This window comes from Rhinolophus sinicus, linkage group LG01, assembly GCF_036562045.2.
Source record: "Rhinolophus sinicus isolate RSC01 linkage group LG01, ASM3656204v1, whole genome shotgun sequence".
In the NCBI taxonomy this organism is placed as follows: domain Eukaryota; kingdom Metazoa; phylum Chordata; class Mammalia; order Chiroptera; family Rhinolophidae; genus Rhinolophus; species Rhinolophus sinicus.
Genome location: NC_133751.1, coordinates 159622340 through 159766518, shown reverse-complemented (window position 1 = coordinate 159766518; position 144179 = coordinate 159622340). Strand labels below are relative to the sequence as shown.

The 144179-nt window shown below is 35.6% G+C and overlaps 2 protein-coding genes and 1 non-coding gene across 8 annotated transcripts; 2 read left to right on the top strand and 1 right to left on the bottom strand.

Annotated features, from left to right (window-relative positions):
- Positions 1-47136: 47136 nt before the first annotated feature.
- On the bottom strand, positions 47137-47242 carry LOC141568027 (U6 spliceosomal RNA). The gene has a single exon (XR_012491040.1). It is a non-coding gene; the product is annotated as a U6 spliceosomal RNA (small nuclear RNA).
- Positions 47243-51286: 4044 nt separating this feature from the next.
- Positions 51287-54668, top strand: ATP5MC3 (ATP synthase membrane subunit c locus 3). Its single transcript, XM_019727479.2, has 5 exons — positions 51287-51420; positions 51619-51727; positions 52930-53007; positions 53535-53728; positions 54411-54668. Exons 2-5 carry the CDS (start codon positions 51692-51694, stop codon positions 54523-54525), a joined length of 423 nt encoding a protein of 140 aa, XP_019583038.2. The 5' UTR covers positions 51287-51420; positions 51619-51691; the 3' UTR covers positions 54526-54668.
- An 11361-nt stretch (positions 54669-66029) lies between these two features.
- On the top strand, positions 66030-139724 carry ATF2 (activating transcription factor 2). Of its 6 annotated transcripts, none has more exons than XM_074338262.1 (15): positions 66030-66183; positions 75927-76028; positions 85658-85732; positions 87184-87253; positions 98021-98117; positions 101157-101275; positions 101422-101550; positions 103583-103761; positions 104410-104524; positions 106299-106385; positions 119081-119230; positions 122579-122785; positions 132182-132287; positions 134832-134867; positions 137135-139724. In XM_074338262.1, the coding sequence occupies exons 3-15, from the start codon at positions 85701-85703 to the stop codon at positions 137359-137361; spliced, it is 1554 nt and encodes a 517-aa protein (XP_074194363.1). In that variant the 5' UTR covers positions 66030-66183; positions 75927-76028; positions 85658-85700; the 3' UTR covers positions 137362-139724. The 6 variants fall into 6 exon arrangements, with proteins under 6 accessions (XP_074194363.1, XP_019583036.2, XP_074194387.1 ...); XM_074338270.1 differs by lacking the exon at positions 66030-66183 and adding an exon at positions 66292-66410; XM_019727477.2 differs by lacking the exon at positions 134832-134867.
- The last annotated feature ends 4455 nt before the right edge of the window (positions 139725-144179 follow it).

The following is a 144179-nucleotide window of genomic DNA, read 5'->3' as shown; positions in this document are numbered from 1 at the left end:
GTTCATAAAGAAATTTTAAAAGCTTAAATATATCTTATGCATGAAAAGCAATTTATTTATAATATTCTTGGAGGAAGTAGACATCTCTTTGAAGAAAGTACTTGCACTACTAATTCAAATTACCTCTAAGCAACTCAAAGAGACAATATACGAGGTCTGACAATTAAATTCGAGAACTTGTTGCAACGATGTTGCTAACTTGTTTTGATATCAGATGGATTGTTTATTATGAATTTGTACCAACTGGACAAACAGTTAACCAAGTTTACTATTTGGAAGTGCTAAAAAGGCTGTGTGAAAAAGTTAGATGACCTGAACTTTTCTCCAACGATTCATGGCTCTTATATCACCACAATGCACCAGCTCACACGGCACTGTCTGTGAGGGAGTTTTTAGCCAGTAAACAAATAACTGTATTGGAACACCCTCCCTACTCACCTGATCTTCCCCCAATGACTTCTCTCTTTACCCAAAGATGAAGGAAATATTGAAAAAGACATTTCGATGACATTCAGGACATCAAGGGTACTATGACGACAGCTCTGATGGCCATTCCAGAAAAAGAGTTCCAAAATTGCTTTGAAGGGTGGGCTAGGCACTGGCGTCCGTGCATACCTTCCCAAGGGGAGTACTTCGAAGGTGACAGTATTTAGCAATGAGGTATGTAGCCCTTTTTCTAGTGCAGTCATTCAGAACGGGAAGTCTGATGTAGAGTCCTGGATTCAAATATGACCTCCACCTTTTATCAGTCTTGTGACTTGAAGCAAGTTATTTTTCTGTGCATAAAACCCCTCTCCTGAAAATAATGAGATCTATTTTAAGGATCAACTGAGATAATGCATATATGGTAACAGGTGAATGCCCATCACTGCTGTCTTTGTTGTGGTTTTGTTTTGGGCTCTGATTTTGGTTATTATTACTACATCCATCTCATGTATTCCAAGCTATTACAGCATAAAGAATAGCAAATAATCAAATATCCATTACCATGTGACGGAGCTGCTATGTTGTATAAAATGGAAGCATGGCTATTCCATAAGTTGTAAGAACTAGGCAAGAGAGGACTGGAGTGATGGGAAGAGGAAGGAGTAGGAAACATTCAAGTAACGTATTTACTAAGAAGATGCTTTACTAGTAATACATTCCACCTACTGTTAATTAATTGATTCATTATGTGCTTATTGAGCACTAACTATACGCCAAACACTGTGCTTGGTATTGGGGTTACAAAGATTAGATATGTTACTTGCCTCCAATAATTGTAAAGCCCAGCAGAGTGTTGCCTTTATTTCCGTATATACACCTTGCCTTGGAGTCCTTGGCTTGTATGTCAGCCGTGGCCTCTTGATTATGAGCAGGAATGCTGTCTTATCCACATCTGTACCTCTGCACTGAGCACAGTGCCAGCTCGTGATAGATACGCAGTAAATGTTTGCTGATGTGAATTCCTTAACATAAAGAAGGGACTCAATCACCATTGGCTTTCCAACTGTAACAGATAAGCTCCTTGAAGGCAGAAACCCATGCTTGTCAGTTTCTTGATGCCAAAAAAGGGTGAATTTTTTTTATATTAGGTTAGCAGTTATGCCTATATTAAAATTCCATTATTAAAATGAGAGTTGTGTTATAATATCAAGCGGCATTTACTGCAGTCTCAATTTTCAGTAGATTCCTTTAATCACAGGTACATAACATACATAATTGTATTGCACTGTTATATCTAATTAAGGGAAATAAAGCAATGACAGTGCTCTCTGGTAAATATGTTATTTTTCTTGAAGTTTGGAAAACCTTTTTTTTTCAATGAGATACTATAAATGAACTTTTCATTGAATCATAAATGTTGGGGCTTCATCGTTTATTTGCCATTCAGATTACTTTAGTCTATTCTCCTAAAAAGAAATGATAAAATTTAGAAGTGAAACATGTTTAAATGAGGAAAAACTGATTACATGATGTGTGTGTTTTCCAGTTCTCATGTGGAGATTTAGTCATTGAAAGTAATTCATAATACTGTTGCAGTGTTTTTGATAAAATTATGTTTTGAGGAGTGCATCCTTTCTGATGTCCTGTGCAGTACATTGTGCATTGTGATATTATTACTGAACTTTATTAGATTGTAGAAGCTATCAGCTAATTCTTTGATAGAGTGAGTAGAGACAGGCTGTACATATTCCTAGTCTGTTGCAGCTCATAATTAGTAGTCTGGAATCAAATGCTCATCTACAGCCTAATCCAAGTATCATAACTTTCCATTAATCTGTGATTTTTTTTCTTTTTTCTTTATTATGAGCTAAATGTGTAAATACAAAAGAATTAGTCATCTTGGCACGATGCAATTCTCAGGGCTCCCTCTGCTGGTAGTGAAAAACGACAAATTTACAGAGTTTAAGAATGAGGTTAATATTATTACCACACTTGTGCCATTTATATTAAAGCCAAATTTATTGTTGGACACTTATGCAATAAAACCAAGGGTTTTGGTTTACAACTAGCCAGCTTTTCCACTAAAGATTAAGTGATATTTTTGTGGTTGAATTAATTAGTCTTTTCATCACAGAAAATTGAACTATTTTGTATTTAAAATAAATATTTGCCAGAGTTATACAGAGTAATTTATAACATCACTTATACAGATGATTACAAACAGCTTACATAAATGGAAACAGAACACTTAATAGAGACATAGTGAAGATTTAGTAGCTACCCAAACTACTTCATCCTTCCCTATATAATTCCTTTGCAACATAAATACACACCCCACATACATCCAATAAAACAATTACTTTCTGGGCCATAATATCTCAACATAAAACATAAAAATACATTTAAAAATTGGAAAAAAATATGTTCAGCTTGCAGTCCTTTGAGACTGAGTACTAGTGTATATAGTGCTCTTTTAACTTTGAAAAGTCCTTTCACATTTATCACCACATTTTATCATAACAACCCTTGAGATAGAGCAGATACTATAATCCCCATTTAACAAGCACAGTAACTGAGGTCAGAGAGGAGCCTTGGGCTCTTCCAATAAGGCCTGAAGGTCTCTCTCGCTCTCGAGAACTATTTAATAAAAAGGCATCAAGAAAATTATTTAAATTATCCAGTTTTATATTAAGCAAGTTATCCTGAATACCCTGTCCATCTTTATGCTTCACAATACCCTATTCAGAACACCTCTTAATGAACCCAAATTCTCTTGAGAGCTGTAGTCAATTTCCAAATAAAGGTTTGGGCAATGAATTAGAAGAACAAAAAGAACAAAACTGGTGAGGTGGAGATCATTTTAGCATTATCCACTATGTTGATACATAAAGAGTTGGCTGTGTTCTCATAACTCTAGAGTTCCAAGATCATTTGGGAAGTGTTAAGAGTCATGACATGGTATGGAACCATGGGCTGTAATTGGGCCAACCTCAACAAATGATTACTCCAGTTCCCAGGAGTCACCCAGGCCTACAAATATAAGCAGAGAGCCTTTTGAAACCAAATCACGAACTTAGCTTTTTTCCCATGCATAAGTGAACAACCTTTTAGCAAAATTTAATGACAGAGTTGAGACCAAAGATTCTGGTCTAACTAACAATCCTCAGTGAAATAGGTTTGATGGTTTCGGTTCAGTACATATCATGAAAGCACTCTGGCACATTTGATAGGATGTTCATGAGGAGGTAATATACAGATCCACGGATTAAATTACTTTTCACCCCAAGAGATACTGATAGGGGCCATCTATCAAGGTTACAGGGACGAGCAGTGCCATGACAGTAAGAATGCTCATTTTATCCTTGTTACCATAAAGACACCTGCCATTTTATCCTTGTTAACTATTACAATTGACAACTTTTCATTAAAAAATGTTTTGGTACAGAAATCGTTCTAAAGATTTATGCTTGTTTTTCAAGTTGAATAAAAATGCAAAAATATATCAATCTATTTTATCGTAGAAGAGATACTACCTATATCTTAAATGCAGGTATATGAAATGACTTTCCATAGCAAAAAAAAAAAAGGTTTATTTTATTATGGAACAGATGCTACTTATATCTTACAATAAGAAATAAAGATCAGAAATATGAAATTATTGTTTTCATAGCCATAAAATCCATTCAGTTATAAAAATACATGATTTTTCTGAACAGAAATTTTAGCAAACATTTTGCCTCTGAAAAGCCTACAATGAGATCAAATTTCAACTATATTTCAATGTTAGATAATGCAGATAGATGAAATTGTCATCGTCTACCCCACAAATTCTACTCCAATAACTCTTAATTGGAATGAAATCTGGTCCACCTGACCTTTAGACTTCACACAGACACACAAAAATATTGTATTCTTTCCCTGATCTTGTCAACAATTGAAAAAAATAGACCTAAGTAGTCTTTCAAAAGTATAGTAACATTTTAACTATATCTTACCTGGGTACTTCACTTCATTCTTCAGAAAGCACCAACCAAGGAACAAGGGAAAAAAAGCCATCTAAGAAATAAAAATAAATCAGGCTGAAGTTCATCTATTTTATTTGTGAGAAAGTTCCTTGGCCCCTCTTCTGTAGTCTATGTACTCTTATTTTTATATATGTTCCAACAAGCTTGGTTACCCGGGAAGCAAAGTATTGCTAGAGGTGGGCATACTGGCATTAGGAGCAACAGTTTGTGTATAAATCAGATGCAAATTAGATACAAATCTAATTACCACTCAGGTCCACAGAAAAGACAAAATATAAAAAACTCACACACAAAAATCCATCTCCAGTCTAGTCATACTATCAGAGAGCAAGACTGAAATGTACATTTTATAATCTCTAATGCATAGTAAGCTGAAGAGCCTATATTGCCTGCTAACTAGATAAGGATTATTTACTCCACCACTTGGCTTAGACTGGGCTGTTACAAACCCAGAGAGAGACCCCTGAGAAAATTTACACTAGAGAAGAATGCATGTCTCTTCCTCCATGCCTGAGTGCAAACCTCTATCTTTGGAGGCTGTGATGAGGGCCCAGTGGGGGAGGGGAGCAGCCAGAGTTGGCAGCCCATGTAATAGGTATTCACTTATCCATGTAGGGCCACCTTTACCGAGTCTCCACAGCGGGTTCTTCCTCTGTACTTGTACTTCAGCTCAGAAAGCTATGTCCCCTACCCTTCCTGGGCAGCAGCCTCCAGGAGTGGGAGTAAAGGAAGATTTTTCTCCTTTTGATGTTGAGATAGTCTGACAAGGGCAAGAAATGGAGATTCAGGGTTACATACTTGGTGACCAGTTGTCCTCCCAAAGCGATAAATCATGGTTAAAACAGAAAGCCATATCAAATACATTCTGCCAGTCCAACTTTCAACGCTGAATTGAAGTCCTATTTTTCTCTCCATAAATATAACTTTGATTTGATGAAGTCATAGTTCCTGTGTTTCTTTGGTTGCCTCCTGAAATGTTGAGACCAATAAAAATGGGAATACAAGGTCTGACAATTAAATTTGAGAACTTGTTGCAACAATATTGCTAAACTTTTTTGATATCAGAGAGATAACTCATTATCAATTTGTACCAACTGGACAAACAGTTAACCAACTTGACTATTTCAAAGTGCTGAAAAGGCTGCATGAAAAAGTTAGACGAAAACTACCAACAATTCATGGCTCTTGCATCATGTCAATGCACCAGCTCACATGACACTATCTGTGAGGGAGTCTTTTTAGCCAGAAAACAAATAACTGTATTGGAACACCTGATCTGGCCCCCAATGACTTCTTCTTTCTTTACCCTAAGATAAAGGAAATATTGTAAAGGAAGACATTTTGATGACATTTAGGACATCAAAGGTAATAGGACGACAGCTCTGATGGCCATTCCAGAAAAAGAGTCCCAAAATTGCCTTGTAGGGTGGACTAGGCACTGGCTTAATGCATAGCTTCCCAAGGGGAGTACTTCGAAGGTGACCATAGTGATATTCAACAAAGAGGTATGTAGCACTTTTTCTAGGATGAGTTCACAAACTTAACTGTCAGACCTCATACATAGAGAAAGGACAAACTACAGACAGACTGAAAGCTAAACCTCCAAAATGTAAACAGAGTGCAGGGAGGTAGATATCCTCAATCTCCTTAAGTCAACCCCAAGGGATGAGAGAAGGAGAAATAATTTTTATCACTGTTTATTTTGTGCTTGGTCTCTGCTGAGGCCACAAATACTAAATGCTCTCTATACTCTTCGTATTGTGGATACCACTTACAGAAAAACTAAACCATTTTCTTGCTTAAAAAAAAAAAAGCCTGTAGACCTACAAGCATGAATTTTGACAGAGACATAGCTTTCGGACCATCTTATCGTTCGAAGTTTATAGGCTTCATTTGTGAAGGTATGCCAGGTTTCCATGTTTAAATAGGCATTATGTATCCATCCCACTGCTAGGTTTAAAGATAGCTTATTGTCAAATGGTGTCTTAGATGGGCACATATGCTGACTCTGCACCTTTCCTTTAATGGAACGTTGATTCCTTCCACCACCCATCCAAGAGAACAGTTAAAAAATATGCAAATCACAGATATGTTTTGGCTTTATGTTGAAAACCCCTATTTTCAGTTCTCATTCTTGTATAACTCTGAATGTCATGCATTTCTTTTACCTTGACAATAAATAAGTATAAAGATCTATTTCTTCTCATTTGGCAGGGTGGGTGCCGTAGGAAAACTCTCAAGTTAGAATTTCCTTCTTTCTTGAAACATATTAAAATACTTAGGAGCCAAACATTTAACTTCACTTGAAATAAAGGTTATAACACTAAGAAAGTGTCTTTGGCCCGTCAGGGGTTTTCTTGAAGTCTGCAGAAAATTATCCTGATAGCACCTGAAGGATGAGGAGGGGATAGTTCAATTACAGTCAGAAGTGCTGCAAAGAAGATCTGCACATAATTCTCACAGTGCTCATTACCTCTGGCTTTCTGCCTTAGCAACTGCCATGTACTACATCAAGCGTGTAAATGTTCTATGCAGAATGCTTTTTTGTCACAGCCTTTGGGCCCCTGGGGTCCAGCCAAGTCTAAGAGAAAGTTAGCGTAAGAAATTCAGGACCCTAGTTCCCTAACTTCTCAAAATATCAAGGTGTTAATTGTGAAATGTATGACAAGTAAAAATCTCTAAATGTACTGCATAATAATTAGTTGGTTAAATCATCCAACAATTCTGTGAAGGATGTAAATGCTGTTACCATCTTCATCTGGGTTTGTTTGGTGGGTTGTTTTCCAGAATAAGGTTTAAGAATTCAGTGTCTCCCATCAAGATAGGTCCACATGTCCCAATCCTTCTAATCGCTTGTGCTTTTCTGAAGTCATATAAGGTCTGGGCTTTGTTCTATCAAATTCTGTTTCCTGTTCAGTCCTAGCATTCATACACCCATTCATTCATTCCACAAGTATTTATTGAGCTCTTACTGTATGCTACACACTAAGTATGCATAGGTATGCACTCCCTGCCCTTTTGTAGGTTGCAGTCTGTGGAAGAGAGCAATGGTAAACAAATATGCAACTACAAACTGTGATACATGCTGTAAAGAAAACTAGTAAGGAGCAGTGATAGTCAGAGAGGGCCTCTCTGGGGTGACATTTACAAGTAAGTCACAACTGCAAGGTGAGAAGTGCCCAGAGTTCCAGGAAAAAGGAATAGGAAAGTGTTCAATGATTCCTGGGCATTGCCAGGATGTCTGCACGGAAGGCCAAGTGTGGCTGAGGCAGAGCAGGTGAGGTGCAGTGTGGGGCCCGTCGCGTTGGAGAGAGGCTGGGACCAGATCGTGTAGAGCTCATGAATCTGGGCTTCCTGACGTGCAATGAGAGCCTTTGAAAGGTTTTAAGCGAGGGAGTGACATATGTTTAAATGACCACTCTAACTGCTATGTACTAAATGGACTGAAGGTTGCTAATATTGGAACCAGGAAGACAAGTAAGGGAGCGCTTGCAATCAGCCAGGCGATTGGAGCAGTTCTCTTCACTTTGACTTGAGGAGAACCTACATATGCAAATGGAAGGTAAACTCTAAGGCAGGTATACGCTGTGCTGCTAACCAAGCGTTGTGTAATATTTATAAGCTATATCCAGTTACTTAATTTCCCTGAGCATCACTTTTTCTGGAGAAGCTTGCCAACCTTGAGGAGTTTGAGGATTAAATGGCAAAATCAATGAATGAGAAGCATCTAACACCATGCCTTACACAGAGTAGGTACTCAATAAATTATATTGGTATTATCATTTTCCATAAAAGAGTACCTTCTTATGACCCATAAAAAGCTCCATTTTTAACAATCATCAATATCTCCATTTATAAACTTTTTTTTAATTTCAGGTGCTTTCAGGTGTACAAAACAATGTAATAGTTAGACATTCACCCCTTATAAAATGATATACCCCCTCCCCCAATCTATTGCCCTTCTGACATCGTATGTATCTATTATAATTCCATTGACTCTGTTCCCTATGCTGTATTCCATATCCCGTGACTATATATATATTAAATTATAATTGACATACGTACTATTCAGCTTCAGCTTCAGGTGGTCAGGTATCTACACTATCCATGAAGTGGTCTCCCTGATAAGACATGTGCCCATCTGACACCTTACAGAATCTATAAACTTGTTAGCACATAGAATTACCTCATTTAAATGGATCCCGATTTTCTTACTTGCTAAGACATAGATATTACCTCATTTAAATGAGCCGCCACTCCAAGATGTAAAAGAAAAAGCAAGGATTATATCTTGGAGTAGAGGCTGATTTTGCAAGAAAATGAATAGTCTACTAAACGTATAAAAATAAATCAATATTTGTAAGACTCACAGTATGTTCAATGCCATTCTGGTAGTTTTTGGGTTTGGTTTTGTTTAATTCCTGGTTAACATGTAGGACACATCTACATTACCATCTCTATATACACAAATGGAGAAAAAATACTTCAAACCTGAATTTGGATCCTATTTAAAATTCGGTTTCCAGTTTTAATCAATTGTTCACTAAATCTAAATTATATTTTATGAGTCAGTATTTGTCATTTACAACAGTACATGGAAATGTTATATCACGAAATCATAAATTAGATATTAGGAGCCAAATTCAGCTAATATTTTCATTCATTAAATTTGCAATTAAGATATTGGTATGTCCTTGTCAGCAAATGGTTATCCCTTACAGTAGAGAAACATAAACAGCATCCTGACTAATATTATCCATATTCTTTCTTAGTGCTTTAATTCATGTTCAGCTTTTAACTATATGAACAGAAAGGATTTTGGCCTTATTTCAGGGGTTGGGGGGGAGGTGAAATTCTGGATTTGGTAATAATGGATCAGGAATAGCTTGACGGACATCTGGAAGATGCTCCCAAAAGGACCTATGACCCAATCATAAGACAGAGAATCAAAAGAGCCTACAGCCACACGGGACCCTAACCTGACAATATCCAATCTTTAGAATTTTCTCTGCACTTTCTCTCCCTCAACTGACCCACATGCCAAGAGAAAGGCCAATTCATAGTTGGGCAGATATTTGATGGGCAGCATGAGATGTTAGATTCATACAATGTAAGTCAGACTGAGTGAAGATCCCAGAAATATAGCTATATCCAGAAAACATCTGAGTTAAAATATTGTTAGTGAACAATTAAGTAGGTTTCGTTCTATTCCCTACACTCGTATCCCCTTTTTAATGAAGAGTCATGTTGACTTGTGAATCAGTATCCCTCCGGTTGCCACAGAGTTCCCTTTAACATTGAATGCAGGTGAAATATGGAATCAACAAAGACTGTAGGAAATAACCACAGCTTGGCTCAATCATTTTTGGAAAATGAGTTCAGGAAATGGAGCAGAGATACTTGTGATGCCTTTCCTCTGGCTGCAGCCTGGAAGGGAGCAGGAACACTGTCTTTCCCTTTCTCCTTCCCTGCCAAATAGAAAGAGCTGGGGCTTCCAAGCTCTAAAAATACAAGCCATAGTCAACACCAAGGGGTGAATGGCGAGAGGTGATGGGACTCTGAACCATGAAAAGGATCTAGCGGTATAAGAAGTAGGGATGGGAGATGGAATCGGGGAGGCAAGAGAGGGGTTCTAGAAAGAGGTAATGTAGGGAGGGTCCCACAGTAACTCTGAAAAACTCTTAACCTAGCCCTGAGGGAGCTGGCGAATGACGGCAAGTGTCCCAGTTGTGCCCGAGGTTGAGAAAGAGCAGGATGAGGAGAGGAGTGGGCTTAATACCAGTCAGAGCAAGTGGAGGGAAGGGGAAGAGTAGATGCTTAAGGCCAACCACCAGTGAGGTGTGTCCCCGGGGCCCATGAGACAGTAATCAATGCAACACAAGCTGGCTTACCACATTTTTCCTGTTGGTTTTATATGAGATGTTCCCTGGCCAGTTTCTATGCTTCTCAAAAGTTAGCGGCAACATGGATTGATTCTCACTGCTCAATGTGATTTTCTAGACTAAGAACTCTCACGAAGAAAATAAGGAAAAGCTGACATTTCTACCAGATTTATACAAATTATCTTTGAGGCTTTTTACAGCCTTTTCAAAAATTTTTTAGGATGCAAACTATATCTCAGAGTTCCAATAGTGAAAGTTGGAAATTATCTGATGCTCCTTTCCTGTCTTAACCTACGCCGTATGTCTCAGCCCTTGTACAGATCTGGCAGGTGGGAAACTCTCAATAAACAGCTGCTGAGAAGATGGTGATAACTTTTGAAATTAATACCATTAGGTTTCACAAATGTAATCATCTTACTATGAGTATAATCGTCACCAACATATGCAGAGAACTAGAAACTTTGAAAGATTAGATTGGCCGTGCCTCTGACCACAGGACTACAAACCAGGATCATGGAAGGAAACAGGTCACAGAAATCTTTGTCATGATAAAGACTTTTTACAAGTTTTTAATAGACTTTCTTTTTTAGAGCTGTTTTAGGTTCACAGCAAAATTGAATGGAACTCTCTCATTCGTTGCTGGAGGGACTGCAAAATGGTACTGCCACTTTAGAAGACAGTTTGGCACATTTGTACAAAACTAAACACACTCTTACCATACAATCCAGCCATCATGCTCCTTGGTATTTACCCAGATGAACTGAAAACTTATGTCCACACAGACTCCTGTATGTGGATGTTTATAGCAGCTTTATTCATAATTGCCAAAACCTGGAAGCAACCAAGATGTCCTTCTGTAGGTGGTGGATAAATTAACTCGTATATCAAGACAATGGAATATTATTATTAGCACTAAAAAGAAATGAGCTATCAAGCCATGAAAAGACATGGAGAAAACGTAAATGTATATTGCTAGATGAAAGAAGGCAGTCTGAAAAGGCTACATACGTGCTGTGTGTGTGATTCCAACTCTATGACATTCTGGAAAAGGTAAGACTATGGAGACAGGAATAAGATCAGTGGTTGCCAGAGTTAGGATGGAGGGAGGGATGAGTAGGCAGAACACAGGCTTTTTAGCACCGTGAAACTACTCTGTGTGATATAATGATGGATATATGTCATTATGCATTTGTCCAAACACATAGAATGTACAACACTAAGAGCAAATTCGAAGATGAAACTATGGACTTGGGGTCATAGTGATGTGTCAGTGTAGGTTCAACAGTTGTAACGAAGGTACCGCCGTGGGGAGTGATGTTGAAAATTGGGGAGGCTGTGCATGTGGGGGTCGGGGGTATATGGGACATCCCTGTATCTTCTGCTCAATTTTGCTTTAAAGGCTTTCCATAAGTAGTTTGCTCAGTGTCTTACCACTTGATCATTGCTAACTTTGCTGAATTCTTATGCGTCAGGCACAGTTATATACCTGGTCACATTTAATCCTGAGCACACCTCTGAGAGTAGGTACTATTATTATCATCATCTCCACTTTACAGAGGAAGAGATGAGGGTTGGAAAGAGTGAGTAACTTGCCAAATGTCACCGTGTCACAATAGACAGTGCTTGCACTTGTCCTCATTATGCCATGCTGTCTCAGGCCACAGATGCTAACTGCAGTCAGTGCTATGTCTTGGGGACATTGTAACATGTGAGCATGACTAATAACCGATGGGATAGGAAAGACTGTGGACTAAAATTTCATATGAAGCTTTTCATAAATAAGTCGTGCAGCTCACATCGACGGCCACCAAATGAGAGATCCAGAGAAAATCTTTGCGTGATTCACTTGGGAGATCCGCTGCCTCAGCATCAGGAAAAGTTTTTTTGTGTGTTGAGGTAACGTTTGTAATGCTTTTCTGTTAAAGGAAATAAGAGCAGTTAAAAGTTCGCTGGTGGCAAAAATTTAAATAGATTCTAATGATTTATGCTCTGACTAAAAAAAAAAAAAAAACTGTTCAGCTTCTTCATTATGCCCAAAATAAAGTAAAATATGACTTTTTCACTTTTTAGTGATTTATAGGCTATACCCCACACTGTGCCCTCACAGGGCATGTACAAAGGGAAGACTGAAATCATTAATAATGTAAAGGACGCCCACATCTGGTTGATCCTCCCAGGTGAATGAAACCAAAGCCTGATTTAACAGATGGACACTGCACTGTTTCCTGATGGTAAAATCACCAGATGTTTAGAGATTCCACAAGTACAAAGGCAGAAGGAAGTGCGTTAATGATGAGGTTTCTGGCACACCTTTGAATTTTCTTACTTTTCACATTGCATTTTCTTGCACATCAGGTATACGTGCATGAGTTGTGCCATTATTTGAATTTTAATTAAAACAGAATTTTACTCTAAAAATAAGGAGCAAAGAAAATGTTCTTATATATCATCACCAGGCTTCACCAGCCATTGTTCAAAGCCTGAAAAAAATTCAGGTATTTCCCTTATTTTCTTTTGCAAAGGCCCTCGATGTGGCCTGGGCCAAATATACCGGCCCTCCTGGTGTTGACTTGCCCAGTCCTCCCTGGCTCTGCTTCCCTGACTGCACAAGGGAGCCTCTGGCCCCTGCTGGAGGTGGGTGGCAGGGGGACCATAACATGTTGGCTCCAACACTTTACTAGGCTGTATCCATTATTTTTAAGCCTCTGACCCTAAAGGGAAGTTGGGCCCACCCTTATTCATGAAAGGGAAAGTGTGGAAGCCATGACGCTGGGGAGCTGGAGTGAGGACTTTAGGTGCCAGTAGAGCTGTAGGAGAGAGATTATTCTATGGTGGGTAACAGCACGAGTGAGAGCTGTGCTAAGAGTAAGACCTGGGTTCCGGTCCTGGCACTCAGCATTTACTGACCATGTGGCCTTATCCTTGGACCAAGTTACTTAACCTCTCAACGTTTTGGTTTTCAGTTTTCCCGCCTGTGCAATGGGGACCATCATGCCCACCTCAGAGGACTGTACTGACGATGAAACGAGGTAAGGGAGGAAAATGTACTCTGCACACACCCTGCTATTGAGTTGGGTCCTTAAATAAGAAGAAATCAGAAAGTGAGAGAAAAATTGTGCATCATTCATTTCCATATATACTGCCTCAAGTAACGTATCCTTCTGCCTCAGGATGTTTCCATTTTGATGCCTGGGACAGACTGGCTTCAGCTCGTTTGTTCCAACCCTGTCTTGATCACTCCAATAATCAAAGTTCTGGACCCTAAACACAGCACAGTGAATGTGGACAGCCATATTGTATTGTATTATAACCATCAAACTTGCTAAGAGACTAGATCTTAATTATTCCCACTGCAAAAAAGAAATGATAATTATGTGACATGATAGAGGGGCTAATTATTCCTACAATAGCAATCGTAGTATTACTATATAAAAATGGCTTAAATCGATGTATTGCATATCTTAAATTTCACAATGTTATATATTAAATATAATTAATTAATTAGGGCCCTGGACTTTCCCCAGAGGGAGCTTCTTATTTTAGAACTGAGAGCAGGCTAAGGGGCCACGCAGCACAGCTACCTGTCAGAGTTCTTTCAGATGTTTAGAAGTTTGGCTTTCTGAGTCTATCTGAATGCAGAGACAAACGACAAAAAAAAAAAAAACTTTCTCCAAGAATCTCTTAGGTGTCCTTTCAACAGGGTGAAGTCGCCTTCGAGTTAAATACGATGCTATCAAATGGTGGAAGACAGAGACGCACCCTGAAAAAGTAAGGCTGAACTTCCCTTTTTTGTATTCTTTCTCAGACTACTTGCTGGGTGACTGTTTAATTAGTGGGCAAACAGTGATTCCCAGAAATTATGGAGTCTTTAATGTTCACAGGGATATAGTTCTTAATGTTTTTTTCCCAGCAGTATATACAACCATTTCCTACTATTAAATAGTAGACTAATCTGAATATTAACTATCTGCCAATTTCAACACACCTCTCCTATAAACATTTCCTTCCTGGGTAGGGAGGAAGCCCAAATGATATGGTCCTGTGTAGTTCTTTAACTTTCTTTTTTATGATTGGTGCAGAGCATCTGATTATTTCCAGGTGTTTCAGATTTTCTCATGGTCCTTATTATTTCCCCCCTCTTTGAGCTCCTTTGGCAATGAATGTGACCATGAGGTCCAAAGCTATAAAGGATGTGTTCACCACTTCCCTCTTATGTCTGTCTCTTTATTTAACCACAAGTTCACTGTCTTTAGTCATGTTAATTCCCTGAGGTATTCACACAGCATTTGTGTTGACTGCCTTAATTTTGATCTTCTCTAATCATTCCCTGCCAGATGGTAGTTAAAGTTTAATGGCCCCTGTAAAAATAGTTCCCTTTCTTCTTTCATCAGTCATGTGTGTTTACTTAGCTAACTGCTGGATGTTCAGAGTGAACACAAAGTGACCACCAACAAAATAAATTCAACAAACACGTTGGCTTAATACTTTTCATGGTAGCCAAAGACGTTGCCTGCTATTATCCACTCAGCCATTATCCTTACCTTTTATCGTCTTCCCTTTCTGTTTTGTTAGTTTTCTTTCCTTTTTATCTCCCTTCTCAGGTTGTTTGGTGGAAAGCCACAAGACCATGAGGCCTGGTAGTTATCAGTATGTAACAATTAAAGTGTGTGGACGCGTCCAGCTTCAATAACATTTAGATGCTAGATAGATGACATTTGGCGTATGTGTAAAGCTTTCCTGGCCACACCCATACGATGTGGGTAAGCGTCATTATGATTCAGATAAGCTGAGCTAACTCTCAGCAGGCCACACAAGAGGCTGGGATAGAAACTTGGCATCCTTAAAGAACAAAATAAAGAAGCAGACAGATATAACAAATTCCTCTCTAAATAAATAATATGCCCTTTGTGTCTTTAATGCGTCCTACTATCATTCCTTAGCTAGCTAGCTCAAAAATAGCAACTAAATAAGGATTGTGTTACATGTCATTTTATAGATGAGGTAACCGAGATGAGTCAGTACATGGCCCTTGCCAGGCCACACACACATCTCTAGAAGTATCCTGTCACTTAGATTTATAGTTAATTTATTAAAATATGTAGGAGCTATTTAAAAAATAAATAAAACTAACCAAACAAAAGATTAGCAGCATTTTTAGAGCAAGCATTCTGGGTGACTTTCTACATACACACACCACTTAAAACCTATAAAATGTAGGAGTCCAAGACGGGGGTCTGCAAACTATAGCCTGAAGGCCAAATTCAGCATGCTGCCTGTTTTTGTAAATAATGTTTTATTGGAACATAGTCACACTCATTCTTTTGCATATTGTTTATGGCTGTTTTAACACTACAGTGGCATTGTTTAGTGGTTTTAACAGAGACTATATGACCTGCAAAGCCTAAAACATTTACTATCTGGCCTTTTACAGAAAAAGTTTGCCAACCCTGCTCTACACCTTTTAATTATAGCATTGCATAAATAATTGATTTCTTCTACGATTCAGGAATGCTATTAGGTATTGTTACTGAACACTGCTTAAAATGATGTTGACTTTCAATGTCATTTCAAATGCAAAAGGATTCTAAAATCATCTACCAAAATGTCCATCTCAATTGTACTGACCACCTTGAAGCGTTAAAAAAAAAAAAGTATAAATGTTTGATAACTTCTTGGTAATTTGGGAAGCAGTTGATAGCCACTGTACATTCTATAGCTGGTAATAATGTAGAATGTGGGCAAAAGATATACCAACTAACTGTTAATCAAGGAAAAAAATAAGTGTTAATATTTGGCCAGTTTTGCAATTTAGAGCAAGAGCCATAACCTCTCTGGGTCGATGCTATGTATTAAATAATCTCCAGCATCCCATTTAGCACTAATGTTCTATTGTCCATATTCTTTCCATTCAAAGTGTAAGTGACCCTCTTTGCCCCTCCAACCCCTTGCCAAAAGAAAAGTTTATAGGCTCTCATGGGAATATAGTTAGACCCAGTTTGTAAACAGCCCCTGAAGGAGGATTTTCATTCTAGGCAACTTTGACCTAAATCTCAGGGCAGGTGAAAGAGAGATGATACTCTGGAATAAAGAGCATTAAGTACTCTCATGTGAAATAGCTATAAATAGCTATAAAAACGGAAGACTTATACCCTGTGGACATGAGAAAGTGTTTCCAGACACAGGACAAATAAGGCATCAACTTTCCAGAAAGATTTTGAAGGAGGAATTAAGACATTTAACTATAATAATTTAAAAGATTCTCTTTGTATGAAAACAAAGCCACGTTGTGGAGAAACATGCAAAAATCAGCATGAACTTTAAGAGTAACACACAAGCCTTCAAAGCGATTTTGTTCATGAGGAAGGAGCCGTAGATTTTACACCCAGTGCCTTTCTCTCTCCTTTTCCCCTCACACAAAGGGCTGTTCACTGTTCTTGGTCACTGAGGAAATTCAAGGGAAAAGTTAGAGAAGCATCGCCTTATGGAAAGTGAATTCTCATCTTCCAATGTGAAGGATATCATCTGTGCCTTCGAGTCAGTGCAACAGAATTTACATTCAGACTTATTACTGTGTCTCAAAACTCCTATCTAGCTCTGAGAAGTTTATTCACATACAGGCCAACAATATGCGCGTATGTGAACATTCAGAATGGCCCAGATTTATCAGTTCCTAGGAGTCTGTGTATCTTCTCCTGAGGTTGCAATAAATTGTTATGGGTAGAATTCAAGCATCATACATCAACCAAGTTCTCTCTAAGTTCCCTTCTAAGCAAGGGAGGCAGTGGGAGGAGGTGGGAGTCGGAATAACCAGGAGGTTCTGCTTCTAACTCATGGGGTGAGCTTAATTCAAGTTCAACAACTTTGGGCTGTGGTTTCTTCATCTGTGAGTGAGAGGTTGGAAACAGAGGCAGGCCAACATGTGTCAAATTTGAAATTCTTAGTAAATTACAACTGCTACAAAAATGTTATTTGTATTATCTTCTACCCACTGTCCTATGTCTAGCAGTTATAAAAACTTACCATACTTAATATTTCCTAAATAGGAGTGAAAATTACTATTATTTTACACTTACTCCTAGTCCCTTATTGTAGTAAAGAGAGCAGTAAACTCCACAAACAATGCAGATATCAGAAAAATAATTTGGAACACAGTAAGTGAGAAAAAAAAAAGGAGAAGGAGATGATTGTATATCTAAAGAAACTGCCATGAGACTCCACAATAACCAGGCTTAAGAAACAAGGAAGTTTATTTTTCTCTCAGGTGACAGTCGCAGGTAGGTGACTATCTACCTGTGACTATGGGGCAGTTCTGTTCCCCATAGTCACTCAGAGACTGAGGCTCATGACAGCTCTCCCTCTCCCACAGGTGGCTTCCAAGGCCACTGTGGTTGTTGCCATTCCAGCCACCAGGAAGGCAGAAGCCCAGAAGTTCGGGGCCAGGAATTTGTGAGAGACAAGATACTCACCTCACTTTCACCTACTGTCCATTGGCAAGAGCTCAGCCACACACCCGTACCCAGCTACAAGGGGGACTGGGAAATGGGAAATCTCATCTTAGTCTCATCTCCATGATTATGGAAGAAGAAGGCGATGGATTTGGGAGCACAGATAATCCTTACAATCATTGGAATGACAGGAGGTTGAAGAGGCAAGTTAGTCTGTTACTCAATGTATTTTTTAAAAGGTTCATGCATAAATAAAATTTTTAATATTTCATTTTTATATATAAAATATTCAGATGGTGATAAAAATTCTAATAACAATAAAACAAATTATGATACTCACCCAAGCATTAACAAATCTTAGAATGTTCATAGGTGAAGACCTCCAGTTCTCTCTCCTCTGTTATAAAAGGGAGCACACTCCTGAATTTAGTGCAAAGCCTTCTCTTCTGTGATTTTTAAAATTTCACTACATTTTTAAATCAGTAAGCAATATAAAAAATAATTCTTTGTTTTAACTTCACATGAAGTGGTACCACACTGTATCTATCAGAATACAGCTTACTTTTCCCCTCCAAATTGTGTTCTTTAGATTATCTATGTTGAAAACATAAACTCAATTTCTTGGTTCTGGCTGCTTTATGGTATTTCTGTGATTATGGCTTGTTTCTGATTTTTTATTATTGCAAATATTGCTGCATTTTTCTAGAGTGGTGTTGTTTCATAAAGTAGCCACTACCTACATGAGGCTACTTTAAATTAATTAAGCTCAATTAAATTAATCAACTAAAATTAAATTTTTAATTCCTCACTCACATTAGCCACATTTTAAGTGCTCAGTAGCCACATGTGGCTGGTGGCTAGCATACTGGAGGCACAGTCATTGCCATAGAAGCTTCTATTGCATAATACCGCTCTAAAATATATATGCAGCAGTGGAATTGTTGAGTTATATGGTATGTATAACCTCAATTTTAATAAACATTGCCAAATTGTTTTCCTCATCAGTCAAGATTCTTAGCTTTGAGCAACAGAAAACTATTATGGATCATTTAACCATGAAAAATATTTTTTAAAGGGTTTGAAATAGCTTACAGAATCTCAGGAAGTGCTTGAGAACCAACTTGAAGGTAAACTGGCTAATATCACACCATGGACTTGATCTAATGAGGACAATTCTACTCCACTTAAAGGCACAGGAACTGCCCCTTTTATTTCCAAAATGACGTATGTTCAACGCTGGTGCTATTTCTAGGACTATAGTCATTGCTGCCTCCAGAAATTGTATGTAAGTTCTGTTGCTGCTGCCACTCTCACTACAGGGGTTCCACTTGAGCACTGCTTTTTAACACCATCTTCAGATTCAAAGTTTGGAGCTGATGCATCTGTTTGGCAGACTGAGTCAAACACCTGCATCTCATCTTCACAGAAGGCTAGGAAGGCAAGAGTCTTGTAAATTTTCATTTCTGGGAGACACGCAAATTTTCAGACTTTCCCTGTTGATCTCCAAAGTGGAAATACAAATTTTAATTCCTACCATAGCAAAGGACATTTTCCTTTTCTCCACATAGTTTCTTACAAGTGGTGTCATCTAGAATTTTAATGTTTGCCAAACTATTGGTTGTGCAAAGATATTTCAATGTGGTTTTAATTTGCATTCTCCTGATTAATGGTAAAGCTGAGCATTTTTAAATATGCTTCATTATCATTAGAGTTTGACCTATAACTGTCTATTCATATCCTTTGCCCAATTTTTAAGTTGGATATTTGGCCTTTTTCTTCTTAATACTGGAAAGTTTTTTTTATATAATTGATTTTTTCAAGTTTTAGGCATTAATTATATCTCTTCCCAGGAGGTAGATTGTCTTTTCAATTTTAAAAAATGTCTTCTTATGGAAATCTTCAAGCATATACAGGACAGAAAGAATAATATCATGAGCCCCAATGTACCAATCACCCAACTCGTCGATCTTGTTTCATCTGCACCACCACCCTGCTCTCCCCACCACTAGTTTATTTAGAGATAAATTCCCAGCTATCATATCACTTCATACATAGATATTTCAGTGTGAATCTCTGAGGAAAAGAGTTCTTTGTAAATCCAGAACAATAATACCATCATCAACATAATAACATGTAAAAATGCAATACCTTCATATCTTCAAATTATCCAGTCAATGTTCACATTTCTCCAATTGCATCCTAAATGTTTTTACAGTTTATTTGTTTGAGTCAATATTCAAATAACCAATTACAATTAATATCCAATAGTCAATAACCTTTTAATTGGTTGATAGGTTTCTTAAGTACATTTTAATCTATAGGTTACCACTCCATCTCTCTTTCTTTTTTATTTTTTGGAAATGTTTTCATTATTGTTGAAGAGCCCAGGTTTTTGTCTTGTAGAGTTCCTAAGGTTGGAATTTTGATGGTCAGATCTATATAGTATAGTGTAACATGTTCCTCTGTCCCTTGTGTTTTCTATAAATTGGTAGTTAGATTGAGACACTTGAATAGACTCTACTGCAATTTTTTTTGGCAAGATTACTTCACTGATGATGTCATGTAATTCCATCAAGAGGTACATAACATCTAACTGTCTCTTTTTTTGAGGTTCTAGCAGCCATTAGTGATCTTTGCCCAGATCCATTAATTTACTAGGGGTTGCAAAATGGTGATATTCTAACGATCCAGTCCATCTTAATTTGTTAGCTGGAATACTTCTTTTAAAACACAGAAATTAGAACAAACAAAAATTTCCCTTATGAACTATTGATACCCTGAGGTACAGTTCACATAGAAAAGGCAAGATAAATGCTATTTTCCCTTTTAACAGTCTTCAGTTAGTGCCCTATCATCCTACAAAGGGGAGCAGGTTGTGGACTCCAAATACTGTTTCCCACTAAGCAAACCAAGGGTCCTTGGAGAAATGGCTGCCTTCTGATCTGGAACAGGAAATGTACAGGGTGAGTCTACACATCACAAATGAAAGTGATGAAGCTAAAAAGTCTGCTAGTGTCGCATCAGTCGTGCTCAGGAGCCAACTTGAAGAGGTTTCCACTGACCAAAGACAGGGTAATTTAAGCATTTGGAAGAATAATAATCAAAGGATTAAAATACAACTTATATGTTAAAATTCAGACATTCATAATGACTCCAAACGAAAAAACTCTTTATATTTCTAATGGTGTTCTTTTTTGTCCAGATGTTTTTTAACCTGAATGTAGTCAGATTCATTCTCATTTTCCTTTAAGTTCGTGCTTTGTTATATTTTGTTTAAGAAATCTTTCCTTACCCTTAAGTCATAAAAATAGTCTCCTAAAATTTAGAAACAATTGACTTTCACATTGAAGTCTTAATCCAAACTAGTTTTGTGTATAGTGTGAGGTATGTTTCAATGTTTAATTGTTGAAGTTCCAGCAGGAAAGATTAAAGAGAATCAGAAAAGAAATCTTTGGGAAAGTAGTGGATGGAATTTTTCTGGAATAAAAATATAAATAAAAAGAAATTAATGCTTGGACATATCATGTAAAAATGCAAACCAGCAAAGACAAAGATCTTAAAATCATTCCGAGAGTAAAGAGAAATAAGTCACAAAGGAATGACAATTAAACTGACAGTAGATTTACCAGTCTCCATAATGAAATAAAAGAACCAGTATTTCTCCCAAATACTGGGAGAGAGAAAACAAAAAATCCTATCAAGAATCATGTACCTTACAAAAACTATCTTTCAAGAATGAGACTGAAATAATGACAATTTCATTTAAGCAAAACCTGGGAGCATTTACTACCTATAGACCTGGCCTAAATGAACTTCTGAAAGAGGTACTTCAAAAACAATGAAAATGACTCTAGAATGATGATCTGAGATATGAGAAGAAATAGTAAGGAACTAAGTAGCAATGATGTGTATAGTTACTATCTATTTAAATAATATCTAAATTGTGAAATTAGAAAAAGAAAAGGACAAAAGTAAGATATTAGACAATTGCCTGTAAGTCAGAAGGGGGAAAGGGTGTGACTCAATTAAGTAGTTCTAAGGACTTGTATTCTTCTAAAGGAAATTAAGATAAGAATTGTGTAATTTTAGGCTATATTCAGTTAAATACGGTAATAAAATTTTGAGGATAACCAATAGAAATAGATGGTATGAATTGTATGTGAGCCGAGAAAGGAGAATAGTGAATTAAAAGACATACACATAAGGATAGACTTGTAAATCAAATGGAATAGAATTGAGAGTCCAGAGAGAAACTCTTATATTAAAATTGCCTGTAGTGATGGTAATACAACTCTGACTACAGTAAAAACTATCAAAGTGTATACTTTGAATGAGCAAATTGTATGGTATGTGAATTAAATCCCATTAAAGCTGTTAAGAAATAAATGAAACAAAGAAAAAAGAAATTCAAAAAACAAAGGATGGTTGGAGCCAATGCCATTAGAGCTCTTTCTCAGCCTGTTTTCTCTGTTTTTCTCACATATCTGCTGCAGATCTTTTTCAGCATTAAGAGGATTCAAAGCTATTCATGGCTTCCAGACTCGCACCTGCTTAACTCCACAGCTAGAGAGGAATGGGGCTTCTCTTTCTAGATCGAGTTTGAAATATGCCAGTAAAAGGCTCTGATTGGCCCTGCTACAGTATTGTTCCCACTCTTCAAGCCAATCACAGTGGCCAAAGAGATGAAAGATCATGATTGGTCAAGTTTTGGCAGCTGGGGTAAGGTGGGGAAGGGCTGTTACCAGAAAAGAAAGAACAAAAAAGAAGATAGAAGAGGAAGAGGACAAGGAGAAGGAGGAAGAAGAAGAGAAGAAGGAGGAAGAGGGGGGAGGAGGAGGAGGAGGTTCCTAACCAAAAACACTTGAACCTGAGTGAGGATAGGCTCCAGTTCATAAGTCAAACTGTGGATGCCCAGCTTTAAATGAGTCTGGCTAGCTACACCTTGCATGAACCTATAATAACTCTTGTTTTCAAATGAGGACTATTCCTGTTGGGTATTACAAGATACAAAAAGGTTACATGATTGCATGATTTTGTCTAACTTTATGATGACATTTATATGATTGCTTCTTGCCAATGACCAAGGCCAGAGTCCCTCTGATAAGTTAATTTCTTTTGATACCACCTTTAATCATTCATATACTTCAGAATTTACTTGTATGAATGCACCTCAGTAAAAGAATCTTTTTTCTTTAGCTTCACATTTATCATGCTTCTTGAAGTCAATTTTATCATCGGAACTTCTGAAATTGCCAAAGCACAAGGATGAATATCAGAGTGTCAAAAGTTTTTAAACGAATTCTGAGAAGACAGAAAAGGTCAAAGCAGATTTCTTCAACACTTTCAAATGTGGTCCTGATTATAAAGATTTTTACAAGGAGTATTTAGGTTCTTTCTGAAAATGACTACAGTATTCTGCTATACTTGATGGATTAAATTTTGCCTGGAACACTCTTCTCTCTGGGGTCCCCAATTTCTGCCTTGTTCACCTCCTTATCCTCTTGGTTTAAGAAGTCTTTCCAGGTTCCCCAAGATATATTCAATTGTCCCTTCCAATATCCTCTCCATACTCAGTTTACTTCCATTATTGCATTTATTACACTATGTTGTAATTACTATTAATTTGTGCATCTCTGATTCTCTTCACTAAAGGACAAGCTTCCTGTGGGCAAAGACTGAACCGAGACTAAAGTACTCCAGAGACTAGCACAGTACCTACAAAAAGTAAGTATCTGCATGCATTTGTTAGATTAAGGGACTTTCTTCAAAATAATTGCCCTGTACTCCATAAAAGTGTCAAGGTCATGAAAGACTAAGAAACTATCCCATGACTCTGATCCTGTATTGGATCCTCGACCAGAAAAAGAACATTAATGCGACAACTGGCAAAATTTGAATAAGGTTGGTAGGTTAGTTAATAGCATTGTATAAATATTAATTTCCTGATTTTGATCATTGTTACTATGGTTTTCTAAAATGTTAAGTTTTGGGAAACTGGGTGAAGGGCATATGAGAATTCTTTGAATGATTTTTGCAATTAATTTTTTGTAAGCCTGAAAGTTAAAAAAAGTTAATAGGAGAAAAACATTTATATGTTGATTCATGAATAAAAAGGAAGGGAGAGTGGGAGGACAGAAGCAAGAAAAGGAGGGAAGGAGAGAGGGAGAGTAGGAATAAAGAGGACAAAAGCTAAAAGCTAGCTGGCTTTTGGAAGTATAGCTAGGAAAATAAAAGGAAAAAAATGATAGCTTTTATAACCATAGATGCCTCAAATGCCATGTTATTACCACATTCTTAGCAGTCTAATTAGGAAATGCTATTCATGACCACACATTATGTATATAATCCTTTCTTCGCTGTTTATTCCTGAGCTTTGTCCATATGTTTTCAAATTATCCAGTTGGATTTAGCAAGCACTTACTGAGCACCTGCTCCCTACTATGTGCCAGGCACAGTGATGGGCACTGAGCATAGATGCAAATGTGGTAAGATATGTTCCTCATCCTCAGAGAGGAGCGTATTCTACAGGGGAAACTGAAGTCAAAAGGCAATTCAGTGAGAAATGTGCCACTGTTCCTACAAGTACCAAATCAAGAGGCAATACCTGAGGGTTTTATGCTGTGAAATAAGTTAGACAAATACCACATGATATCGCTTATATGAGGAGTCTGAAAAAAAAAAAAAGAAGAACAACTCATACATGCAAAGAATAGATTGGTAGTTGCCAGAGGTGGTGGTTGGAGGTGGGCAAAATGGGTGAAGGGGGTCAAAAGGTACAAACTCCCAGTTATAAAATAAATAAGTCCTGTGGAATGTAATGTATAGAAGGTGACTCTAGTTAATAATACTGTTTTGTATGTTTGAAAGTTACGAAGAAAATAGATCTCAAAAGTTCTCATCACAAGAAAAATAAATTTGTAACAGTGTGGTAATAGATGTTAACTAGACATTGCAGTGATCATTTTGAAACATATACAAATAATGAATCATTGTGTTGTTCACCTGAAGCTAATATAATGTTGTATGTCAATTACATCTCAATGATAAAAAAGAATAGGCAACACAGAAAAGTGCTTACTTTCCTGGGAGGACAGAATCTTCATGGAAGGGATGATGTATAAACTGGGTTTTGAAAACTAAATAGGGATTTACCAGTAGACAAAACTGAGAAGAACATTCTTGGCACAGAATGTATAAGATCTTAGAAATGGGAAACAGCAAGTGAGTTCAACACAGCTAAAATGAAAGGTACCCAATGGTGAATTTCTTTCTTAATAGCTTTATTGGGATATAATTCACATATCATAAAATTCACTCCTTTAAAAGGTACACTTCAATGCTTTTTAGTATAGTCACAAGGTTGTACAACCATCATCACTATCTAATTTTAGAACATTTCATCAGCTCCCAAATGAAATACCATACCCATTAGCAGTCAATTTCCCATTCCCCACACCCATCCCTAAGCAACCACTAATCAAATCTACTTTCTGCCTCCATAGATTTGCCGATTCTGGACATTTTATATTATAAGTGGCTGCACCACTTTACATTCCCACCAGCAATATATGAGGGTTCGAATTTCTCCACAACTCCACACTTGTTATTGTTTTTCTCTTACTATTGCCCTTCTAGTGGGAATGAAGTGGTGTATTAGCTTTCTAGGGCTGCCATAACAAATTACCACAAAATGGATGCCTTAAAACAACAGGAATTTATTCTTTCACATTCTGGGAACTACAAGTCTAAAATGATAGTGTCAGCAAGGTCATGATCTCTCTGAAGGTTGTAAGGGAAACACTGTTCCCTACCTTTCTCTGAGTTTCTTATGTTGCCAGTAATCTTTAGCATTCCTTGTCTTGTAGATGCATCACTTCAATCTCTGACTCTGTCATCACATGGAGTTCTCCCTTGTACCTCTGTGTCTCTTTTCTGATCATATTGGATTAGGACCCACCCATCTTGACTATGTCTGCAAAGACTCTATTTCCAAATAAGATCATACTAACAGGTACCAGAGTTAGGACATCGACGTATCTTTTGGGGGAACACAATTCAAGCCACAAGAAGTGGTATTTCATTGTGGTTTTGATTCATATTTCCCTAAAAGCTAATGGTATTTAGCATCTTTTTGTATGTTTATTGGCCATCTGTGTATCTTCTTTGGAGAAATGTCTATTCAAATCCTTTGTCCGTTTTTAATGAAGCTATATGTTATTTTATTCTTAAGTTATGTGTTCTTTATATATTCTGGACCCTTACCACATATACAATTTGCAAATATATTCTTCCATTCTGTGGGCTGTTTTTTCACTTTTTGATAGTTCTCTTTGAAACAAAAATGTTTTAATTTTGATGAAGTCCAATTTATTTATTTTTTTATTTTGTTACTTGGGTTTGAGTGTACTATCTACGAAACTGTTGACTCATTCAAGGTCATGAAGATTTATACTTATGGTTTCTTCTAAGAGTTTTATAGTTTTATCTCTTACTTTTCTGTTTTTGACCTATTTTGAGTTAAATTTTGTGTATGGGGCAAGCTGTGGATCCAAATGATTCTTTTGCATGTGAATATTAAGTTATCCCAGCACCGTTTGTTGAAAATAATATTCTTCCTTCATTGAATTGTCTGGGCACCCTTGTCAAAATATGAATTGACCATAAATATACAGATTTGTTTCTGGACTCTCAATTATATTCCATTGATCTATGTATCTATCCTTATGTTGGCACACCACTCACTGTCTTGAATACTGTAGCTTTGAAACAGAAATAGTGAAACCTCCAATTTTATTCCTATTTTTTAAAATTGTTTTGGTTGTTCTGAGGCTCTTGTATTTTCATATGAATCTTAGGATCAGACTATCAATTACTAAAAAATCCTGGCTGGAATTTTTATAGGGATTGTGTTGAATTTGGGGATCAATTAGGGAAGTATTGCCATCTTATCTATTGTAAGTCTTCCAATCTATGTGCGTGAATGTCTTTCTATTTAAATATTCTTTAATTTCTTTCAACAATGTTTTGTGGTTTCAATGTGCAAATATGACATTTCTTTTGTTAAATTTACTTTAAATATTTTATTTTTTGATGCTATTACAAATGAAATTGTTTTCTTAATTTCATTTTCAGATTGCTCATTGCTAGTATATGAAATAAAACTGATTTTGTATATTGATATTGTACCTTGTAACTTGCTGAATTCATTTATTAGCTTAATAGCTTTTCAGTGGATCCCATAGGATTTTCTTTTTACAAGCTCAGGTCACCTGCAAAATGAGATACTTTTACTTCTTTCTTTCCAATCCAGCTGCCTTTTATTTTTGTCTCGCCTAATTTCCTTAGTTAGAGCCTCTAATACAAAGTTCAATAGAAGCGGTGAGAGTAGACATCTTTGTTCTTTCTGATCTTAGGGGGAAAGCATTTATTCTTTCACCACTAAGTATGATGTAGCTGTGGGTTTTTCATAGATTTCCTTTATCAGGTTGAAGAAGTTTCCTTCTATTTCTAGCTTGTTAAGTGCTTTTGTCATGAAATGTTGTTGGATTTTGTCAAATTCTTTTTCTGTGACTATTGAGATAATCCTCTGTTTTTTGTCCTTTATTCTATTAATGTAGTGTATCATGTTTATTGACTTTTTATATGTTAAAAACCTTGCATTCCTGTGATGAATACCATTTGGTCATGGTGTACATCCAATTCCCTTTTTATGTTGTTGGATTAAATGTACTAGTTTTTTAGTTGTTGAGGAATTTTACATCTATATCCATGAGGGATATTGGGCAGCAGTTTTGTTTTCTTGTGATACCTTTGTCTGGCTCTGGTATATGGGTAATACTGGCCTCAAGGAAAAAATTGGAAAGGATTCTCTCCATTTCTCTTTTTTTTTAAAGATTTTTTAAAGGATTGGTGTTAATTCTTCTTTAAACATTTGATACAATTCATCAGTGAAACCATCTGGTCCTGGGCTTTTCTTTATAGGAAGATTTTTTGATTACTGCTTCAGTCTCTTTGCTTGTTATAGGTCTATTCAAATTTTCTATTTCTTCTTGAGTCTGTTTTAATAGCTTGTGTCTCTGTAGGAATTTGTCCATTTGATTTAGGTTATATAATTTATTGACAGATAATCATTCGAGACATTTTCCTATAATCCTTTTGATTTTTTTTTTAACCATGTTTTTCCAGGACCCATCAGCTCCAAGTCAAGTAGTTGTTTCAATCTAGTTGTGGAGGACACAGCTCACAGTGGCCCATGTGGGGATCAAAACAGCAACCTTGTTGTTAAGAATACCACATTCTAACCAATTGAGCAATCTGGCCACCCCCTTTTGATTTTTTTAAGGTCATTAGTTATGTTTCCTCTTTCATTCCTGATTTTAGTAAGCTAAGTCTTTTTCTTTCTTTCTTTCTTTCTTTCTTTCATTCATTCTTTCTTTTTTCTTGGTTAGTTTAGCTAAAGGATTGTCAATTTTGTTGATCATTTTAAATGACTTTTTCAGTATCTTCATTCTCTATTATTTTTCTATTCTCTATTTCATTTCTTTCTGCCCAATCTTTATTATTTCTTTTCTTCTCCTTGCTTTGGGTGTAGTTTCCTCTTCTTTTCCAGTGCCTTAAAGTGAACAGTTAGGTTATTTATTGAGATATTTCTTCTTTTTTAATATAGGCATTGATAGCTGTAAATTTCCTACTAAGCATCAGTTTAGCTGCATCCCATATATATTTTTTTTTTAGTATTTGCTCTTTTATTCTCATTAATCTCAACTATTTTCTATTTCCTTTTTTACTTATTTTTTGAGCCATTGCTTATTTAGGAGTATATAATTTAAATTTCCATATATTTTTAAATTTCCCAAATTTCCTTCAGTTATTGATTTTTAATTTCTCAATATAATTATGCTGAGTGAAAGAATTCAGACAAAAATGAGTACAGACTGTGTGATTCCATTTGTATAAAACTCCAGAAAACACAAACTAATCAATAGTAACAGAAAGCAGATCAGTGGTCCCTTGGGGTGGGGGATGCAGCTGTTGGGCAGGGAGGGATTACAGAGGACAACAAAGAAACTTTGGGGATGATGGATGTGTTCACTATCTTGATTGTGGTGATGGACTTAAATTATACATTTGTCAAAACCTATCAGATTATACACTTTAAATATCTGCAGTTTATTGTGTGTCAATTATACCTAAATAAAGATGTTTTTTAAAGCCACCAATTTGCCTTTAGACTTTGCAAATTTAAATAATGTCCACCTTTTGAAACTTCAAAAGTTTTACTAGAATGCTACGTAAAATGTTTTAAATTTATGTTTTAGATGTTTGATATATTTGGCTTTTTCCATTTCTTCCTTTTTCTATACAGAGGTCAATTTATTCATGTAATTACAAATTGTTCTAAGGGAATGTTTCCATAAGGTTGCAATGGAATAGTAATTTAGTCTATAAACTACATAATATCCCAACTGAAAAGTATATGAAAAGTATACTTAATATGTTGATTTTCTACTCATAAAGCTCTTGTTTGCAGATAATTCTCATTTTTTTTGATAAGTTGTCTTCCCAAGCTCTTTGTCCATTTCTATGCTGTGTGCGCTACTCTTGGATCATATTTTGTCAATGGAATGATGTTGTAAATTCTAGATGAGTCCATAGGCTCATTCCCCAAATCCTATTTTAGTATAGCCATAAATCTAACATTGAAAATAAAAAGAAATTAAAAAACTTTTCTTGAAAAATAATTGCTACTAATAAAGAAAATAGCATTTAATTATGGTTTTTCCCCCTTAATTTAACTCCAAAACTTGCCCTCGAGAGAAAAAGTAATTGTGTAGAGAAGTTGGAGAAATGGTCAATGGCGACTTCTGTAGAAATTCCAAAGGAGGCTTCTAGACACTGTCAAGGGCTTTAGAGTCTAACAAGGAAAGTTAGCTGGTTATCTATCATTTCTAAATCCACTTTTAACTATGACTTTCTTCATTCAAGCAAGTGGGGATAATTGATAAAAATTGTTTTCCATAGTCACAATTTATTCTTTAGCTTTGCTTTAGATCTTAAAGCCAGAGGTTCCTTACACCAGAATTTGGGGTACGTAATGCTTCAGACCTCTCCCTTTTAAGCCCCTTTAACCCAATATTAAATCCAACCACAGTAAAGGAAGAAGTGTGTCTCTTCTCATTTTTCCTCGCGCATCCATTCTTCCAGCCCTAGGTTCCCTTGCACAATCCCAGCATAATCAATATGCTTTCTTAAAAGAAAACAACATTATTGCAGTTCTTGTAAATGAATAGATTTTTTTTCTTATAAATAAATTGATTTCTTTTTACTGTTTAATTATTTATTTATTTTAAAGTGCTAAAAAAATGTATAAACTGCAACTTTTAATCTAAAAGTGTTCAAAGTTCTCCTTATAGCCCAGGTTTGATTATGGGACAAATAAAATAATACATATCCTTTGATTTATAATCAATGTGATTGAGTTATAAAGTAATTGGAATTCTGTAGCAAAATCTCCCCCACTCCCAGTCTAAATTTATAATAGGACTCTTCTGTATTTTAAAAATCAAATCAGAGACATCAGAAAACTGAAGATAAAATGGAGGGGGGGGGTGGGGAATCTAGCTCAGAAACAGTGAGAACCTAAATTAAAACATTTTAAATCATAAAGAGAAATAATTTTAAATAAAGAAATATAAAGAAAGAAAAAAGAAAAAAAGAATTATATCTACAAGTGAATAAGTGCAGCTGATACACATTTTGCAGTTTTAAAGCATTACATATGTAAAATCCTTAGGAATGGCTTCCAGCTCACCGAAAAGAGAGTGTTTCTCTACGTGCCAAATTACAACACGAAGGCAGATTGAGGGGGAAATATAATCAACCATTTGTTGATTATTTATTTTTTAATCATGTCCTCAAGCATCTACAGATGTAAGGAGGCATGTGGCCTCAGACTGGAGCTGTTTGCAAACAGCAGGACTGCCTGGCCCAAGAAATGGCACTTGCTGTGTGATGAAAGCTGCTCCTCTACAACCGTGTTTGGTTAGCACCTATGCCCTGCTGAAATTGGCATAGCACGTTCTCCATGGGCATGCTGCCAGCCTAACAGATGGGCACAAATATAACCCTGCCCAAGAATCTGTGTGTGCAGTGAACTCACAACTGTGGTTAGATTCCTTTCCAAAGATGTTGCATCTACTTAAGCGGCCCAGAAAAAGAATTTATGACTTACATATCTTCAAATGGCATTAATGAATATGTAAATAATTCTCCAAATCAGTTGTTCTCAAGGTGGGTGTTCCCAGGAACAGCCGCATTGGCACCACTTGGTTGATTGCTAGAAATGCATATCTTCAGGCCCCACACCAGACCTAGTGAATTAGAAAGCCTGGGGGGTGGGACCCAGAAATCTGTACTTTAACAAGCCCTCTAGGTGTTTCTAATGCAGCTCAGGTTTGACAACAGCTGCCTTAAACCACGTTCTCAAATGTTCAAATTACTTGAGAAATTTTAAAAAATATGGATGCCTAAGTCTCAGGCCCAGAGATTCTGATTTAATTGGTAGAGGGTGCAGCCAGGGCCTGGTTTTAAAATCCCCCCTGGTTTTAAATGGTTCTAACGCGCAGCAAAGTTTGAGAAGCAGCACTGTTCTAACTACTCAGATTACCTCACACCAACTTAGAGGAGAAATACTTCAGACTTTGGAAATGCAGATGTCTTTATTGGAGGACCATTTGTATGGGACTTTGCTTAAATAATTCTTTGATTGGTTGATCAGTTTTTTCAAAACCCTTAGATAAGATAAAATTTATGTCGTCTGTGGCTTTTGGCAAAATCCTGTGTGCTCGGTGAGTCACTTACATTTAAGAACACCCTCTCGCACGCAGCACCACATTTAAGTTTACTTCCGATTTCAGTGTACTTTTAATCTCCATGAACTTGACATCTTCTAATGTAATATCCCAAAACTGTATTCTACCCATATCTCACTCCTTTGTGTGTCTCAAATACTGAAACGTTGCCTTCTTCCCAGACAGAAAGAGTTCTGAAAACAGAAAATTTAAACTTCAGACAGTCTAAATTGAGCTAATAAAAACAAGAAGCAGGAAAAAAAAGCCCCTGTAAGCCTCAAACTTACCCAGCATATTTAGTATAAGTATTTGACTAAGAAGGCAAAAGCAGGGAAACTTGAAATACCCATCATTGGCTGTGCTTCCACTACCCATTTCACAGCAAGGCTCATGTAGACATGATAATATTTGCACGTCCCCTAGAGTGGATGGGAGAGGATGTGGACCATCTGGCCACTCTAAGAGCAAGACATCAGGATCTCACACACACACAACTCATTGTTGGGAAGCTCTGAATTGATGAAACTCAGGTTCATGGATGAAATATCAATATAATTCTATGGAAAATGAGACGCGTTAAACTACTATTTGGTGTCCCTTCAATTTCTCAGCAGATCTCTTTTAAGATGATGACTGGACTTCACTTCCTGCAGTGGAATGTCAGCTCTGTCACCTACCAGCTGTGTGACTCGGGCAAGTAACTTAATTGTGTTGGACCTCAATTTCCCTCCCTAGAAAATGTAAAAACAAAAGTGCCTGTTAGTACCCATAGGTACTATTATTTCTCATAGGGTTGTTAAGAAAATTAAATGAGCTAATGTGTGGAAGCACATAGTAAGCCGTGATTAAGTGGTCATTATTCTTATTAACGATTGTATTTTGTGGATCTATTACTAGCTCTCATTTCCCTTGTCTCAATCCCCTCTGGCTCTGACATATGGACCTACTGAAGTAGTGACCATTTAACCATTCTAACATATGAACAGAACAGGGCACAGCAAATTCTAGGGACATGGTGAGGCACGCTCTGCCTTCAGACAATGAGGTTCCAGGCTGGATTCAGTGCAGAGCCCCTGGGTCCTAGGCAGGCGTGCTGCCTTGGTGGTTTTCAGTCAGGGTAGGCTGACAAGCTAGGGAGTCTGTGGAAATGTTTGAAAACATTTCTGGCTGTACACGGCTAAGGAATGCTACTGGCATTTAGCCACTGTGACTGAATTTCCTCAAATGAATGGAAACCAAATGGCAATAGCATCCACGTTGAGATCAGTCAGAGCAGGACCAGGCCCCCGTGTGATGACTGGGCCATACGACAGGTCACCAGAACAGGGACTTGAGAACAGAAACTAAGAATGTGCACCAAAGTATAAACAGGCCTGTGGCAAGGATGTTTATTATAAAGAAATACCCTTAAGTTGAACAGCTGTGGAAGGAAGGGGACTACCTTAGTGTGCGCTGCTATGACAAACACCACCAACTGGGTAGCTTATAAATAAAATACATTTATTTCTCATAGTTCTGGAGGCTGGACGTCCAAGATCAAGGCGCCCGCACAGTCGCATTTGCTCGTGAGAGCCCTCTTCCTGGTTCGTAGCTGGCATCTTCTTGCCATGTGTCCTCACATGGTGGAAGGGGCAGGGAGCTCTGTGATGTCTCTTTTAAAATCACTGATCCCATTCATGAGGGTACCACCCTCATGACCTAGTCACCTCCTGAAGCCCCTACCCACTAATACCATCACCTTTGGGGATTAGGATTTCAGCATATAAATTTGGGGGAGACACAAACATTCAGACGATAGCAGGGACAGAAGCAAAATTGGTCAGAGGGGAAAATCAAGCTGCCTCAGCTGAATCGATAGGAAGTATTGAAGCTGGAATGGCCTTTCAGTGTTGTCTCAAGTTGGGCTTAGATGTCAGTGTCTTTATATTCCCCATTGGTCAATCACTGGATATGGGTTACCCTGGAAGGGGTGTGATCTTGGGCAAGGCCATTCTTCTTGGTTAGTTAATTCCTGATGTGTCTGACAATGGAAGGTTATCTGCTAACAACACTCCGAACAGCTGGGTTAATAAGACTCATTGAAGGAGGATCTGAGTGACGTATAATAAGGATGGACAAAGTGTGTAGAATAACATGGAATCCCGGTGGTCAGTGCCCCACCATCTCCCAGGTCATGAACACCCTGATGAAACACATCAGTTCCATGTCCAAAGTTTGGTCTCTGAAGTAGGAAAGTTGCATCATCTCAAGACAATGCCCACTTAGCCTTGCATGAAATGGTCTGAAAGAGGAAATTGGTCAATAAAGCCATGGAACTTCTCTAGATTCAATAGCAAGACATTGGTTGTCACACACTCTGTTCTTGCACACTCAAGCCCAGAAGTAGGCAGTTAACATGTTCAGTCTTCCAGCTCAGTCCCGCCCCATTAGTATGCTAAAGAGAACAAACATGGCTATATTTAGGTGTTGCTTCTCTCTCCTTCCATCAATCCTGCCTGAAAGAGACAAATAGCAGCCTTTTACATGAATTACATAGAAATTCAGTTGGTAGCAGTGGGCTTTTGACACCAGTTCTGTTTTATGTAATGGGCCAGCCCTGCCTTGAATGTATTTGCTTGGCTGAAAATCTATCAGTCCACCTAGTCCTGGCCAATCTATTTTCCCAGCATCTGGACCACATCCCTGATCCCCACATGCTACCTGGGATCTTGTTTTCATCCAAACCAAAATGATATCACCATTGAGTATCACCAACATAGCTACCGCTCAGACAATCTCGCTACCCGATCCCAGCTCACCTTCTCTGATACCTGAGTTTGGATTTTGTGATTTGGATTTCATCCAGCTTCCTTGGAAACTGGTCAGGTCAGTCCCCAAAACCCTTGCCTCATGGAGCTTAAGCTTACTCACATCTTCTCATAGACCCACAGTTCAGCGTCCAGGATGACCACTAGCAAAACATATATTCTGTGACACTTTGAAACCTCTTAGGAAACTGTTTCCAAAGTACAGCTCAGGAGTCATGTTGTTGTAATCATTCCATACTAGCCAAATAGAGATGGCAGACGTTAACCAACAATTTCTTTGGCTTCCTTCTTCCCAGATCTTAGTCTTTCCTCCCACAGATAGGGCCATTTTACTTCATACAACAAGGAAGTGTTCCTCTGAACATACCAAGCCCTTTGCTAGAACATGTCGAAAGACCATAGCTCAACGTTTCAGACTCCCTTGGGGCCTCCCACTCAGGTTTGGTTTCCTGTCTGGTTTGCATTCCACCTGCAGTTGATTGACTGCACGCAATAAATAGTCTACACTTTCCAGGCTATTTGGGATAACTCCAGCTCCCCCAAAACTCTGGGTAGTGCCTTTGTCACTTATAGGTTTTCTGTACAAATAGTATCTTAACCATTTAATGCCATTTGACTCGTACAAATTCATGGAGACAAAAGGTAAAATATTGGTTGCCAGGGGCTGCAGAGAACAGGCAGGGGAGTTATTGTTTCATGGTTATAGTTTGGAATGATGATAAAGTTCTGCAGACAGATAGAAGTGACAATTCCACAACAATGTGAATATACTTAATGCCCCTATTTTGTACATTTAAAGAGTTGCAGTAGTGAATTTTATGTTATGTATATTTTACCACGATTTTTTTTAAGGAAGACATTGGAGAGACTTCTAAAAAGTCTCCTATTCTAGTTAGTTTCTTTGGTTGGAGGAGGGAAAGATATTCACTCAAGTTTCCACAAGTAATGGCTATTGATTGTAAGACTCAAGATGGAGCTGGGATCACATTTCAGTTAATGAACAGGGACCAGACTGGAACAGTAACTAGAACTGTACCCAAAGGTCATCAGGAGCCAGAGTTGTGACTCTGCTCTCAAGTGCTCCATCTCAAACAGGACTCAGCCTCTCCCTGTCTCTGCTTCTCATCATGTCTTCTTGCTACTCCTCCCACTAAAGACTGGATCCCTCTACTCTATCTTTTCTCCTTCTCATGGGTTCTGTTTATTTATTGTCTCACCTTCTTCACAGATTAGCTTCCTTATAACCCAGCTGCGATCTTGGCCTCTTTTCTACATTATACCCTCTCTATACATCCTTTTATATCAGTTCCTACTGTTGCTCACCTCATATTCTGTTTCCCAAATCAAGTTCCCATGAGTGAGCATATGATTAGTCTGCTTGTCCCTCTTTGAGTAGAGTTTTTTGAGCCAGGCCACGCCATAAGCAGCTCCCCAGTCTATATTTTGGCTCCCTCTGCTGCAATCAGCCATATGAAAGGTGGATTTATAAGTTACAAAACATAGCTGCCTTTATCCACCTGTTTAGCAAAGACCGTAGGTATAAAAGACACTGTGATAGCCCTGTCTGGTACAACCTCATTTTCAATATCTTCACTCCTTATGCTCTGGAATAATAACCGTTTCTAGGAAGAGTCACAGCAACTACATCTGGGTCAATGACATCTTTGACATCAGGATATCTCAGGAGCATTTCTACTGTCTGATGCTGCTGAAGACCAAATGACTGACCTAGCGATGTCAGCAGCAGTACCTGCAGAAGGTCTCCTTGCTGTAGGGAAAATGCACGCACACACACACACACACCAATATCAGAGAGCATGCCTCTGGTATGAGCCATGTAAGATCAATTTAAAACACCTTGATTTTATGGCATATTTTTATCCCTGCTGGTTAATTATGTTCTTAATTTTGACATAGCATAAATCCAAAAACTCTTTTGGACAAATATATCATTTTTAATCACAAATTATTTTTAGTTCTTGTTCATTAAATCCTAATAATATATCTAGGATATTTGGCCCATAGAAAATGCACTAATTATTAATGTTTTAAATAGCACATAATGGTTTATTTTTGTGCAAACAACATGCTACCGTGTTTCCCCGAAAATAAGATCTAGCTCTTATATTAATTTTTGCTCCAAAAGACGCATTAGAGCTGATTGTGTGGCTAGGTCTTATTTTACGGGAAGCAGGGTAAGTAAGTTATTCCCCAAACTTAGAGATATAGGAGGCTATTCCTTGAGACATCAGATCTGGCTGTCTGAATTCTGTAGAACAGACTGAATTCATCAGCTGGCTCAACTCCAGCTCTGCAGGGCTTGAAGTTTCTGGGCAGGAGAACAGGCAGAAAAGCTGCATTGTGGGTGCCCCCAAGTGGGTACATTTTGATGTGCACACGGTGCATTTTCTGGCCAGCTCCTCTAGCATTAGGTCATGCCTGGGAAGTGTTTTTTAAAAATGAAAAAAAGCTACAAAAGTGTGTATTTTTTAACATACATCTCTTATTATATAATATCAACTGAAACAATATTTAATGTTTCAGGTTACCACAGGTCATTTATTTTCTGCAAATATCTTACAGTAAACATTTCAAGTTATGCTACCATATAAGTGGAATAGAAAAAGGATGGACTTTAGTGTCAAACAAAACTTGATTTTGAATTCTCAGTCCCTTATTACTTGTGTAACCTTAGGCAATCCACTTAACCTCCTTAATCCACAATTGTCTCATTTTAAAAATGGGATTTAGGAATATTTACCTCATAGGGTTATGTTTTGGACAAGATAATACAGGTAATAGGGACAGTGTCCAGCACATTATAAATACTCAATAAATATCATTTATTAGTTTTGCTTATAAACAATATTGTTTGATACATATGCAAAATAAATATATTTATTGAGATACATCAAAGTTCTAGGAGCTCCTTAATACCTTTTCAATAAATTCCTTTTCTATCACAGGGATGTAAAGTACAGCACAGAGAATATAGTCAATAATATTTTAATAACTATGTATAGTGGTTACTAGACTTATCTAGGTGATCACTTCATAAAGTATATAAATGTCTAATCACTATGTTGTACACCTGAAACTAATATAATATTGTATATCCACTGTAATTGAAAAAATAATAATTTAACAAAAAAATTAATTCCTTCCCTGATTAAATAAACCATAGGCAATTTCTGTTGTTTATGACTGAAAACTGAGCAATGTATATGATTATGGCAGTGGAAAAGAGTGAGGTCAACCTACCTGTATTCCTCAAAAATGTCAATGTCATGAGAGACAAAGAAGGGCCTCTGGGACAACATCAAGCATACTAACATTTACATTATAGGGGTGCCAGAAGGAGAAAAGAGAGTGCAAGGAATTGAAAACCTATTTGAAGAAATAATGATGGAAAACATCCCTAACCTCATTACGGAAATAGATATACAAGCCCAGGAAACACAGAGAGTCCTAAACAAGATGAACCCAAACAGGCCAACACCAAGACACATCATAATTAAAATGCCAAAGATTAAAGACAAGAGAGACTCTTAAAAGCAGCAAGAGAAAAGCAGTTAGTTACCTACAAGGGAGCTCCCATAAGACTGTCAGCTGATTTGTCAACAGAAACTTTGCAGGCTAGAAGGGATTGGCAGGAAATATTCAAAGTGATGAAAAGCAAGGACCTAGATTACTCTACCCAGTAAAGCTATCATTTACAATAGAAGGACAGATAAAGAACTTCCCAGATAAGAAAATCTTAAAGGGACTTCTTTAAATGGAAAAAAAAATTATATATATATATATGGTGACAATACATATCTATCAACAATTACTTTCAATGTAAATTAATTAAATGCTCTAATCAAAAGATAAGGTGGCTGAATGGATACAAAAATAAGACCCTTACATATGCTGCCTACAAGAGACTCACTTCAGATAGAAAGACACACATAGACTGAAAGTAAAGAGATGGAAAGGATATTTCTTGGAAACAGAAACAAACAAACAAAAACTGAAGTAGCAATACTTATACCAGACAAAATAGACTTTAAAACAAAGGCTATAACAAGAGACTAAGAAGGACCCAGTAATCCCACTTCTGGGTATTTATCTGAAGAAACCCAAAATTCTACTTCAACACATGTACATCCATGTGTTCATTGCAGCATTATTTACAATGGCCAAGTACGGAGGCAACCTGGGTGTCCATCGATGTATGAGTGGATTAAGAAGATGTGGTACATATATACAACGGAATATTGCTCAGCGATGAAAGGGAATGAGTTCTTGCCATCTGCTGCAGCATGGATGGACCTGGAGGGTATTTTATATACCTGAGTGGAGTATGTCAGATAGAGAAAGACAGATGAAATGTGATTTTTCTTATGTGCAGAATCTAAAGAACAAAATAGGGAAATAAATAAACCATTTTTTAAAAATCTAGATTTAAAATGTTTTATATAAAAAATTTAAAATATAGTGAAATAGTACCCCAAAAAATATTAGGTAACTGTCCGGGACTTTGAGACAAACCCACAAAATTATTGCGAATTATTTGGCTTTATGTTAAAAGAATGTCTACTCTCTAAAGAACATTGGAATATATTAACTAGTTCTTTTTGAAACTGAGGACTAAAGCATAAATGTTTTTCATGAGCAAGAAAAATTATGAGTTATAAGAGCTCAAAGGAACCTTAGAGATCACCTAGTCCAGGCTTCTTTCAAAGGCAGAAAATCATGCAAATTTCCTTAAAGATACATCACCCATGTAATCTACAGGAAAAATCACTCTGTACTCATTTCCTGATGTTTTAAAATTATATATGACTCATTGTTCTGAAAATTGGTAAATAAATAGAAAGAACCAACAATTTATCTTGCCTTTTCTGTCCTAACTGTAATACAGGGTAACAAAAGTAGTTGATATTGGGAAGTTCTCCTTTGTAGAATAATTCCAGCTAATAAATCAAGAAGAAATGATAGGAAAAGAATATCACCATATTTCAATCCTAATGAAATAATGGATCTAGGAAATAATTATCAATGACCACTAAAATCATTAAGTAAAAAGCTGATGGGGAACTTTATAATGGATAATTAAGTTGACTTCATTGATCAATTTTAATATCAGAAAAAAGACAACCAGACATTATATGCCTCCTAAATGGTGCACATGGGAAGTATAAATACCACCTTTAAAGGATATTTTAAGAAGAAAAAGAAAAAAAAAAAAACTGACCAAGCCTCTAGATCTATTTACCAATTTACAGGAAATTGTTCAGATGCACATGTTAAAAGACATCATGAAGATAAAATTAGCAAAATCCAGAATGTGGGAAACTGTACATGACAAACAACTGAGTTTCTTCAACTAATAAATTAAAATACATATAACTAATTACAGTATATAGAATTTGTGCAGATTCTTCATTTCAACAAACTTAAAATAATGTTATGAAACAATCAGGAATATCTGATCGCTGGCTACACATTTAATGATATTAAGGAACTTATTGTTAATTATTTTAAGTATGATAATGGTATGTGATTATGTTTTTCAGAAATCCTTATAGAGATTCATACTTAAACATTCATAGTTTAAATAGTATGACTTCTGGAATTTGTTTCAAAATAACATGGGGTAGAGAGGTAAAGAAGTAGATGAGAGGGAAAATAGAAGACATAAGATTGACTGTTGATATCTATTGAGGCTGGGTGGTGGGTGAGAATTTAATATATTATTCCCCTTACTTTTGAATATGTTTGAAATTTCCATTATAAAATTTTAAACATTATTTTTACGAGATTGTGGTAGTATGTGTTTACTGAAATTGAATCACTACTAATACACATTCACTGAAAAATCAAGATACAATTTTTGGGGTTTTTATTATGGCAAAATATACATAATATAAAATTTACTGTTTTAATCATTTTTAAGTGTACAGTTCGGTGGCATTAAGTACATTGACATGTTGTACAACCATCACCGCTATCTATTTCCAGAACTTTCTCAGCATTTCAAACAGAAACTCTATAGCCATTAAACAATACATCCTCATTTCCTCGCCCCTCAACCCCTGGTAGCTTCTATTTCCTGTCTTTATGAATTTGCCTATTTTAAGTAGTTCATATAAGTAGGATATTTATCCTTTTGCATCTGGCTTCTTTCACTTAGCATAATGATTTTTTTTCTGAAATTTTTTAAAATTACATTTATAGGGGTGACAATGGTTAGTAAAATTACATAGGTTTCAAGTGTACAATTCTGTAAAACATTATCTATATATCATATTGTGTGCTCACCATCAAGAGTCAGTTTTCTTTCCATCATTATATATTTGACCCCCTTTATCTTTTTCTACCATCCTCCCTCCCCACTTACCCTCTGGTCACCAGTAAAGCATAATGTATTCAAGGTTCATCCATGTTGTAGCATGTGTCATAATTTTATTCCTTTTTAACACTGAAAAATATTCCATTGTATGTATATAACACATTTTACTTATACATTCGTTGATGGGTATTTGTGTCATTTCCATATTTTGGCTATTGTGAATAATGCTGCTATGAACATCGGTGTATAAGTATCTGTTTGAGTTTCTGCTTTAATTATTTCGAGTATATACCTATAAGTGGAATTGCTGGATCACATGGTAACTCTATTTTTAACTTTTTGAGTAATAATCACACTGTTTTCAATAGCAGCTACACCATTTTACATTCCAACGCACAGTGCACAAGGATTCCAGTTTCTCTATATCTTCACCAACAGTTGTTATTTTCCTTTTTTTTTTTTTTGTGGTAATAGCCATTCTAATAAGTGTAAAGTGGGATCTCATTGTGGTTTTGATTTGCATTTCCTCACTGAGTAGTTACGTGCATCTTTTCGTGTGCTTATTGGCCATTTGTATATCTTGTTTAGAGAAAGATCTATTCAATACCTTTTCCCATTTTTAAATTGAGTTGTTTGGACTTTGTGTTGTTTAGTTGTAGGAGTTCTTTACATATTCCGGATAGTAATTCCTTAGAAAATATATAATTTGTAAGCATTTTTTCCCATTCTGTGGGTTGTCTTTTCACTTTCTTGATAGTGTCTTTTGATATACAAAATTTTTAATTTTGATAAAAGTCCAATTTATCTATTTTTTCTTTTGTTGCCTGTGCTTTTGGTGTCATAGCCAAGAAATCACCAAATCCAATATCATGAAGATTTTCCCCTGTGTTTTCTCATAAGATTTTTATAGTTTTAAATCTTACATTTAGGTCTTTGATCCATCTTGAGTTAATTTTTATATATGGTATTAGGTAAGGGTCCAACTGTTTTGCATGTTGATATCCAATTTTCCCAGCACTATATGTTAAAAAGAAGATACGAGTTTTGACTTAAGAAAATTAAAAATTGTATTTATATATTTCTATGTAAAAATATAGTGAAAGATTTGGAAAGATACACACTACACTGTAAATTGTGATTACTTCTGGGAAGAAAAACAATATTGGGGAGGAGGATATACAAGAGGTACAGTTTTTGCTCTATATATGTTGTATTTTTTACATTATTTATAAGCCCATATTCATACATTACTTATATAATTTTTAACAGATAGTTGTGGGGTATTTTTTTTCCTGTTTGTTTTTAAGATAAAGTTGGTTGGATGTTAAAGCATGGGACAAGTAGGCTAAAGGTCAATATTTTGGCAGTTTAGAGATTCAAATTCAATTAAAAACTCTGAAGCTGGAGAACTATAGCGTGGGAAGGAATTAGCAGATCTCCAGGGTAATGCTGTTTGTCCAGATAATCTGGTAACAATGATAGCAAATAGAGACAGTTAAGAAGACTTGGTCTTAATTCTTAACCTTTCACCTACCCCCTCGATTTATTTTGTTTTTAATCTTCAGATATATTTGGATAGCATATGTTTTGTTGATATAAGAGGTAACTGAAGACTCAGGGGTCCCTGTGAGCTTTGCCAGAGCAAAGCAGACAGAGTTACAAAGAGACTCTTATGCAGTGGTTGTTCGGAGGGTAGAACTCAGACTATTTTGGCCAGACCAGAGTGTTTTAATAGCTGAGTAGCACAGGGACAGGAAAAAGGAAAGGTTTTTAATTTTACATTAGTTAGAATACATTTTTTTCTAGAGTTTTCACCAAAGAAATATCTTTGGAAAGCAGTCTTACAATTGCATATGATAAATCAATAAAATACTTGCTGAATGAATAAATGAATGACATCTGACTCTGAAGAAGAGATACAGACAAGTAGACTAAGTACAAGAAGACTAATGCTAGTAAGATACTGGTCTAAACAGAGTGGTTTCAGTGGGGGAAGAACACAAAGGAATGTGTCTAGACTTACTGCCCATTCATTGCCACTTGCATAAGTCCCCTGAATAATCAAGAAGTGTGAATCCAGAAGCCTACGACTTTTAGCCTCCAGTAAGCTATGACTAAAACCAATTCATCATCAGAGGCCCTCATTCTATTCCCTTTCCAGCCAACACCCTATCATTGATGACTCTCCTCTAGCTGCCCTCTTCCTGCAGGGTTTTCTACCCTATGAGCATCTTGGAGGTGAACCTGGAAAGGTATTTCCAGCTCTTTGTCTAGAAGTCAGTGTGGTTCAGAAAGTGTTCTGTTGCTTTATGCTCCAGAGCATTTTAGCAGCATGAGTATGTATCAGCTTCCTGTATTTGCCTCCCTAGAGATATCAATCTTATCTTCTGATACCCTCTGGGCAGTTTCTTAGGTACCTGACTTTTTCCTTGTCCTCCCAAGGATGGGCATGGTCCTATGACCTCGTCAGCTGGCTAGTATACCTACTAGACTCTTGGAGTTCATGTCATCATTTGTCAGAGCACACCCCTGCTACTTATCTCCCTGGCCTTGTACTAAACTAAGATCCGTAATGTGTGATCCATCCCATACAACACTGGGCAACTGAGCTGCCTGAATTCCAAAATTAAGGCCCCCTCCCTTTCCTTGATTTGTACTTCCAAATGAATGAGCCATGCCTGGAACAAGACAAGAGTTTGACTACTGTATTGATTTCCTACTGCTGCTGTTAACAAATTACCTCAAATTGGGTGGCTTCAAACAACGTAAATTTATTATTTTACATTTTGGAGGACAGTAACCTGAAATAGGTATCACTGATCTAAAACCAAGGTACTGACAGAGCGGTAGTCCTTTTGCAGGCTCTATGAGAGAATCCATTACCTTGCCTTTCCAGATTCTGGAGGATGCCTGCATTCCTTAGCTAGTGGCCTCCTTCCATATTTTCAAATCCAGTAATAGCCAGCAGAGTCTTTCTCATGCTGCATCACTCGGATTCTGCTTACATCATTACATCTCCTTCTCTGACTCTGACCCTCTAGCCACCCTCTTTCTCATATAAGGACCCTCGTGATTAAAGTGAGCTCACCCAGATAATCCAGGATAATCTCTCATCTCAAAATCCTTAGCTTAATCACATCTGCAAAGTCCCTTTTGCTGTGTAAGGTAACATATTCACAGGTTCTTTGGATTAGGACATGGACATCTTTAGGAAATGGCATAATTCTGCCCAAAAATAAACTCTCAAACTTAGCTAAAGAAGTCACAGGCTTTCTATGGGGAAAGAATCTATCACTTCAGGCCCTGCATTTAATCTGAATTCCTCATACCTGGTCCTCCCCCTCCCAGTTCATTCCCCAGAGCTCTCAGCATGCTATGTAATCAAATGAAGTTAACTGATGCTGATCAGATATAAGGATATGGTGTAAAAAATATTAATGGGATGTTTGAGCCAAGAGATTGAAAGATAGTGAGGAAATGGAGTGGGGTGGGGTTAAGGATTTGATTCAAGTTAACTCTTGAGAAATTAAAATGATTAAGATCTTTAGAAAAGAATTTGTGTATAATTTACTGTAGTCCACTAAGTTTTCAGAAAGTTGGACTATCTACCTGCTGTCCATATTGTTATATATTAATATACCCTCTATTAGCCAGAGGCCATGGGATGAGCAGACCAGAGAAGAGAAGCTCTGACAGTAAATCCCCCCACTAAAGCTGAGGTCCTTGCATTATTGGGTTAATAGCGGGGTAAGGAGTGAGCTAAACCACAGAAAAGCATACCTAGCACCTGGTATATCTGTTTTACTGAAGAAGAATAAAGGGGAGAATTAAATAATTTAACAGGTGAGTTAAAGCATTTTAAGTTATCTCAGTCTTTACAATAGAGTATGATATAAACACTGCATGGCATTTTAGAGATAAAGTAGAACAAGGACCTTTTAAAAACTTTCACTGGTCATTTAAGGCTATACTTCTGTAGGGGATTGGTTTATGCCTCTCTGCTGGTAGGAGTTCTCTGGTAGAACAAGTTTAGAGGACTCCCTTAAATGGCCAAGAAAGGCAGATGGAATGTGGCCAAAGAACAACCTGGAACAACTGATAGAATTTGCAATTAAATAACTGTGGTACCATGAATATATGACCATTCTCTTGAAATGATTGACCTGCCCTGTAAGATTGTACAAGACTAAACAAAAATATAACGAGATAAAACAAATGCTTTACCACGTGTGGCTTTCCAAACTGGAATATTCCCATCACTCAGGAATGCAACCCTCTAAATTAAAGCCTTTATCTACTATGAACTTTTTTTTCCTTTCCTGTAGTTATTGATCTTGCGTGTTTGTCTGACCATGTTTTCTACTTCAAGTTCAAATACAAGTTTTTCATTTGAAACTTGCACATTTTGCTTATGCTTTCCTCTAGCTCAAATCAAGAAAGGCAATTTCAGCAAGCTCTCTAATTTAATCCTTGAGGCTTAAATGAACCTTGAGGCTTCCACTTACAGACCCCACTTTGTAGAATGTATCTTCTTGAAGTTTTGCCTCTGAAAATCACACTTCCCTTAAAATTATTAGATAGCCGGCCATCACTACTTTAAGTCAAGTCACGTGGCTTGGGGACATGACGTAGGAAATTAACCTTAGTATCAAAGCTCATAATTTAGAAATTCTTAGAAAGGTGAGAAGAGTAAATAAAAGTCTGGAACTATTTGAACAAAGTGTGTAATTGTATAATTGACTAAAATCAGTGATATAATAGATGGCCAAGGAGAGAGTGATTTGTGCTGTGTAACCATGTTACTCCTCCATAAAGTCATGAGAATCCAAAAGTGGAAAGAAAATAAAGCACTACTGAGCATGATGCATTTGCACCATATAGAAACCCTATAATTCCCTAAATTGATGTAAGACCCTCATATATCATGTGGCACCAGGACTAGGAATATGACCCTTAGAAACCTCACTGGGGCTAGAGTAGCAGAAAAATTTGATAAACACGAGTCCTCTCAAACAGTTTGTTAGCATTGAAAAATTTCTTAACCATAAGAAGTTGAATATCTGGGTCCACTGAATACAGATGGATTTAATTTCTTGAAGGAGAATAAGGATTTATACTTTTAACTGATTATCTTTTTTAAAAAAAATAGCTGAAATTGACATAACACCTTTCTATCACATATAAGAAACTCCAGACAATGTAGAGATAAGGAGATACACACACACACACACACACACACACACACACACACACACACAACACATACTACTTTAAAACAAGGATGGCCTTGACATAAATAGAGTTTGAATACTGGTATAATTTGAAAAGTATTGGGCCTAAAACTACGCCCAAGACCATCAACAAGAACTGAAATTCAACATTTAAGAACACTTCCCTTTGATTTAATTAATGCAAGCACCATTGTAGGGATAATGTAATAAATTTGATCAATTATTGTGAATTATTAAAACTTTCCTAACATATTGGTGTTTACATTTTTAAAGTAATTCATGCTTATGATAAACATACCAAATAATACAGAGGTATGTGAAGAAAAGTTAACAGTTACTCTCTTCTTTCTCCAACCCCCTTACTCAATAGAGTGCTTATGAATGGGTCAAGTATGTTCTAGACTGTGTGGAGACAGCAAGGAACAAAACCAAGTTCCTGCCCTCATGGACTTACAGTCTAATGTGAGAGTTAAACAAACAAACACTAAATAATGCCAGGTCGCAATAAGTGCTATGAAGAAAAATAAAGAAATGTAAGGGATTCAGGAAGGCCTTGCTTAAGAGGTCACTGGAGCAAAGAGTTGAATGAAGTGGAGGTGTAAGCCAAGTGAATATCCAGGGGGAAGGTGTTCTAAGCCAACGAAACAAAACATGCAGTTCTGTGAGGTGGAATATGGTTGGCATGTTGGAGGAATAGCAAAAGGGCTAGAGCCCCCAAAGCAGAGTGATTAAGGAGTTGTCTTTTTATTCATTTATAGAAACTCTATGTATTTACCCTGTATAGTTATGCTACCAACTAGATACTGTTAAATTCATTCATTTCATTTACTTTCAATTTTTAGGGAATTTTTTTAATTAAAAAAGTAAAAATTTTTTAAAATTTAATTTTAAAAAAGTAAAATTTAAAAGTAAATTTAAAATTTACTTTTATAAATGGTTTGCGTGGTTCCAAATTCAAGTCTACAAAACACAGCATTGTAGAAGTTTAGTTTCAAAGAAGTCTAGTTTCTATTCCTGTTTCCTCCAACCTATTCTTTCCCCCATAGGTAACCATCTATGAACCTTCTAGTTTTTACATATAGGAAATGCAATTCTCTCCACTTTTTCTATGGAGGTAAATGGTAGCATACTATAAAAACATAGGACACTTGAAGAATTTGTATGTCATCCTTGCACAGGTACCATGCAAATCTTCTCTGTATCATTATAATTTTGTGTATATGCTGCTGAAGCAAGCATGAAGAGACTAAGATTTCACATGGATAAGAGTTCAGAACGTGGAGACTGCCTGAAGAGAGATGGCTCACCACAGAGAGCCTTATATGGTCTGGAGATACCATGAAGATACCAGGTACCTGCAGAGAGAGTAAATTGCCTGGGGGTGGACCAAAGGCATTGAAAAAAGAAGTGAAAGGGTAAACGCAGACAGACATTGCCTACCTCACAGCTCAGCCTAGGGCCTAGCTCTGCTTCAGCTTATGGCCAATTCCTGCCAATATTCTGTTGCATCAAAAATGGATCAATGAAGTGCTTTAATGTTTTCGCTTTTTTAATTAAATTTTTTAGGCACATGAGATTGTAAACACAGAATCCTTCATAGGCACAAAAAAATGTTTGTTTGAACAAACTCATGCCACATACCAAAAAATGTTCCTTGGGTTCTCTAAGTTTGAATTTTGCAATATTAGAAAGGAAAAGACATTCTAGAGGTCATTATAATTTGTCCAAATTGACTAAAATCTTAGTTTAAAAGAGAAGAATAAATTTATTGCAAATTACTCTGTACATACTAAGCTTATTTATTATTGAGCAAAAATATATTGAGTGACTACTATGTCTAACACTCTGTTAGCTGCTATAGAAGAAATAGATATGAATTAGACCCAATCCCTGCCCTTGAGAATTTTACCATCTGTGCTAGTTATTAACCTATGACTTCTCGGCTACAAATCCATCCTCTGTCTTGCCTCCTTATTCTAGAGCTGGGCACTATAGGTATTTCTGCTCTGATAACTGGCAAAATGTTAGGCTTTGCCAATAGAGGGCGATGGAAAGACACTGTGAGGCTAGAGCAAGAGAAAAAGGACTTCCTTCTCTGTGCCGTTCACATGGAGCCAGTAGATTGGTTGGCCGGTGACTGGTTATGTTCACTTCAGCAGTCCTCGCGGTTCACTTGTGGCCCATACAGGTGGAAGGTACTTTCCTATGGCAGCCACACACCCTCTATATTTCTAAGTTCTTCTTCAGACAAGGGTAGTAGCTATTCCTACAGTTGCTGTTTCTGCATCCCTTAGAGTCCACTCTATCTTTCTTAGACACCTTTTACTAGTTAACAATCTGTATAGTAAGGTTTCCTTGTTCAAATTACTGATATGGTTTCTGTATCCTGGTTGGTCCTTGGCAGATATATCATGGAAAAAGGGTGGGAAAGACAAATGTAAGTTAGTAAATTCTGTGCAAGAAAGGCCATTTCTGCTATAATCACAGCCCAAAGATCAAACAGCTTCAGAGATCTATAGAATTTATATCAGTTTGGGTTGTATTGAGCTGCATATAACACAAAACTAACTTTAGTGGCTTCACCAATTTATAACACAAAACTAACTTTAGTAGCTTCACCAAATAGAGATTTATTTTCTCATGTAACATGAAGTCCATAAATAGGCATTTGAGAGCTGCCATAGCTATTCAAAAATAAAAAGTTAAGAACCCAAGTTCCTTTTAGTTTCCAGCTTCTCCATCCTTAATGTGTGGCTTCTGTACTCATGGGTACAAGATTTTGCTTCACTTCCACACACTGGGTTTGTATTCCAGGCAGGAAAAAGAAAGGGAAAAGGAAAAAAAGAAATGAGCCAGTTGAATCTAGCCCCTTTCTAAACATTCTTGGAGGCAACCTCAACTCACATATCACTGACCATTCCTAACTGTAAAGGAACCTGGGAAGCTCAGTATTTCTTAACTATGAACAGGGTTCTGTAAATAAGAAAAAAGGGGAAAATGGATATTGGATAGACAACTAGCTGTGGATATCACAAATTAATTGAAAAATGAGTAAACTTTTGAGATGAGCAAGAGTCCGCAGAGACTAAATCACATACCCATATGTACTTATTCATTTTCTTTTAATGTAAGTAGTCTTTCTATATTAATTATTGGCCATGACATAAAATAGGTTTTCTTCAATAACTAGCATATCTTACCAAAAAAAAAGTATGGAATAATATTTATTTTATTAAGTATATTGTTTTCATGTAACTCTTGAATATAAATTTTAGCCTAAACCCTCTGGCTCTCTCAGAGGACATGTGAGGTGGATATGCTTTCTCATTCTTTAAAGTCTTTTTTTCCTCCAGCAAATAATTATTGGATCTTTTCTCTTTTTCTCTTTCTGTATGTCTGTGTTTCTCTATCTCTGTTACACACACACACACACACACACACACACACACACACACACACACACTTAAAGATACAACATCTGCTCTTTGAACAGCTAAAATTCTTCATAAATATTTAAACTCTAAATAATAGAACCTGCAAAGGACCTATTCTCTCCTCTTCTAGACCAGTTCATCTGCTTATTGACATGTTGACAGTACAGGGCCTGAACTTAAGATTTCACCTCTCCCTGCCATAGGCATCTGCCCGTGTGTTCTCTGGAAGAGCTTCTGTTAGGGATCCTGGCTTCTCCCCTGCCGCCTCCTCCTCCTCTTCCTTAACAGTTACTAACCGATTTATGGTTGAAGGGACAGGAGCTTCCTGTAAACCAATTCCATACACAAATCCATTTAGAATAAATTTTCCCTTAAGAGGATCTATTATTGAAATATAAGACATATGATTGCGAATGGAAAAAGGGCCACATGTTAAACCTGATAAGCTCAGGAGACTGAAAATAACCACATAGGATGACGTGAACATAAAAACTCCTAACTCAGGTAGGTCATGGCAGGATGTCACATCCTTGGCCTGTAGGTTCCTTGACAAAGGTCAATCTTTACCTTAAGTGAGCCTGTCTGTTGTCTTTTTGCATCTAAGATAACATACTCTTTGGAATGTCAGAGTAATCCTTATATCCAGATCCCCCCAAGGGGCACATCCCATCACACCAGAGCAGGAAACTACAAAATCTCTCATTGTTAACTTGTTCCCCAAATACCATCTCTATGTGCTATAAAATGCTACTGACTATCCTGTACCCACCAATGTAAAAGAAGTGTGTGTCTCTCCATGTTGCTTTTTATCCAATCTTAGAGATTTACCTGCTTTGCTTTCTCCTACCCCCTTAATCTGCAACCAATGGATTTCATGTAACCTTCCTCCTTGGATTCTGATATATAAAATAAGTTGCAAAACGGCCATTTTCCCAATCCGTTGAGACTTTGCTTCCTGGCAATTGTCAGTTTGGCTCAAATAAACTCTTATGAGCTTTCTCTTAGGCTGGATGTCTTTTCGTTGACATGATGCTTAATTTTATATATCAACATGAATGGCCATGAGGGTGCCTAGATTAAACACGATTCCTGGGTGTGTCTGTGAAGGTGCTTCTGGATGAGATTGGCATTTGTATCTGTGAATATATTCAGTAAAAGCCATTTTTCTGAGACATTTCTGTACTCATCTGAAGAAAATGATTTGTCCACAGTTACCAAAAACCGGTGTTAAAGTTGGGTAGGCTTTGAAAATACTCAGACTTTCTCTAGTCCCAGGCCCTACATGAAGTATGTTACAATCCCTTAATTCTTCCAATCAGAGCAGGAAGAAAAATTTACCTCCCTCACTTTACAACAAGAGCCAACTTTGTGCCCAAATTGACAAAACTCTTAGATCTATTCATTTGCTAATTTCTTTGTCCCAGGACTTCTAGGTCAGGCCCTCTTTCACCCAAGGATTAGCCACACATCTGGAATCCTTTCCAGATTCCTTTAGAGAAATGTATTCACTCTGCTGGGGACCTTAATATCTTCTGTCAAGCAGTGAATGAACCCCTTCTACACACACACACTCCTATTTCAGAGAATGACCAGGAAGAGGAACCCTCTACTAAAAAGCAACTGATAAAAGGCAAATTTCACAAGGTGTCAAGTGAAAGAAAAAGTAGCAGTTTCCTCCCGCCAGCTCAGAGCAAAACCTGTTCAGTCCTCTTTGTCGGGGCTGGTTTTCAATTTCTTCTTTTTGTCTCTCCTTTACCACCCACTGTCCACCAGCCCATCATTGGATGCCTGTCCGACTCCTTCCCAACCGGTTACCAATAAAGTTGATACAAAGTGACCTTGAGCGCCTTCCCTGCTGCACCCGATTCCCCGCCTTTTCCATCCGGGTGCCGCGGCGCGCATAAGAGCCGCACCGCGCCTGCGCGCCCAGCGCCACTCCTTCGACCTCTGCCGCCGTCGCCGCCGCCGCCACCTCCCGGGACGGTAAGCCCAGGACGCGGGAGCAGGGCCTGGCCGGGGCCGAGCAGCGCCCTTGGGGACCCATTCATTCTGCTGGCGTGTCGCTGGGCGCGGGGCCCAAGCTGACGGCGTGCACAGAAGCCCGCGGGACCTGAGGGTGGGTCGGGGAGAGAGGACAGGCCCTCGGAGGGCACTTGACCTTAAGCCTCTTTGCCTCCTCAGAGAGGAAGCGGGAGAGGAGCCCACGTCGCCTGTCACCCAAGTCCTCCAGCCGCGCCGCCCCGAGGAGTGTAAGATGTTCTGCGCCAAGCTTGCCTGCACCCCCGCTCTGGTGCGTAGCCCAGGCTGGGCCGGGGACGGAGGGCCGGACCTCTTGGCCTGGAGCGTCCACGTTGTTGAATGGGACGCCTCCGGGCGGCGCACATCGCCCGCTTGCGACAGCTCTCCCCTCACCCCTTAACCTTTGTGTCCTTTTCTCCTTTTCCTCCTGGTTCTGGGGCATCTCACTCTGCTCCTTCCCCCCACCGCGGCGGTGGAGGGCAGCCGAGGCCTAGCTGTCAGGCCCCACGCGGTGTAGGTCAAGCCCTCCTTGTCCCCAGGCCTGGGGCGTCCCCCTCCCCCACCTCCTCGGTCACTCTGGGGGGTTGGTGTCTACACGAAGGTTGGGGTACTGTGAAGGATGCAGGGGGCCACCGAGGCCTACCTCAGCGCAGCAGCGCTCTCCATTGCCTACGTATCTGTAGGTCAAACTCGCTGCTGCAGAGAGAGGGACTTTGCCTCACCCTGTGTGGGTGGAGGAAGGTGGCGGAGGAGCCTAAAGCCTTTCTTCCTGCGTCTGAAATGTTATTTCCATAACCTTTTTGGAGGCTTTAGGTGAAATGAAGATCTGGGAGATTTGTCCTAGAGAATCAGATCTTGGTTCTGAAGGGATTTTCTGTGACCTTACTTTAGTGGACACTCAAGGACAGGCAGACAGCTGGACTGGAATATGGCCTTATGGTCAGAGTATCTCACCGATTATTCTTACTCTGATGTAGAATTGCTTAAACTGCTTTTTAATTTCATGATTAATGGACATACAGGAATACCTTGGAAATGGTGAGAGCCCATATTAACTGATGAGCTATTTTAAATGACGGTCTTTTATAATGACACTTGTTGGTCCTCTTAAACTTACCAAAGAATGTGGGGTGTTTATTGTCGTTTTTCTGATCTGAATTGTAGCACCACAATAATTGAAATTTTAAAAGCAATACCTATTCTTTTTAAGTAATTGTTGTGAGAAATTTTGTTTAGTGTATTACAAGTAGCTTATGAGGCAAGCTTTAAAATTTCATTGGCAACTTTAAAACTACTGAAATTGCTTCATGTATTGAAAATGACATAAGAGCCAAGATATGTGCCAATACAGAAAAGTAATGAACTTTCTGATTCATTTTTGCTGCTTGCATTTTAGAACTCGTGCTGCAAGAAGGGTCTTTGAAGTCTTATCTGTATTCTTACTTATTACATGGAATCTTTTTTCCTTAATAGATCCGAGCTGGATCCAGAGTTACATACAGACCAATTTCTGCATCAGTGTTATCCCGACCAGAGGCTAGGACTGGAGAGGTAATAGTAATAATAGAATTTAAGTGACACTCCCAGTAAGTCTTATGGTTTTGATTAAAGTGAAGACAAAAAAAACCAAAAACAACACAGACCCTCATTAATTAATGGTTTGAGTGGAATCCTTAAAAAAAATGTGCAGAAGATGAACCAGTAAAATAAATTTCTGTATCCAAAATATATCCACCCAAGTTGGCTAAGAAATATAGTCAGTATGTATATTTAAGTATTTATTCTTGGGTTGCCTATATTTAAGATTATAATAGCTACAGTCATTGAAAAGCCTACTCTGAAAAAGCATATGCACGTACACTGTTTCTTAATTTTCAACAAACTTATAGGATGTAGATACTGTTATTCCTACATTATTGGAATTATTCTAAGCCCTTGGTATTTTTCTATTGTGCCACACCACACACATTCAAACTTGGCTACAAAATAGAGAACTAGGTATCATTTTGGCAAACTGTAATTAAAATAGCTATCTGTGATGACTGATTTGACCTTTGCCTTTATTTCCTGTTCTTTAGGGCTCTACGGTATTTAATGGGGCCCCGAATGGTGTGTCTCAGCTAATCCAAAGGGAGTTTCAGACCAGTGCAATCAGCAGGGACATTGATACTGCTGCCAAATTTATTGGTGCAGGTGCTGCAACAGTAGGAGTGGCTGGTTCTGGTGCTGGTATTGGAACAGTTTTTGGTAGCCTTATCATTGGCTACGCCAGGTAATTTCCACTGTCAGATAAGCTAGTTTAAGAGCATGCTTGAAATAGTTGGAAATTTAGAAAACTAGTGAAATAATAATAGCTACTTTGTATTAAGTACCTCCTCTATGTCTTGCATTATATTTTGAGGGCTTTACATGCATTATCTCACTTAACTCCCCTTAACACGTGTTGGAGATACACTCCAGTTTACCTGTGAAGGACTAGAGACACAGGTCTCTCAAGATCATAGCTAGTAAGTCTCAGAAAATAAATTGTAACTGCATTTGGGTTTACAGTGTGCATTCTCAATTGTTAAGCTATACTAGGAATATACTAGAGCAATTCTTTAAAAGTATCAATTTCCATTTTGTTATTTAAGACCTTATTTCTAAACTGTCAGATCCTAAAAGGTATAGAGCATACTTTCACAGGGATAAGAAAATGTCAGAACCCTCCAAAATGGATGAAGACTAACCATTTATATTGACATACAAAGACAGCTTTCTCCCTTTCCCCCATGTGATTAGGATTGAGGAGAAAGGAATGTCAAAAGCCAAAGCAAAAGATACAGGCAAATGCTTTTCCAGTGCTTTGCAGTTTACAAAGATCTCCACATTAGTAATCTGATTCTTTAACATTTACCAAACAATTGAAATTCAAATAATATCTCAAAGTAACAATTGTGTTGTATCTCTTTTAGAAACCCTTCGCTGAAGCAGCAGCTGTTCTCATATGCTATCCTGGGATTTGCCTTGTCTGAAGCTATGGGTCTCTTTTGTTTGATGGTTGCTTTCTTGATTTTGTTTGCCATGTAACAGAAATTACTGCTTGAAATGTTGGCATTCATCTTAATTACGGATTAATTGTGTATCTTACTGTGACTCCGAAAACTATAGTATTGGTGTCATGGAAATATACGTTATTTCCAAAGTTATTTCATTAAAGATGAAAACTTTAATTTTTGCTGTGATTTGTACTTACCTAAATTTAGATCCTCATAAAGAAGGACTTGCATTCAGGCAGATGCTGTTCAAGTCAAAGGGAACTACAGCAGTTGCCTCACTGATGAAAAAGATCCTAATGTAATTTTTGTGGGAATTCTTTTATATAGTGTTCTGCACATTGTAAATTATAGGGCTTTTGTTCATTAAATGAGAAATATTTGAGTGCTTTGAGCTTCTATGAGATATGATTAATTAAACCAAGATAGTTAATTGCTTAAGATGATTCTGTGTTTTTAAGGGCCAACATGAATTCAATACTGGAAACAGGATCACCTTCCAAGACTAACTTGGCTGGTCTTTCACAGCGGGATCTAGAAATCACATCAGCTTTTTAGGATTTGAAACCTTGTTAAATGGGGGTGGGAGGCAATTTTTGCTTTTCAGTAAGTGTTACATTAAGCAGTTGTGTGTCTATAATGAATCTTATCTGTCTTTTAAGAAGAAACTCAGTCTAGCAGCTAGTTTCTTGCCTACACAAGGCTCATTAAAAACCAGGTACCAGTAAGTAAACTGAATTGGCTACATTTTTAAAGCCAACAGTTGCTGAAGCATTGCTTATCATTGATACAGATGTTTATAGTAGGAGTTTTGGGAATGATAGTTGGTTCAACAGTATTTTATTACTAACAGTATGTGTTGCTTCTTGGTCAAATCTTTCCTATGAAAAGAAAGTGTTGCTATAGAAAGACTGAGTTTTCCCCATAGCAAATATAATACCCCTCTTTCTCATCTCAGTTTTAGGGTTTCTGTGAAGGTTAGGATGATAATTAGGAAACCTGCATTTTACTTCCTTAATGCCTAATATGATTTAAATTGAGAAAGAGCCATCAATTACCAGGGTTTCTCAGAGTGCGGAGGAAAGACCACCTCCATCAAAATCACCTAGGATATCTGTTTAAAATACAAATCCCTGGGTTGTTGACCCACTGAATTTGAATCTTGGGCCATGACACTCAGCTGTCTGCATTTTTAAAAAGATTTCCCAGCTAATTTTTGTACATACTGTTAGAGAATCACTAACTTACATGCGTACTTTCCACTGTCTATAAAGTGAAACGAGGCCATGAAAAAGCTAATGAGCTAAAAAGTTACTATTGCTTTTTGGTTGGTTAATCATCTAGTCTATATAACAAATTCCTGGAGCCTTCAGTATTTTCTTGAACAGTACTACTCAGTATTTGAACTTGGCAATGTAAATAAAAAGTACAGTATTTCTATGTTACCCTGAATATAACACCTAGCCGGACAATCAGCTCTAACGCGTCTTTTGGAGCAAAACAATATAAGACAAATAAGTCCGGATCTTATATTAAGTTTTGCTCCAAAAGACGCGTTAGAGCTGATTGTCCAGCTAGGTCTTGTTTTCGGGGAAACACGGTATATAATCCAACAATTCCACACCTTTGTATATACCCAAAAGAATTAAAAACAAGTGTTGAAACAAAAACTTGTATTTGAATGTTGATAGCGACACTTCACTGTAGCCAAAAGGTAGAAACAACCAAATGTCCATCAATTGCTCAATGGATAAACAATATAGTATATCCATATAGTGGGATATTATTCAGCCATAAAAAGGAATAGAGTAAACCTTGAAAACCCGCTAAGTGAAAGCAAGACAAAAGGCTGCATGTTGTATAATGCCATTTATATGAATAGACAAATCAGTGATAACCCAGGGCTGAGGAGAGGGGGAAATGAGGAGTGACTACTTAACTGGGTATGGGATTCCTTTTCAGGTAATAAAAATGTTCTGGAATTAGTGGTGATGGTTGCACAACACTGAATGTACTAAAGGCCACTGAGTTTGTACACTAAAATGGTTAAAATAGCAACTATATTTCACTATTAAGTACTATACTATTAACACAAAGTACATAGTATAAATCATACCAAATTTTTAAATCCTGGGGAAATACTTAGATTAACTAGTCCTCTGTTCCAAGTTCATTTGAATAAAATCAACTTTGGTTTTGTTTTGTTTTTTAAAAAGCAAAACTCTTTTTAGTACTGGTTTGGTGGTTGGTTGAAGGGGCCTGAAACATTGATTCTGGAACAAGGTTTCTTGCAAGAGATGCTCCAGCTGAGGAAATCTGAAAATGGAAAGGAAGTATCTGGACTGTGGCTGCCTGAGCGCCATGTTACTGAGCAAAAAGAAAAAATAGTCTTTAGAAAATCAGTATAACTGAGAAGTACAACCACAGACTTACCTAGAAGGGAAAAAGATACATTGCGTCAAAAGATCAACATCCTGGAGTATATCCCTCTACTGCATTTTTATTTCCAGTAACAAGTTTCTGACATTGAAGTACATCACTGGAATACATCTGACAGCAGAAATGTTTATTGCGCACCCTTTTTACAGGAAGTACCACCTCCCTTAGTTCATTAGCCTTACAAATATTAATGGTAAATGCTTTTCACTAACAGTTTCTGAACAGGCCAATAAGATGATTTTCCATCAAATAACAAATGAATTCATTTTGATAAAAGAGTTTGGCCTGTTCATAAAATCCAATAGGCAAGAGCACTTGAGAGGCAGAGTGCCCATTCGACTATATTTGTTCAGAATATAGTTCCCCAAAGCTTCAGTTTTCCAGTATACTTTTTTTTTTGGTATTGTTAAACCTTTCCTCAATGCAGAAATGTGACAGTTCTAATGCCTTTGGGATTAACTCAAAATACAGGTTTGAGTATGAAATGTGTGTTTGAACTAAAGAGAAATTTGTCATCTAGCCACAAACACTAGGTATATGTGGAAATAACTAAAGCAAAGTAGAATGGTGAGTTCCAGAAGAACGTCAGTAAGTACTAAGATGTTCGGAGGAGGTAGAAAGAATTTCCAGCGATGGAATCACATGAAAAAGTGTTATTCATCTACAAATTAGGATAAACCTTAAGGAACTGGTAGAATGAAGACAGGCCAGAAGAAGAGGGTATCTTGGCTAGTGAATAGCATCAGGAAAGGTATGTGAGAAAAAAAGCTGCATGGGTATGGAAGGGGAATAGTGTGAGATAAGGCTGCAAAGGTAGGCTGGGGCCAGATGATGTAAACTGGCAGATGTAACAATGTAGGTTTTATTCATCTGACCACAGCCAGCCATTGAAGATTTAGAGCTGTGTTTTAGAAAGATTAATATAAGACCCGTGTGCAGGATGGACTAGAGCCAGTAGTGATCAGTGGTTTCTATAGGAGCTTTTTTTCTTTTTTTTTTGTAAGATTTTTATTGGGGAAGGGGAACAGGACTATACTGGGGAACAGTGTGTGCTTCCAGGACTTTTTTCCAAGTCAAGTTGTTGTCCTTTCAATCTTAGTTGTGGAGGGTGCAACTCAGCTCCAGGTCCAGTTGCCGTTTATAGTTGCAGGGGGCGCAGCCCACCATCCCTTGTGGGAGTCGAATTGAACTGGCAGCCTTGTGGTTGAGAGCCCACGGGCCCATGTGGGAATCGAACCGGCAGCCTTCGGAGTTAGGAGCATGGAGCTCTAACCGCCTGAGCCACCGGGCCGGCCCCTCTATAGGAGCTTTGCTGAGGTAATGAGGGCCTAGTCTAGGATGAATTTTTTAAAAGCCTAAGTTTTATCAGTAGGAATTGGTATCTAGACCTTGGGAACCAGTTAGGAGAGGAGAGGGTGTATGCATCAAATTTAGGTGCCACTCCCTGTGCTAGGGACTTCACATATGCTACGTCACTGGGATTACTTTCCAAGAGGCAGAAAAAAGAGACTCGGGTTAAACAACTCCCAAAATTACATAGCCATTAAGTGGCAAAGGATCCAGATTCAGATCTTCCTTGATTCCAAAGTCCATTGTGGGGACAGCCTAGAGTGCAGTTTCCAGGCTCTTGGCCTCACGTGGAAAGGTGCTGGCTCAGGTAGTAAATGACCATCAACTGTGATTGGATGGCCATCAGCTGTGGCTAGTTGGCCGTCAGCTGTAACCAGTGAGCCATTGGCCACTAATATAACTGCTGTGGCTACGCTAGCAGAAAATGGGGGCTAGCAAGAAGATGGTGGCTGAGCTACCAAGAGCGGATTGCAGTTAGCAAGTGAGGTTGGTTGGTTGGCAGAGAAGTGGACGGCAGGTTGCAGTTCGTGTGGCGCCTGCTTCCTGTGTCTCCAACCCACTGCCAGCAAGAATATAGTGGTATGACTCCTCTATCTATGGCTCTGTGGGTGTTCCTTTTTGGCCTCACCATATCCTTGCGTTCTTGTGTGGGAAGTGGGAGCAGAGACCCCACCTGACACCATGCATGACATCCATGCTTTGATTTTTAGAATGATTATGTTAGGGACGGCAAGGAAAAGGCTAACTTGGGAGAAGTGATCATTTTTGTTTTGTTACAGAATTTTAAAAACAAAATTGAAGTATAATCTTACAGAGAGACTCGTGGGCTTGAAAAGAGAAAAGGTATGGTGTACGGTATGAAGTAGATGTGAGTAAGTGCAGAGCAGCAGTAAGGACACAGCTCCAGGTAGATAACATGCATTTGTAGTGAACCTGCAATTTATGATCAAGTTGCTGATGGCTACAGGTGGGTAGAAATGAATGCCATTGAAGTTAAGTTTAAGGAAGGATTGTAGACAAATGGGAAGTAACATTTGAGAACCAAATAAACTATACTCATACTTCTGCTGTAAGTTTTAAATTCTACTAAGTAATTTTAGCCAACATGGTTTGATTTGGGTGTTGAGTGTTTGGGAGAGGAAGAGTTTGTATTGACTAGGTACTAGTCTCTGCAAAGCCTTTTAAAACACTGTGATTTCTACACATAAAATTATTAATTAGTTGAATTTTCTACATGCTGAGCATATAATAGTAAGATCCTGGTATAGGTCTACTGAGAATATTATGGACTTAAGTCCCAAACACCGAGTTCATCAATTAGCTGCCCAATTTTTCACATTATTAGAGGCAAAAATTATTTTTTCAGATCTAATGCCATCCTCCTGTGCCTCAACAAGCATGGCAGTTGGATTCTGTCTCTGTCAATAGCAACTGTGCCTTAGCTTGCTTTGATGTAGAGATAGTTACAAAGTAGCAGTGTAGGATTTATAATACAATCTTTTTTCTACATTTCTTGTCATAGTGTAGGATTTATAAGAAAATATCTTTTTATAGATTAAAAAAAAAGACCACGAGTTTATTTATACTCCTCTCCTCCCTCTGCCCATCCCTATCTTACCCTCCCCAGTACCCCACCACCCCCAACACTTGAGCTCACTTGCGCATGCTCTTATAGGCTTCCTGGTGATGCGTGTAACATAACCAGAGCATTGCTACTCAATGGTCAGCAACATTGGCTTCACCTGGGAGCTTGTCAGAAATACAGGCTCCAGAGCAGCGGTGTCCAAACTTTTTTCAACGTTTTTCACCAAGGGCCATATGTGGTAAAATACACAAACAGCCAGGCCACTCACTCAAGGCGAAGTACGCATTGTCTCACCTGGTTTATTTAAGTAAACTAAATATATTTTTGGAATTTGCTGTGGGCCAATTAACAATGGATTGCGGGCCGCAGTTTGGACACCCCTGTTCTAGAGCCTCACCCCAGAACTTCTGAATCAGAACCTGAATTTTAACAAGGATTCCAGGTGATTCGTATATACATTAAACTTTGAGAAGCACTGTACTAGAACACTGCCATTTCCAGCACACGGTGATCCAGACTTGGATTCAGACTACTTTTCATTCATTGGGAGACTTTCCCCCCCCTCGCATTGGAATGTACTGCTGATCAGTGATTATCAAAGTGTGGTCTGAGGACTTCTGAGGGCCCCAAGACCCTTTCAGGGCTTCATGAGGTCCTCCCTTTTCCATTTACATAGCTGTGTGGGGCTAGATTTTCATCATATACTTCAACCAAAACAACATATTGCAACAGATCAAATGCAGAAGCAGATACAATAATACAACCATAGGCATACCTCCTTTTATTGAACTTCACTTTATTGCAGTTCACAGGTGATGCATTTTTTAATAAAGTGAAGGCAAGACCCTCCACCAGCAAAAAAAGATTACGACTGACTTTATTGCAATACTCGCTTTATTATGGTGGTCTGGAATTGAGCCCACAGTATCTCTGAGGAATGCCTGTATCTTCTGTCTCCCTAGATCACATCCTTTCAGTTATCCATCTGTTTATAATCTCTAAAAATTGGCCCAGGTTCCTAGTCAGAATCTGTATTTATTTCTCTTGAATGATGCAATGATCTCCTCTTAGAAATTTAGTACCTTAGAGCTCCATTCTCAAGAGAGCTTAAATATTGAAGAGAGGAATTGACCGAAGATCAACAGGGACTCGTAAATCCAAGGGCTTCTGATTGTTTCACCTATTAGCGGGAGCTAACATACTACAATATTCTTGGCAGACTCCTAAGAGGATCCTGGTTCTTGGCAGTGGCTGCCATTAAACAACAGCTTTTAGTCAGCACTTCCCAGCCACGGAGACTCCAGAATCTGCTCCTCTTATACGCGAGTCCCAAGGTTTGCCTCCTCAAATAGCTACACAGGTTGGCTGAGTCTTTCAGTCCCTGGACAGCTCAGTATTGTTCCCTCAAGACTTGTATCTAAAGGGACAGCTCAAAGCATTTATCCATCTCTCGAGGTATCTAAAATGTCTGTAGCTCTCAAGTCCTCTAAAGTCATATAAAAGTAAGCTTATAATACTGCATGTTGTCACACCCTTGCTGTATTTTCTGAATAACACTTACCAGTTTTTAAATTATCTCATTGTCTATACATGTATTGTGTCTCCTCTCTCCCTTGAGACTCTCGTTAAGGGACTTTGTCTTGCGTATAGTTGTAGCCTCAGGGCCAGAAACAGTGCCTGACATTTTCACGCTCAATAAATCTCAGCTTTATGAGTAATGAACTATAGAGATAGAGCATTCGGTTGACAGTTAATCCAAGAAGCCTGTATCTAAGGTAAGAAGGTAACTGGAAAGAGCCAGGTATTAGTCTAAAGGCCCAGAAGGGTCCACTTGACGAGACCCTCCTTGGTTTCTGGCACTAGGAATTCATGGCTTTTGTATTATGTGGGCCTCAGGTTGACAAATAGATTAGCCATGGAGGGCAGATACTGGAATGCCAGACAAAAGGCTTTACCCTTGAGAGATTCTATCTACTTTTATTGGAAAGCAGAATATAAGGAAAAGCCTTCTTTCTAGTGAGTGGGATGAAAGATTGGTTGAAGGTATTGGTATGAAAGATGAAAATAAGGCCCTTAAATTCCATTCTCTGTCCTTGGGCTGGTCTCACTGAAGCTGGCATAAACTAATTGGTATGATTTGAAGATAAACACAGCCCTCTCATTTATTCCCCCACAATGCCACACACAATAAATAAATTATTTTGAGAAACCAAAGATTGGGGGTGGGAGGTGGACATGGTCCTCCCTGCAGTGAAATGTTCTGAATCGACATTTCCATAGTGAGGATAGGCACTGGCAGGTAACTATAACAGGTCATTTCGGCAACGTGCACCCTGGGCTGTCAGAGATGGGGAAAGAAGACCTGCCATGAGATAGAAGCTACCCTAAAAATCAACTGAAATGTCTAAGGCCATGCTGTCCTCATCTCTCTGATATCAGGTAGGTGGATAATCATGCTCTGCTTCTTCCACGCCTTTTGTCACACACACACACACACACACACACACACACACACACACACACCACACACCCTACTGAGCTCACTGGCAAAATCCCAGCTAATGCACTGTACTGGGCTACATCTTGCAGATACCTGGGAAAATGCAGAGGCTCTTTCCCTGAGTCCAAGGCAGATATAAGGGATACCCTGGAGTATGTTATGTTTTGTTTAGCTATAGACAAACAGAAGCTATGTTTTATAAATTAAATCTTCCCTCCTTATCTATCTAATTTGAGCAAGGTTTGAGTAGAATTCTTATAAGCAATAATATAAAATGGCTTAACAACCACATAATACTTTTAAACAAGGTGGAAATACACATATGTGGCACTTCGAAAGTTTTGAGAGCATTTAGAGGCCACTATTATATTTGTGTGGTATTTAGTAATGGGTACTTTTGCAATAGAAACAAGTTTTCTTCTCATAACTTGTTCTTGTAATAAAGGATGCCAGTTTTATCCTGAGTTCTTAAAGGAGGTTTACCAGATCCTTACTAATTTTCCTAGGAGTAAGTTGGGTAGACGCATGCATGGAATAATAAGGCAGGCAAAGAAGGGGTCCAGAAGAAGCTTCCTGCATTCGTAAAGAAAAGATTGGAAAGACCATTAGGGCTTTTGGGGGAATACTGAGGAAGTGGGGAAAAAAATTGAAACACAAAGAAAGCATTTTATGAGGATATGGAGAAATATGAGACTTATACATTCACAGGATCAGAACCAAAAATAATTACATGCATTTTGTCTACACCAATGTTCTCCACTTGTAGAAAAGCTATATAGTAAATGAACTGCTGTGGAGCTAGAAATATGTAAATAAAGTGAAAGCCTTTGCTAACCGCCAGGCTGTCAACATGCATATAGAACAGATTTGCATCCTTCCCACCTGTTTTCTCCCTGATCTCCTTTATCTCACTTTATACCTTCTCTTTAGAAAATTGGCTAAAAATGGCATTCTCACTGCAGATAAGAGTACTATTTGTATTACTAATGATTCTTCTCTTGTCTAAGAGGACTCCTGAAAGACTTTCTTTAAAATAACATGTTCCTCTAGAGCAGGGGTCTCCAAACTTTCTTCAACGTTTTCCACCAAGGGCCATACGCGGTAAAATGCACAAACAGCCGGGCCACTCACTCGAGGTGAAGTACGTATTGCCTCACCTGGTTTATTTAAGTAAACTAAATATATTTTTGGAATTTGCTGCGGGCCAACAAAAAATGGATCGTGGGCCGCAGTTGGCCCGCGGGCCACAGTTTGGTCACCCCTGCTCTAGTGCATTACGTAGATAATTACTTAGACTGGAGAAATAGGGACAAAGAAAAATTTAAAACCGAACCTGTCAACTGAAAACAAATCAAAATTGGAGAAAAGAATTTCAAATTTTTGATATGTGAATGAAAAATCATAGTTTAAAAAACTACTCTAATCAATGCAAACTTCTTTTAAAATGTCATAGCATTTATAGCTTTTTTCTTCTTCTCACATTAGACAATTTGGGGGATGGAGAGAAGCAGCACCATATTAGGTAATGCATTCTAGACCTAACAAGTTGTGATTTGTTAGTTGCACATTTTGTCCATTAGCATGTTCATCATCAGTAATCTCAGCTGCTGAGGTTTTGTTGATAGTATTACACTACACACTAACTCTACTACAATGTTATTAATATTATATAGGGAGGGTACTTTCATTTAATTTGAGAAGTAAACAGTGTTAATAACCTGGCTTCTTTCTGGTCTCTTGTAATGAAATTAGTTTTAAAAGTGAGTTGGCTCTCGTACATGTATACAGGCCAGAAACCTGTTAAAAGGCCCAGTGCCATTACAATTTCACTTTTATGCCAAATACCATTATGGAACTGCAGGTTCATTTACTCTCAAATACTATCCCCCACAATCTTCTAACAATTTCGGTTTCACTTTGGTTTAGAGATGTTTGTGAGTGCATTTTATGTTAGTACTTAAAATTTACTCATAATTTTTTTGAAGACTAGAAATCAGCATCTACCAGTGGAAAACAAGAAACTGAAAATAACTTGCTTTTTAAAAAAGTAGTTAATGGAAATTTTTACAGGGACCCTGGTCATATTTTTCAATTTGTGCTACTATGCATTTATTGAACAATCAATATCCCTAAAGTTAACATTTAAATATTTAAGTTGTATAGAGAATCATAGACCAACATTAAGAAATATTTTCAGCACTGTACTTCTGTGTTTTTAGGAGTTTATCTGTGACAGTGAAGGCAGAGAAGTAAATATGGTCTCTTTTGTCTCTCATGTTAAATTAATCAAGTCATCTCCCCCTCTCCTCTTCTTAAAGAACTACTTTGAAAGCTTGACAGCCATTTCTTTGGCATTGCAGCCACCTATTAAGCAGTGGGATAGTATTGTGGAAAGAGTGCCATCTCTATGCCATATTCTAATCTGGTGTCCTTTGGGTCTCTCTAAAATAGAGTTGTTGATGTTTTAAAGATTTGAAATTATCTCTACTAAATTGATAAGTTTTATCTATAACTGCTAAGTAAAGGAAAATTAATAAAATGGGATACACCATAATATGGGAGACTTTTCTTACAAACAAGTTCTTGCACTGTTTTAAATTACCGTGGTACAGTAAAAGGCATTCTATTTCCTTTTGGTACATTACTTCGAACATAATTATATGCTAACATCATACATACACTACACTATTACCATGTTTCCCCGAAAATAAGACCTAGCCGGACAATCAGCTCTAATGCGTCTTTTGGAGCAAAAATTAATATAAAACCTGGTCTTATTTTACTATGATACCCAGTCTTATCTAACATAAGATCCCATCTTATCTAACATAAGACCCCGATCTTATATTAATTTTTGCTCCAAAAGACGCATTAGAGCTGAATGTCCAGCTAGGTCTTATTTTCCGGGAAAGGCGGCAGGTGCTTAGGAGCTAAAAGAATCACTTCTAGTTATAGCTTAGTGAAATTCGAACGCCATTCAGAGTAAAGGTTTTTTCTTTCTAGAACTGACATACTTGCTTTCCCGCTTTAAGCTTGTAGCTGGTTTGCGGGTTTTTTCCCGGCAAACTCCGCCCCTTCCAAACCTCAGCGTAATCCAAACTCCCCCTCTCAGGCTTCAGGGTACCGGAAGATGGGTTTAGGCGCGCGCCTCCCTGTGCTTCACCTTCGTCCTACCCAGGGCCAGGAAGTGACAGCAACGGAAATACTGGGCTCCCGGGGCTGGGCTCGGGGAACTCAGCCCGCGCTCTCCCTGGCCACTCACAGCCTTTCCAGAGTTCACCTTGCCTCTCCGCACACCGTCAAACGCTTCCCCTGACCTCACCCTCCACCTGCCCCAACGCCCCACACCCAGCCGGCTGCCAATCACAGGCTTCCGCAGGGCCGGGCTACCGAGACACCTCCATTGGCTCTGTGGTCTCGCCCCCTCCAGAACTGCTGCCCGCCCTCCGGGCGCTTCGTCCAATCATCAGCTACTGAGTGTCTTTGGTTCCGCCTCTTCCATCCCCGCCTTCCTGAAGTTCCGCCTCCTTCCCCTCAGGCCTGACGGCATCACCTGACCCCGAGGCGCTCGGTCTGAAAGAAGGGAGGAAGGGGCGTGAGCGTGGAGGGGAGGGGCACGAGAAGAAAGGGGGGGAATGCCGGGAGTGGGGCGGGGAGAAGGCTTGTCAATCCGATCTCGCGAGAGAGGACGGAAGCCTGTGGGAGCCCGTGGCCTTTAAAGTGCCGTTCAGCCCTTTCCTCCAGGGGTAGTTTGTAAACACGGTTGAGCTCAGGCCTCGCTGGCGACCGAAAGAACCATGAATGAGTGACCTGGAAAGGTGAGTAATGATGGGGAGAGGGCCACAGGACTAGACACTGTAGGGATACGGAGAAAGAAGGCACTAACATGGCGACGTTGCTCACCATAGTCTCCACCCCCCGCTCCCCATCACCTCGGGCGCTCCTGCCTCGGTTCCTAGCCTCCCGGCGACTGTGGCTGTGCTGCCGCCTCGGCGGCCGCGCGGCGTCTGCTGCCAGAGCCCGACCGGCCGGGCCGGACCGTTAGGTAACCGGTGTTCGTTGTTCCGGCCCCTCCCCGCTCGCACGCTTTCCTAACGAAGAGGAAAAAGGAATAACGGCTCTGAGACCCCTCCCCTCGGTTTATCTTCTCTGGTCAGTTGAGAGGGCCCTGGGCCACACATCGGATGCGCCCAGGGCTCGGGGAGACCGCCTCAACCCTGGAGGAGGGTTGGCTCTGGTCTCCCCACCCAGGACTCAGTGGTTGGGGACTGTGTTTGTGATGGTGGCGGGGAGGTGGGTAGGGAGGCGCGGCTGAAAATAGGGTCAGGGTCTCTGGCTGCGGTGGAACACGATAGAACAAATGGTGTGGAGAACCTGGGACTTGGAAGTCTCGGCCTTTTCTGTCCTTGCTGCCCCCGCCACCCCCCACTTTTTCCCGCTGGGGCGGGGCTGAGGTGTGGGTGCAGATTGATTCTTGTGTTTTCCCCCATATTTTACCTCCTTGGGTGCACTGCAGAGCTTCTGGTGGGAAATAACCTGTGCTTTTTATCAATGTCCGAAGGGCCAGAGAGAGAGAGCGAGTTCTGTGTTCGCTCATTGAACCGAGGCTGCAAGGCGGGTGAGGGTGAAAGACCTGGGACTACTTTTGTGCCCTTAGGCAGTATAAAACTGTCTTTGCTTAATGGGGAGTCTTAAAACTGATGAGGCCAAGAACAAAACTACAGTGAATACGATGGTATGAAAGTGATAACTCCTGATGGACCTTAGGTCTATTGAGTAATCCCGAAATTATAATGTGAAAGCTACACTTTCTTAGGAATTTTAAATTATGGAACCGGTAACAATGCATAAATTTAATGTATGTATTTGAAAGCAGAACAAAACTGTTCTCTGAGCACACTTTTTGTCCTATTTGAAGAAATTCATAACCACTGGCATTGTCAGTAATAGCCTTTCTAGGCATAATCTTTAAATAACCATGTATTCTTAGTCCATTGTAACAAAGCTGTGAAGGTGAGTAGCTTGTTAAAAAGTCAACCCTACAGGGTTAAGTGCCCTACTGACACATTTAGTAGCAGTTATGTCTTCTAATTCAATTTGCTACACTGACTTGAGGAATCCACTGTACACTTTTCAAAATTGCGGGAATATTGATATAAAGTATGTATTATAAAAAAAAGATGTCTTTCTGAAGATCAAGTAACAGAATAAAGGAAGTTCATAGATCTTTAAGGCCATCAATAATTAACAATTAACAATCCTAGTCTTTGTAATTTATAGGAATCTTCCAAATTTACAGTGGTGTGTATGCTGCTTTCCTAAAACATGTTTAATCTTTGTTTGAGAAGATGCTACTGCCATTACATTTTTAATTATTTGAAATATAATATTGTGGTAATTTAGAATTTAGTTGTTTGTGTTTGAATTGTCAGTAAGAAAGGAGCTTTCAGGGACTTTTGTGTGTGTTTTTAAGGTATATAATGCCTTCTGTAGATCTGATTGCATTTCCTGAAAGTTCTTTTTTAAATACCTTATTAGAATATTTCATATTTGGGGCACTATATTCTATTCTATTAAATATGTATTCCAGAAATCCCTGTATTTACTTTTTTAGTTGGAGTTTTTGTTTCATATTTTTCAACTAAGATAAAAGTAGAAATGGTTATTATGTCAGCTCTTTTAACAAATAATTTGCAGGGATGATTGTTTTTGGTATTCGGTATTTGGAAGCTATGAATATCAAAAAATTACATGCTATGCATCGAATGTCTGCTACTTGTAAATAGTATTACCTCTCAAGAAATCATCTACATTTTTTCTACCTAAATTTTTGTAATTTGGAAAAGTTGGGTTTTAATGATTTATATGTTCTCTGCTGGTATTAAAATTGTTAGATCATGTTAGATCAACTCTGTGGATCTTATTATCTGTATCAGCTTCGGCAAATAATCAAACTTCGTTTAAAACCCAATAACAACAATTGGAAATTCAGCTGATCCTTATAGAAATCAATACATGTAGTACTTGTTATCTATTCTCTGTAATTAAAATGTACTTAAACAAAAAAGCTATAAATTTGCATTGCTATAGTCAGTAGTTTAACTTAGTATTTCTGCGTTTATCCTATACTCACACCTATTCCTTGAGGCTAACTTACCTAAAATGCTACATGTTCTCTTAATGTAGTTTTTAATGGTTGGGTAATAGTGATAGTATTTACCTATTTCTAGGGAAAAACACCACAAAACATTTTATTTCTTTTGTTCTCTTTCTTGAGCTAAAGGTTAAAAAGTTAGAATAAGGTATAGTTTCATAGGCATTTAAGAAAGTTTGTGGATCTTTAAGGCCAACAATAATTGGAATTCTTTTACATATGTTATTATAAATATGTCATATGTTATAATTAATAATTAGAAATACATATACAGAGGGTTCCAAAAATTGTATACACATTTTAAGAAAGAAAAAAGCTGTATTAAAATTGTAATACTCCATATATAGCGATAACAAAAGATGAGTACAAGTCACATTTGACTTCCGCAGTTACAAGAGGTGCTCAAAGTGGTTACCGTCAGTGTAATTTTAGTACAGTTTTTTCCTTTCTGTATACGTTGTTTTGGCACCCTCTGTATATTATATATACTATTTTCATTTATTCTGTTAACCTTGAAACTGGTACATTCGTTTACATTTTTAAGTACATTTAGTGATGCTTTTTTTCTTGACATTTTGACAGTGTCAGTAAAGTGATTAAAAACTTTTCCTTTTTTTTTTTTTTTTTTGCAGTAAGAAGGGATGTGAATAAACAGAATGCTTTGGGGGCAAGTCCCAGTCACCCATGTCTGTGTTCTGTATCTTAAAGATAGAGGTTCTCAACCATTTTCTCTGTCTTAATACCCAAGGAATAGAAAGCACTCCCTACAGTAGTAATAGCTTATTACCACGGCGATTCTCAACAAGATTAGTGGGGCAAGACAGAGGGGGAATGATTGTAATTAGCAAAAGCCATTTTGGCAAAATACCAAGTGCATTTTGCTTATTTTGGTAGTATATGGTTACCACCATCTATAATTAAGTTTATAAATATGTTTCTTAAATGCTCTTTAGTTTGCCTAATTCATCCTAAACCTTTGTTACCCCAATTTTATAGCTTTGTTTTTCTAATTCTGCTGTTTGGGCTTGTGTGTTTCCTTTTATTTATTGAATAGTTAACATGATATTTACCAAATGACTTAAAATTTCCTTAATTTTAAATGAACAACAGGAAAATGATTGTCTTCAGTTTCTGCCTATTTTAACACTGAATTGAACATCTCTGTACATATCTTTTTTCTTATTTTGAATTGTTTCCATAGAGTACTAATTTCAAATGAGATTACTAGGTCAAATGATATAAATGTTTCTATGGTTGCCACATTTTTGCCTCCCAAACAGTTGATCAAGTTTACACCATAATCAGACTATGAATGCACCAACTTTGTCATGATTTTACCACCTTTGGAGTTATGTTTATTAATAAAGTACGATTACTTAATGAGGAATTGTTAATGGGAATAAGTTGTGTTTCTTTAGCAGTATTATTTAGTTGATCATACCAATCTGTATTATCTACCAGTGAGCTATCTATGTGCTGGAACAGATACTGTATATTGCATATTTTCTGTCATTTCACTTTGTTTCTCTTGAAAGATTACTGACATTTTTTGACAATCTAATAGTACTTAAATTTTATGCAGTTTTACATAGTTTACATGTTGGGTCTTATGCCAGTTTCTTTTAATGTAAGAGCTACTTTTTGAACTATAGATCTATGAGTTATAAAAATTCACAGTAACATTTCCATATAGGTAACCGTTGAAATAAAGAATGTGCATGTTGTAGCTAACTGGAGTTGTTGTTTCCTCAATATCATTTTCTGGTACATAGTAAGTATATAATCAATGTTTTAGGGCAATTATTAGGAGCCAGATTGTCATGGTTCTACCACTTATCTGTGTCACCTTGAGCAAATAATATAACTTCTCTGTGCCTCAGTTTCCTTATCTTTGAGAATAATATTTAACTCCTAGCTTGTGGTAATTCAAATAATGTATATACAATGCTTAGAACAGTATTAGGAACTTAATGAGTACTGAGTATATGGTGTGGTAATTATTGTTAAAGTTCATTCAGAACAATAATTTATCACAGCCTCTCCAGGCGTGTGTGTGATGTGGCTTGAAGGTAGTATATCAACCATCTCTTTGGTAGCTTTGGCAATATAGATGGGTTTTCATAGAATTTTCATAAATCCATGTGAGAGAATATCTCATATTTTTTGTTCACATACCCGCCTTCTCCCCGAGTTAGACTTTTTCTATACAAAGCTCATGCAGTATAGCATATCCATATTTTGAGCTGATAAATTGTGATATTATGATTTCCATAAAACACAATTATTATTTTATTTTCCACCAATCCCACTTTATAAACATTTCAGTGAGAACTTTCATTCTTCCTCTCCATAGTGGAAGAGATGATTAAATTAAAATATGTAGCACATTTCTAATCCTTGTTCTTTTGAATTTGTTACTAATTATCAACTAATATAACTACATCATTGGTTCTCAACCAGTGTCAAGAGTCACTGGTGTCTTTTATCATTTATAAGGAAGGTTTTTAATAATTGTTGAAATATAGATTATGAATTGAGGGTTTTCCTGTACATCTCTTTCACTTACTTGAATTTTGACATACTTTGAGGAGAGGAGAGGGGAGCTTACCAGTGTTGTGATGGGAATTGTACTTAACCCAGACCTTATCTTATTGTGTGTTCTCTTAATAATGAGAATTTATTATTCATGTACTCTTAATAATGATGAAGATTGTGAATTATTGTAATATATTTGGGTAGGTATGAATTTCTATTTTTAATTTTACAAAAGATAAGTTTTTAGTAAGAAAAAAAGCATTGATATGTACATTTTATATATCTACCTTGAGCAAAAACAATGTTGTGGACATTATTTATATAACAGATATGATTACCAAATCTGAAGTGATGTTATTAGTAAAAGCTTGCATTAGCACTGTTCATATTCGTAACCATTAATCTGTAAGTTCTTTGTATGTATATATGTTTAATGTTCTGTTGTAATTTTAAATTTTAAAACAAGAATTTGCTTATATCACTTACGGATTAAAGGTCTGGGAGTAATCAAGACTCACTTAAAAAAGGAAGTTTAACTTAAAAATTGGGCTACTGATATTTTTATTAAATTATATTTTGAGATGTTAGGCTGATATCACTATTCACATTACTAATAATGTACTTTCACGAATACAATATTTGAGAAAAGTCTGTGATGTTCTTTATGTATCCCATGAACTTTGAGGAGTTTCATCAAAACCCTAGTACACTCGTGGGAGTTGGATATGTGTGAAGGACTCTGTCATGCCCGCTCTGAGTGGGGCAGAATTAAACTGCTGCTTTCCTCATTAAAGCTGGGCTTATGTTTTTCTCACATCTGAGGAGTTTGGTTTCCTTACATTGATGAACTAAGCGTTATGTACCAAATAGCCTTATGGGATGACATCAAACTCATGGGTTAAAGACTAATGTAAAAATCTTCTAAGAGTTAAACATGTCGTTCTCAGTTACTGGTTTTAAAAATAAAGAAGGTAGTAAGATTAGGATTAATTAAGCATTAGGAAAATACATTTAAAGTCAAAATAAAATACAGTAAAACTGCTAATAAACTTAATAGCTACTGAGTGAATACCATTTACTATAATATGTATTTTTCATATATTATTTTCATTTATTCTTTTTAACAACCCTGTAACTGGTATACTGTTTCTTACCAGAGTGGATCTTAGTGAAATCATACCATTTAAAATTTTTCTAATATAAAAACTCAACTGTAACCTTACCAGCTCATAGCTACAGGTTTTCAAACTCTGAGATTTAAGTTTGTCATTAGGCCCAGTTTGCTATTCCCACGGTGAGCCCTAGGATCAGTCCTTGCATTTCGTGGCGCTTGACCAAGATATAAGAAGGAATTTATAGCATAGACAAAACTCTGTGTCTGAGGTGTCGCTGCCCTTGAAGACTGGGACGCAGCCTGTCCTCCTGGGTCCTTCAACGTTTTTGCTCATTCTATTATCTAATTCTGCATCACAGATTACCACATACTCTACATCTTAAAACAACACAAATTTGTCTCACAGTTTTTGTAGGTCAGAAGTCTGGGCCCTTGCTTCTGGTCTTACAAAGCCAAAATCAGTATGTTGGCAGAGCTTCATTTCTTTTTTGGAGGGCGTGGGGCAGAATCCACTTCTAGGTTCATGCAGAGACTGTAAGCTGACTGCAGTTGTAGGACCAAGGTCCCTCTTCTGACTGTTCGCAGAAGCTGAAATGCTTTGAATGCTGCTTTCCTCCAGTAATGGCAGGTCAAGTCTCTCCCAGGCTTCTAATCTCTGACTGCTGCTGCAGCTGGCTCTCTCTGGCTCCAAAGGGAGAACGTTCTCTGCTCATGTAATTAGATTGGGCCGCCTGGGTAACCCAGGATAATCTTCCTGTTTTAGGCTCTGTAATCTTTCTACATTTGTAAAGTCCATTTTTCCATGTAACACAACCTATTCACAGGTTCCAGGGATTACTGTGTGGACATCTTTGGAAGGCTGTTCTGCCTACTCCACTCATACATGAGCCTGAAACAAACTTTGATAAACTGTACCCTTGCACATTTCTAAATTGATTCCTAAAGTTTTCATCATAAGTTTAAGTAGTTGAAAAAAAATAAAATTTCTGGCTTTTGTAGATATTGACACCATTTTGAAGTACCTAATTTCCATGGTGATATGATGTTATCATTGGTTTTAAAAAACAAACTTGAATTAATTCATCTTTAACAGTTGGAAACTTTCATTGTTCCTTTTTATTATTGAACTTTTATTTAATTTCCATGTCTCTAACATTTTATTTGGATCCAGTATATTTTGATGTTTTACAGTATTTTATTAATCACCTTATCGCTGCAACAAATATGAATTAAACTTTTCAAAGTTCCTTATTATTTCCTCTTTGCTTTATTTTCATGCAACTCTCTGTCAGGACAGTGCATTTATGGACAGTATTTTGAGGATGGAAGAGCCAATCATTAAATGAAAGTTTTTATTGTTCCTGTCATCACACTGTACAATATAGCTGAATGCAGAGCATTCCTAAACACAGGGCAAAACACCATTCTTCAAGCCATGCTTTGCTATAACAGAAATATTTATAAAACAGGGAAAGACACAAGTCTGAGGTTTAATGGTGCCTTGATTAATGGAAGCTTTAAGACACTATAAAATTATCCCCTTGTTGTGTTCCATGGAGGTTTTTACAACCTGGAGTAATGCATTGTAATAAGATTTGGTCTGGGTGAGAGAGATGAATTTTGAAATGCGGAAGAATGACGATTTAAAGAAAGTAGGCAGATCATTTTTAGGAAGGCAAATATAGGGAAGTTGAAGAGATGGAAATTGATTTTGTTACAACTTATCCTGTTCAGATGTCCTTTGGAAAGCCTTAGTTAACCTTTGGTAATACGTAAACCTATTTGAACACTGCTGCCTTGAAAGACCGTCTCTCTTTTGCTAGCTCTTGTCTTCCCACAAGGCCAGAAGCCAACCTCTCTACTACCCAGGATTGCCCTTGAGTATGTTAGAGTCTTCTGACTCCACGTCCAAGAGAATTAATTTCTCACGTTGATGTCTACCTTTTGGGTCCTGTTTCCTGGCACAATAACTACTTCTTTTTAGAATACTTGCTATTAGCAGTGTTTGCCCCCTTCAGCAGAGATTCGACCTTTTACCCACAGGTTAATTATATACAAATATAAGAAACACATGTACAGTAGCTAGGGTAGGATAGCAGTAATTTACCTAGAACACCATCCCACAGAGCCATTTGTCCTTTGAATTGTTGCTTCATTTATAGTCCCCATTTTACGTTTGTATAGTGGTATATCCTGTTTGGGTCCCTTTCCCTTTAAGGAATAGTCTGTATATAGAGCATAATTTTGTTGCCAGCTTTGAAGTAGTCTTTTTAGCTTCCGGTATTCACATTAAATTCTTAAACATATTAAGGCTGTTTCAGCCAACCTTATTCAAGATAAAGTGCAACCTTCTTTGCAATAGTCTGTACAACAGGGAAATCTCCAAAGTTCATACATAGCCTAATTATGGGAGCTGAGGCCTCAAATAATGTATAGGAAAGTCTACTTTCCCTTTTACGTCTTGCTTCTCTGTTCACTGCATTTTCCTAATGCATTTGCTAACAACTTTCTTCCAAGTTCTTACCCACTCTCATGTTGGTCACTCCCATTACCTACATAACAGTCCCATGTAATGATTGCTGTGTTCCATGGACTGCCTACACAAGTACAATCATTTAGCTTGTTTCTTTACTCTAGCATTGTTATTCTGATCTTCAGATTCTTTCCCTTCTGTCACCTACATCTTGGCCTTGCTTATGTAGAGAAGTCCTTATGAACATTGGTGTTGCTCCTTGGCCACTTGGCAGGACTTTCTGCTTTTGAAAGCTTTCTTCAGTAGACTGCCAAGGCAGCCCTACAAGGTATCCAACCATCTTACATTTTAGAATGAGATGAGTATGATGGTAGAAACTACTAAAATGTCCACCAGTATTCATTCCTATTTTTCTTTATTATAAATGGCTTCAATTTGTAACTGAGCATGTGGCGAAATAAAGAATTTATTTTCCAGCTTTCCTGCTAGCTGTGGCTGTGTGACCTAAGTTCTGGCCTATGCAATGTCAATAGAAGTTTCCTGTGAGATTTTTGAAAAGTTTCCCTAGAGGGAGGCTATTACTTATCCCCCCCATTCCCCACTTCTTGCTGTCTGATCAGCAGATGTAATGGCTAGACCTTGAGCGGTTATTTTAAACCATGAAGAGGATGCCACATGTTAAGGATGGCAAAACAACAAAGTAGAAGGAGCCTCGGCTCCTAACGATTATGGTTCTGGACTGCCTGTGTTTATATGAGAGAAATAAAGTTCTGATTTCAGCCAATGTTATTTTGAGTTTTCTGTCACTCACATGAACCTAATCCTAACTGATTCAGGTATAAAAAAGTCAAGCTATTTCCTAGTAAGAAGCACATAGTGGGTCCCATGGGTGTTGCGGTCCAGCACTGACGTAAGAAACACTATAATCTCCACAGTAAGCATTGTGATGCTCAACGCCAGCACTGCCGATGCTGTGATAATAAAAAGCTTCATTTTTCTCCTTTCACCAAGATTCCATTGCTGTAGTCCATCCTCAAAACATACCTCTGATAGGTGGCAATGTGCTGGAAGTTATGGGAGGCCACAGGATAAACATCTTCCTGGAGCACTGAAGACTTTGGAGGGAATCTTAACTTTTATATAAAAAGTAATAGAATGGAAAGCAAAATTCACGTGCATTTTAAGTATAAAATCCACATTTTTAAAATGCTATAGTGGAGTTGGACGGCATGAGGCTATTTCTTTAGATCTTGCAGAGTAATGAGTTCACTTTTTTCTGCTATAGGGATACGTAGAAGGAAACCTGAGAAACACTGCTTGCTTGATTAGAGCCGAGGGAATTCCTGGCAGCAAAGTGAATAAAGCTCATGGCCCACCAGCTAGAAAGGTAAGAGATTTTAAGCTTTTAATGAAAAAAAATGGTATTTTATTTTATGACTGTCTCAAATGTTACTGAATTCAACAGATATTTTCAGACAGTAGTCCTCAGAATGCTAGTGTCCTACGATACTGAGAGTGTTTAATAAAAAAAAGAAATTCTGAGGTTCAGCAAATTTGAAAATGTCCTTTTGGAGCTACTGTGTATGGCAGCACATAGTAGTACACTGAAGACTTATATTAAAGTGTTTGATTTAGTTTAACCTAGAGGCTCCTAAACTTACCTGACTAGGGAGCCTTCTCTATAGCAAAGGATCGCAGTATGAAAGTCCCAATTCTCCTAGAATTTTATAAGGATAATAACAGGAGTTACTCCAGGAGGTATTTTCTGTATTTCAAAAATATTTTGGACAAAAAGTATTGGGTAATACTCTAAGGCTGTACAAGCTAACTAAAATGTCAGAGTTGTTTGCTTTTGGATTGAATTATATCAGCTAAGTTTAATTCCATGATTATTTCATGCTGATCAGAAACATTAATAGGAAGTTATATAGTGCTTAATACATACCTTTATTAAACATCTAATATGTGGCTGCCACAATGTGCTGATGTTAAAAGTTATAAAGTGCAATGGTTTCTGGTCTCAAGCCATTTATAGCTTGGAGATGTAGCTTCTAAAGATGGAAGGAAAATATTGATTTAATAAATGTGGCCTGGCATACAAAATCTTTCAAAATAGGGTGGTCTGGTGATAGACTTTGTCAGATGTATTGATACACAAGCAAATTGGCCTATGCTGTTGTATCTGAATCTGGAGGTTTAGAACAAAAGAAACTACCTCTATGTGTAAATATACAGTTACTCTAACTTTGACAAAAATTTGGAAAATAATGTAAATGTACATATATATTTTTGAAAAAGTAAAAAATTTTAAGCTGGTGTAAGGAGGAAAGGGTGGCAAGACTTGATAATTTTTTTCCTGCATTATTCCCACTGATACCTACGTTAAATAATTTTGAACTACTTTTCCAACTTAAATGTTCAAGTCGACTGATTTGGTTAGAAGTAGTTTTCATAAAATGTAAATTCCATGAAGGCAGGGACTGTGTCTGTCTGGAGTCTAGCACAGTTCCTACCATCTTGCTAGGAATATTTACTCAGTAAATATTTACTCAGTAAATATTTATTGACTGAGTGACTGAGAGAGAGATCTGAATTTCAGGGTAGAGGGGGATAGTGGGTGGAGGGATAGCAGAGGTGAGTGGTGTTATTTAAGAAAGGGGTAGATGAGTGGGAAGTAAGAGCATTCCAGGCTGAGAGATGGGGCTGATTAAAAGTGTGCATAACTAGAGCCAAGAGATGAAAAGGTAGCATAAAACTGGAGTGGGAGGCAGGAATCAATCCATGCAAAGGTCCGGAAACAATGTTAAGGATATGAGGCCTTATTCTAAGAGCATTTTTTTCATAAACTGGTCCTTTCCTCTCATTTCAACTGGTACTACTTGAGTTCAGACCATCATTGTCTTTCCCGAATTCAGCAGTAACTTGTACTGGTTTTCTTATGCATAGTGTTGTTGCCCTATCTAATCCATCCTCCACACTCCGATTAGTGTTCTTACCAACATGCCCCTGTGATTATCTAGTTCACCTAATTGAAATCTTTCCATGTTTTCCAGTAGGGTTAGGAAAACATTTTCTTTAAAGGGCCAAACAGTAAATATTTTAGGCTTCATGGGGGCCACATATGGTCTCTGTTACTTATTTATTCTTCTTCCCTTTCTCCTCTCCCCCCGTCTCATACTCAGGGTACAGAAGACTCTCACGTCACCCAGTCATAGAAGCATAGTCAGGCATCACAAACTACGTTCCATCATCTTGGCTGTTTTCCTATGCCTACTCCAGTCTGGCTTTCATTAATTTCTTAATAGTATGAACATGACAGAAAATACCCATCAGTCCTAAGTATGATTTTTGGATCTCTGGTGCCCACCTCGGTTTGGCTAATTTCTTTTTTCCTTTTTACAAATTTCCTGAAGCAGTAATCTGATTGGCTTAACTTGGTCAGATGTGTCCCCTGGTTTGCTTGAACCAGGTATGTCAGGGTAATGGATATATGGGATTGCCCTTTGTTGGTAGTCAGACTCTATGACAGGAGTATGGATGCTGAGGAGAGATGACTGCTCCAGTATGCGCCTTATTTCCCCAGGTTCCCATAGAGTCTGGGAATGTCTTTGGTATTGTATGTATATCACAGAATTAGTAGTAGTAGTTTTATTTGTTTCTCTTCCTTACTAAGCTGACTTGGAGGACATGGACCATCTCTCTTATTCTTAATATGGCAGTGGGTACAATAGGCAGTCAGATGTTTTCCAAATCAATTTCATAAAATAAATTGTATTAGAAATGTTTGGGAATGCTGTACATTGTAGTAAACACTTAATATTACCCTTATTTTAAATCTGTTTTGAAATATGCTTTAAAGGTAAGAGGTTACAACATTTATAGGTCTGTAACCAATTAACTAGATCAGTCAAATTCACATTTTAGAAATTTCTGAAGCTAGTCACCAGAAATTTATTGTCTCCCATTTGTTAAGAGTCGTTTACCCATGCTATGTTCTATGAAGTGAGTTACTTCTTATTTATTTTTGATAGAAATGTAAGTCAAGCACATACTTTCATCCACTGAATCATTTGAATGATAGAATTCAAAATGTCATGGGCATATTGATGCTACAGTCCACAGGATCATCTATCTTGCTTAACAAATTTGACCCACATTTCATATTTTTTAAAAAAGGAAACTATCTAGTTGGACAAATAATTGTCTGATATCACTATCACTCTTCAAATCTCTATTCAGGTCTGGAAATTGTTCTGGTATAGTATGATTCTGTTTGCTCTTAACCTTGCAGTACAGAACATAGTTTTTCTGCTCTTTGACATCTCATAACATGAAAGTTATAAACCAGAAACAAATAGAGAATTATTAGAGAATCCGTATGTTTTGCAGCATTTTTCTCATACAACTACTGTTACAAACTACATACTAATTATATAATGGTTATATAGTGAATTACAGTGCATATTATTTATATAAAACTTAAACTTCTATATGTTTTTTAAATTTAACTTCAAAAAATTTTTAAATTCCTGATATTTTTTTTATGTTCAGAATCTTTTAAGACTAAGTTGCCCACATGATGTCCCATTATCCCCAAATACTGTTTTCTACAATAAGACATTCTGCGAAACCACCATACAACCATGAAACTCAAGAAATTAACGTTAATATATTACTACCATCTAATTTGCACATCACATTTAAGTTTTGTCAATTATTCCAATAATTTTATATTTATAGCAAAAAGATTCAGTCTAGAATCTCACATTGCAGTTAGTTGTTATGTTTCGTTGGTCTTTTTACAGCTGAAACAGTTCCTCAGTCTTTCCTTGACTGTGATGACTTAAACACTTTTGGAGGTTATAGGTCATTTATTTTGCTTCAATTGGGGTTGTATAGTACTTCTTCATGATTAAATTCAGGTAACGTTATCTTTTGCCTTGCTATCGTGGAAGTGATGATACGTCCTCCTTGCATCCTGTTGGGGGCGTGTGACAGTGGTTTCCCGTCTGTCTAGTGTTGTTAACGTGGATCAGCTGACTAAGGTGATACTTGCCAGGCTTTTGTGCTATAAATTACTCTTTTGCCCTTAGTAGTTAAAATGTATTTTATAGGGAGATACTTTGAGAGTATGTAAATATCCTGTCTTATCAAACTTTCAGTTTATTCTTTTTTTTTTTTTTTTGCAATAAATGCTTTTTATTGTATGCTCATTTCAATGAGTAACATTTAGAAATAATAATCCCACGTAACAGTGACAATCTTATTTTACAGCGTGTACATCATTTACAGCCACATAACACACAATTTTAGATTTTCCAAATTTAATATTCTGAATTTAAGAGAGATAAAAAATTTCTTCTCAAGGAATTGATTCTTATCTAGTGCAAAAACAGAAAGGTGAACATTAGTCAAAACACAAAGCCACAATATAGCATGAAGTAAAATTACATTTGAATTATGTTGAACAGCTGAGTGTAAACATGAAGCAACTAAAACTTAAAAGTACACATATGCATTACATTTATGAACAGGATTTTCATTAAATTTCCCTAAACCAGCTTTTTATATTAAGCGCCATTTTGATTTGCTGCATGCTAACACAAAGCGTTGTTAAAGGGATGCATATTTTAAATTTGTACACTGTAAACTGAATATCCACCTCCGAACTCTATTGGCAGCCTAGTGTTTTGTTAAATACTGCATAAATACTGCCTCATATTGAAAACACATGTTAATAATATGGTATATAGATTTTTAAAATCAGAATTTTCAATAATGGCATAAAATTGCACCTTTAAACATTAGAGCAAGTAAGACTAGAACCATCATACTTGCTAAGACTGTCCTAAAAAAACCAAAACCCTCTAAACATTATAATATTTAAGAAAACTGTGTTCTCTCAACTTAATCGTTAGATCATTAAGAAATATAGTGCTAACTTTGTTTGCAACACTACTGTTGCATCCGTTTTAGAAATCCGTATTTGACTCAAATATACTTTTGTCATATAAGCTACACTGAACAACAATCAACTCGAACATCAGAAAAAGGGGAACTTTAATCCTTAGACTCCACCTTAAGACGTCAGCACAGAATGCTGTATTTCAAACATCCTGTCCTGCGATAAAATCTTAGCAGCTCTGAAATTGTTAGTAGTATTAAATTAATCTAAACTGTTTTCCAGTGAAATTTATTTTAATGAATACACAAACTTTTGTCATTTCTGGAATTCAATTTCCAGGTACCATATAAAAGGCTCAATGACTAAATGCAGTTTATTCTTTTATATTAGTATGGATTAATGGAATCCTGTTTTTATTCACCGTATGATCCACTAGTATCATTATTTATTTTGATTCTCAAATTGTCCTGGATTTGGCCGCTTTCCAACCAAATACACATGTAAGTCCTTCTTTACTTTCTGGCACAAGATACTTATGGCTCATCCTGCGCTTTCCCTGCTCCAGTCCTGGAATCAGCCAAATCTTCAAGGAGCCCAAGTTCCTTTTGGTGGAGAATGATATTTAGACAGCAAGATCTGCATGCTGAGTGGTCTTATTACTACTGGGGTATCAGTGTTCCTAGGCCCTCTCAGTGGACACAGCTAGGGAAATACATGAATATATATGCACATATATATGTACACACTATCATATGTATTTCTGTATATTATATCTATATTGAAACTCATGAGTTTACACCAATATCGCCAAATCTCATCTAATACAAAGGCTCATTCTGTATAATTACCTCCACTCAGTGTGAATTTGCCTTTACCCACCACAGGCTTGATATATTTATATTTACTTGTCAGTCAATCACTGTGTGTGTGTGTGTGTGTGTGTGTGTGTGTGTGTGTGTGTAATGAATTACCTGCTGTCCCCATGTCCTCTGCTCTTGATCAAGTAGATGTCCTCCTGCTTGCTCTGATATCCTTTGCTGGACTGGTGCCAACCCTATTCCCTACGTCATGTGGATACCTCCTTAACCTGCTTGGGCATTGAAACCCCACATCACGCTCTGTACCCTTCCACATATTTTCCTCGCCCAACTCAGACTCCCCTCCATCTCCTCCTCCGCACCCCCCCATGGACCCCTTTCTCACCCTGTCCAGGTTCTGACACTGCACTGGGCTGTCTCCCAATGCCCTCCCTCAGCTGCCTCCGATGAAGACACCCTTATATATGTTTTTTCTGGAGGCTTGGCTTTTATATTAATTTTAAGTTACACGAAATGGTTTGCCAGTTTCTCCCATTTTCTTCTATTCATTTTTCATTAAAGTGTTCTCTACTATTTTATTATTGGCATTTTATATTATGTGTGATTTTTCTTTGATAATGGATCAGTTGATTGACTCTACAAGTCCCAAAAGACACTTTCTGTACTATTTTTTTTAAAGGCGATTTACATAAGAACTGCATAGTTGGTAGGCACAGAATAGCAAAGTGTAATATGTTTAGTAGAGCAAGACATACCATTTGGCAGGCGTAGTGTAGCAGTAGGAAGGTTCTTGTCCCATGGGTTGTTTTTGTTGTTGTTGTTTTTTACTTTGAGTAAGTCATTGCGTTCTCTGGAACCGCATTTGTAGGCTGAGTAGCTAGGACCAGGTCAGGAACACAGTGAGGTACATGAGCACAGATCCGTATCGTGAGAAAGAGCCAATGATCTATATGTGAGAGAATGCTGGACTAACATTCTGGTTTTTAAGAATCAGCAAAGGGAGCTCCAGAAAAAACATATAGTTATTTCACAGATAACTATAAGCCTCCAGAAAAAACATATAGTTATTTCACAGATAACTATAAAGGACCATTTTATATATATGAAAAAGTTCAACCTTATTAGTGTGTCAGGATATGCAACTTTAAAATTAGTTTTCTCACTAATCTGACTAAAATGTTAAAAAATAATATCACGTATTGGTGTGGGTATTGAGAAATGAGTTCCTGCTATACACTATTGTAAAGTAGAAGTCAACACTATATTTGCGGGCAGTTCAGCAATGTAAATCAAAAGCCTTAAAAATATGCCTTCACTTTGACGTAGTAATTTCACGTCCAGAAATTCATCCTGTAGAAATTAAAGGTATTGTGCAAAAATTTATCCTCAAGAATATTCATTGAGGATAAAAATCCACTAATAGAAAATTAGTATCAAATATACGGTGATGGAAGGAGAACTGACTGGGTGATGAACACACTGGGATTTATAGATGATGTAATACAGAATTGTACACCTGAAATCTATGTAATTTTACTAACAATTGTCACCCCAATAAATTTAATTAAAAAAAAAAAAGAAAATTAGTTATAAATGTCTTGTCTGTATGGTGGAAGACCATATAGCTATTAAAAATGATGTCTAAGATTTAATGATACCACTATTTAATCATGTGGCAGAATTTAGATAATTACGTTTTAAAGGAAGTTGTACTGTTTTTACAGTTTTTAAAGTTATGTATCTGTATACATTGATGAGACTGGAATGTTACACAGTAGTTATATCTGAATTGTGGTATTTTTTGGGTGGCTTTTATTTGTTTATTTTTGTTCTATATTTTTCTGGGAGCAAAATTTAAAGTTCCTTACAACATCTTAGATAAAGATGTACTTTAGTTCTGAACCCCATTTAAAACTTAATCTTTAAAGGTTTTATATACTTATGTAAGATTGATTATGTGGGATACTTAACACTAGTGGAAATTGCTCTGGGTATGTAGTAACAAAGAAAACTTAAAGTATATCTTTAACCACGTTTGGGATTCTAAAATAAAATGCCTTAAGCAATGAAATAGAGAAAATAGAAAGAACACATATGTGTTTAGATGTGGAATTGTCTTAGAAAACTGGAAAGAAGGGTTCTGAGCTGGATGCTTGATCAGTTAGTGTAAATTCCCTCCCTATCCTGGAGGCTTTTGAGGGCAGGTATTTATCCTAATTCACCACTACATCCCTAGCGTCTGGTGTAGTGTCAAGCACAAAGTAGCCACTCAAATATTTGTTGATTGAAAGAAGAAAAGGGGAAACTTGGATAACACTAGATCACGTGGGCAAGGAAGATAAAGGAGTTTAAGCAGAGCTAAGAGGGATTAGAGAAACCAAAGAAACTGACTTCTTTTCCATTTTGCCTGGACCCCTACTGTTTCCTCTCTCTGACAGTGGTTTTCCTGCCAGTATAGGTGTGGATGCCTGCCACAGAGAGGTGTGTGGTGATAATCCTCTGCTGCAGTTAGTGACTCCCCGACAATTTGTAGTTGAACAAAAGCCTCCCTTCCAGGCTTCCCTAGGAGCATATTTCCAATCTTGCTGTAAAAGGGAGATAAGTCTGGATTTAGAGGCTCAAGATTCAGTGAGATTAACAGAGATGGCATTTAAGCCTCACAGAGGAATGATCATCATTTATGTCTGTCTCAAGGTGCTTCAACTGTTATGTTTAGTTACCTCACCTAAGGTATTAATAAAACAGTAATAAGGAATGGGAATTTTTATTGGTTTACTGGGAAATAGGCTGATATGTAGGTAAGGACCTTCTTTTTTGGAGGAAGGGGACAATTGTAGTGGTGGAGGTGTGGAAAAGATGAGAGAGAAGGGTACTAAGGGTTTAACTCCCTCAGAAAGCATTTCTAGAACTATCAGATTGGTCCCTGTGCTCTCTCTATGTTCTCCTAGTATTTTAACTCTTTTTCTTACCAAAGGAATTGAAATTAGATTTCTGCATTCCTTTCTTCTGCTAGAGTGAAAGTTTCTCAAGTGTGGGGACTGTTTTTTCATGTTTGTCTCTTGGTGTATATTTAATGTTTAAATGTTTCTGAAACTTAACTAAGTTTAAATATTGCTTTGGTTTTTCAGAGCAATTTTATCTGCATTTCCTTATTAGTTTTAGAAGAGTTTTTTGAGTTAGATAAAGTGAACTAAACTTATTTGACTTGTTCATGTCATACAGTTATTTATCATTCCTTAATATTTAATAGGTAAATGCTATAAGCTAGGAGGCACTGTTTTAGGTAGTTACCCCAAGGATAAGTTCCTTATCAAAGAGAAGCCCACATTCTACTGGCAATGATAGAAGCATAACCTTTATAGGTTTCCTTTGGGTTATTCTAGTGTTTTATTCCCTCTTCTCACAGACAGCATGGTAAAGTTGGATGTGAATGAAGAAATGGAATCCCACTAGATACAAATTTTGCCTGGCGCCAGGGGAAAAACTTTCTTCTTCCTATCTGCTATACCAGATCACTCTTAACTCCAGGACTTGGAACTGTGGCTGTTTATTTACACACTTCCCTACATGATTTAGACACTTTTTCTGAGCAAGACATCCTTGACATTACATTTATAAGCAAAAATATACAAAATAAAATTTTTCTCTTAGCTTATTTGAATATGCATATATAGTTACAGTGTTCACCACTAGATGGGATTTCGGTGAATGTAAGATGAAGTAGTGTTAGCCGAGTTTTAAAAATGGGAGGGCTACTGACCTGGATAGTTTCAGTATGTTGTCTTTAAACTGGTACCTGATGAGTAAGTTATAAAGTTATGAAAGTGATAGCTGCTTATATAGATCAACTACATTACGGGACAAATATAATAGATTTTGATGAATGAGGCTGAAAACCTGACTACCACCAACTACATTTCAAAAAATTAAAAGCATTTTAAATAGATATTTTGAAATATTAGATCTCATCTTTCTCATCTGACTTCAGAAGTCAGGCTTTTCACCCTTTTATTGGTTACTCTTCAACTACAGCTATAAAGGCTAAATTAAATATTTCATCCTCTTAATGATGGAGTTGGATATATTAATATATACCTGGGTTTAAGGCATTTTACATGGGTGTTCATATTTCAGAAGCATTACAATATTACAAAGACTTTTAATAGTGACTGGATTTTTGGATGACAGTAACGTTATAGGGAGTGTAATTATTTGAGTGTTTTTACTTTCTACAGTGTTTCAAGAAATGTTTCAAAACTATTATTAACAGTGGGAAATCACTTTGTTTTGCAGTATCATTGCCATGAAAAAAAGGACGTGATAAGTTGTTCAACTTATGAAATTCAAGTTACGTGTGAATTCTGCCAGGTATGTATGCAATATTTGGTATTTTTAGCTAATATTTTAAATTATAAAAATCTTTATTTTCTACGTAAATATTTGGGGTTTTCTTTTTTGTTAATAAGAAAACACTTATCTCGTATGTAGTTTAGCTGATACTGTGTTTTTAAATTATCAAATAGAGCATCAAAATACCCTTAACTATGACAAACATGTTTTAGGGTTTTAGTATCTTCTAAAATGAATTCCAGGTAATACTAGTCCCAGGAGATGTTCTGTGAAAAAGAAAAAGGGTTCAAATAGCAAATGGATGTGGCAGAAATGCTATATTCTAGTTGCTCCTCTAGTCATTTCTCTTGAACATATTAATGGCTCTGAAAAGTCCTACCAAAAAACAAAGTATTCCAGCATTTTCCAAATTTGTTTGGCCACATACCTTTTTTCTGTAGTAGCTATTGTCATCCCTATTTAAAATGCTTTGGGAAACATTGCTCTGCAGAGTTCACAAGCTAGTGTTGAAAAGTAAGTGTTGCAGAATTTTTAGTTGAGTCAAATACAGTGTATACAATTTTAGAAAGAAAGCAAAAACAAAATAAAAATCTACAAGTTGGTAGAAGGAGTAATTGAAGTCTAAATAGAAAAGTAGGAAAATAATCTTGACTCAAAAATGTCTTTTTGTAGTTGTTTTTTTCAATTCAGGATCCAAAAAGGTCGCCATATTGCATTTGGTTAGTATGTTTATTAAACCTCTTTTAATCTAAAACTGGATCCCCGACTTCCTCTCTTCTTTTGTTCCCCATGATATTTATGTATTGGAGAGACCAGGTCTTTTATCCTATAGAATTTAGCTAGTTGCAACCTGGTGGTGTTGTTTGACATGTTTTCCTGTCTCCTGTATTTCCTGTAGTTGAATCTAGAGAACCTTGATTAGATTCAGGTTTGACTTTTTGCCCCCAAGAATACTTCATGTGTTTTCTATTGCATCATATCAAGAGGTATGTAATGTCTATTTGTCCCACTTTTAGTGATGTTAATTTAAGACTGTCCTGTGAGGTCAGGTGCTGTCAGCTCAATCCAGCCATTATAATGTTCCCATCACCTTTTCTCCTAATGGTTTTATCAGACGTTGATGATAGTTGGCTAGATCCATTATTTCATTGGAGGTTAAAGTGGTGATTTTGTAACTACAGTATTTCATTCTTTCTGTTGAACCGGAAAGATTTAGCCTGGTAAACCAGGATCCTTAACCTTTTTTTCTATAGTATAAAATGTGCATGTTACATATATGCGTATTTGTTAACTCATAATAAGAAGATGGAAGACAGGGTTAAAAGGTCAGTAAAAGTGTTTTATTTCACATTCAAATAGAAAAAGTAATAAACTTAGTGGAAAATCAAATAATATTACATTTTAAATTATTTTTTATTTAAAAATCTATACGGTAAAACATTTAGCCATCTCTTAATGTTTTATTATAGGCAATACAAGGACCTGTGGAATATGAGTGATGACAAACCCTTTCTATGCACTGCCCCTGGATGTGGCCAGGTAATATATAAATTACTTTAAATCATTATGTGTATTCACATTTGTTAAAACAACTGATGACAGTATATGTTGTCATTAAAAGGATTCTCTTACAATGTTTTGTACAATTTTGGAACTAAATGAAAATAACCCAGAAAAATTTAGGGAAGACGTTCTTCTTTTTCCTCAATAGCATTATCTAAGTTTTAAAAAATTCAGTACAATAGGGAAGAAAAGTTAAGTCTTATAATGGAAAGGTGGAAAACCTGGACAAAGTCCAGGGTTTAAAAATATTTTCATTTGACCATTATTGGTTGAAAATCATTGTAATCTGCCTAATTGGAAATCAGATGTATATTATCTTATATAAAAATTATTTTACTGGCTAAACTCTTAAGAAATTAATATTTACTTGAGAGTATTACTAATATATTAATGTTCTTAAGTCTAACATCTTTAATACAGAGCATGTGTGGGAAGCATTTTTAGAAAATAGTATTCAGTGTTGTTTCAGAAAATAACATTTCAGTGTATTTTTAACAGGCTATTCAATTATTAATATATTGCTCTTATAATTATTCTCATCTTAAAATAACTAGACACTAAGGAATGAAAGAATAAATTTAATGTGTAGTGAAATTGCAGAGTAACATAAAAACTGTAAATCATTAAATAAGCATTAAAGTGTCTTATTGGCTCTTGTTTCCTTTAGTTCATATTTTAAATTGAGGTATAATTGAAAACTTCACCTGCTTACACTGAAAAAAAAACTTCACATGCTTACATTTTTCCCCCCTTTTTCCGCCTCCCCCCGCCACTCCGGTTCAAGCCGTTGTTTCTCAGTCTAGTTGTGTAGGACACAGCTCCCTGGCTCATGCTGGTATTATGAGCTTTGCGCTCCCCCTAGCTGAAGCAGTCGGTTGGTCGCTGGTCGTTCGTCAGCCGCTCATGGCAGTTCTCGCTGGCAGCCAGCCTCTCATGATGGCTGCTGGCCACTCACACCGACCTCCGGCTGCTCATGGCAGCCCAGCTTCAGGGAGAGCCGTTCACACAGCTCACTGGCCCATGTGGGAATCAAACCGGAAACCTCAACGTTAGGAGTATGGAGTTCCAAACACCTGAGCCACCGGGCCAGCCCAATTTGATACATTTTAACAGATGTATATACACCCATAAAAACAAAACCACAGTTAGTGTAGTGAACATATTCATTACCCCCAAAGTTTCCTCATGCCCATTTATTATCCCTTCCACCCGTCAAACACTGACCCTACCTTTGTCACTATAGATGAGTTTTGCATTTTCTAGAATTTTTTATAAATGGAATCGCACAGTAGGTACTTTTGTCTGGCTTCTTTCATTGTGACTAATTAATTTATAATTTCTCCATATTATGTATCAAGGTTTTATAGTAAAATAAGTCCGGATCTTATATTAATTTTTGCTCCAAAAGACGCATTAGAGCTGATTGTCCGGCTAGGTCTTATTTTCGGGGAAACACGGTAGTTAATTTCTTTTCATTGAGGAGTAGTGTTTCATTATTCCACAGTTAGTTTATCCAAATGTTTATGGATATTAAGGCTATTTCCAGTTCTTAGGCATTTCAAATAAAGCTTGTGTGAATATTTGTATACAAGTCTTTGGACATATGCTTTCTTTTCTTTCGGGTAAATACCTAGGAGTATAAATGTGAGATCAAATGATAGATATACGTATATTTTTTTAGGAAATTGCCAGACTGCTTTCCAAAACAGATGTACCACTTTACATTCCCATCAACAGTATATAAGAGATCTTGTTCCTTATCTTTGCCAAATTTGGTGTTGTCAATCTTTTAATGTTTTTCACTGTGTGTATGTATACTGATATATCATGTGGTTTTAATTTGCATTTCTTTGATGACTAATGAAAAGAGGAGCACTTTTTCATATGCTGTTGGCCATTTGTATACCATGTATTTTGGGAAATATCTTTTGAAATCTTTTGCCTGTTTTTTAAAAATTCAGTTGTCTGCCATTTTGTTATTGAGTTTATGAGTTCTTTATATATCCTGAATACCAGTTCATTGTCAAATAGTATTTCCAAGTCTGGTTTACATCTTAATTTTCATAATAATATTTTTTGATAAACAGTTGTTTCTAATTTTAATGAAGTCTAATGTATTAATTTTTCTCTTCTATGTTGTTTTTTGCGACTTGTTTAAGAAACCATTGCCTACCTTAAGTCACAGAGATATTCTTTGTTTTCCTCTGAAAGCTTGGTTTTTTATTTAGGTCTTTGTTCCATCTTAAATTCATTTTTGCATATGGTGTGAGGTAGGAGTTGAAGCTTACTTTTTTTCCATGTGGTTTTTCATGTATTCCAGCATTATTTACTAAAAAGATTTTTTTCTTCATTAAATTGCTTCAGCTCCTTTATTGAAAATCAAATGACTCTATAAATGTGGGTCTGTTTTTGAGCTTTCCATTCTGTTCCTTTCATCAGTCTGTCAAGTTTTTTTGCCAGTACACTCTGTCCTGATTACTTTAGCTTTACAGTAAGACTCCCAGTGAGGTAGGGTAGGTTCTTCAATTTAGTTTTCCTTTTTCAAGATTGTTTTGGATAGTCTTTTAATTTTAGTCATTCTGGTGAGAGTGTAGTGGTATCTTGTTTTGGTATTAATGTACATAGTGTCTAATGATGTTGATCAGGGGAAAGATAGGAGTTACTGGGGTTGGTGCTATTTTAGATTAGTTGATCAGGGAATGCCTCTCTGATAAAGTGACATGAGAATAAAGACATGAAAATATGGAGCAAATCTCACACATACTTAGAGTTTTCCAGGCTGAAGGACCGCAAGTAAAGGCCCTGAGGAGGGAATGGTCTTGGTGTGTTGAAGAACAGAAAGATGACTGTTGTGGCTGGAGCATATTGTGATCAACGGGGACAAGGGTAAAAATGAGGTCGGAAAGGTAGAAGAAAAAAGTCCATGCCCTGTAGGGCTTTGTACACTGTGATAAGGTGTTGGGTTTTATTCACGGAGCTATGAAAAGCCATTGCTGAGCTAAGAGTGGAAGCAGGTAGAATATAGTCGGGCAGCAGTCACATGAGAAATAACACTGGCTTACATTTGGAAATATATTTGACATTCATTTTTCTAAAAAGTCAGGAAAGCTAAAAACTACAATTGCCAGAATGCTTTGCAAGTAGGGTTCTGGCTATAATTTGAGCTTCCACCAACCAGTTTTATTCATTCTGGTAAATTGCATTTACTCTTTGGATTTGGTACTTAGTTGAATGGAGAGAGAGGTCGTATTACCCAAGTCATCCCTTTTACTGGAGTGGATTGAATAGACAAAACATGATTCTTTAAACTAAGGATTACAGCGAATATAATGTTTTTAGAGCCAGCCTTTGGATAATGACCAGTTTTGTTACATTGTTTTAGGAACTATTCATAGAAAGTCAGTCTCAAACAAGCCCCTAATTCCTTCTTCTGTTTTCTTAAAATAGTAAGAACTGTTTGTTATCATGTGATTGACGTTTTACCAATACACATGCCATTTTTAAATAAAAAGTATTACATTTAAATTAACTTAAATTTAACAAAAAGAAACATTGCTGAATATAAAAATGGGTTGTATACATGTGTCATAAGAGATCGTTTCTTAAAAGACCTCTCTAATATTAAAAAAATTAAGTTAGAATTGTTTTTAGACTCCGTATTATGAAAGGAGTTAACATTCACACTTCCTCCTACCTCTCCTTTCCCATTTCTTGATGTTTGATAATTATTCTATTTTTACATTGTCAAGGTTTATATTTTGTCTGATAACCTATAATTCCCATATTTGCTTAGTTTGCTTCTGTATTTAAATAGTATAGATAGAGAAGAAGGGGGAGAAGTAAGCTTTAAGGCACTCCACTGTTTAGAAATCAGAAAGAGGGGACGGATGTAGCAGGAGGCTGAGAAGCCACAGATAGTGACGAAAATCGTGTCCTGGAAGTGAAGTAGAAAAAGTGTTTCAAGGTGGGGAGTGAACAATGTAGTCATAGTTGTTAGGATTAGGTGAGAATTCAGTATTTATAATTGGACTTAGAAATATGGCAGTTATTAGATACATTGATAAGAGTAGTTTCAGTGAAGTGGCAACGACGACAGTGTGATTGGAGTAGTTTAAAGAGAAAATGGGGAGAACCAGAAGTGGAGACATTATAGGACCGCTATTTCTTGGCAGTTGACTTAAAGGGAACAGTAAAATATAGCTGGAGGAGGCTTGAAGCTGGAGCTTTTTTGTTTGTTTTGCATTTTAAAGTGGGACTATCACAGCATATCTGACACTGCAGAGAGAGGGGACTATTGCAGGTTGGGGGTCCTTATGTAGGTAAGAGGATGGGGTCCAGTGCTCAAGTAGAGGGACTGGCCTTAGGTAGGACTGCAGACAATTAATCCATAGTAACTGAGAGCATAAAATAAAGGGGAGATGAGGTGTGGAAGTTTTGAATAGGAAAAAGAAAGCATATAGACATAATTTCCTTCCATATAATCACCATACAAAAAAACTACATTTCTTTTATTCCATAGCACAAAAGAAATGGAGGCTATGGCATGTTATTTTAAATTGTCTTAGGGGTGGCACATTTTTAGCCCTTGTATTACTTAGGCTGCAGGTTAAGATGAAGACTCAACCTAACAATAGCTTGAACAGTTTGTTTTTTTATATAACAACCCAGAAGTAGGAGTTCTGGGTTGGCTCGCTCTCTGCTGTCTTCAACATGTGACTTTCATTTTTATATCCACGATGACTGTTTCAGCTCCTGCCATCGAGTCCACATCCCAGCAATAAAGGAAAGAGAAGGGGAAGCAGAGCACACACACACACACCAGCCATTTTAGGGGTATTAACTGGAAGTAATGCCAGTAATTTTCACTTACTCCTTTTGGCGAGAACTCAGTCACATGGCCACCCAATTGGAAAACAAGACAAAAACTAGAAAATGTAGTTTTTGTTCTGGACAGTGAAGTACTCAAGTAAAATTCAGAAGTTCTTTTATTGAAGAAAAAAAAGTACTGGATCTTGAAGAACAGTTGGCAGTCCTTGCCATAGTTTTCAGAGATGATTTTGAATTTGTGGACATAAAACATCAGCAAGTCATCAATGTTGTCAATAGGGTGTGTGATTTCAGGCCTAATGATGGATGACAAAAGCAGTTGTACCATAAGCTAAGTGGTATAAATGAGTTAAGTTCCTACAGCATTTTATCAGCGTTATAACGAGACACACGAAACATGTTATTTAAGGACCTGCTGTGATACTTTTAAAGTTTAAAGCAAAGTTACTGAAGCTTGAAGTTTAGTTATCAGTACTGTATCAGTGTCGATTTCTTGGTTTTGATAAATGTACCACAGTGAGGTAACATAAGGACATTAAAGGGAACTGAAACTGGGTAAGGCCTGTATAGGAACTCTTATACTATCCTTGCAAGTTTTTTGTAAACTTAAAAGTTTTCCAAAATAAAGTAGTTTATTCAAAACAATAACAAAAACTCTACCCAAGAAACACACACACACACACACACACACACACACACACAGTTACCTAAGTTTGTACCCAACCCTACTCTGCATTACATATACAGAGGGTGCCAAAAAAATGTATACACATTTTAAGAAAGGAAAAAACTATTAAAATAGTAATACTCAATATATACCGATAACAAAAGATGAATACACGTCAGGTTTGGCTTCTGCAATTGAAAGAGGTGCTCAGAGTGGTTACCATCAGCGTCCAGACACTTCTAATTACTGCGAACCACTGCTTGAGCAACGTTGACCAATGTGTCCACTTACATACATTTTTTTGGCACCCCTGGTATAGTGAAACATCCCTACATAGAACGTTCAGACTTTAAGGGATGTTTAAATACAGGGTTTGTATATGTTACCTTTTCATTTGACATTAAAACGTTTTATTTCCTCTTAATTAAAAAGTATGATAGAAAATGTTGACAGGTTTAAAAGGACAAAATACAATCCAGAGAGGACTTCTGTTAACATTTCGTGCATTTCATGAATTCGTCTCTCCTTTTATTTTTAAAACAAAATTGGGACCATACTACACATATAAATTTGTATTCTATTTGTATGCAGATGACTTTATATGTATCACGAGTATTTTGTGTGTTAATTGAAAACATGAGTTTAAGTTGCTATGTAGTATTTTATTGCCAGAGCATGTCCCATAATTTATCCGTCTATTATGGGCTTTTATGATTTATAAAATTTTTATGATATTTAATTTTATTATACCATTATAAATTATATAAAAATATATAATATAACTTATACTATTTTATAATCATATAATTCTATAATTCCAGTATTATAAGCAACGTTGTGATGGATATCCTCCTACATAACCCTTTATATGTATCTAATCCCTTAAAATACATTTTTAGAAATAGAATTGGTCAAAATGTATGCACATATTTGAGGTTCTTCATACATTTTGTCGTATATTTTTTAAAAGCTTAAACCAATTTTTTATTCTAATAGTTTAAGCGCTGTTTTCATCATGAACATTCCAATTAGGGGTATTATTACTATTTTTTGGCCTATATTTGTTCTCTAAGGGACTTAAAAATAATCTGTATTTTATTTATCTCTAATCTCTGTTATACTATCTTGTAACTGTTACAGACAGAATAGTAATTTGGCTAATGTCAGCATCATCCAGTTATTAAATGTTGCTGTAACAGTAATCATATAGTCTCTCTTTAGATTCAAACAGTATTCCCTAGAAAATAAAAAGTTCTAATAATAATGGATTGTAGAAGCATCAGTTCAGTCGTAGGGCAAATTATTTTTTGTCACAACTAAATGATGACTTTATTCCAAATTTGAATTTTATCTTTAACACACTTAATAGACTTCATTAAACTTAAATTTTTAAATAGATTTTAAAATTTTTACATAGATTTTGATAATATCATTACAGAGAGATAGAAATTCTTTGCATAGAAGTCAATGCAAAGAATTTTAATTGTTGACTTGCTATTAAATCTTTTTTTATATGCTCATTCACTGTTGGGTATTTCACAAAAAGAGTTCAATTTAATTTCATTTGTTTTAAAGGGGTGTTCCATTGAATTCAGTGAAAGAGACAAAGATAATTTAGTGAAAGATTTGTTTAACATTGGAACTTTTCTATTTTATTGATAATATCTTTGCTTTTTGTGACACTCGTTGAAAATTGCTTTTTGATAGAATATATACATTATAAGGTGTTCTACAAAGGAGGTAAAGATTCATTTTATTTAAAGTTTCAGTGGAAGTGTGTGTGAGCAAGAGAGAGGGAGGGAGGGAGAAGGAGGGGGGGAGAGAGAGAGAGAGAGAGAGAGAGAGAGAGAGAAATTGTGTTAATCAGTAACTTCCTGATGTTGAATAGAATCGTTCAACTAGTCTTGTCCTGATGGCTTTATAACTTAGTTGTACCTATTTATCTGTTAAAAAAGAATAATACTGTGTATCATATATATGAATGCATGTGTTAAATGCAGAATGACTGATTTCTTAGGAAGCTAATTCTTGTGAGTATGTTCAAGCCTTGGAAACACAGATTTCACCGATATCAGAGTTTATATCAGTTTGTCAGGTTACCCATCTTTTTCAACCTTTTAAGACAGATGGTTGTCCTGTTCTACCTTTCTTGACTGCCTTTCCCGTTGTTTGTTCAGCTATATGCTCAAAGTCTTGTTTAACAAAATACTGTGCATATCTACAATATTTTGCATTTCTGCTCTCAGTTGCCGAAACGAAAAATTACATGAATTCAATGTTGTTACTAGCAGTATCATAAATTTCTACAAAAGTTAGTGTTAAAATAAATTTTTTAATTTGGCTGGGAAAGCAATTAAAATAGATTCTGCAAAAATTTTATCTTAGCTACTTGTATTTGTTGAAAAAATGCATTTCATTCATATATTCTGGGGGTGCCAAAAAGTATACAAGTGAACACTTCGGTCAACATTGCTCAAGCAGTAGTTTGCTGTAATCAGAAGTGTCTGGACACTGATGGTAACCGCTTTGAGCACCTCCTGTAATTGCAGAAGTCAAACGTGACTTGTATCTTGTATTCATCTTTTGTTACAGGTATATACTGAGTATTACAATTTTAATACAGTTTTCCTTTCTTAAAATGTGTATACATTTTTTTGGCTGTGTGTGTGTGTGTGTGTGTGTGTATGTGTATCTTCTTGGTGACTGCCTTTTGACAAGATTGTCTTTTGACATGGTCTTTAAGTTTCTTATTAGAGGTAAATGAAAGTTTCTTACGTGACAGCCAAGGTTAAACTCACCTATATCAAGTGCAAATTTCAGTGTATTTTATCCATGTATATAAATATCATTATATGATCAACAGTCCCTTTATAAATATCATATAGGTGAATTTGATGTATAGATCTTACATGAGCCTTTGTAAACTCATATTTCCTGCATTTCCCCTTTTAATATTAATATAACCCTAAATGTTTTTTAGGGTCCTTTTTAGCTGCTCCTTTTTACTTCGTATCATCTTGGTGACATTTTCACATTTTGCACAAAACAATGTTATTTATTCTGTATGTGGTTGCTCTTTGATTTGGAAATTTGTGGTCAAGCCAATCCAAGCAGAGGATGCTGGTAGAATAAAATTCCTAGGAGATAACTTTCCAAGTTGTTTTTATCTATTAATTATGCTGACTTTGCCATTTTAAAATCTAGGACCTCTACCAAAATGCATTCACTCACAAATGTTTAAGGATTGTCTTCTGTGAAGAATCCACATTGTTAGGTTATTTGGAACATGAAATGAATTTTGCTTTAAGATACATTTAGTGTGGAATTAAGACATGTACATTTAAAACGATAATACAAAGTAAAAAGCAATAAAATAATGCCGGTAAACTCTACAGATATGTTCATTTTCCAAGAGCTTTGTTATTCAACAATCTATCAAAGGCTGACTACTTTTTATTCCTCCAAAATTGGGAGGGATTCTTATAATGATAAAGCAATAGGAAAATAGCACTTGAGTGGGGAAGAGCTGGATTATGGTCCCAGTGCCTATAGTTGGTGCTCAATAAATCTTTGAAGAGTGAATGGGTAAATAAGTCAAGGAATAGAGGTACTGTTGCCTCTGAACACTCACCTTCAATGAAACTAGAAGCAGGTTCTGAAGAGGGGTCATAATAATAGATAGTTTTCCATTGGTGTGTACAGTAACCTTAGGACTTAGTGGTAAACCATTCTTACTATGATAGCAAAATATAGCCAAATTATATGAAAGCTTAATTCACCTTACTGGATAGTCTATGGTTTGGGTGGGTTTTTTGTTTTTCTTTTTGACTGGGCTTGAAGATTCAACGGATTTTAGGGAGCTCATTCTTTCTATTAACATTTATTGAATACTTACTATATGCTAACTTTGGGGGATCTCAAACAGTAGGAGCTCAGCCTGCTTCAAAGGACAGACATAAAAAATATCAATATAATATTAATAGGTGCTATAACCAAGGCATTGTGCAGAGCATAATAGGGCATAAATGAGAGGGATTAACTTCTACAGGTTGAGGATCTGGTGGGCTGGGCTAAGGATGATATACTCAAGTGTCGTACTTTTAGAATAATTAAAAACTTTTAGAATAAAAAGCATAATGAAAAGACCTGTTTCATTCTTTTACATTATTTTAATGTTAACTATTTAATAGTAACTATTTTAATGTTACTACTTAATAGTAACCCTAAAGCTACTATTATTAGTTGCATGAAAAGATGTAGTGAATTCCATAGCAGGAGGGAGGGGATAGACCACAAGAGAAGGAATCCATTTTGACGGTTTAGGGCAACCAAGTTCAAATATATATAATTTTAACATCCCCAGTTATAAGGACATAGTCTAGAGAGTGACTTTAGATCTCTTTGGCATTTTATAATTTTGCTCTGATATAAAAAGTGAGTGTTCCCTATTTTCAGTTATAAATGTTGTTCAATAAAGAGCATCTTCATAAAGGTTGATATCCGAACACAGGAGATATTTAAATAATGAATTTATTATGTTGTAATCATAAATGTTACCTTTAATGCAGGACCTATTCAAGTTAAGTGTAGTTTTAAAAATAATTTTGCTTCATTTTTAAAAATACAACAACTGACGAAACAAAGTGATGAAAAAAATCACTTTATTATTTTAAGTTAAAATTTTAATTGTAATTTAATTGTTTTATTATTATATTGGTTGCTATTTCTTCACTGAATTATGACAGAGGTATTCTTTTTTCTTTTTGGTTTGGTAGCATAAAGAACCTAGTTTATTTCTTAATTCATCCAGGAATAATATGTTTATAAGAAAATTCTCATTTTAAAAGTGGTAAGTAACCTGAAGTATAGGTAAATATAGTACTTCTTTCAAAAGTCATTACACCATGAAGCATATATTTCTACTGTGATAATGGCAAAAAATTAAAAGCGGTCTGTTTTTAGTGTCCAAGTGAAATTTATATAAAGTTTCTTTGCCTCAGGTTTTGTTATTATATGCTCTCAAATGAGTTATGTGACCTAGTAATATATCAGTATTGCTTATTCTTGGTAATGGGTTTCGCTATGATTGAAATCGAGTATGTTTATACTAACAATAGATTCCTTTATAGTTAACAAACTGCTATTTCATTGTTAATGGTGGTTTTACATGTTGTGGAAATGAATTTCCTTATTTTACTTATTTGATCAAATTGAAAATCTTAACTGTATTTTAAAACTTTTTGCCACAGCGTTTTACCAACGAGGATCATTTGGCTGTCCATAAACATAAACATGAGATGACACTGAAATTTGGTCCAGCACGTAATGACAGTGTCATTGTGGCTGGTTAGTATATGCTTTTATTAATAGCTTATATACATATTTCACCTGGAATGTGCACAATTTTTGTGTATTCTCTGTAAATAATATAGTCTGGTGATATTCCAATAACTTCATTTAAATAAATGTTGGCAACATGTATTTTACCCATTACATCTCCATGTTTCCTTCTGATCATTCATTTCACTTTTTTGTATGGTTTTCAAATGTAGATTTTAATGTCAATTATGTGGAAATTAATTAGAACCCTAGGAACATTCATATCATCTCCAAAGTTTACATTTAACTGATAATTGAACTAATGTGATGTTTAGTTATTTTTTTTTTAGCTGTTTACATCTGGTCTATAATGATGTGGGAAGATAGAAAGTGATCAAGTTCTTTCTGTTGAGAAAGAGCATTTAGCGAGTTGTTCATTAGGATTTTGTTTATATTTCATTTTTGGACTAAACTGTGTTAGTAAAATGCTCTCCTAAATACTCTCCTTAATACTCTCCTAAATTCAGTCAGAGCTTTTATGAATATACAGTATCACCTGAGCAGATGATTATCTTTCATAATATGTGAAAAGAGAAACCCAATTCATGTATTGGTTTATTTTCCTCCATGCTGTATTAATTAGTTGCCCCTTTTTTGGTATTTAAATATATATTAGCACACATCTATGTATATGTACACACATATATGTATAATTTCACTGCATTTTATATATTTTGTAAGTATTGTAATAAAAAGTTTATATAATTTTAATATATAAATTTCAGACTTTTTTGTGTCATAATCACAGATTCACATATCATAAATATTCAAATTGACCATAAATTCTCTTATCTTGTGAAGCGTAGATTATACTATTTGTAAATCTGTAATTATACTGGAATACCGAATGTTATTAATACTTTTAAATTATTACCCAGAGACCAAATTGTCATATGTAATCTTTGGAGAGATAAGGAGGGAAATATTAAATGGTTCTGCCTGTTCTTTCAGCATTAGAATTTTTGTAATGAAAAAATTGGAGGTAACAAAAAATTGGTAATTTATCAAAAATTATTTATTTATGAAAAATGTAGGGGAATGTATCTTCAGTTCCATACGTGAAAGGGGCAGAAAACGGTGAGGTTTGTATTTCTTTAGAATATTGTACGTGAGATATTAAAAGCTAGAACCAAAGAAACAGTCAAACAAGCAACCTAACAGCCTAGACGATTCAGTCTCCTAGGCATGAAGTTCTTTGCTTCTCTGAAACTGATTGCCTTAGAGCAATATCTCTCTCTAACTTTTTAACTCAAATGTTTGCGATTGCTTTCTAGAAATTACTTTATCTGTTTACATTTAATACAATAGAAAAATAGAACACATTCAAACACAGCACTTGACCATTTTTTTACTAACATGTTGAGGCGAATAGTTTAGCAATACTGTATAAATATAGTACATGATGTGTGTGGTATATATTTGATGATCAACAGCCATAAGCCATCTGCATGGTTCACTGTGCCTGTATTGACTTTTCTCAAGCCTGATCATTCCAGTAATCTGATAAAAGTGATTTATACATATGCATCTTATTTTTAAGACTTTTCTGTCTCTTTAACACAAATTAGGAGCTTTGTGCAACTCAGATAGATAAACCCTTTAAGAATGAACAGAAGAAGAGTCAAATTTATGTTCAGTTTACTAATTCAGTCATGCTGGACCTAAGCTGATGCATGCACATTGGTCCCTTACTATAATATGATTTTGGAAGTCTTTTGTGGGGTAGAGGGTACATAAGTTGCAGACTAACTAATAGGTGAAATGATGACACAGTAGAGCCCCTTCAGTAATTCTGATAATGCTATGTTGTCTGAGATAGGCCTACATTATGTCTAATATGTGTTGACAAGTGGCATTATCGTGTTTACATGTAGTAAATATGCTAGTACTCCAATATAATATCATTAATATACATGTGGGGTGAAGATAAAAGAGTTAGTAATGCCCATTTTCGGGACAATAGTTAACAAATATATGAATTTTAAATTAACAGATTTTATGAGTATTTTGTCTTAAACTAGGAGTCATCCTTATACTTTTATTTAGCTTAGGCTAGATCCCTGGTATAACCTGTAAAATTGATGCCCTCAAATCTATCAAATATGACTAGAATTTGAATGTGCTACCAACTCTGATCAGTATGAATAAATAGCCTTGAAAATAATAAGACTTAACAGGCAAAATTCATAAATTTACTATTTTTCATTCAGTATGGATGTTACTTGTTCTGTAACCAACACATATACAAAATACACATTCAGTACATGTGCTAATGCACATAGCATAAATATATATTCAAGTATAGTTAAAATATTTCAAGTTTTGAGAATGTAGAGCTGACTATTCCTCTGATGGCTAGCAGTTAAGCTATTATAGAACATTCCATAGATAAGAAATTTGTACAGGCTTGAAAAATGCATTAAAATAGGAAATTAGCTTCAGTAGATGGTAATAAGGAGGATTTTGTTTTGCTTTTGTTTCAGTGCTCTTGTTTTAACCTTTTTCTTCCTTGTAGTCTTTTGATTTACTTACTAAAGATTCTGTTTTATCTTAAGCTTGCTTTCATAATAGAGCACCAACACTAGTGGAGGGCCCACTTAGAGTGAATATACATGCTCTTGTCCTCGTTTTCCCCAAATTGCATATATTTTAAATACGACTTTTAATGTAAATTTTTAAAAATTTTTATTGTGTTAAATAATGGTAATAGTTGATCTATGAGTAGAGGATGCTTATGTCACTCTACTCAGGGAGAAGGTGTGGACTAAGGAGCAAGAAGGACTTCTTTCATACTTTTGTGGTTCATAAACTGGGAGGAAATATCTTGAACTGCAACAAAAACTTAACCAAATTTTGTTTGCTTTAAAGGAAAAGGTCTTCCCAAAGGGAGAATTAACAGCTGACTGAACCACTCCTGCTAATTTAATTTGTTAATTTACTAGCTATATTTTAGGGTCCTGTATGATATTTAAAATCTGTGTGATCGCATCTTGACATTTATTTCAGATCAGACCCCAACACCAACAAGATTCTTGAAAAACTGTGAAGAAGTGGGTTTGTTTAATGAGTTGGCAAGTCCATTTGAGAATGAATTCAAGAAAGCCTCAGAAGACGACATTAAAAAAGTATGTTTTTAACCATGTAATTAAAAAAAGAGTACTTCTGACAGAATGATAATTATAGCTTACATTTCTTGCTTTCTTATTTTAGATATACTGATTGACTATTTTTTAAATCCTGACATTTTCTTTAATGCTTGCATTTATCTTAGATGCCTCTAGATTTATCCCCTCTTGCAACACCCATCATAAGAAGCAAAATTGAGGAGCCTTCTGTTGTAGAAACAACTCACCAGGATAGTCCTTTACCTCACCCAGAGTCTACTACCAGTGATGAAAAGGTTAGAAATTTATATTTATGGTAGAAACACATCAAGTGAAAAAAATCAGCATCCTGCGTAAAGTTTGATATTTGATCTATATAAAATGTTAAGATAATAAATTGTGCATAATTCAGTGTCAGGTTGTAACAATCTTATATGTGAAAGCCTGTGAATACTCATAGAAATAATCAGGGAAAGAAGAATCTGCCTTTATAGACAATTAGCTTTTTGTTACACAGGAAAATGATAGGGGAGAAAACAGCAGTCGTTTTAGATAAAACTTATTTTTAAAAGGATATATAAATTTAATTTTTCAGGGTTTTGCTATTTTATTTTTCACTGCTTTTTATAGTGACAGCTTAATTAAGAATCTTTACAACTAAAAATTCTGTGAACAAAGGTTATTTAGGCTTTTAAAGGGGTAAGGGCATAGTTACTTATTCTCAGCAGTGGATCTTTGGTAGCAGCAACTGAGATGATGTCTTAGTACAGGCCTTTTGTAGGTGTATGGTTTAGGACCTCATTCCTGGATCTTGAATAGCCTCGTAACTTGGGACCACCTGGGCTCTCACCTTAATATGTCTAAATCAGAGCCTTTGATTCTTTCCACAATTTTCCCTATCTCAGTAAATTTTCTCCCCATCCATCTAGTTTCTCAAACCAAGAATCTTTAATGCCTTCCTTTTCTTCATACTGAAACCAACAGCAAATCTTACCAAACCTACTTCTTGAGTATATCCTTAATTTATCCTCTTTTGTCTTCAGTGTCACCACTTTAGCCATCATAATCCATTGTTACTAACCTGCTTAAAACCCTTCAGCGGTTTGCCATTTCACTTAGAGTAACTTATACTCCTTCCATAAACCCTGATTGATTTGGGTTTGTCTACCTACCCAGCCTCTCTGGTGTGTGCGTCAAATATGTCAAGCTTTTTCCTGCCTCAAAGACATTACATTACTCTTGGTGTTGCTTCCTTCTTTGTAGAATGTTCTCCTTATCCTTTCAGTATCAGTTCAAATGCCATTTTTCAAATAAGCTTATCTTACTTCACTGTGCTAAATAGCCAACTCCAACCTTCTCTCCATTAATCTTTCATGATTTATTATGTTTTACTGTTACTTTGTAACAAACACATTTCAATCTGCAATTTTCTTATTTGTTTTACTTGTTTGTTGTCTCTCTCTTTCCACTAGGCCTTGAGGGAATGTTAAATTCTCAAACGTGTTGAATAGATGAAGTTCAGTAGTACTAGTTTATCTTTATTCCTGTGTAGCTTAATAAGATTTTGATAATAAGTGGCAGCATAATTCAAAGTGCACAGTAGACCCTATTTTTATACTAACTAGTTCAGGAGTTGTGGGTACCGTTAATCTTTTTGTTACCTAACTTGTAAAACTGGGGAAAAGACCATTTGTAAGGTCCTGGCTAACTCACAGATTCTGTGTTTTTTCTTTAATTTGGGAAGATCTCAGTGCAATAATTATTTATTTTATATTCGAGATATCAATATTACTTGGCCTTTTGATACTGAGAAATTACTGGTAATGGAGAGGTAGCTACCAAAAGCAAACATTTGTACTGCTTTAAAAAATTTATTAAACGTTTCTATTACTGGACTTGTATCAGCCATAACACAGTCTCCTTGACCTCTTTTCTTTTTATACAGTATAATGATGGAGTGATTAGGCAATCCCTTCTGGATTTTAAGTTTTTTGATTCCATGAGAATGGATTGCTTTTTATTTTTTTTCCAAAATTCTCATGGAATCAACCACGTTGCTCAGCATAGCTTATTTCTGGATTAATAAGAAAATAAATTGTACTGAGAAAAACCAGTCAGATATTTTAAAATTAAAATATAAACATTGCATTTGAAACCTTAAGCTGCTTATAAAATTTTTTAAAATTAATTTTAGCTATTATTTTACTTTGGGGGGTATTAAGTATTGTCCCTTGGATGCTTTTGGAAGTGTGTTGTATATTCTGTTCATTAAGGTACATGAATTGACTTGCATTTTTAAATTCCACCCTTTATTTCATTGTTAAATAGGAAGTATCATTGGCACAAACTGCACAGCCCACATCAGCTATTGTTCGTCCGGCATCATTACAGGTTCCCAATGTGCTGCTTACAAGTTCTGACTCAAGTGTAATTATTCAGCAAGCAGTACCTTCACCAACCTCAAGTACTGTAATCACCCAGGCACCGTCCTCCAACAGGCCAATCGTGTAAGTGATTTGGGCCAATCATTGAACTATTTATGACTTGTTACATTTTTGTTGTCATGATATTTTTCTAAGACAGTTGGTTATTCAAAAATTGTGACCTTAGTTTTGTGTGTGTGTGTGTGTGTGTGTGTGTGTGTCTGTCTGTCTGTCTGTCTGTGTCTGGGTCTGTGAATCATATTCATGCTTTGATTTTTGGATTAAGTACTTGGGTGGTCTTTGTTAAATATAAATGTTATCTAATAGATTAGAAATTAAATATCTAAAACTTCATTTTAAAAACAAAACAACATAGAATGTGATTTCAAGGTGGTCTCTTATTTTCATGTATTTCACACAAAACAAAAAATTATTCTGTCACAGATGACATTTCTTTCAGATAAGTAGGTCTCAAAGCTTTCTGATAAGAATTTTTCTCACTTAACATACTGGAGATTGTCCAAAGTAAATCTGTAACTTTTTCCATTTTTTTCCACGCTGATACATTACGCATTTTAGATATGATTTTAAATAATTAAATTTTGCAATTTGCATTGGCTAGAAAATTTATTTTTGATGATACAGTAATAGGAGTAAAACTATTATACTCTTGTATTTTTTTGAGACAATTGATACAGATTTCTTTAATTTCCTTTCTTTTGTTTTTCTTAGTCCTGTACCAGGCCCATTTCCTCTTCTGTTACACCTTCCCAATGGACAAACCATGCCTGTTGCAATTCCTGCATCAATTACAAGTTCTAATGTGCATGTTCCAGCTGCAGTCCCAGTAAGTTTGAAATTTAGACTATTCAAATCTTTTCTTTAGAGCAAAACTGATCTTTGTAATCAGAAAGTACACATGGGGCTGCTTGATTGGTTTATGAAACTGAATTCAACAAAATATTAGTGGCAAGTAGTATTTTTTACTCATTGATACTTATGATAATATATACCATTCAAGGCAAACATAATTGGATAGAAAATATTTTTTCGTCCTCTAAAAATCTTGTTTTTCTTGTATTTTCAACATTAAGAACTTTATTCCTATTCAACTCATTTCAATTTGAGTAGATTTGTAGAATTCAAATATTAACACAGATTTCTATTTTTTTAAGAAGATATTTATACTAGAACACTTGTCAGGTAATTCCATGGTATTTCGATTAGTGTAGAAATTGTTTATAAAAACACTTCCTGTGAATTTTTATGATCAAGTTCGGTTTATGTAATTTTTTTGCTGGTCCAAGAATGTGAAAATCTAAACAGTCTAAAACAATAGTTAGTCCCCCACTTTCCTAATGAGAAAATCCAAAAGAAAAGTGTTTTGAGGGGCATGTTAAGTTACATAAATTTTGAAAGACATTGGCAGTAGTTTAATATCTACTTACAATATTTAATAATTTAGTAAATATTTAAAAGCACATTCTTTGGAATAATGTAAGATAGAAATAATTTTGTTTTATAAAACCATTTTATAAAACAATTTTATTCGACTGTGTCTTCAACATTAAAGTTTTCATCATTAGAACCACTTTTTAAGACGTCTGACACACTTTTCCAAAATGCACTATTTTCATTTTTACCTTAGTAATTTCAATATAAGACTTTTTGAATCTATCATTGTCTTCCTGGAAATCTTACCCCAAGCCCTAAAACTCATTTATGTAATAAAAAGGTAATTTCTTCTTTAACCTTGTAGATAGAGATTTCTGATCAGGATAATGTAATCATTTATAGCTTTTAAAAATTACTTTTAAAAGCCTACTTATAGTAACATCCAACACTTTTGGTGAGATTATACACCGAGGAATTACTAAAATTAATGTTAAGTATTTTTTTATTAATGAATTCTTCCAAGTGACCTTTCTAAGTATCCAGAATTAGCATTGATTGAAATAAGTTCAGGATTATGTGATCTTCAAACAACTTCGCTGTTTAAAATACATTGTTTGAGAGACTTTATAAGGACTCAAATATAAGTTGAAAACTTTCTCTTTTCTGAGGATATTTTTGAGGGGGAAGCATTCTTGCCCTGTACTTGAGGTTATATGGTTATCCTGTTAAATGTAACTTTGATGAAAGAAACTGATATTAAAAAGAGGTATAATTTATAACAGTAACTAATCACGTAGTGTTGATACTAGATTTAAAAGAAAAAGCAAGACACAAAAAGTTTATATATATTTTAGAAAAGCATAGTTCATTGTTGAAATTATTTTTTATTCCTAGCTTTGACATTCTTTCCTTTCACATTCAAAATAGAAGTGTGACAGATCTGTGAGAAGTTTTGCATCAATCACTTTGAATATTGAGTTTCTATAAGGAGGAAACATTTAAAAAAAAAAAAGAAACTGAAATTGAAGTTTAGGGAAGCAAATGTCTCAGAGAAATTGACAATTTTGAAGGATAAATCAGGATGTAAGATCGATAAGAGTTTAGAGTATAGATACAGTTTTCTGATTCTGAAGTCTCAAATTATTATTGTAGCCATTTTGCAAATAAAGTACAAATCTCATTTTGAATATATTGTCTAGCAATTGTTTTTACTGCCTTTCGCATAGCTCGTCCGACCAGTCACCATGGTGCCTAGTGTTCCAGGAATTCCAGGTCCTTCATCTCCTCAACCAGTACAGTCAGAAGCAAAGATGGTAAACAAGATTTATTCGTTCTGTATATTTCTTGAGCCTGTTTTGAATTATTTTCCATTAAAGACCACTTCAAAGGCACAGTTTAGATCCCATTTTGTAAAATTATGGACTGCATTACACTATTAGAAGAATTAGAAAATTTGGAAAAGGAAAGCTTCCAGTAGCATAGTGACTAGTTGGTGATGCTTTAAAATAAATGGACGCATTGGGAGTAAATTTCTAATTCTTGTCGTTGGTTTGTATGGTTTTTTGGCTGTGGCTTTTTAAACAAACTCTCCTCCTGGTGGAGGCTAGGAATATTACAGCTGACACTAGCTGGAATCTGAAGGTAGTGCTGACATGAGTAACGGGTTTTAAACAGTGATATCAATTTGTAGAACAGTATTGACAAGAATGCTGAAATAGTTTACAAGTTAATAAACATTGCACCTAATATATAAATACAATTTTTATTTTCTTTAGAACACTAAGAAATTGATGTTAAGGGATGAACTATAGGGGGTGGCCAGTGAGCTCAGCTGATAACACCAAGGGATGAGTTATAGATTAAGAGTCAGGAGACATGTATTTTAATTTTAATCCTAACTCTGCTATTCACCACCCTTAACTAAGCCACTTTAACTTTTCTGAGACTCAGTTTCCTCATCTGTAAAATAAAGGGATTAAATTTAGATTTCTGGGTTTCTCTTAGCCCAAATCCTGTAAATTTGCTAATTTTCTTGGCAGAAGACCTGAAGCTGCTGCTTTTTAAAAAAACATTCTCTCTACCCTTCATATGTCTTAAATTTCATCTAGTGTCTTTATTTAAAATGACAGTAAACTCTATACCATATATAAATGAATCCCCTAAGAGGCCTTGTGATAATTAATCCCATCCTGAAGGATAACAAAACCACAATTTTGAATCATGGCTTTCAACAGAGAGCACTGTTTAGTCTTTTACTTGAGTTGTGAACCTTTGAAGCAAAGGATGGTAGGACCTGAGAAAGCCTTAACGCATGTTAATTCATGATGCTCTTTCAGATGGAGTCCCCACGAATATTTGTTGGGATCATTCTGCAGTTGTTATGTGTGCTCAAGGACATCACTGAGCTAACTCAGTGGATGGTTTATTTTATTAGCCTCCCCGCTCCTTGCCCCCAGGCCTCAGGACTATGGTAAACTCCCTTGGAGAAGCTCTCTGTGGTTTGTGGGGTGAGGGTAAGGACAGCAGTTTTTTTATGCTGAGCTTGCGCACAGTGGGTGTGAGTATCTATCACAGCTTTGGGAAGAGACCTCAGTGGGCCCATCTGCCAAAAAGAAGGGCACAGAATATCCCAGATTGAATGCCAGCAGAGGTCCCTTGCACGATGCCATGGCCTGTGTGGAATTACAGAGTGGGAATGGAGGGTCTTGCCCTCTACAACCAACGTGCAGGGCAGCCAGCAGCTGGACTGGTTTTCCAAAAAGCTGTACACAATATGATGCCTCTACTGTGCATCATCATCTTTTTTTAATCAGTGTAATTCTTCTACAGTCTAACATACTCCAGGGCAAATTCTTAACAGCAACTAATGAATGTCTCCTGAGGAAATCAACAGATAGTTATTAGGTACCTATTATGTGCATCAGTTCTATGATAGGTACTATACTAGCAATGTAAATTTGTACACATAAATGTCATTATATATTGCAAGTCTTTACAATTTCTATTAGTATTCTAATTAATATTGTCCATTAGTGCAAATAATCAATCTGAAATTGGCATGTGATAACTTTCTAACAATAAAACTTACACATCATCTGAATAAACAGTAGTTGCTTAAGGAGTATGCAAATTAGCTGGTTATTGGTTGTGGGAGATCTTGGAAACCTGAGAGGGAAATTTTTCACATAACGTCATGTTTAGGTCAAAATTTTGGAAATACTAAGATGAACCTTCTTCAATTGATAGCCAAAGAGCTTCACTGGGAATGTTTTTTACACTTTTTACTTTAAACATATTGTATTAATGAAAAATTCAAGTAGTGAGAATTGAGTGGAAATAGGAGTTAAAGAGATCATATTGTTGTACACTGCATCTAAAAATATTTTTACAAATTCAGAGGACTTTTTTCCTCACAAATTCAAAATGAACAAATCAGATTTAAAGAAATACTCTTGCCTTACTAGAGTACGCCCTATTGGAACTATTATATCTATAGAGAGAGCACTTCACTAAATAACATTTTCTAAGTCACCAGGAAATTAATAAGAATAAAAGTGTTTTGTGTGCTTGTATATTAAAAAATACCAAAGCTATAACTTGCACAAATTTATATATGGAAAGCAGTCATTGGTTGAAGGCCCCAAAATAGCATGGGGAGTCACAGATTGCCCCACTTAAATTTAATAATCCAAATAAATTTCTTACTAGAATTTTGCTAATGTGAAATAGCTATATTTAGATGATTGCCTATTTTTGTTGGGATAGTAAATAAAGTTGTCCTATTTTTATTTAGATAAAGAGTTGGAAGTTAGTCTATTTCCTTTTTTTAACATTTCATTATGGAAAATTTCAAACATACAAAGTAAACAGTATAATACAATGAATCCCCATGTACCCATCACCCAGCTCCAATTATTAGCAATATAACTGCCATTCTTATTTTATCTATACCTCACACCACTCCCTCCTCCCACTCAATTATTTTGTCATGGACTTTTTTTCTTTAATGTAAAATTTACATACATTGAAATGGACTGATTGTAACTGTACAGTTTTGGTAAATAAGTACACTTATAAACTCACCACCCGTATTATGATGTAGAACATTAACATCTACCCAGAAAGTGTCTTTTATTTTCCTTCCCAATCAGTTCACTTCCCCCAACTGTTCTTATATTTGTCACCAGCAATTAGTTCTAGAACTTCATATAACTGGATTCTATATGTATACTCTTGTGTCCAGCTAAGCATATGTGAGATTTATCCTAGTTGTTGAGGGTATCATAGTTTGCTTCTTTTTATTGTTGAGTAGTATTCCATTGTGTGAATAGAATATACCATAATTTCTTCATCCATTCTCCTGTTGATGGACACTTAGTGGCTTTTATTTAGTGTTTAGCTATTGTGACTAAAGCTACTATGCACATTTTTATATAACTTTTTGTGGACGTATATTTTCATTTGGTCTCTCTACCAACGAGTAGACTTTCTTAGAGTGTAGGCATACATTTAACTTTATAAGTAATAGCAAGAGCTTTTTCCAAAGGTTTACATTCCCACAAGCTGTGCATGGGAAGTCCAGTTGTACCCACATTTTTGTCAGCATTTGGTTTTATCGTTTTCCTTGTAGACATTCTAGGAGTGTATAGCAGTATCTTGTGGTTTTAATTTGCATTTCCAATTTGGCCTGACATTTTTGTGATATCTTTTGCCCATTTTTAATTTGAGTTACTTGTCTTTTATTACGGCGTTATATGAATTTTTTCCTATATATGCTAGATACAAATTGTTTGTTACATATATCTTACAAATATTTTCTCTTAGTCTGTAACTTGCCTTGATTTTTCTTAATGGTATATTTGTACTATCATTGATTACTACTGTTATCTTTAATATTTCCTGTCTCCCACTTAATTGGGTTTAATTTGCTTATCTTTTTCTTTAGCTTATTAAAGTGGAAGCTTAGATTATTGATTTAAATCTTTTTACCTTCCTAATATAGGAATTTAAAACTGTATTTTTCTTTCTGCACAAATTTTGATATGCTATATTTTCATTATCATTCATTTTCTAATATCCCTCATGATTTCTTTGAACTGTGGGATATTTAAAAGTGTATTGTATAATTTCCAAATATTTTGAGACTTTTTCTTACTGATTTCTATTTTAATTACATTGTGGTTTGGTAACATACCATCTTTGATATATTTGATTGTCCTGTGTTTCCGTTTTCTAATATATCATAGCTATTTGGCTCATTTGTGAAAACAATAGATGGTGCCATGCTATTCAATTAACATGAACTGGTAACAAAATACCAATTGCATGGTATGCTGAGGGAATTCTGATTAATTGGGATTTTTTTTTTGTTGTACAGAAATTATTTTATTTCACACTTCTATTGGTTTTATATTTTCATCAAGTATTATTAGTCTGTTTTCACTGTCTTAGTAAGTTGTGTAGAATGAACCTTATTTTAGTATTTGTTTGATTCAAGAATTTTCAGTGCTTGCACAGTCATTCTCATCAACGTCAACTATATTGATACATTGTTACAAGTTCAAAACAAATTATCAACCAGAATAATTTGTGGGAATAACCAGAAAGAGTTTGGTTTTTGTAGTTTAATTCATGTTTATATGTTTTGCCTCAGTCTCATTTAACAATTATTTCTATTGATTGTTATTTAACATACATTTCTTGGATACCAAGAAATTCGGCACATGTGGTATTAAATTCTGAGATTTATTTATTTTTTGCATATGTTCCAGTGATCATCAAAAGAGTAAAAAAGTCTTATCTTTAAGAAGGCCATTATTGATTTTTTTCAACATATACCAACAATATTATTAATGAAGTGTTTGGTTTTTTTCGGGTTTTTGGTATCTTTGATATGGTGATTTATGTACAAAACCATTATTGAGGGACTACTTTTTAAAAATAATACTAGCTTTTTTTTTTAAGTTACAGATTTAAAAAGTTCATTCTTCCCTAGTTCTCAAGGTCAATTTACAAATCTAACTACATAATTAACACTTTTAAAGGACTTAAAATACAATTAATATTAAACATCTTAAACTTCATTTTAAATGTAATATATCCTGTTTTCTCTATGGTACCTCAGTTATCTAAGAAAATTTCCCAAGTACTTGAATAGCACTTGAATTTAATTAAATTATAGATATAATGATACTTGGTTTTCTTAAACATTCCTGTATGATTTAGAGGCTAAGTAAGGTTATCTTAGCTCTTCAATGAAAATCACAGGAATAAATCAGTCTCTTAAATATTTTAAATTGAAATCCAGGGGTAATCTACTAGTCTATGTGGCAAGTTATTTTAGGTACCGTGTTTCCCCGAAAATAAGACCTAGCTAGACAGTCAGCTCTAATGTGTCTTTTAGAGCAATAATTAATGTTAAAGACCCGGTCTTATTTTACTATAAGACCGGGTTTTATATATAATATAATGTAATGTAATGTAATGTAATGTAATGTAATGTAATGTAATATAATACAATATAATATAATTAATATAATATAATATATAATACCGGATCTTATATTAATTTTTGCTCCAAAACACGCATTAGAGCTGATTGTCCGGCTAGGTCTTATTTTCGGGGAAACATGGTACTTTTAGAACATAAAGTACCAAATAAGTACAGATTACTTCTAAATTTGAATTAAAATGTTATTGTCATTGATTTACTTTTTTATGCTTCAAGGTATCTAAACTTAAAAAGACTTACAAATGAAGAAATAATTGTATCATCCCAAGTGAAGAAAGTTCATATCCCAATATACAGAAGTTTCTTAGTGACCAGACAAGTGATCACAGGACTTTATTCTCTTCTCCATCAGTGATAGAACTCCACATCTATGCTCTTCAAATGAGTAGTTCCCAACTCATATCTAGATTCACATTAAACTTTAAATAATTTTTCTGACTGTTCCTCAGTCTGCAGCCCTTCAATGAAACTTATAATTTCTTCTTTCAGTGCTCCCGTTGGATTTTGCTTTATTGTTGTGTTCAGTTCTCTGAAAATATTTAAAACATCCTCCCTGTTTGGTTTTGCATCTCTCTTAAGGATTTATTTGATCTTTGTGGTCAGTCTATTAATGACATGCTAAATAGTGTAGCAGTGGTCATTCTGCTAAAATGATCTGTGGTTAAAAAGTAATGTGAGAGAAATGGCAGCACTGCAACACATAAAATGAGTAGCAAACTGCAGTTGAAGGGAAACTGATCTTCAGATGCCCAGTGCTTACAGGAAGATACATATATTGTGTTCGTGTCTCCTATAAATACTGAAATAATATCCTCCTTTTCTGCTGAAGAAATGTCTTCAAAGCAAGCTTCTTCTTCTTTTTCTTTTTTTAATTTTAAGAACTTTAAAATAAGTCTTTGGAAAAGTAAAAGTGTGCCAAAAATTTTTTAGAAGATTATCTAGTACCTTTTTTTCCCAGAGAAAACTCTTGTTTGTTTTTAAGATTTTTATTAAAATATAGCTAACATACAGTATTCATTAGTTTCAGGTGTATACCATAGTTATTCAACATTTATATACCTAAAGAAGTGATCACAATGATAAATCCAGCAACCATCTGACACCATACTATACAATCACAGTATTATTGACTATATTCTCTATGCTGTACATTACATCCCCATGACTTACTCGTTTCATACCTGGAATTTATTTTTTTTTTAAAAGATTTTATTGGGGAAGGGGAACAGGACTTTATTGGGGAACAGTGTGTACTTCCAGGACTTTTTTTTTTCTTCCAAGTCAAGTTGTCCTTTCAGTCTTTTTTGTGGAGGGCACAGCTCAGCTCCAGGTCACGTTGCCGTTGCTAGTTGCAGGAGTGCAGCCCACCATCCCTTGCGGGAGTCGAACCGGCAACCTTGTGGTTGAGAGGATGTGCTCCAACCAACTGAGCCATCCGGGAGCTCAGCGGCAGCTCAGCTCAAGGTGCTGTGTTCAATGTTAGTTGCAGGGGGCGCTGCCCACCATCTCTTGCAGTACTCGAGGAATCCAACTGTCAGCCTTGTGGTTGGGAGCCCGCGCTCCAACCAACTGAGAGCCATCTGGGAGGCAGCTCAGCTCAAGGTGCTGTGTTCAGTCTTAGTTTCAGGGGACGGAGCCTACCGTCCCTTGCTGGACTCGAGGAATTGAACTGGCAACCTTGTGGTTGAGAGCCCACTGGCCCATGTGGGAATTGAACCGGCAGCCTTTGGAGTTAGGAGCACGGAGCTGTAACCACCTGAGCCACCGGGCTGGCCCCCATTCCTGGAATTTTGAACCTCTTATTCTCCTTCACCTCCCCCCTCTTTTAAATGTTTCAATTATGGTGACATTCAATATTATTTTGTGTTAATTTGAGGTGTGCAGAATAGAGGTTAGACCTTTATATAGTTATCCAGTACTTTTTAATACTACAGAAAAATTCGTGGGCTTTATTTTCTACAAAATTGCGCTGGATCTCACCAAATTTAAGTTGAGAGGTTTTGTTTGTCATTAAGCACATAAACCATAGGTATTTACTGCGTGTTATTCTTCTAAGAAAACAATTTTGTTATGTAATATTTGTAATCAAAAAGTAAATCTTCTGAATGTTAATCATCTAGGAGTTTTGTTTAAGAAGATTTAGTAAAGTACTTAGTAGCATTCTCCAGAATCATTCCTTTAAGACTCGTGTGACAAACTGAGAAATATCTTTGCACACAGTGGGTAGCCAGTAGGTTTTCTGCAGGGGGTTTCTACTGAGAGCTGACAGAGGGCATCTTGGCAAATGTTCAGAAACCTACATTAACTTAGTTGGGCCCTGCATGGAACCTCATGTTCAGCAGAATTCTTTTGACCTGCCTCTGCATGCCAAGCTAATCAGCAAACACCTAATGAGCCCACTCCAAAGAAACAGACTCTCTTCCAACCTCCTTCATTTTCATATGTTCTCTAGGGGTGGAGAGACAAGACTTCATAAGGACTGATGATGCTGCAAAGACCACAATAATGATAATTAACTTGCTGAATTTAGAAGATTATGCTGTTAATTAGTTGCAAAATAAAGATAAGTAATAGAGCAGCAGATGGTAGGATAACACCCAGGAGAAAGGAGGGTTATTACTCTGATGAGCTTTTGTGGCACATATGAAATATGGATCTGACTTTTTCATAAATTGTTTCTAGAGAACATTATATTTTTTCTTTGAACTCTGATGGAATAGTTTGTTCCTACTAAGTTCTGACAGATGTGATAAAATTTGTTTACCGGATACAACATACAACATAGAATTTGAATAGCAAATTATTTTTAGCACATCAGCTCTTAAATGAATAGGTCAAATTGATCACAACAAACTGTTCACCCTTTAATTACTTCAGTCCATGTCACTCTAAGAAAAACATTTTCAATAGAGTATTGAATGTTACATCGCTAAAAATTCTAAACATTAAAACACTAGTCTGCTTAGAAACACAATAATTTAGTTTTCTTTCAGACAATGTTCCTACTTTAGTTTAAAATTATGCCTACGTTTTATGTACATGTTAGAGAATATAGACCTTTTAAATCTTAATTCCGTTAAGTACTCAAATCTTTTACTTATTAAATTTCTCTATTGAGAGAAATTTTGATCTTAGTAATGTATTGACCAATGTCTAATACCCCGATCAATTATTAATATACTTAGAATACTTAATATTAGATAAAAGCTCTACTTCGGCAAAACTTTTGTTTAAAACTTGTTCAATGAACTTGGAGTCAACAGTTGACAGGATTTCTTGTCCTAACTCTGCTTCTAACTCACTCTGTGATTCTGGAATGTAATTTACTCTTTGGGCCTTAGTTTATTCGTAAGATGGTGATTGGACTATTGATTTCCAGTATCTCCGCTAGCTCAAAAATTATATTGTAAAACTCCCATTGTACTTATGTGTTTTCATTAATTTTTTTTGAACCAAAGTATTTTTCCTTCTTTAAAATGTGTCCAGCAAATATATACAGGTGGATTGTAGATATCCTTATATTAATTGTAAAATTTATATGAATAATATTTAGTGATAACTTTTTCACCTAATCTGTTCGATTTTTTAGCATACTTATATATTTATTTCTTTTTTAAAAAATTTGCATTTCAGAGCAGTGTTAATTAACCCTTGAGAATCTTTTTCTTAAATTTTGTACCCAGTGGTACACTTTCCAAGTCAGACCCATTGTAATCAATGTAACAGCATGAAACAAACATTAGCGTTTCCTCACTGGATGAGTGCTGTATACCCTAGGGCAGTCAAGAGAGGATAATGAATGAATACTGATGTTGCTTTTAAGTGCTCTATAAGGTAGTAACTTGCCCTACTAAAGATTATTCAAGAGAGTGATGTTTATGTACTTCAGACTCCCCTATGTGCAGTTACTGTATTTCATTAATTCTAAGAGTAAAGCTCTTCACTATAAAACTTTAAATGCTCTTCAGTTCTATGATGTTTTCTACCAAAGGACTTAAAAATGTTTTACCAACACAATTTGCCAAGCTTCACATCTCAGCCACTACTTATATTTATGCACATTTTATATCCAGAAATAAAAACTTAAGTCTAACAGTAGAGGCTGGGTACCATTCATTTTATTTTGATGTCTAACATATAAAGATATAATTATGCAGAGTGACGACCTCCCCAGATTCTCCTTTGTTCTGTTTGTATGACCCACACTTTCAAACTCCTATCTTTCTAATTTTTAATTGTTCTTTGACCATTTAATCTAGGGATCCCTACCTGATTATAGCCAACTACCACTTTGGTCACTTACCTAATTTTAAAAAAACATTAATCCACTTACACATTATCCCATCAGTTAGTAACGAGTGTCCCAATTTCCTGAGTCGTGGCCACTAAATGTGGTTATTTCTGCTTGTTTAAGAAAAATGAGGAAGGAGCCAGGAATCTAGTTTTATCTGAATTCTGAAAGATATAGTGTATGATGTGATCTTGAGAATATATTTTACATAATAAAAATGTCTGAGGCCAATCCAGTACTTAAGATGATTCCCTAAGTACATTTATTTTCCTTAGTACATTTTGAAAATAAAAAAGTGTAGGAACTCTCTTAATTCTTTGGCATCTCCACCCCCACACCCATGCTAAGAAAATAGAGGCCTCGATCGCTATTTTTGAAGAAATAAGAAAGCTGACATTTGAGAAACCTTTTTATGAGTCAGGTAGTTTTGCATGTTATATTTAATCTTTACCTTAACCCTGCAAGGAATTTGTAGTATTGCCAGTTCTACAGATAAGGAAACTGAGACTAAAATATTAAATTTTTTGTTAAGTCACACAGATAATTTGAGGCAGAGTTAAATTCTGAACATACAGTGTCTTCTCAGCTTATATATTATGTACACAAATATGTATATAGCACACATTATGTATACCAGCCAGTGAAGATTCTAGGACATAACATGGTGCTGTTTGCAATTCATGAAGTAGTACTCTGTAAGAAAAGGAAAAAACATACCTGATCCTGGGATGGTATCACTTTAGCAGTTGCAGTATCAGATTGGGCATTCCTAGTCCTTTGTGGTTGTCTTTTGAATCATTAAGCCACCCAGCCTCAGATTATATTTCTTGATCTTTCTTTGTGTTTTTCGAACAAACCCAAAATTTGAACTAGCTTAATGGCTGTTTGAGCTTGGGCAAATGATCTCTGGTTTCCTAATCTGTAAAATAGGGACATTGTCCTATTAGAAATTCATTGTTAACACAATACGAATGGATTTCAAGTACATTGTGCTAAAGGAAAAAAGCCAGATTCAAAGGGCTTTATACTGTATGAATCCATTTATATGAATCCATTTATATGGTATTCTAGAAAAGGCAAAACTTTTGGGATCAGAAAACAGAGTTGTGGTTTCCAGGGGCTGGGTGTGTGAAGAGAGAATGACAAGAAAGGAGCATAAGGGAAATTGGGGGGAAGGGGGGTAATAGAATTGTACTGTACCCTGGTTGTAGGGGTGGTTCCATGACCGTATGTGCTTGTTAAAGCTTATAGAACTGTACACTAAAACAAGTTCATTTTACTGTTTGTAACTTACACCTCAATAAAACTTTTTTTAAACTACTGACTTTGTTTTTAAAATCATATCCAGAATCTACAATGATTAGCAGTAAGGAGAAAATGTCCACTAACAATTGTCCAGGTATAATTATTGCCTCAGTGGAAAACTTGGTGATCTTTTCATATATGCTTCAGTTTTTAAGGGATCTGGATCACTTATAGAAGGTAAGAGGATATGTATAGATAGAAATAAAGAAACTACAAATTTTTAAATAGTTGTAGAATTTTCTAAATTGTTCTTAGTTGGTGTGAATGAAAGCAATTGTATTAGAATCGTTTGGGGGTGTTTTTCGAAAGCTCTTCTCTCTTACCCACCCCTTTCTGCTGTATCTAGGAAAGGGAGAAAGAAAAGGTTGCCAAGAATCTGTTTTTAACATGCAACATTCTGACATTTATTTCTAGAAAGTTTGGGAAGCGCTGGATAGACTACAGCACAGTTCTCAGACCAATGTTTGTAGCCTCTCTCCCCCAAATTCGCACCTGTGTGTGGATCTTAGGAAAATGTAATGGCCATATTTCTGGATCAAATTTTGTCAGAAAACTTTATTTTGGACTCAAGAACTACATCTCATTAAGAACAGTATCAGCAATAATAGTTCCAGGTTTCTCAGGTCTCCAAGGTATCTTTCATAGCTAAAATACTATAGTATGATTGATTATCTTGTGCTAATTATTTCAAATTTACAGATCATAACAATAAAACCACCCCAAAAATCACACGTGACATTTTCACCAAAGAAACCGATTTCTGTTTATTAGCAAATATATTAGTTGTTCACTTATATAGCAAATCAATGTACCTAGTTGCTAAAAGGGAGCAAAGAAATATATAGGCAATCATTGATTGCTCTTAAAAAGCTTATTGTCTGGTTAGGGAGATAATATGTTCACATATGACTTGTTTTTACTAATAGAAAAATAAACTTTATTCAAATTGTGTCCTTATGAAGAGGTAACCATGAATATCTAGGGCCTCCTTCTAACGCTAGATCTGTTACACTCAGAGATTGGGTCAGGTACAATCCAGTTAACTGGCAAAATGGAACATAGTGGAAGGGATAGACTTAGAATTAGACCTGCTTACTGGAGACAGTGAAGACCGAAGTCAGGGGTGTCCAAACTGCGGCCCGCGATCCATTTTTTATTGGCCTGCAGCAAATTCCAAAAGTATATTTTAGTTTACTTAAATAAACCAGGTGAGGCAATACGTACTTCACCTCAAGTGAGTGGCCCGGCTGTTTGTGTATTTTACCGCGCATATGGCCCTTGGTGAAAAACGTTGAAAAAAGTTTGGACACCCCTGACCTAAGGGAAGCAAAAGCAGCTGTAGGTTTTCAGAGGAGGTTTAATGTGACAGACATTACAGTGGCCTAAAAAAAAATGCAGCATCAGGTCATTATCGAAGTAAACACTGACATCAGACCTGTAAACAGAGATCAGATGGGTCCAAACCTGGCAAAGAGATTTAGTTCGAAGAATCTAAGAGTCTGAGAATATTGGGCTATAGGATACAGGAATGGGGTGGGAAAAAATAGGCGAAAGTGTAAATAGTTAACTTGTGTTGCTTATTTGAGTTGGACAAAGCTAGTTATTTTTGGTCAGTGGTGTTTTTATTTTTCACTCTTTTTTCAAAATTGATTAGGAACAGCAAAGTATAGAATCCTCTAGTAGTACTAGATGAAAAGACTCGGAAGCTTTCCAAAGGTCCTTTTGTTTACCTTATCGATAAGGGTATTTATAATGGTCTTAGGAATGCAGTGAATAATTTTAAAGCCGAATGAATTACACATTTCTTAACAAATACCTTTTTTGGTTAGCCAAAGAGTATGTAGGAGTTGGATTTGGGTGGAAAGCAGAGAACTTTTTTTAAATTGGTGTTTGCATTTCAGAGATTAAAAGCTGCTTTGACCCAGCAACATCCTCCTGTTACCAATGGTGATACTGTCAAAGGTCATGGTGGCGGGTTGGTTAGGACTCAATCGGAGGAATCTCGACCACAGTCGTTACAACAGCCAGCCACATCCACTACAGAAACTCCGGTATGTGTGTGGTTTTTATCATTCAGCACTCTTACCATCCTTAAAAGAGCAAGTACAGTGAAACTTAATGACAACTTTATATACTTTGAAAAAAATTATTTTTGGTCATATTCCGAAAATGTGTCAGAAGCCTTAGGAAAAGGAAGTTCAATGTAAAAGTATTGGTATTAAATATAGTCAGTCTAGTCCATCAAGCCGTTGAGCAGTTGTTACTGTGTACAACACCCTGTATGTATGTCTAACATGGACATCAGTACTTTTTAAAGGAAACATTTTTTCTGTTGATTGTATTCAACAAGTAATGTGTATATGTATTATGTTACTAACATAAAGTGATTCTTTAATTAAATTTGCGAAACATCACCGAAGGAAAAGATATGTCTTATGGCAGCCATTTGTACTAGAGGTTCTTTTGACTTATCTCTAGTTTGTGACTGCCTATTAGATGATTGATATTTCTATATGTCTACAGTATATTTCACAGTAAAGCATTACTATATTTCTGTTAAATGTTTCAGAACTCTAGACCTTTTATCTTCTCTATTTAAAGAATGTTTAAAGAATGTTAGCGTTGACAATAAGTAGAACTTTCCATTTAAAGAAACACAGGTAAACAGCAAGTTTTAGAATGCCTCCTAAGCATAGGTATTTAGATAATTATATTTTATATTTACAAAACTTAGCATAAAGTGAAATATAGTGATTGTAATCCACTAAACAACTTTACTAAGGGTCTGAGAGAGGAGAAGTAAGTAAGCGAGTGTGTTTCAATGTCATAATTCGGGGGTTAGCAAACTGGCCTGTGGTGGGCCAGATGAAGCCCAGTGCTGTTTTTTTGTATGGTCTGCAAGCTAAGTATGGTTTTTACATCTTTACAAGTTCATTTAAAAGAAGAGAAAGAAATGTAGTGTATTTCCTTATACTAACGATAGTTTCCCTGCATCCAATTTTTGTTTATATCTTTACATTTTATTGTATTAGATGAAAGCACCACTGCTGTATCTCTAGTTTCTAGAATAGTTCCTATTTCTTTCTTTTCTTTTTTTAACAAAGTGGAATGAATGAATCAATGGAAGGAGGGAGAGAAGGAGGTACATATGCTTCTAATTAACCTCAAATCCTTGTTAGGTGTAAAAATATACAAATGTCTCTCTATAACAGTTTTCACTTATAATAATAGTATGATTAGCCTTTGCTGTAACACCTGAGCTCTCGATTAAAAAAACAACTGTTGTCTCCTATTCAGCCAAATGAGTAAAAGAAAAAAACCTGCTATTATCAGTAAGTTCAGAGGTTGAAGAAAATATTTCAAGGATGCCATTCTTGAAGTCAGAAATTTTTTTTTTGAAAAGATTAATATATAGATTAGGAGAAGATAGAAGTTTTATTTGTTCATACCATTTTAAAGTGTAATTTTATAGGTAAAAGATTGTTTTCAGGCTTCTTCTTTGGATCATGTGCCTGTGACCGCAAAATTCTGTTTCCTTTGCACTATTTCCAAGGGTTCATTTCCTGATTCCCACATTCAAATGTTCTATGGCACAATTCGGGGATTTGTGAAAGCCTTGGAGATATTTATTGTTTTGTATTCCTAGGCGCTAGACAATATCACTAGTGAGTGAAGATTCTGTCTCTGGCTGAGCTTAGATAACCAGGCCAATTCACTGAATGATGGGGTACAAGTTGAAATGAAAATCTGGACTCCTGTGGGATTCTACCCACCAGGAAAATGAGCATTAATAATTCCATGAACCTGATCCTTAGAAAAAGACTGACCCTAAGTTTGAAAAACTGAAGACAAGCTGAATCGAGTCGTGGGCCACATAATGAGTGTCAGTCAAGGACAGACTACATATGCAATGGTGGTTCCATGAGATCAGTCTCTACTTACAAGCAAATCTGTGACGAAAGAAAAAAAGAAGCAAACCAAGCAAACCACCGTGGATGTATTTCTGGAAAGAATGACACCTGAAGAAAAGCCTCAGGCAGGTCCTTCAGGAAGTATTCGAGAAGAAGACATTCTTAGAAGACATGACAGCTCCATTCGTGTTATAGTCCCTGAAGACCTTTCTGTGGGCAAGATGTGGAGGTGGATGGCAGAGATATTGATGATCCTGGCCCTGTGTAGGCCTACACTAATGTGTGTGTGTGTGTGTGTGTGTACCTTAGTTTTTAATAAAAAAGTTTCAGAAGTAAAAATACAGAAATTTTTTAAATAGAAAAAGTTTATAGAATAAGAAATACCAAGAAAAAATATTTTTGTACAGCTGTACAATGTGTTTTAAGTTTTAAGCTAAGTGTTATAGTCAAAAAGTTCTTTAAAAGTTTATGAAGTAAAAAAGTTACAGTAAGCTAAAGTTAATTTATTGTTGAAGAAAATTTTTTTATAAAGTTAGTGTAGCCTAAGTGTACAGTGTTATAAAGTCTACAATGTACAGCAGTGTCCTAGGTCTTCACGTTCACTCGCCACTCACTCACCTAGAGCAACTTCCATTCATGGTAAGTGCCCTGTACAGGTGCACAACTTTTTATCTTTTATACTGTAGTTTTAATGTACCTTTTCTCTGTTTAGATATGTTTAGATACACGCATACTTACCATTGTGTTACAGTTGCCTACAGTATTTAGTATAGTAACATGCTGTATATACAGCCTAGGTGTGTAGCAGGCTCCTCCCTCTAGGTTTGTGTAAGTGCACTCTATGATGATGTCACAACGACAAAATCACCTAACGATGCATTCCTCAGAATGTATCCCCATTGTTAAGTGGCACCTGACGATATACCAAAGTATGTATATATGCATACTTCTCTCCTGAATTTTAGAGCAACCAATTTTTATAGAAAATTTACAGATTTAACACTTTTTAATTTCAAAAATAGCATAGAAAACATGGCTTCCCATAGTTAATTTAAATAAGTTATTAAATATTTTGCTTTAGTACCTTATTAGTTTTAAAAGGGTTGAATAATACCATAATGTATTGAACAAAACCATAATATACTTTTAAGAGTGCACTTTGGAAAATATAAGATCTATATACATGGTCATTTGGGTAGCATTTTCAACATCATATTATTTCTATATTAAATGAAAATATTATAGAAACTTTAAAAATATATTTAATATAATAGTGACTTAGTGAGACTCCTTGTTTTAGCAATGCTCAATTTATTTCAAGGAATTTATTAAACCATGGTGATTTTCACATTACCCCAAAATATTGACATGTACAATGAGCCTTGGAAAATAAAGTTAGTAGCTCTCCCTTTCTGCCACTCTTTACTGCCTGTGTTAATTCACACACTAGATACAAATATGAAAAGCTTCCATGTGTGTTTACTATAGGCTTCTCCAGCTCACACAACTCCACAGACCCAAAATACAAGTGGTCGTCGAAGAAGAGCAGCTAACGAAGATCCTGATGAAAAAAGGAGGAAGTTTCTGGAGCGAAATAGAGCAGCAGCTTCAAGATGCCGACAAAAAAGGAAAGTCTGGGTTCAGTCTTTAGAGAAGAAAGCAGAAGACTTGAGTTCATTAAATGGTCAACTGCAGGTATGGTGCATATATGTAAATTTTATTTTATTTTTAATCATGAGCATAGCTCTTGCCTGTTTTTTCTAGTTAGCCATCTAAACATTTTAGGACATAGCATTGAGTGTGTATGGAACTTACAGTAAAGCATAGTTTTATAAACCTATTTGAATACTGAGATGAGGTAATATAAAACTTTCAATACTGATACAATGAAGAATTTTAAATTTAAGTGTTTAATTGTGTAGTACAAAAGTACTTAAACTGTCTGGCTTAAACTTTATCAAGTTGTGATATAAAATCAAACAAAAATGTTAAAATTAAAAATATCCCTGGTGTTTCACTTTTTATGTTCATCTTTTTGGTTTATATCACAGCTATAAAGTTGCTTCAGTACAGTTTTGTTTTTAAGTTCTTTTGTTCTTTGAATTATAAATTTTGTTTTGTTTGTTTTATTCAAAGTGAATATAGTGCTCAAGAGAGGTGCCAGATTGACAGCTTTGGAAACTGAAGGACTCTAATTATCCACAGAACAGGTACAATATGGCCAGTGGCAGTAGGAATCATTTCATACTGCCCTGCCAGTGTGCCTCAGATAACATTTCTTAGGAACCTCATGGGGTGTAAAGGTTTTAAGGCTCCTTCCTGTTCAGTCTTTGGTAAGATTTCCAATAATAATATGGGGCCAGTACCAAGTCTTATTTCCTTCCTTCTGTTTTTTCCTTCTTTTCTTTTTTTTCTTTTTTAACTGTTGTGAATCTTCTCCAGTAAAATCTTATAAACTACCAATTGATGAGCATCAACGAGAAAATTGATGTTAGTGAATTGTAGTTGTTATTGGTCACCCTTCTGAGTTAATTCATTCCCAGTTAAAACAAATCTTTCTATATAAATAATAATTGATGATGAGACCTGCTCCTTTCTTAAATCTATCTTTCTTTAAAGATGTCACCAATATAGATGTCTGTTTAAATGAAAGCTTAGGAAAAAGTTTTTAGCATCAGCAAATGTAAATTTTATAACTTAAATTTTTTCATATGTGAGGCAGACATTTTTTAAAACTATGTTGTGCTTGAATATTGACATGTTACCTTTGGAACACATTATCTTACAAAACATATCTTGAACCATTTATTTTAACCATTTTGAGAAACTGTAAACATGATTTACCACGTCACAAAGCTTCAATATATACTTATATACTAGGGTATGTTAAGAAATTATTGTATTATCATCTGATAAATGAATTCTTATTTAAGAACTATTTTTATAAATTTTTAGAAGAAAACGTGAATTTTTTCCTCCTAAATAAAATGAAACAGATCATAGGTACCAATTTATTTATATACTATAAAAATACCTATTCTTTACCAGGTCTTTCTGTTAAAATAATAACTTTATAAAAACTATTTTAACTATTAAACTTTCAAATAGTATTCATATTATATTAACAAAGTGACTTAGGTTTATCTATTTTTTTCTTTTCTGTTCTTAAAATATTCTTCTTAATGACTTGGCTATTTTATAGTTGTGTGACATTAAACATCATTTGTTTGTGAGCCTCAGTTGTCTTACCCATAGAATAGAGAGAATACCTGCTAGTCTGCTTCTCAGGGTTTTTGCATAAATCAGTTGAATTAGAATGAATGCAAGTATTTTAAATACATATATTTAATTGTAATCAGATAAATTTATCAATATTTTCTTTTGTAGTTTGGCTTATTATGCCTTTTTAATAAGTAAAAATATTCGAAAACTATAAATGGTATGTAAATGCATAGTCTCAGTTACAGCGTATACTTGGACTTTAGGTTGCACCAGTTTTTCTATTTGACCAAAGTTACAGCAGTATTAACAACTTTTCATGAGATACTACTATTTCCTTAGTTCTGCAGAGCTGGTCATCATCATTAATAGCAGTGGTGCTTTATTATTTGAGAAAACCTTGGAAAATTCAGTATTCAAAATAAATGTGATCTTCATTAATCTCATGTTTTTGCCACCATACAAACTATGATTAAAATGTCATCGTAAAATATGTCACATTTTTATATTTCCTAAGTGAGGTAGAAATTTCTTGATTGGAAGAATAAGGGCAGGATTTATTATCTAGGTAAAAGTTAGCCAGCACATCGTTTTCAAAGCATAAAACTTAAGTAGAAGTCAAATTTAAGAAATCACTGAACTAATTAAAGTTATATTTAACTGTAGAGGTTAATACCTCAAATTACAAACAGAACAAGTAAAATCAGTATTTTTAATCATTAAAAACAGTGATAATGGCATGATAGTTAGATAAGAAAGTATTCTCCATTTTAGAGGTGCATATCAAAATATGAAGATAGGTGAAATAATGTGTTGTCATGGATTTTATTTAAAATACTTCTGCAAAAAATGAAAAAGAATAAGGTCTATCTGTATGTATTAACCTGGGAAGATGTATGTAATATTTTGTTGTGGGCAAAAAGAAAGTTGCTGGAAATAGCCCAAATGTCCATCAATGGATGAATGGATAAATAAATTGTGGTACATACATACAATGGAATATTACTTAGCCATAAAAGGAATGGAATGTCCAAGCTACAATGTAGATGAACCTCAAAACATGCTTAAATGAAAGAAGTCAGACACAAAGTCACATATTACATGACTCCATTTATATGAAATATCTAGAACAGATAAATCCATAGAGGCAAAACGCAAATTAGTCATTGCCAGGGACTGGGGAAAGAGGAAAGAGGGAGAAACCAGTTACTGGGTAAGGGGTTTAGTTTTGGAGTGACAGAAGTGTTTTATAAGTAGAGGGAGGTGGTTGCACGACATTGTATTTGTACTAAACGCCACTGAATTGTTCACCTTACAATGGTTAATTCTATATGATGGGAATTTCCCTTCAGGACATTACTTAATAAAAACTTAGTTTCATACTAAAATGTATACCATAAATGTTTTTCATTAATGAAACATATTTAAGTTGGATGAGTAAATACAGGTACGGAAATCAGTATAGAAAATCTCTCATACAGGTAAAATTTTAGGAATGACACATACCAAGATGTAACTTTCTCTGTTGTTTCAAATGGATGTATGATTTTTATTTTTTACTGTTTTCTAGTTATTTGTCAAATAAAATAAAAAGTTTTAAAATAGTTAAGTGTCAGGTTATAGCTTTCAGAGTGTGAAGAGTTAAACTGCTTAGAGTAGATTCAGGGAGTAAAAATTTCAGTCTCCCAGCAGCAAAACCGCTAACTGTGAAGAACAGAATGACTTATAAAGAAAACTGAATGTCAAAGAAATAATTAAACTCTACTTTATGTGAAAACATTCATCAATTCTACCTTTTTTTAATAATCCTTCACGTGACGTACAGGCTTAACTAATCAGTGTAGTGGGAAGAAATGACCCATGGTTACTTATATATTGTGTACAATAAAACATTTAACAAATGTTGAGATATGACTGTTCATATTTTTACCAAATATAAATTACGTTTTAAATAAATTATTAATTCGATCTTATTGCCCCAGTCACTGAATTTAATTGTTTTAGCTTTCTAAAATCATTGCTAAAAAAGCAATTTCATCAAATTGTATTGAGACATTTATGGTAATCTAGACCAAGAATTGGATACTGGTTATAAATTACTAATCCTATATTTTTAAGGTAATATACCGTGTTTCCCTGAAAATAAGACCTAACCAGAAAACAAGCCCTAGCATAATTTTTCAGGATGACATCCCCTGAACATAAGCCCTAATGCGTCTTTTGGAGCAAACCTTCAATATAAGACCCGGTCTTGTTTTCGGGGGAAAACGGTATGATTTTGTTGTCTTTTATTTGAAGTGGTTTTTAACCTCTTATAGCTTTGTCTTTCAGTTTTATTCTTTTTGAGGGTTAGTTTTCAGTTTAAAATTCCAGCATGTTTTCTTTATGAACAAAAATCAGTCTTTATTAACAGTAGCTCCTTAAACAATTACTCTGTGGATAAAACTTGTGGGGATTTTATTGTGGATTTTGCTTTTAAAGCTTAGGTATTGTAAAATGTATGTGGGCTAGAAGCTCAATAAATTCATAGAAACATTCTTTGATCGCTGAATACATGAGGAGTTTTCACCCATAAATTAATATGGAAAAGGTTTTGTTTATTGGTCCATTGACTTCAAAGGGAATAGGATCAAACCTTATTTATCACTTAAAATAGCAAGCATTCAAAATGCTATACAGTGCCTGTTTTAATTCCTGGGGGATAAATATTATGATATAACTATCTTCCTTTTTTTCCTCATGAGTTTTTAATTGTTTATAGATGTGGGGGGAGGGTAATAGTGATGCCACCTCTATCTCGTGCATTTTATTAAGAGTTTGAGACCTAGCACTTCTTTTTACTAGCGTTTACTAAAAATCTAAGACTAATTTCCCATCAGTCAAAGTCATAGAATACTATTATAAAGATCAATTGACAGAGGACTTAGAAAAGTATATTGTAATTAGTATACTACGCAGATAAATACTAGTTACTTATTATCCTGTCATTAAGCATCTATTGTATACAGGGTTTATGTCATTAGACATGGGATATAATAGTGAAAAAAAGATTGTCCTTGCACTTACAGAGAATTTGTGGTCTAGCAGAGGAAACAGACATGAAACAAGTAAACTATGAAAATAGGAGAAGGGTCATTACCATTCATTTTACAAAGTATTTTCAAAATATTAAGAATGTTGTCATTTTTATTTCTATTGTGGTAGACATAAAGAATTATTTTGTTCTCAAGTGTAAGATTTTGTATCAATGACAACAACCCTTGGAACTGTGTGGTAGGAATCATGGTACTTAATCACTTCAGTTTTTCTGAAGACTAAACATGAAAAAAAAAAAATTGTACCTTTCAGTAATGAAAAATTCCTCAAAGAAGAAACTATCAAACATTATTTCTTTAATTTGGGAGGTGGTAGTGGCTGAACTAGAAAGTCAAAGATCATAAATTTATGAAAAACCTGGTCATAAATCTATGGCCAGATATCAATGAAAAGTTTTGATTTGATTAATCAATTGGCTATCTTGTCATGATTTCATCAGTCTGATCTGCTGCAGGTAAACTAAAAAAAATTTGTTCATTAATATGTAATTAATTTTTTGAATAGCAGCAAACAGAGTGGAACAATGGTAAGACAATGCTAAAATAATTTACATTTTATTTTAGACAAGGATAATAATTTTTTTAGCATCTGCTTTATCATACCAAATGTTTTCCTTTAATTAAAAAGAAAATCAATAATTGCTCACATTTGAATGGGACTTTGACGTTTTCCAAATGTTTTCATGTCCCTTATTTCATCTTCAAAATGACCCAGAAGATAATGTATTTTGCAAATATACTAATTAATAGTAGATAATACCACAAGATGGGCTCTGCAAGGTGAATCCAATTAAAAAATTAAAATCCCGTCTAAAATAATCCAGAATAGGTAGTAGAGGGTGAAAACACTCCTGTTTTCATTTAATAATAAAAATCTGTTTATGGGCTAACATTTATCCCATTTAGAGAGTCACTTTGGCTTAAGCAAGCTGGTTTTATATATTTATATAAACACAAATTAGTGCAAATATATATCTATCTATCTATATATATATCTGTTATTGCTTTCCTTTTTTTTTTTGAATAATAAGGTCTCTCTAGAATCCTCAGGCATTTTTCTCATGTGTAGGTAGGCCTTTCTCTGATTCTACCTGTCTTCTGATATTTCTTCATAGAAAAATTTCAGAATTAACGTCATGATTTATACACCCACTTTATCTAAATGTTGTTAATATCATCATACCTAAATGTTTAAGTCTTTTCCTTTATACTTATGGGTATGAGACTACAATTCATGAATGTTTGGATTAATTATCCAATTTTACTACATTTATCACAAATAAAAACTTCCAGGTTTAAGCCTCTCCTGTCTAATTCAGTTCCATAACCTTTACCTGCATGACCCTCCTGTTTTCAACATCTGCTTGACTTGTTCTTAACCACTAGCAAATGCTTACACTTAGGGTTCTATAGCTCAGCTAAATCCACTTCCTTCAGGGGTTGGCCCACTCTTTCTTATTCCTAAATCAGCACTCCCTCTGTGTTTGCTTTGCAATATTTCTCTCAGTCCCAATTTCTTGCTGGTTTCAGTGTTCCATTTGCTGCTTTCAGTCTAGTTCTGGTACCAGCTTTTAAAGATATCAAATATTGATAAAGATATTAGGTTGGTGCAAAAGCAGTTGTGGTTTTTGCAATTATTTTTAACCTTTAAACCACAATTACTTTTGTAACAACCTAATATCAATAATATTATAAACTATTTAGTTTAATCTTTCAATCAAAAGTTATTTTGAGATTCAAGATCGTTTAGAACACCTTTTTATCATTGTAAAACATTTTAGATCAGAATGACGTAAAAGATGGGACTGAATTTGTATTGAGAAATTCATACCTTGAATTTGTTGGAGTTTTTTTCCTTAGCCTTTCTGTCATTTCAAAAGTGAAGGGAAATATTCACTTATTTGAATTCGGGATAAAGAACAGCAGCATACTTTTATATTGTATCTTCTAGGTAGATACAATTATATTAAATTATATTAAAATGTTCAAAAGATTTTATTTTTAGTTTCTTCCCCCTTTTCCTGGTGTTTTCAGTTGTTTGCTCTGTTAAGTTTGACTCCAATTAAAATTCAGTTAAGAGAAAAATGCATTGTTGTAACAGGAACCCTGTTCCGTAACTCCTCAGTCCTTATGTTTATTACCTATTGTTAGCTGGTGGCATCTTCATATTTGTTCATTTGTTAATGGTGCAGGTAGTCTAATTAGATGAACAGCTATAACACCACCAACTGTTAAGTTTCAAATACAGAAATTGATGGTCCATTCATCAGTTTCAAATCTGCCTATTTAAAGAGACATTTTAAATCTGTATTCAGTGTTGAGTGCATGGGGATATTAATTGTTTATCCTCAGAGTTATTTATGTCAACTATTTTGTTATCAATTTAGTCAACTCATAACTGCTTTCTGGAATTTTATCTAATACAGCATTTGGTTCATAATACAGTTTATGGTGAATATATAGAGTACTTAGGAAAGAAGACACTTTTGATATTTAAAATTCTATAATTGAGATGATGCTATAAAATATGCCAATTTTCATTTCATGACAGAAAATTAACAGTGTAGCTTTGTTGGTGAGGTTGTTGGCATAAATAATGAAATTGGGACCTCTGACCAGTTTTATATTAAGCTATTTCATTTCATTTCACCCTCTTTAGTATTTTTACCCCTTAGACGTAGAATTACCATGGTCCTCTCTTAATACAACTATGTACTCAGTCTATACCAGGCTGTGCTATGCTCTAAAAATACAAAGAGCAAGGTAATCCCTTCCCTTGAGAAAACCCCAATCTGGCAGAGGTGGCAAACAAATAAACCAAAAAATTACAATCCAGTGTGATAAGTACTATGTAAATACACACCCACACACACACACACATATATGTGTGTGTGTATATATATTTACACACACACACGTGTGTGTGTGTGTGTGTGTGTGTGTGTGAACACACGTATATATGGCTGTGGGAACACAGAAATGGACCTAACTTCTTTTCCTATGCAAATTTGTACTGTACTGAGTTGATTCTTAAAGGTGAGTGAAATATAATTAGCAAGGCAAAAAGGAGAAAGATTTTCTAGGTAGAAACAACAGTATGTATTTAGCCATATGAAATTTCTATTTTTATAGGTAAAAATGATTAAATATGGATTATTTCATAGGTTCAAACTAATGTGAAAGGTGTTCACAGGTTACAGATTATAAAAGATTGCATGTATACGTTTGACTACTAAAAATACATATCCAGGCCTATTTTATATTGCAGAAATTGAGAGAAACTTATTAGAAGTGAGTGTCAAAATCAAGCTGATACACAGCAGACAGACGGAGAAACTTTTGATGTTGTATATTGGATTATTCATAACATAGTTTCTCATCAATAGTGTCATTAATAAAGATCTATAATTAGCAGTATTGAACTAATGACTGCAGTATTTCATAGAAATGAGTTTACTAAATAACAGCTTATTTTCCAAAGCAAACCTTTAAAATTTTCCCTTTTGTGCTTTGATAAGTACAAACCCATTCTTGTCTCAAATACAATATTCTAAACATAACTTAACCTTTCTGTTAATGGTTCAAAGTTATTATGAGCATCAGTTTTTGTTCTGGGCTTTAATACAGTGTTTCAGTTCATTATTATTGGTGTATGAGGAACTATTTGACCCAACAGACTTGCCTTTAGATTGCTTAACTTTTATTCTTTTATTTTTATGTTTGTCATTATGTTTGCCTAATGGGTCTAACCGGCTAAATTATTTTGTATTCAGCTTTCTGGTTAAGAGACTGAGGAGTGGAAAATGAAATGTCTGAGCTTTTATGTACAGCCATTTGCTATACTTACTCATTTAATTTGGGGTTCGTAGATGAAATATGAATAGTTAAGGTTAATGTAAGTCCAAATAAGTAGAGGTGTTTGTAAATTAGGATTTTTTAATCAATTTATTAAGTTCATACTAGAAAAACGCCTGAATATTGGCAATTCTCCCTAATTTATGTGTATTTACTATTTGGGCATGACCCAAAGAAATTCACTGGACTCCCTCAATTTGGGACCTTTACATAGAATCTTCCAGATGAATGCATCCAAAACAAAAGCTAAAGTGCCCATTCTGTAATGAGGAATAAGACAAGTCACCCTTGACTCATCAGATTTAAATGTAGATGTGTACATATTGCCTACTTCACAGGCAAATAAGCCATTTAGGTATTACATCTGCTTCCATTGGTTTCGTGTCCAATACAGTGGCTAGCAGTGCATTTTAGATATCCATGACTATTTGGTTATTTTGGTGTCCTGTACAGAGCTTTTCCTAGTGTCTAGAAAACTCGAAACTTGCTTAATTGAGTTTTCAGGATAAATTTTTCATTTTCAACTGAATAGAGTGAGTGAAAATTTATCCTGACTGCCTTGCTGTTACTAATTTTTCAGATAATCAAAAGAGCATGTAAAGTATGTAAAATAAAAATACCTTGAACAGATAACCTGAAATATAGTATGAGCAGTCACAAGGCAACTGGAAGTGTAAAAACTTTGAAATATGCTATTTAGTTGTGGTATTAACGTCTATAAATTTTTATCAAAGTTGCAGTTTTTTGTACAAATGCTAAGATATAAAAATGTGCTGATTAAACATTTAAGCAGCATATTTTGTTTATTCCTTGATATTCTGTTAAAGATGTGTGATTTCCATATCTTAATCTTCACTTGTTTTGAACAGTAAGAAATATTTAATCTGATGCTGGTAAAGTACATAAGTTGTTTCTTCTCCAGAGTGAAGTCACCCTGCTGAGAAATGAAGTGGCACAGCTGAAACAGCTTCTTCTGGCTCATAAAGATTGCCCTGTAACCGCCATGCAGAAGAAATCTGGCTATCATAGTGAGTAATGTTCCATTACCTATAGCCCTAGGCTACATCAGGGAAACACTGCCAGAGTGAACCGAGCTACCATTAAAAAGCCAGAGACTGCAGTGCTAATATTTCATATTAAATATCAGAACTTCTACAAGGTTATTGTGGAATGGGGGTATATCTCTTAGAATCTAGAGTTTTTGAATTTTCCTATTCTAGCTTTTTTTCTAGGGTTTACTATAGATCAACAAAATGGGTTAATTAATAATTTAAAATATACTGTAAATACTGATGATTAGTTTATCTTCCCAGTGTAACACTTTGTCTTAGATTGACAGGCTGAAACACTACTTGCTTTTCCAACCTCTATTTCATAATGATATATATTTTTTAAAAAACCACAACTGTCTTCACTTAAATTTAGTATCCATTCATAGTATCAGACCCTATTGTTCTTTCTTAGATATCAGCATTGTGCAGTTTATTTTATTGTGAACCTTTATGTTGAATCTTCCAGCTAGTCATACAAATGCTAAAATAGACCAATATTTAAATTTTATCTGCTTATAAATTTCCTTTTAAATGGTTTCCCCCAAAATGAGCTTCTTCTGTTTTCAGCATTTTAGAGGTTAGTTGTGCTTTTTCCTACTTGTAATACCCTTTTTTTTATAAGATACACAATGTCGGAAACAGCTGTTACTCTTGAATAAATGGCCAATTTTGTCCATTGTACACAAATTTGTAACAAATAACAGAGCTGGGAATGCATTAGGCAACATTCATAATATATAACCCACAGCTTTCGTTTTTTATGATTTAGTGATATTTCAGGATATTTGTAAATGTGAAGATTGTTTCAACCATATGTATCCACTTTATTTTAATTTGCCAGTGTCAGTAATTCAAAAGAAAGAAACATTTTGTATTGGATGCAAACAGTTCCTCAGGTGCTCACGATAAAACTTAATGGCCACCATCTTTACTTGTAGTCATTGTAAGCAGTTTCATCAGAATGGGCAATATTTTTTAATTTAAAAGATTCAGTAGATTTAGCAACTCTCTATTGCCATATATATTTAGAACATTGATTTTTGTCAGTTTTGAGCAAGTAAATCAGTCCTTTGATATCTAGTCGTTTTGACAGGGTGGTGAAACACATTGTAGAGTAAATTGGAACCATATAGAAATATGTTTGGAGTTTGTATTAACAATGATTGCTGCAGGGATGAGGCCATTATGGCTCCCATCTGACTTAACATAATTTCCTATAGCGACTGAATTCAGCATTATGCGGACGTGATTTTCTTAACCAAGAGAGCTCTCTTGAATTTGGATAGTTCAAAAGGAAATATACAAATGATTCTATAAAATTAGAAAGAAAATTAACTCTTCAATTGCATTCAATTCAAAATTATCTGCAATTTTTTAATCTTAGATAATTTATTGGATAATCCTAACAATTTTGTTTCTGTTACTCAGGCAATATATGTTAAGCAAATGCAAGCTAATTTTTTATTGTAAGCAATAATATATAAAGGTATTTTTAAGTGTATAGATGTATGGGTTTATGTGCAATACCCTTAAATAAACTGACTGAAAATCTAGATTAATAAGTTTTTAGTGAACATATATTATACTAGGTTGTAAGAATGCAGGACATTTTGAATAAGACATTTTTGGTTTTTGGAACTATTCCTACCTTTGTTTCCTGTCTAGTTATCCAGATAATCAAATTAACTAAAGTGTAGTTCTAGAGTACAATTAGTTCTTTTCAGCTCTTGGGAGATAATTAGATTTTGTAGAAATTTTAAAGTAATTTCTATTCTCAAATTTGAAGTCTTTGGGGAAAAATCTGACTTCTCTGTTGTTTAATAGTCAAGGTAAATATAGGGGTTGGCTAAGTGAATATTTAAATCTTGTAGAAAATACGGGGAAATCACAAATACCTAACATTCATCATGTTGCACATAGTTGTGTGGTGAGTTGTGGTACTAGTTAACTCTTTCAAAACATTTGTGAAAGAAAACTAAGGGTTAGTAGAAATTAAGGAGTATTACATAATCTTGCAGATAAAGGTGACAGTATAAAGTCACACTGTCATAGGGTCTCAATTTTAACACTGAAAGTCCTGCATCCTAGGAAACCCCTCAGTCATGGGAAAACCTTGGCAATTGGCACCTTAACAGTCAAATAGTATAAAACATGAATGAAAATATGAACACACTCCAAATGTTTGGGTTTCATGAAGAGTAAAGCACAAGAATGATCTTATTGCCATTAATTCGTATTCTCCAGATCTCTGGGCATAATTAAAATTGTATTATAGTTGTTCCCATAATCATAAGTGGGAAGGAAAGTTTCCTGGGCCCTAAAAGTAATTGAGAGCTTATATTTTCAGTACTGAAAATATGTATGAACATAGGTAGAGAACTTTCAGAGAGAGAGAATTGCCAGAACAGCTGGTTTCTTTTTACTTGTGGGGCTGAAAATGGCCCTTTGAGAGCCCTAGGAGCTCTGTGTCTTTCGAGTGCTTGTGATTACACTGGTCATTTTTCTCCCCTCACCTTCCAGCGGTGGACATAGAAGCAGACATATCACATTATAAAGGTATATATTAAATTTATAATTACAGAATTCATAACTAAGTACCTGATTCTTTGTACAAACTGAAGATTTGTTTTACCTGAATCTGGCGATAAAGACTGGAGATAATCCTGTCCCTTAGAATTTACTGTTTAATTTTGAGTCGTTGTCTCTACTGTGTATTTACATTTCCTTGTTCCACTCATCACAGATCAGCCTCTAGTTTTTTGAAAGCTGGTGTATCCCTAGAACTTACCATGGAGAGGAAGGTCGGTTTGTTGTCCTGTTGAATAGTGGTAAAATAAACAAAGAGGGCTTTTTAAAAAGTATTCTCTCCAGTTCAACTGTCGTTGCTAGTGTTTTCTTCAGACACATAACTGTTGTATTGGTTATTTAACTGAATTGTAAATATTTACAAGATTCATTATTGCTTGATCAGAAAGTATCCTTTCTTTATATAATTTTAAAAGCATTACTGATTGTGATTTTTCTTAATATCTTGAGGTCAAATTTTTATCCAGGGGTGTGGTTTTGTATTCATTGCACATTATAGAGAAGATGGGGGCTTCTATTTCACTTATATGTTTTAAAACCTGCTCTTCAAAAATGCATGAATTTGGGGCAACTGTATCAAAATTCTGTAAGAACTACTATATTTCAGAAAACCCTTAAAATAAGGAATTTTATTTGAATAAAAGTTGTGCTTGCTAGATTCCTCCTCCTTCATGTAAATCATAGGATAAGTCCTGCTTCATAGGGTCCATAGTCTTTTAATAACTGACTTTCAGAATAGGGACTTGGCCTTCGGGAAGCAGGCCAGTATGCGTTCTCAGGTTTGACAGAAAGCATGTTTATTGTCACTTCTAAACACTAAATATTATTTTAATGCCAAGTGAAAGACGCAAGGTGCAAAATAATATATCCAGTATAACATAGAATGTTCAGTAATAAAGCTAAATACCGTGTTTCCCCGAAAATAAGACCTAACCGGACAATCAATCAACTCTAAGGCGTCTTTTGGAGCAAAAATTAATATAAGACCTGGTCTTATTTTACTATAAGACCGGGTATAATATAATGTAATATAATATAACTGGGTCTTATATATAATATAAGACCAGGTGTAATAATAAAATAATAATAATAATAAAAGACCGGGTCTTATGTTAATTTTTGCTCCAAAAGACGCATTAAAGTTGATTGTCCAGCTGGTCTTATTTTCAGGGAAACATGGTAGTATTGTTTAGGGATACATACCTATTTGTCAAAACTTCAAAGAAAAAACAAGGGGATGGTTAACGAAATATCAGAGCGGTCAGTACCTTTGGTAAGGAGAGAAGCTTCCAGGAAGGAAGCATCAGTGTTACTGGCAATGGTCTCTTTCTTAGGTTAGGGGTCGGGTTCACAGGTGTTCATGTTCCTGTGTCTCAGAACTTAGATGACATATAACTGCATGTTGTGCATATCACATTTTTCACTAAGTGAAATGATTGGATTCTATTCTTTTCAAATAAGAAAGATACAGGAGATTCATTATTTAAGCCTAAAAATTGGTAGATTTATTTCCATAAATATTTAAATACCCTTTCCTGAATATCTGATTTTCACTTTGCAGTATCTGGAATTTTATATAGATTTTTATTTGACTCTCAATTCATGCAACTATAACAGCTGGTTGGCATTTAGATTCTAAATGTTGCTTATTCTCATGTGTGTGCATCATTAGAATCAGGTGTTGTAATCATCCAGTGCTGCAATAGATGGAAAGTCAGCCAGAATAAATATAGTTCTGGAGAATGCAGAGGGAATAATTTGAAGATACAATTTATATTTAAGACTTTATTTTGTGCATGTGGTTATACATTTTTTTATAAATCTTTTAATAAGAATGGGATGTTAGGCAAACAGACTGGTTTTGTTAAATGCGTTGTTTGGTTTAAGTGTTTGATTATAGTAGTTATAGGAGGCTAGCTCCCAAATTCCTACCTCATTTTCTTAACACTGTTTAGCAAATATTTCTTCAGCTCTATTCTCTGAGGCACTGGCACCCTGTTGTTTCTATGTGCATGGTTGTGCCTTCGTTTGACCTGTTGCAGGTAAAATTGTCTGCTTCATGACTTATAGCTATCTTTCAGTTACTCAGTACCCCTCCACACACACCCCCGTATACTGATGTATCTAAATAACTGATTTTGTAAAATACCTTCTATTTACTCTGTGTATTGACTCAACCTACTGATACATTCTTATAGATATTTTAAGAAACCACGTAATATCTTTTTTCCACTCAGCTGCTGATAAAGATGATAGTTCAGAAGACCTGTCAGTGCCGAGTAGTCCACATACTGAAGCTATACAGCATAGTTCTGTCAGCACATCCAATGGAGTCAGTTCAACCTCCAAGGCAGAAGCTGTCGCCACTTCAGTCCTCACCCAGATGGCGGACCAGAGTACAGAGCCTGCACTTTCACAGATTGTTCTGGCTCCTTCCTCCCAGTCACAGCCCTCAGGAAGTTGATTAGAAACCTGCAGTGCAGCAGTTTTAGATACTCATTAGTGACTTCAAAGGGAAATCAAGGAAAGACCGGTTTCCATGTATGTGAAATCTGTGGTTGTAAATTTTTTTTTTTTTTTTTTTTTACTTGAAATTAAATTTGGCTCTAAAGTTCGTGTAGCAGCAGTTGATGATCAGACTGAACAACAGTTTTTAGTCTCTGGAAAAAGACTGATTTTGCTTTTTTTATAAATATTGTTAGATTTATTAATTTTTCTGTGCTCAATGTGTAAATGGTATTATAATTCATTGTGGTTTATTTCACTTTTAATTTGGTGGTATTTTAATAAATGGGGGTGTTGCTGAATCTCTTCCCACTTCCATTTCTTTTGACCACCTCTTAATCCTCAACTGTGATGGTAATATTGCTACATCATTTATACCAAAGTTCTGCTTAAGTCCCTATTGACTTTGTAAGGTTAACAAAGTCATAAAGCACTAGCAAGAGAAAGATAGAAATTTGCTTTTAATCTTTTTGCCTTTTATTTTGCACATTATGCAAAAGGAAGAACATTAGAGAACACTTTTTAAGTGAGTGAAAACATGGTAAAAGACATACAGTGCTTTTATGCACTCTTAATCTGAAACTAAAGATTATTAATAGTGCATATTCCTTTTTAAAGATTTTAAGTAGACATGAATTTTGGAATCATTTCAAAAATGACTATTTTTCAAGACAAATTCAGTATTATTTTAAACCCTATGTTTTGAGGCTAATATGAATTTATACAATGTACAATACAGGGTTATCAGATATCTAATAATTTTTTGAAATTAGGTTGTTCTTGGTTTTGTTTTGCAGATTTCAGGTTACAAACTGAGAAGGTTATGCATAATCAAGTATGGTATGATTGCCAGAAAAGCCTAAAAATTACTACTTAGAACATTTAAGACTGTCTACCCCCATTGTCTTGTACTTGCAAGCTAACTTGTACTTATTCTTGTGAAAGCACTGTCATCTTTTAGTAGCAAATTTTGATAATGTTTCTCGTGGGAAAAAATCAGTATCTGTCTTTAGAACAATGTAATTATAATGTGGGAAGCAAGAGTGAGTGCGAGACAGTATGTGTATGTGTATAGAGGTGTGTGTGTGTGTGTGTGTGTGTGTGTATGTGTGTGCGCACGCGCGCGTCTTTCAATAGTTTATGCCAGCAATCTTTGCTTGAATGTTTAACGATGCCTTCAGTGTGATGCTGGCCAATAGATGATTGCAATTTAAAACGTCATTACTGTGCAGGCTTGGATAACTAACATTCCATGATGTAGTTTGTTTCTGATGAGATGATTGTAGGTACACATTTCTCATTATCCATTCATCTGTGGGATACTGAGTTTTCTAATGTGCCATTATCTATTTTTATTCTGCACTTAAGTTCAAAATACAGTACACTATTTTAAAATAGACTAAATTGTTAAAAATTAAGAAGTAGTAGATGTGTGTAAGAAAACTTTGTAAAATAGTTATGAGTCCTACCCAGTAGCAACTTCTGGCATTCAAGCAGGATTCCATTATGTAAATATCTGTAATGCATTTATAATAAGTTGTGTAGTTTGTTCTGTATCCATACTACACTATTTGCTTAAGTCTCAGTGCCATCTCCTAATGAGACTGACATTTAAAAGCCTATATGGAAAATCCTTGATAATGCAAGGAAATATCCCACCTGCCTAAGTTCCAAACTGGGAAACATTCAAATTATACAAATGACATTTCAGGAGATTTAAGTTAAGAAGATAATAGGAATTTTATTGTTTGGCTTATTGAAAACGAGAGCATTTTTAGTTGGTAATTCTACGTCTAAAATTTTACGTTTAACTGATTTTATAATTTTAAAGTAATTTCTAATCATGATTTTCTCATAGTTATGCGAAGGAGTTGATCTCAAAGGCACAAAATATGAATTCTGCAAGAAGGCTATCTATTTTTTACTGTAGTTCGGATGGGTTAGGAAAAGCCTCAGTTTTTCTCTCTTAAGTCCTTCAGTGCATTTTCCTTTCCTTTTATTATTTATGCAAGTTAAAGTTCTTTGATAACAGGAATTCTTGCAACTGTAAAATAAAACTACATAGATGTAAGAAGTCATGTAAACGGTTAATGAGCTTACCAACGTTAGCAAAATTTTCATTGTAAAGCAGTCTGTACTCAGCAAATAAAAATTATTAGTTGTATAAACATAAATTTCATTTTGATTTTCAGGGTGTCACACTACTTCTGTACCTAGCATTTTGAGTCCTTATATTTGCAATGTTACACAAACTGTACTGTTTTCTTTTATGTGCAGTTTGCATGAGTAAACCATCAGAGAATAAATTCTATCTTTAAATTATGTTCATAATTTGCTTGTTTTTACCTTTCATAAACTAACATCACCTGATAATGATAATTTTTTTCCTTCAGGGCATTCATTACCTGAGAAGAACCTGACATTCTTTCAATTTCTATGATAAAATTTATTCCTTCTCAAAGACCTTTTAACTTCAGGGAGCTCAGGCCTCATTCCTCTTCTCTGCATTCACGTTTAGCTCCGTTCATGTACAGTGAACCTTTTATTTATGTCCCTGGCCTGAAACATGCCTTCAACTTGAGCCACACAGATCCACCAGCCTTTGGTGTCTTGGTGCCTAACAAAACATCTTAGACATAGCATGTCCAACACTCCCCTCCCCTCCGATGTACTCCTCGCACAGTCCTTCGTAAGGCAGCTGATGACACTCCTTCCAGTTACTTAAGCCAGAACAACCTTGTTGCCATTCTTGATTTCCTCTCTTTTTCTCACATCCCACATCCAACCCATCAGAAAATGCTGTGTGCTTTACCTTTAAGATAAACCATAATTCCACCACATCTCACCATTTATACTCCGATCACCCTGACCTGTGCCCTCATAACTCTCTATGTGTCTGCCTCATAACTCTCTCCCTGCTTCTGCCCTGCTTACTATAGTACATCCTCAAATACAGCAGCTAGCGTGATGCTTTTCAAAGAGAAGTCAGGTTCGGCCCTCTGCTCCAAATCCTGGAGTGGCTCCATGTTGCACTCAGAGCTGGAGTCTTTATAATGGCCTCTGAGGCCTAGATGCTCTCTTCCCGATCCCCTTCATTTCTGGCCTTATCTCCTCTCACTGTTATATTCAGTGAATGTTTGAATGCTACTAGGTATCAGTCACTGTTCTAGGCACATGAAATGCACCAATTGCCAGAACACAGAGATCCGCTTGTGGAGCTTACATTCTACAGGGCGGGGAGGGGGGGGGGTTGGGAAACACATTAAAAAATAAGTACATGTATATGTTAGAAGTGTTTAGTGCTAAGTGAAGAAAAAGACATTGATGTTTCCGTCTTAGATTGAATCAGTCTGAAGAGATGCAAACAATTACATGGCTATTTTTTATTTTAAGGTACACATTCCAACAAATGTTCTTAACCTAGATTATGTGATACTAGATAAAAGATTTCATGAAGACAAGCTAATGTAGTTCTGTAACAAAGTTTGGCAACTGATGTATTAAAAGATCAAACACATGTTTCCTTTGACTTATTTCAGAGGACAGAAAAGATAATCTCTTGATCTGGCATGTACTTACTGTTAAATATAGTTTTGCTAATTTTACTTCTTGAGACTAGAGATTTATGCTTGACACTATGAATTTGTGAGAATGTAATTAGACAAGAAACCTATTTATTCCTAGGCCTTCATTTTATATAAATATACACATGCACAGACACACAAACACCTAGAGAACACTGAGTTACAAAAGCAGTTATCAAAGAAATTTAGGAGAAAAAATTTTAATCTGACATTTCAAGATTATCTTGACCACAAGATAATAGTTACTTTTGAAGCAAGTAGAGTTACACTACTTATTTTTGTTTAAGATAATTGTGAAAAGTCATTTCTTTAAACTTCTAATAAATACAAATAACTTTTTTCTGTAATTCTCTCACATAGTTAAAAATAAAAGTGCAGGCCTTTCCAAACTATCTGTAACTATAGACAGACTTGGGTGTTCATTGAGGCAAATATTATGTTTAAGATCCTAGAGAGCGAGCATGCTATGTGGAGGAAAAAAAATGTAGAATAAAGATTTTTCTGAAGAAATAGTCCTATCATTTAAGTAAATGGTGAGTTACCAATTACACATTGCCATATAAAAAGTGTGATCAGTGAAAATGTTTCCAAAATTAAAAGATTTATTAATTTTGAAATAAAGGCCATGTGACATTGGAACCTACAATAAAAGGAAATATGTATAGTTTTATTATATTGCAGCAGTCCAAAGCACCAAATCAAACATTAGTTGTAAAATTATCAAATATGTCAACACTAGAAGAGTTCTGTTCAATAGTAGCCAATGAATTGCATCTCTTTTCCTCAAAATGTGCATGCAAAATTTTTCAATGGCTTTTGAAGAAGAGGATGCCGTTAATACACCCTTGTCACGGTTGCAGTGCCTTCCCTTGCCTCTTTATTTTTGCATTAGATTTTCCACTTAAGACATCATTCCTTGAGCTAGAATATTTTTTTAACATAACAGTTGCCAGGATTTTACTATGCATTACCTCAATTATTTGGGAACATTTCTGATTCTAAATCTTATGTTTATGTTAATTGTGTCAAATTGGTTTACTATATTTACTTAATTTTACAGTAGGGTTTGCTTTCTGTAAAAACAGATGAGAATGTTCCCCAAAAAAAGCACTTTAAAATTAGTTTTGCTTTAATAATTTTTTTAAAAGCATGTAATTTAAGATGCTGTTTTCCATAGCCTGATACAGAAATTAGGCAAAACATATTTAACAGGGTTTACTTAGCAGGAGTTAAGATGATAGAGTTGTCTTGAGTTTGTCATAATTGGGAATGAGTGCATTATATGATGTCTATATGGAAATGAGAAAACTTGCCAGTACCATTCTTCAAAAATAAACCATTTTACATTATCCATTAATGCTGTTGGTGGGATTGTGAATTAGTACAGCCACTATGGAAAACTGTGGTTGTTCAAAAAATTGAAAATAGAACTATCATACAACCCAGTAATTCCACTTCTAAGCAGCTAATTTGAGGAAAACAAAAACACTAATTTGAAAAGTTATATTCACCCCTGTGTTCATTGTAGCACTATTTACAATAGCCAAGGTATGGAAGCAACCTAGGTGTCTGTCTTTGTGTATATACAGTGGAATGTTTTCAGCAATAAGAAAGAATGAAATCTTGCTATTTGCAACAACATGGATGGACCTAGAGAACATTATGGTATGTGAAATAAGTCAGAAAAATACCAGCTGATTCTGTTTATCTATGGAATCTTAAAAAAAAAAAAACAGAAACGGAGTCAGATACAGAGAACAAACTTAAGGGAGCCAGAAGGGGGTGGGGGAGGGGTGAAAAGGTGATGGGGAATAAGAGGTACAAACTTCCAGTTATAAATAAGTCATAAGGATACATACAATGTACAGCACAGGGAATATAGTCAATAATATTGTAATAACTTTTTACATTGACAGCTAATTAACAGACTATGGTGACCACATTTTACGGTATATAAATGTCAAATCCCAACATTGTAACCCTGAAATTAATATTGCATGTCAACTGTATTTTAATAATTTTTTTTTAAAGAGAGTAGAACAGGAAGTTCTTGCATGTGTCTAACTGAAATTCCAAAAGTCAAGCATTAAAAGAATGGGAGACATTTCAAAGAAATAATGACTGAAAATTATCTACTATAAGTAAAAGACATGAATTCTCAGATTCAAGAAATAGTTTACATAAAACTAAGTCTCTACATCACATTAATACTTTAGAACACCAAAGACAAAGAATCTTAAAAGCAAAGATACTATCCCACAAAGAAGAACAAAAAAACGACACCTGACTTATAACAGGAGTCAGAAGAAAAATGGTGTAGTATCTCCAAAGTGCTGAAGAAATGTTAATAATTGTTAATGCTGGATCATTTTCTCAGAGTTTTTGGAAATTTCTATAATAAAAAGTTTTATTTGTAAAAAAGCTTACAACATTGAGGGAAAAATGATAGTCAACCTAAAATACTATTATTTAACTATTATTTGAGAGTAAGGACAAATGAGATTGAAAACCTGATGTGTCAAAATGTGTGGTTGCTGCTAAATTAGCACATAGAATTTCATAAACAGGAAAAGGTGGGAAAAAGCCATACCTCAAGTTATGAAAACAATAAGAAAATGCAACAATAAATAAAGGATAAAGTAAAGGAAAATAAAAGTGGAAAATAGTATTTAAAAAAAAACAGAGAGGAATAACAACACCCAAAGTTGTTTTTGAGGGAGGAAAGGGGGTGTGCGGGACAGAGGGAGACAAAAACACTAGAGGAGGAATGATTTAAAAATTAAAAGGAAGGAATATGGTTAGTGTGATTTTCTATATATAATGTTATACTTCAATAAAGTTTTAAAATTTGAAAAGCACAAATAGTGTTATGAAGGAAAAAAGAATTAAATTCAGCAGAGCCATAAAACAAGAACAACTCAATAGCAATAACTTGATAAAGAGAATTTTTAGAAAATGTAACATCCAAAATTCACAAATACGTGAAGACTAACAACATGCTATACTGATCAATGGATCAAAAAAGAAATTACAAGAAAAATCAAAAAATACTTCGAGACAAATGAAAATGAAAATACAACATACCAAGACTTAGGGGATGCAGCAAAAATCAGTTCTAAGAGGAAGTGTGTAGCGATAAATTCTACATCAAGAAAGAAGAAAATTTTGAAATAAGCCGAAATTTACACCTTAA

Coding starts and splice junctions, on each gene's coding strand:
- ATF2 (XM_074338262.1), top strand. CDS start 85,701: ATGAAATTCAAGTTACGTGTGAATTCTGCCAG. Junction 106,386..119,080: donor TACAGTCAGAAGCAAAGATG/GTAAACAAGATT, acceptor TTTGCATTTCAG/AGATTAAAAGCTGCTTTGAC. Junction 119,231..122,578: donor CATCCACTACAGAAACTCCG/GTATGTGTGTGG, acceptor TGTTTACTATAG/GCTTCTCCAGCTCACACAAC.
- ATP5MC3 (XM_019727479.2), top strand. CDS start 51,692: ATGTTCTGCGCCAAGCTTGCCTGCACCCCCGCTCTG. Junction 51,728..52,929: donor TTGCCTGCACCCCCGCTCTG/GTGCGTAGCCCA, acceptor TTTCCTTAATAG/ATCCGAGCTGGATCCAGAGT. Junction 53,729..54,410: donor CTTATCATTGGCTACGCCAG/GTAATTTCCACT, acceptor TATCTCTTTTAG/AAACCCTTCGCTGAAGCAGC.